This window comes from Peromyscus maniculatus, chromosome 4, assembly GCF_049852395.1.
Source record: "Peromyscus maniculatus bairdii isolate BWxNUB_F1_BW_parent chromosome 4, HU_Pman_BW_mat_3.1, whole genome shotgun sequence".
NCBI lineage: Eukaryota > Metazoa > Chordata > Mammalia > Rodentia > Cricetidae > Peromyscus > Peromyscus maniculatus.
In genome coordinates, this window is record NC_134855.1 from 81,427,005 (window position 1) to 81,571,183 (window position 144,179).

A 144,179-nucleotide genomic window follows, 5' to 3' on the forward strand; every position below is an offset into this window, starting at 1 on the left:
TGTATAGATTGATGTATGAGGTAAATTGGCCGTCAAGTGTTGGGAAATTGATAGCAGAATGGAATGGAGATGGTAGGAGATACAAGTTGTTTGAATAGAGCTTGGAAAATATTGCCGGCCCCAGCCCCCTGACACGCCCAATTCATCTCCTGGTGTGGGGTTCCCTGAGAGCACTGCTAGACCCTCAGTTGGTCTTGGAGGTTCTATGTGAAGTCAGATAAAGGTTGCCAATGCGGACCTGCAGGGGAGAAAACAGTAAGTCAATGTGCTGCAAGATGTCTTATTTCTTCCCACTATTGTGCTCAAATCCATAATAGAAATACACATGTGAAAATTTCCTTTTTATCAAGAAAGTGATTTGCTCTTACTCCGCCCCAAGGTTTGTTTATTGTGTGGTTCTTGGGGAGGAGTGGGTGATGACTTCTACTTGGCACCACTGCCCTAGAAGTGTCCGAAAACCCCTGGGGAAAGTAACAGTTTTTCTTCCCCTACTCGAAGAAGGGAGTTGGCTTCAGAGGGGCCATATGGGACCTAAGGTGTTGTGGGCCAAGGCAAAACAATACAGACCGGCTCCATGTAATCTGTGTACCTGGTCCTCTGTGCTCTTAGAATAATTGCAGCCTGTGCTTGGCCATATTTCTTTTCACTTCATATGCTTGTGAGCTGTAGATCATAATTCAAACCCAGTGATCCATTCGTAGGAAATGGTCTAGAAACAAATGGAGTGTTTCTTTGTAGAAACTGCCACGCTAGTGCATTATTTGGGTTATATAGTCACCTACTAAAAACTCCCCGACTTCTGGCTCCGAGCTAGTCAGAGTCAGCGCCTAGCAACTTCCAGTTATCTTTGGTCCTTAATGCATTAGTTTAGCCAAAAGATCTTTACTGAAGCCGCCACGAGCAGCTTCTTAGTTGGCGCCTGGAATATAGTGGTCCTCAAACAGATGTGGTTCTCACTCTCACGGATCCTCAGTGCCACGGAAAAACAGGTGGGAAACACGCCAAACACGCAGGACTACATATGTCCTCACACACTGTGACATGTTCTAGAAGGGAAAGAGACCAAGACGCTCTGTGAAAGGACAGGAAGGAGTGACTTATGTATAGTGTTGTATACAGTTCTGGAAGGGAATCCTGAGGACGTGGCATTTAAGCTGAAACCTGAAGAAGAGGAGGCAGCCAGGAGATCAACGGAGCAGGCTAAGGGACAGCGTGTGCTGAGACTCTGACAGGAACAGGCTTGAGTGAGAGCTGTTCAAGAAACGAAAGCTGTATGTGGGGAAGGCCTAGCTTTCTTCTTTCAATACTTTTTCAATGCACAACATATCCTCTGAATGTATATCACATGGCTGGGGTGATGTCCACTTATGTCCACTAAATATGTTACAGATGTGCCCCATCATTAAATATTCTACTACAGGATTTCTAATGACATTGTAAAATTTCTAATATGGGTATACTATAATGAATTTAGCCTTTCTATTATGAGATATTTGAGCCCAAAAACTTAAATCACAGCATAGTTAACCACATAATAAAGCCGGACATGGTGATACACACCTTCAATCCCAGCACTCAGGAGGCAGAGAGAAGCAGGCATATCTCTGTATGTTCGAGGCCATTCTGGTCTACATAGTGAGTTCCAAATCAGCCAGGGCTGCATAGTGGGATGCTATCTCAAAATAAATAAATTCATAAAAATAAACAAAGATAATTTAAATATCAAGGGACAGAGACTACCTTTCCATACCTGTACTTGATTATTTCTTAGGAAAAACTTCTAGAAATGAAATTGCCAGCCTTAAAAAAAATATGTCTGCATGGGGCTGGGAATGTGATCCAGTTATAGCGTGCTTGACTAGCATTCAGGAAGCATGGGACCCTGGAGCACTGTATAAACTAGGTGGGGTGCAGCATGCCAGCACTTGGGACATGGAGGCAGGAAGATCAAAAGTTTGAGATCATCTCAGATAGGTAGTGAGTTCAAGGTCATCCTTGTATACATAACACTGAAGAGAGGGCAGGAGGAAGTATGGAACAGAAGGAGAGAGGGAGAAAAGGAGGGAGGGAGGGAGAGAGGGAGGGAGGTGGGAGCCTATTTTCATGGTGGGATGTAAAGTGCAGAGGCAGCATCTTGAGATCTGCTGACCTCCACACTCATGAGTGCAGTTTAAACCATTTCAATGGGAATGAGATTTCCAAGCAGTGGGAACCAGGCTGTAGAGAAAGCAACAAGTCACTCAGCCTATGAAGGATGGAAGAGTGGGTCTGCCGCTTGGAACCTGGGGAAACTTGAGTGTTACAGATATTTAGTGTGGTGGATTCCATTTCCTCGGCTGTAAGATAGAGGCAATAACAAAATCTGTCCCACAGTATTGGTGCAAAGATTAGTAGGAACCATGGCGTCTGCCCAGAGCAGGAAGCAATTGGTGAACGGTGAACACCAGTTCTCTCACCACCCAACTGTGTCTCATGGGTGTGGGTGTGGACACTCTTAATGGGCACATGGAAAAAGGGATATTCCTGTGCTACAATCCCATCTCTGAGGAACTGGATAAGGTGCTCGCCCACCTTATCCCGGTAATAGAGGTATGATCTCCATGCTGAAAGCTGAAACTCTCCTTCACGAGTTGGTTTGTCTTTAATTGAAAATAGGCCCTGTTTAGTCAAGAGGGGTCTTAGAAACTGTTTTGCACCTAAATATTTCATCATTTGCTCATGCTTGAGCCTACAACGTACCAGGGAAACAAGAAGTTTGAAGGCGGGCCTCTCTCACTCACGGGCTCAGAGAGCTTGTTGCTCACCCTGGGCTCTCTCTCTCCTGCTGTAATAGAACAATATCACCTCGCAGAGGGGTTGCAGGGATTCCACGAGACTATCACAAGCAAGAGCACTTGACCTTTGCAGTGGAGGAGATTGGTAAATATCATTGAGCCCAAATCCCTTATCCACATCCCAAGCAGCAACTGGCGAGGATCTGGGCACATAAAACTTCATGCACTAATGAGAAAAGACATCTGCTTTGAGGAATAGCCCTCTCTTTTATTCCTACAATGATCAATGGCCGTTCCCTTTCATATGCTGTCTAAAAGCCCACAGTGACCCTGACTTATAACCAAGATAAGAAAACAGGAGTGATAAGGATGCTCATGAATCTCCTAACACGTCGCAAGGCTACAAGAGTGATTAGTTTGACTCCCCATCTTCCACGTTTGTCAGCCTAGAGAAACTCTGAACTGGTCAAGAGGTCCAGGGCCATCAGCAGTCCAACAGACTAGGGCAGAGGGAGTGTCTGAGTTCATAGTGGTTCTCAGAAGGTGTTGGCAAACAGACAGCCACTGCTTCTGTGGAATTGGCTGTGAACGGCACATTCATCCCACTGGGAGCCATGACCTTGTCATTGTGCCAGAAACTTCTTGAGCAAATTCCAACTTGATTTTAGATTTTTGCTGCGCTCAGGGTCTCATACACACTAGGCAAGTTTTCCCAATAAGCTACACACCAAGCCCTTAATTTTAAAAGAACGTCTCACTATGTGGCTCAGGATGGCTTTGAACTCTGATCATCTTGATTCCACCTATCAAGTGCTGTGATTACAGGTGTGCACCTAGCCCAGATTTTATTTGCCGTGTGAGAAGGGAGCAGCCAGGACTAGAAAAGGGTCCAGAGCATAAGAAAATAAGAAAAAGCTTTGGAGAAGGAGATGCAAAAAATTCATATAAAAACAGGATTTTGTAATTCCTTTTGTAATAATTTTCTGGCTTACTTCTAGAAAAGAAGAAAATGGCTTCACTCTCCCTACTTGTAAAATAGGGACAAGCCTCCTGGTATCAAGTTCTGAAGCTATTAGCTGGCATGTGGGCTTTATTCTCATTAATACCTATACCCAGATGGTCCTAATCCAGGATTCTAACAGGCATGCTGAGCCTTCCACCTGGGAGCAACATCTATAGTCTATATTGCATTTACTGGAGCGGAAAACCCTATATTCTTCTTGTCTTTTGATCTGCTTATTTGTTTAATTTCTTTTTTTCCTCATATCGTGTGCATTTTGCTGAAAATTCTATTGATTACCCACACACACACACCCACACACACACACACACACACACACACACCTTCAAACCACATGTGAGCCAATATGATCTTTGTGTGTGTTTGCTTTGTGGGGATAGGAACCAAACCCAAGGCCTTATAAACACTAACCCTGTTCTCTCTCCCCTCTCCCCTTCCCACCCGCTCCCGCTGAGCTACACCCACCCCACATCTTGTGACCTCTTACAGCTACTTTCACTCCCAAACCCTTTGTCTTTATCGTGTACCTAATTATTTTAACGCGTTCTCGCTGTCTTTCCTGGTTCTGTAGCTGTCCTTTCAATCTCCTTCCCACACGGCAGGCAGGGGATCCGGTCCTGTGCAGATGAGATTGTGGCGAAACCCTCAGCTTCGGCCGTCTCCCTGAGAAGAGTCCTCACTAGGGCTCTCCAGACATCGACACTGCCGCCCACTGTCCACCGCCCACCGTCCGCCTGCCTTTCCCGGTGCTCACTGCGCTTCCATCCTCTCCGGGCGGACCTCGAAGCCTCCATTCTTGCTCTTCCTTCTGCCGGGAAGGTTCTCTCCACACATGCATCCCTAGCTGGCTCTCCCACTTCCTTCCTATCTTTACCAACTTGTCAGGAAAGTCTTTCCTAGTCGTGGCTTCGAAACCTGTCCCCAACCCTTTAGCTAGAGAAAGAGAAAATAGAAACGGGTTAATGCTAGAGACTGAGGGAGATGGTATTATTAGAACTGAACTGGGTGATTGTGAAGGCCAGCAAGTTCCCCCCCGATCTTCTGCCCATGAGCTACAGCCTCAGGAAACCCGGTACTATAATCAATCTAAGTCCAAAGACCTTACAACCAGGAGCCCCAGTGTCCCGCAGGGAAGGATTCCCAGCTCATACAGAGGAAGCGAATGCCTCTTTCTGTCTTGTGTTCTGTTCAGGCCCTTGGTGGGGTACAGGGTGCCCACCCACACTTGTGAGGAGAATGTCCTTTCTTCATCTATAAACTCAGTCACTAATCTCTCCTAGACTCATATCTGGGCTTCCTGTGTAGCCTTGTCAAGTTACCATTAAGGTATTATCACCTATCTGGAGATGCTGGTACACACCTGGAGACCCAGAGCGGGAGAGGCTGAGGCAGGAAGACTGAGTGTTCAAAGTTAGACTTGGCTACACAGTAAGTTCAGGGGCAGGCTGCGCTACACAGTGAGACTCTGCCCTCTCGCCAAAAAGTGGGGTGGGTGTGAGGGATGTAACTCAGTGATAGAGTGCTTGTAGCACCCCTAAAATACAAATAAGTAATTAGAAACTGAAATGTGTTGCCATAGCAACTAAGATGTCTGGCACACACCAAGGGTTCAGTGCATGGTACTTTTCCTCTTGTTTCTAAGCTTCACACTTCCCAGCACAGACAATGAGCTTTCAGATCATGTTTCCTGTGGAACACTGACCATGGACCACTGTTCTACACAAGCTTACAGAAAATGTGATGGTAGTGTTTTCAACTCCTTAAAGATATGAAATGAATACATTTAAATATTATGAGTTCTGGGGCAAATGGATGAGGTTGGACAGAAGTCTCTAAGAAGCGAAAAGCGTTTGATTAGTTTCCAAAAATTCTTGAGTTTTCGTTATTTTCTTCTTTCTCCTTTCCCTTCAATCCCAAAGGCTGATCATGAAACGAATAAAACCATTGGTTTAATCAGGTTATTTGCACATAGATATTAGTAGATGCTCTCAAGCTTTCAAAGTTTAAAATGAGTTTATTGTCCTTAGTAAAATATCAATGGTCATTCCTGTGAGCTCTCTATTTTTAGCCTGTACTATTCACTTTATAGTTGTAGCATGAGACAGGACCTTACATTATAATATTGACTGTTCATTCAACTTCCAGACGAGTGTTCCTAGATGATGTATTATAATTGTTGAGATTGTAAGTCAATATCTGACTAGTGACCTAAAGGTCACCACTTAGCTTTTGTGTATACATGCACCCATACCTACCCATACCCCCACACCCCCACACCCACACACTCTCACACAATGTGCATGGGTGTTTTGCCTGCATGTATCTCTATGCACTACATGTGTGCTTTGTGCTTGCAGAGGCCAGAAGAGGGTGCCAGATCCCCTCAAACTAGAGTTGTAGAAACTTGTGAACCAACATGTGGGTGCTGGGAATTGGATCCAGGTCCTCTGCAAGAGCAGCAAGTGCTCCTAACACCTGAACCATATTTCCAGACTCTCTTTGTATATTTTTTATTTCATTAGTTCTTGAACATTTATTGGGCTCATGATATGTGTCAGAATGGGGACAGAAATATGAACAAATCACAGGCCCTCCTTTGAAGAAGACTACATCTACTGGATCATAATGATCTATTGCTATTTTAGTTCTGGGTTCCCAGTGTTAGAATACTATCCTTATTAACTACTCTGGAGAAATGGCCATCTAAATGGGATGTTTGTGTATATCTGTGTGTGTATGTATACATGTACACATATATACATGTTTACATGTGCATACATGTATATACCTCCATTTGGGGGGATTTAAACTACTTTTTAATGTAGTTCTCAACTCCAGTTACAGCCTAGGAAGATGTGTATATTTTGGTTTCAGGTGGGTTTTTAAATTAAACCTTTGGCTTAGCATACAAAGTAATGAGTTTTATTATGGCACTTTCACACACGTGTGTCATTATGTTTTGTCCTTGTTTGTCCCCTCCTCGTTACCTTCTTCTCCATTCCCTCTATTTTTTAATATTATGTGTATGAGCATTTCACCTGCTTCTACACCTGTGCAGCACATGTGTGCCTGGTGTAGGCAGAAATCAGAAGAGAGTATTGAATCCCCTGGGACTGTAGTTACAGATGCCTGTGAACTGCCATGTGGGTGCTTGTCCTCAAGCCCAGGTCCTCTGAAAGGGCAACCAGTACTCTTAACCATTGGGCCATCCCTCCCCCAGTCCCTCCAGCCCCTAAAGCCCTTCCATCCCCCAGGCCCCTCTTGCTGGTCCCTTCCTCTCCACAAGTCACACACACACACACACACACACACACACACACACACACACACACCGTCACATCACATGTGTTCTACTACCTTTCCCATCTCTACCTCTCTCCTCTTAGCTCCCTTCTCATGGTTCCCTTTCTACTTCCATGTGCTACACACACACACACCTCTAGATGCTTCATGAGAGAAACCAAGTGGCATTTATTGTCTTGAATGTGGCTTGTTTCACTTAACATAATGATCTCCATTAGACTGGTTCTATTTTCTGGCTATTGTGAATAATGCAGCAATAAAAGTGGATGGTTTATAGCATGTTGGCTTACAATTCTTAGGGCATATACCCAGGAGTGGTACAGCTGGGTTATATGGTAGTTCTGTTTTTAGTTACTTTGCATACAGATTTCTATAGTGGCTACATTAGTTTATGTTCCCATTAGCAGTGAACAATGGCTTTTTTTTTTTACCCCCACCCCCTCACCAGCATTTGTGATCACTTGTTTCTTTGATGATAGCTATTTTCATTAGGATGGGATGGAATCTCCAAGTGGTTTTAATAAGCATTTCCTTAGGGGTATTTCTATAATGTTTTGCATTGTGTTGTTATAATAAAGTCTTTAAAATGTTAAAGCTAATTGGGTAATGTGTCTCAAACTTTTAATCCCAGAACTCACAAGGAGGTTGTCACAGTTGGAGGCTTGGCCTACCATATAAAACTATCTTTAAAAGTATATTTGTGTGGCAGTGTTGGGATGTGGGGCTAGCAATGGGATGGGTAAGTGAGTAGAGGCATGGGTTCATGGATCTGATGGCCTGAGTTTGATTCCTGCATCCCACAAGGTGGCAGGAGAGAACAAGCTCCCTAGAGTTGTCCTCTGACCTCCACACATGTACCGTGGCACACTGTGCACACACACACACACACACACACACACACACACACACACACACACAAATCATCTGATAAGTTAAAAAAAAAAGCACCAAAACACTTTAAGTTGACTTCCTGGTCTTGAAGGGCATTGTAACCTTTACATAACTGTAACATGCTTTATAACTAATGTTTGCTAAGTATTTTTTTGTGAAACTAAATAAACTCATTGGGAAATTTAAAGACTCCTTCTTGTCACATAATTGGAAACATTTTATCCAACTGTGGTATTCTTCTGAGCAGGGCTGGGGACAAAAGTGGAATGTGTTCAGTTAAGCAGGTGCTTAATCACTCAGCAGGAGCCCAACCCTACTGAATGGTCTGCTCTCTCTAGGTGACCATATCACTTGCAGGTAATGACATGGAAACTAAAAATCTCCTTAGCTTTATTGATTACTTATATTTGTGGCATCATTTTTGCATCACGTAGAACAGAGCTTCTGGGCTCTGGCACTCTTGATTTGGGGCTGGATAATTCTTGGGTCATGGGTTATCTTGTCCATCACGGGTGCTTATCAGCATCCCTGGCTCCTCCCCTACCAGATGCCAATAGCACTCTCAATAGAACCAAAGCTTGCTCTAGATATTGCTCAGTATTTACTAAAAAAGTGAAACCTCCACCAGTTGACAATCAGTGCTCTCAAATTTTCAAAATATTTTAATCCTAACAGTGAAATGTGTATTCCTAACCTGTTTCTGAGTTTACGGGGAATAATGCTTCTGGTGTTCCTTTCCAGAAAAAAATCTGTACATTTAGGTTTTATGGAATCCAGGAAATAAAATTTTACTCTGACATTAAGATAAATAATATATTAAACAGTGACAATTACTGTTTTGTGGTGATGTAGAATACATTCCTGGTGTTCTGAAAGAATTCCTACAATTCAGGGACTCTCTTAGGACCAAAGTTACTAGACTGGTGGTGGTGGTGGTGGTGGTGGTGGTGGTGGTGGTGGTGGTGGTGGTGGAGGTGGCGGTGGCTGTGGCGGTGGTGGCGGTGGTGGTCATGATGATGTGTATGTATAGGAGCAGAGCAGAGGTGCTGTATAACCCTTGAATCTGGACACTTGACTCATAGACACTTAGCAAACAGTCCAGGGTTTTCTCCTTGAAGACAAGGAATCCAAACACTAGACTGGCTATAGCTGAAAAAATCCCCCCAAGGTATCTGAGTAGATGGATTCTTTAGCATTCTTTCAAATGGCAATTTATTTATTTATTTTGTTTTCCTGCACTCATTTTATTAGGCTCTTGCTTTCAACATTTCAAATACAATCATTAAGAGTCCTCACTCTGAACTTCCTAGGGCCTTGAGAAGTCGGCTTGGTGGATGGAGGTGATGATACGGCTTGGCAAGAAGCTAGATGATGTTTGAACCTTCACAGACACACCGGGGTCCGAGGTCCCGGACACGTACATTGCACACTCGAGCCCGCTCAGACTCCAGTGGTCTGCATGGGCCAGTGGAGGGGGCTTGAGGCCCCTGAGGCTGGTAGATTTATGTTGGGAAAGCAGTACAGTAAGAAGCGATTAGAAACCATTTCAGAGGGTGTTTGAGGGCTCGCTCCTCCATCCGAGCGTCTGGGACACTGAGCTCCGTCTGTGAGGACCTGGGTCCGTGCCAGCAGAGGGAGTAGGACAAGCCCAAGGAATGGAAGGTCACCGGCAGAGAGGGCCTTTGATAATTATATCCCTGTTTCCTTGAAGGTACCAGTGTCCTTGATTCGCCAGCTTCAAAGTGAGCTGCCTCTGAAGTGGGGGGCTACTCACACCTGCTGTGCTGCTGGGTGGCTGCAGACTCAACAAGACAATAAGTCTGTTGACATTTCCAAGGCCACATTCATAACCCAAGCCCTGGGAAGTTTCTGTCGTCCTTGTTTCTTTCTAAAAGAACGTGAAGACATTAGTGTGTCCAGGACTGACTCCGGGGTGGATCCCATGTAAAGGTATTCCCTTAAATTCAGATGTCCTGTGGGTTATAGAATCTATCACTTCACCCTCTCCCTTACCCCTCCCCAAAGGGACCGTCGTGTCTTGTAATCATCCAGGTGTCAATAACAACAGGCATAGTCGTTCTTCTTTACCCATGTGTTGCTCTTTGGAGATGCTCCATCAGCCGTGGTTGAGGAAGGATCCCCATGGTTCTGCTGTTCCTGGCTCCCTCCTAGTCCTCTGCTTCTTATAGGTCTTTATAGAGAGGACAGCGGATCCTGTTTATCTGCTGTACAATGAATAGGGTCTAAAAATGGATTTCCAGGGCTTAGGAAATGACTAATGTCACACAAGCAATAGGACCTGAGTTCAGATTTCCAGCACTCTTGTAAAAAGCTGGTGTGGTATGTCTGTAATCCCACTGCCCGGGAGGCAGAGAGAGGCTGACCCCTGGACCTCACTGGTCAGCTGACCTAGCTGGATGGATAAGTTCTGGCTTCAGTGAGAGATCTGTCTTAAGAAATAAGAGCAACTGAAAAAGACCCGGATGACCTCCACACAATGCACACTCCTGTACAAACATGTTGCTGTGTTGTACACACTGACCACATACAAATATCAAAATTAAAGTGGAATTTCCACTGACTCCATAAATGTATCTGCTGCTTCCTCACCCCAACTTTTCACTTGCTCCCAGGGTAGAATAGACAAGTTCAAACCATATTCTATTGTAAAGCTCCATGACTGAGGGCCAGGTCCCAGACCTCTAAAGCTGTCCATGAAATGAACTGAGTAAAGGGAGCCTGTGCACACAGATGTTTTCCTTTGTTGTTTTTATCAGCCACACGGACCAAGATTTTTTTATCCAGCAAAATCAGGCATTGATCAACACCTAGGAAATAGGGAGAGGGAAATATTTACTACATTTTTCTGGTTATTTTTTGTTCTGGCCTTAAAATGATAAATATTGGCTCCATAGACAAAAATGTCCTCCCAACACTGCGTTTTCTTGTGACATGATGCAAATGCACAGCTCTACTGGTGACCTGTAAATACTGGATCTTCTCATACCGAAGGAGGAAGATCCCTCCACTGCCCTCCCACCTCTGTTCTCTTAGTCCTTCTGAGACTTCCTACTCCCTCCAACACCGGGGGGTGACAACTATGTCACCCAGGACAGGGTGAGTGCTCCACACATCAGCTCCTGCCTCTCTTGGGATGGATGCTGGGATCCTGAGCTGTTGCCTGTGATTTAATGAGGAGACCCGAGGGACAGCCCAGGTGCTGTATCTCAAACCCTTGACGACTGCCAGGGGAACATTTAGTCTGTTGACTTTACTCAGTTATGCTAGTCTGGCAACAGTACCTGGGACCGTATATTACCCGGATACTTAATTTATTTGGTGTGGAAGGCGCTCTCTTCCACTTTAGCTGTCTCATAGCAGAAGATGAAAAACCATTTCATTTGCAAGTCGTAAAAACTTTAACAGGCTTGGGCCTTAAAGAGTAAGGGACTCCACTGACTTCCAAAGTATTAACAGAGGTCCAAACAACCTTTGTTGATGTAGTTTTTCCCTAAGAGAAAAAATTATGGTGCAGACCTGATTGCAGTAAAATCAGCATGGGAAATAAATGGCTTCCTTTGGGTGCTACCCAGTCTGAAGGGAACACGAGTATAAACTGTTACTAGGGGAGGGGAGGGGGGAATTATGGGGCCTTTGTCACAGCCTCCCTTACCTCCCACCTATCCTTCCCAACAACCCTGGGGAGACAGAAGTAGAACACTGCAAGAAGCAGTAGAACTTGAACTCTGCTAGTACCTGAAATTGCTACCCAACTAATGAAATGTCATTGCTTTATTTATTGACCTCACACTCAGTGGAGTTCACGAAGAAAGGAACCCAGCCCATGTTTCCTTAGAACAGAAACAACCAACCAAAACAAGTGCTGTAATGATTCCAGTGCTCCAGTTACCAACCTGGAGCCACTAACTAGGTATCAGGACACGCCCCAAGCAGCCTCCTGCTGTTCACTTGCCCCTCATATCAAGGATTGATTTGAAGCAAACGTAAGCATCACCTACAGCAGTGAGAAAATGGAAACCACAGGAATGAAAATCCACGCTCCTTCTAGAGTCAGAAGACATCATGGGGCTTTGGCTTATCATCATGCAGAATTCATTTATTTTAAATCTCCTTTCTGGTTTTTATGAGGAATGCTGGTTCCCCAGTCTGCCTGGCTTGTTTTCTTTGATTATGATTTAGTAGCTGTGTGATCTTGATGAAGTAATTTATCTGCGCTTTGGTTTTTCTCCTCTGTGAACTAAGGATGCTCATCTTCCTACAGAGTACTTTCGTGGCAAAGTCCATGACTAGACCTGACATTTGGTCAACGTTCCATGTGTGTGAACTTGTCATTAGCCATTTACTGCATACTTGGGATCAGTTTGCATATTTCATTATAACAAACAGTTCTGGGAGGCAGTGATTTTGATTCTTATTTTGCTGAAACAAATCCCATGTCTCACACTCGAAATAGAGAGAACCCAATTTAGAATTTAGGTCCACGTGTGGCTTGGATAGGTGAAGGCCACCTCTGGGAAGCAGGCTGAGGATGGACCTCTACAAGGAGGCACATGCTGAGTGAGATGATGTGACCCGCACCAACAGTAAAAACCTACAATAAAAGTCTCAGCTCACCTTTCTGGAACTCAGGCACTGACATGGTCCTGTAGAGTTAGACCCATTGGGGCACAGGGCTGAGCACTGGGTGTGGCTTTAGGCAAAACAGCCTTCTCATCTCATGGTATCAGTGGAAGGCAGGCAACCCTCACACTCCTAACAGCGATGGGCATAAGCACTTTGCAGCATGAGCAGTCCACACTGACCCTTAGCTGGAGGAAAGAGGCTCAGAGTGATCTCGTGGGTGGTGGACCTGTAGATAATTGCTGTTTTTATCCAGTATCTTAGACAATTTGAGGAACTCCAAAAAGAATCGTTGACTCCAAATAATCATGGCTTGGACTGGGGAGATAGTTAAACCATTAAAATACTGCCAGCATGTGGACCTTAGTGTGACGCCCAGAATCCACATAAAAAGCCACGTGTGGCGGTGTGCATTTGTAATCCCAGTGATGGAGGGGTGAGTGGAGACAAGCGAGCCCTGGGCCTTGCTAGCCAGCCAGTCTAGCCTAATTAGTGAGTCCCAGGTCCCAGCGAGAGACTGTCTCACAACACAACAGGATCAGCTCCTGAGGACTGACCCCTGAGGTTGATCTTTGGTCTGCACATGCATGACCTGCACACAAACACCCCTCCCCCTGCAAAACCTGAACAAACAAGGAAACAAACAAACAAAAAACCCAAGCATATTAGCTGCTAACTAGCACCAAAACAAGCAGGTCACCAACAGGCCACAGGTATCACAGTTTACATGTTCTTCACACCTGGCTTTGGCCACATGCAGAACACTAAAATAGCCCGAGTTTTTAAAAATCTAATCCTGGCAAGTATTTTTTTTTTATGATGTCTTCATGAATCATAAGCTAGGGTCACAGATTTTAAAGTGGAAGAAGCTTGAGCGAGCTGATCATTTTGTCTGGGTTGAAGTCAGGGCTGTGATTAGTCCAGCGCATCAACAGTTACACACAATGGATCAGGACCATCCACACGAAGATGGATTTCTCAAGGAGAAGGTAGCTGTTTGCCAACTGCAAAGAAATTATAAAAACAAATTCTTGGCTGAAAACTTGAAAGGATAGGTTTGGAATGTTATCTTAATGCACATTACAGTCTTGAAGTTTCTTGTCATACCCAAGATAAAGTACTGTGTTTATATTTTATTCATTTCCATGTAAAATGACTTCTAAAGCTACATGCCAAGAATTCTCACTGACATAGTGTAGTTCATGATTCTTTGACTATATTTCTTTTTCTTCTAACAATACACTGTTTTATGATTAAAATACTCCTCTCCTATGATTATAATTTCTCATCATATAACTGATACAATTACATAAATACAGGATTGAGTTCAAAATTCTTAAGGGAACAATTTCTGATTTGAGAGTAAAGTCTTATCATTAAAACACTTCCAGAAAATGTATCAGACATGTGGAGCCATCGGGTTTAAGAATGTACTACCAATTTTATGTTAGCTTATCATCTAGAGTTCAGTGTTCTCTGGCATATGGATAGATCCACAGCCATGAAGATTAGGGCTCAGCCAAAACAGGAAAAAATAAAAGCTTAATTTTTCATTATCTCCTTGGAACACTACCTAGCTGGAGTTCAAAACCCTATGCGACTGTTCAGCTCTTCTGGGGTGGCTTTTAGTCCTGATAGTTCATGATACACATAAGAGAATGACCAGCTCAGACCATCCAACACTAACATCCACTGCATGCAAGTGTCATGACTAGAAGTGGGGAGAAAGCGATGTGAGTGAGGAAAGTGTCCCCACGCTGTTGTGAGTGGTACTGGCAGAAGAGATTAAGTAGCACACTTAACTTCAACAACACATGAGTCTGATAAATGCTATAAAAAAAAAAGGGGGGCTCAAATAAAATGCTACTGGGGTTCCAGAAAGAATACTCTATGAAGAGTTCCTTGTAAAAATAAATAATATTTTAGATGAATCCTGAAGGCTGTGTGTGAGATTCTTTAGTGAAGGTCTGAGGGATTTGTTTATCTTAAAATGTCTATTTTGTTCACATTTATGAAATGTAGCCTCTCTGGGTGTGCCGTACATGGTTATTTTCCCTCCACACTTGGAACCCTCGTTTCACTGTCTTGCTGTCTTTATGGTTGCTCTGGAGAAATCCTCGGATGCTCTGATGTCAGCTCCTGCTTGATCCTTCTTGTCTATCCAGCTGTTAGGAGTGATTCTCCTGTTTCTCTTCATTCAGCTTCTCTCCAGCATGTCCAGGACATAAATTTCCTTTGACTTGTCCTGCTAGAGGTACACTGTGCCTCATCTGTGGGCTTCAATGTTTTCCCCAGTTCAGAAAAACTCTCAGCTACTTCAGAGGTTGTCTCCTACATTCTACCCTCTTTTTACAGAACCCCAACTAAATGCATACTAGATGACTTCTCATTCTGTTGTCTGTATCTTTGGCCAGTTTTTCATTCATTCTTTTATCTTCATATTTTTCACTTTCGTTTTCTTTCTCCTTTCAAATTCTGGATATTTTCTTCAGGTGGCTCTTCAGTTCTCTAATTATTTCCTTGGATATTTAGCACTCATTAAATTAATTCTACTTTTCAGCCTTAAGGATTCTTTCTCACTCAAAATTCAGATCTACCTGGTCACCCTTGAGGGTCTGTCACTGTTTGCTTTTTCAAGGATCTCAATCCTCATTTATTAAAGCATTTTACCATTCCTAATTAGAAAGGCAGAAAAAATATAAGGATGAGGACTTTGAAGATTTAAATATTTTATTTTTTAATTGCATGGATATATCTCTACCCTCATTTATCTATCTTTATATCTATGCACATATTCAAACATATGTCTGTGTATCATGTGCTTGCCCGGTGCCCACAGAGGCCAAAAGAGGGTGCCAGATTCTCTGGAACTTATGGTACAGATGGCAGAAAGTCACTATGTGGATGTTGGGAATGGAACTCTGCAAGAACAGCAAGTGCCCTTAACTGCTGAGCCATCTCCCCAGGCCAGAGATGAAGACCTTAGACCCAAACTTCCTGAATTCACATTGTAGTTCTGCCCTGGAAGAGAAGCTGATAGGCGGAGACAGATTATTAACTGCGCTGTGCTCCAGCTTCGGCTTGCCTCAGCCTGCTCGACCTCACCCTGCCTTTTAACTACTTTTTCCTTAATGCTGAGGATCAAACCCAGGCATGCTTTTCCATTTATGAAGTGGGGTAGCAATAGTACCCACTACCTGTTTCACAGAGTTGCTATGAAAATTCAGAGTCTTAACAGCAGTATTCAGCACATAATAATCACTGTCCGTTTTATAAAACACTTTATGCCTAGTAATTCCAGCATTCACGTATGTCGGAGTCTAAGCCAGATGCTGGTTCCCTACCCATGCTTAGTGATCTTTGATCTGAACTCAAACTTCAGGAAATTTTTTTTAGACTTTTTCCTTTTTGTGATAGGGGCCTATTTCCAGGGTCTAGGGTATTGTGCCTAGGTGGTGGATCTCTGTGGCTTTTGAGGTGTGAGCTGTGCATCTACTTCTGCTGGGGCATAAGGGGACCCTCCAACTGGTTTGGAGTGTCCTGGCCTAATGCAGAAGTTTGAGGATCTTGCTTTTCCCACCTTATGGGTGCCTCAGGGCGGCATGTGTTGCATGTGTTTACATCTCTAGAATCTAATTTTCCTAACTCTCTGCTTTTTACTCTGGTTTCGGCTGGTTTTCTTGAAGGACTGTTCTTACACTGTTTTGTTACAAAAATACAAGCCCAGCAAGATCCCATTCTTTCAAAGTCAGCAAGGCCTTCAAAGTATGTAGTTATCAATACCATTGGAAGCTGCTTCTTGTTCAGTATCAGCCAGGGTGAGTAGCCTCCTGCTGCAGCGACAGACAGTCCCAGTCTTCAACAGCTCAGAGATGAAGGTACTGCCTACTTGTACTATGTGTCTGTCTCAGTCAATAGGGCTGTGTATTTATTACAGGAGACAGAAAATAAGGTAACCCACATGCTGGCCATTAGAGACTTTGATCTGGAAGAAGCATCTGTCTCTTCTGCTGCCTCTTGGTCAGTCAAAGCAAGAGATGGGACCACACCTTAGTCCAAAAACATTGACACATTTGCTTAGGAAGAAGAGAACCAGTGATCACTGCTGACAGCTACTATATTCTTTTTCTTCACCCAGCTTTATAAACAGTTCTGGGTTTCGACACATTATAGGTACACATTTAAAAACTCTTAAAAGTGTTATGTAATGAGCACCCATCACAGTCATTTTAAAATGCCAGTTTAATGGATCATGGTCCAAATTAGTAGGGATTAAAACAAATTTTATCATTCACTATTTCGAACAGACCAATTTAAAAATGTTCAGAGCTTTCCTGGTTATATAAGTAACATATGCTCATTATTTACATGTTTTCAAATTTAGAAAATAAGTCAAGTGTGACTAGAATTTGAATGGATGTGCATTCCAAAGGATGGGCACGAAGTAACAGAGATGATGATGAGCTTTGAAGAGGTAGGAAATGCTCACAGGAAAGAAACAGCTTTGTGGAGAATAGAATTTAAATGCCAACCAAACATGGAGGGCTTCCAGTGCCAGGAAAGACTGTCACTTTGTAGAGATTAAAAAGCCATTGAAAACTTTTGGGGAAAGAACTAAAATGCCAATTCAGCCTTTACAGAACATTTTCTTTGGGCACTATAAGAACGGGGGATACGAAAGTGAATAAACACAGTTTGTTCCTTTACCTAGTTCACCCTTTAGTAACAGGACTGAAGACAAATCTAGAATGATTGACCCAGACAGCAGAATGTGAAGAAACTACATTACAGTGTTCCCTGCCAGCGCTCAGGAGAGCCCAAAGTAGCAGACTGGAGATGGAGATGAAAGGAAGGAATGGACCAAGAGGTCTTTGGAGATGGCATTATACACTCTCCAGTTTCCCAGATATGCTGACCATGGGAAAACAAAGACCCGGAGTTCACTTGAAGGTTGTAAACTCAATGATCAGGTGAAATAACACCATTAAGAGAAATTAGAATGTCAGCTTGGCATGGGGAGGGGAAGGTGGTATTTGGTTCAATACATGTTGAATTTGAAATTCCATGGACATCTCCTGGTAGAGGGATCCAGCAACAAGCTGGATACATGGAATCAGAACTTAGGAGCCCTGCGGTCAGAAAACAAAGTCCTCTGCACAGCACTGACCGTTTCTTCCTGTCCCTTTCAGAAGACAGGTCTGCAGAGAGAGGGTGCTGCAGAGCCATGTTCTGAAGCTGTGTGATGAACGCACGCCAATGACAAAGCTTGTCTTTTGGGAGAGTACAGAATGCAAAACCATCCCTACATCTAAGACCTGTCGTAGTGAATGACACGACACTCCATCCGTACAGATCCATTCTGCCATGTCTTCAAGGCTTGTCATTTTCCAGTGTCCTCGATACAAATTTGTTACTGTCTGAACAGACAATACCATACCCGAGATAGGTGGGGGGAATCTTCTCACTGGCTGGCAGAGGTGGCACCCAGAGCAGCCATCAGCTTGGAATGTGATGGCGGTTGAGGTCTGTTTAGATCGGGAAAGGGGGACCGGGCTCTGAGCAGAAACCATGGGGTCTAGTACCAGACCAAAGCCCTGTTATCCTCAAGGGTCGCTAAGGTTCAGCGTAGATGTGTTTACGTACAACGCTTGTGCCAAAGTTCAGTACAGACAAGTCAGCATCCACTAGGGATTATGGTTAGGTCCACTGAAATATTAAATTAGTACCCTTTCTCTTCATATCAGCCAGGCATTCATGCTTTGTAATGCTTGGCATGGAGATCTTAAGCAGGCAAAGTATTGGATACAGCTTTTCTTGGTTAAAAGAAAGGCTGGTATGTTATGGCACAAAACTTAAAAGTGGCTCAGAGAGCAACTTTTGTGTTTGTATATTTTATCAAAATAAAATTTGAGTTAAATATAAAATCATTTTGTTCTGAGGATTGGTATGTGCATGTTAAACAAGAAATAAACACAGTACTCATGATATTGTTTAAAGACATGTTGAGCCTTGAGGGACCATGTCATGGAGAGGGAAGACTGAGGCAGGATGCCAGCAATGATGAGTCTTTTCAGACAAAGTCTCACTATGTAGTCCCTGGATGTCCTGAAATTCACTCTGTAGACCAGACTAGCCTTGAACTCACAGAGTTCCTCCTGAGGGCTGGGATTTTAGGCTGGTGCTACCACACAAGACCTAATAATGACATTTCTTGTCTATCTGAGAGCCTTTTTTTAAACAAACAAACAAACACCTTAATCAAGGCAAGCTTATGGCCCACACTTACTGGGAATTTTTTCTTCATAGTGAATAATCACAATTTCCAATCCCTATCACAAATGGTGTTCAACAGGTTACCCATGCCTGCTGGTATGAGACAGACACATGCTGAGCCAGTCAGTGTAGCATGCATGCATCCCAGGACATCTAAGGGCATCACAGACCTGTTATTGCTCAATCTCCGGTGGCTGAATGTCACTTGTCCCTCTAAGGAGATGGGTATCTGAGAGCCTTTTAAGAAAAATTATTTCCATGATTTTTTTTTTTTTCAAGACAGGGTTTATCTGTGTAACAGCTCCTGGCTGTCCTGGAGATCCCTTTGTAGACCAGGCTGGCCTTGTACTCACAAAGATTGGCCTGCCTCTGCCTCCTGAGTATTGGGATTAAAGGCGTGCACCAGCACTTCCTGGCTATTCCCATGGATTTTAAACAAGGATCTGTGTTGACCACAGGGTTGGAACTCTCAGTTGGAGCCTGGCGGCTCACTGTTGGGTACACTACTGAAGACAATGAGATACAACCCAATCCCCACCCCAATCCGTGATGGCCTGTTGACAGGCCTAGTCTTCTGCCCAATGCAGGCAACCCAACTATGGTGAGATGGTGTTTGTAACGTTGTGTGACGCCTGAGGAGAGCATTTCTCAGTCATTCTCCCTGTCTTCCACAGGTCATATTCTTTCTGCTCCCTCTTTGGTGACATTCCTTGAGCCTTTCATGGGTGGTATAAACTTCCTATTTAGGTACTCAACTGTCACTTATTCTAAGTTCCTAAAACAGCCATGAGTCTTTACATTCATTGTCCTTAACATGAGTGTGGGAAAGGAACTCTAGAGTTGGGGGGAGGGCTGCAGATGAGAGGGAGATAAGAGAGGGTGTGGGCGGGGGTGCTAAAACTAAACGTGCTCTCTACATATATGAAATTAGTCCAAGAACACATTTAATCAATACAAATGGGAAATTTGATTCTACAAAAATATAAAAAGATAAGACACTCTTCTGCTGTATCTATCATGTTATAGCATTAAGTCTTATAAGCATACAGTAGACATTTTTTTTTTTTTTTTGGTTTTTCGAGACAGGGTTTCTCTGCGTATCTTTGTGCCTTTCCTGGAGCTCACTTGGTAGACCAGGCTGGCCTCGAACTCACAGAGATCCGCCTGGCTCTGCCTCCCGAGTGCTGGGATTAAAGGCGTGCGCCACCACCGCCTGGCGGATAAAGCATTTTTAAAGCTAACTCTTGAGGGAGACGGGAGACCTGAGTGGAGGCAAAAGGGCTTGTTTGCTTGGGAGTTCACTGGATTTGTGGCAAGCAGATGGATGAAATACCTTCCCAGGGACAGTTCTGGGTATGAGTGACACCTTAGATAGACCCAGCTGTGTGCTATGTTTGCCTCACACAGACTTCAAGGCCAGGCCACGCTCTGGGGAGAGCTGGAGTGGACGCTCCAGAGACTTGAGGTCTCTTCTACAAACCGAAGGGTTGGGTTTGGTGGTAGCTAAGCCAAGCTTGGGATTTGGCATGTGCACCCTGAGCCTGGCCAAGCCCAGTGTCTCCAGACTGTCATTTCTGATTGGCACAATAGTTAAATATTCCGACTGTTATCCTTACCCTCAGGTTTCTTCCACAGGAGGACAACGTTTTGCAGGTATTTACAAGACCGGGGTAGTTTGGTTTGGGGGGAGAGAAGATTCACACAACTTTGCCCAAACTGTGTTTGCTTATCGCTTCTAAGTATTCTCCTGGCTGCTTCAGGTGCAAGTGTGTTCTGCAAACCAAACCACCTTCCTGTCGCTGGCTCTCTGCTCCCAGTCTCCATGTGTTAACCTCCTCCGAACCTCTCCTCCCTCTACTCTAAAACAATATTTTCCTTGGCTCACAACACGTGCCCAATTTCCTCGAGAGTGGGGAAAGTAAGAACGGGAAGTTGGAACCCCGAGTGTCCGGGGTTCTCTATTGGTCTCTCCCTGCTCCGACTTGGGAGAAATCCAAACACATAGAAAGGACCCTGAGCTGCCGGGCAGCCAGGGAGAGGCAGGCATTCTCTCACTTCTCTGTTTCCCTGTGTTCTTCCTCTCTCGCCCACTCTGCAACACCTCATCCAGGGCTCTTCTGCTGCTGTAACATTCATGCATTTGTGCACAATGAAGTTATCGTCTCGTAAGTGTTACCTGTACGTTTATATCTCGTGGCTAGGAGATGGGTTGCTTTTTTATGTGCTCCGCTGTCCAGTACAACACAGGGCATAGAGAAGCCTGGTGTGCTGTAGCTGTCAATCATAGTCTGGGTAGCACTAGCCCCCTCCAACCCGCCTCAAGAAACAGCTACGTGAATCAGAGCGTGCACATGTGACCCTGGATCTGGGAAGGTAAGATTTCTGTGCAAAGTCCCCACCTCATAGTCTTAGGGACTAGCAGTCAGAAAATATGGCCACTGGAGAGTCACACAGAACTATGGCCACCAATCATGACCTTGAGATGATGTCAGTGTAGGAAGTTCACCTGAGAGCGGGTGTCAGGAAGCATCCATGAGACGGGGGAAAGTGAGGAAGGGAAAAAGAGAAATGTGAATAAAAGATGCCCTGTGAGCCAGTTACCGCCTTGAGAAACTGTGGCTGACTCTCTTGAGACTCCGAGACTCCGGGGCCAGGTTCCACTGTCCCATCGGGGAACAGGAAAGACTGGCCACATCCACTTGTTTGTCATTCATTTGATGACTTCTCACCTGCGCTGGCTTTGGCCAAGTCTGCCTGCAGCCCAAGAGAAATCTAGCGGAGAAACACAGATGAACGCATGGGGCATGTGATGACTGATTTTGGCTGTCAACTTGACTGCATGTGGAATCAACGAAAACCCAAGCAACTGGGCATGCTCAGGAAGGGTTTGCTTGACTAGACCATTTGAGGTGAGAAGACACACCCCAAATCTGGTCCACACTTTCTGGTAGCAGTCCACATAAAAGGACATGGAGGAAGGAAGTTCTGGCTTTTTTGTCTGCTTGCCTTTACTCTCCACAGCTGTTCATCTCTCCTGTTCCTGAGCCATTCCCTCACCAGTATTAGAACCTACATCGTTGGAATTCCAACACAGATGGAAGACCGGCAGCTCTCTGGGGCTTCCCTGGGACTCCAGGACCAGATTAGGACTCTTGAGACATCCAGTCTTGTGGGCTGAACAACTACCGGATCTTTTGGTCAGGAGATAGTCATTGCTGGACTACCCAGATCACAGCTTGTAAGCCTCTCTGATAAACCAGTTCTGTTCCTCTAGAGAACCTTAACTAATCCATAACAGGATCCCCAAGGCAGGACAGAGGACCTAAGCAGCCCATTGACGGTGCTGGGCCTGCTGCAGTAACTCTAGGCCAAACCTAAGCCCAAGTTGTGCTGTGGCCTAACTTACAGAGCCCTGCATCAGGGGCTGATGGGTTGAGAGAAAAGTGTGGTGAAGAAGCTGGAGCAACGGCCTAAAGTCACAGGGACAGAGCAGAGGCCTGGCCGTCACATCACTGAGTTTATCAGCAGCCGCATGAACTTGCTGGTGTGGTTGTTGTGGAGCCATGCCCCAGGACTGGCCAACCACAATGGCTCTTCAGTTCTCTGACCAGTTTGTCTCAGCTCCTGTTCATACAATTGATGGTCAATCTTGAGCTGCTCTTGACGTGAATGATGCTCTCCATGACATCAAAAGACTCTTCTGTCCCCACATCTGTCTCCTGAGCTACATGAACCTCCTTCTTGTTCATGTAGCCTTTGGAATGTCTGATTCTAACTTTCAGTTCACACATACACACACACACACACACACACACACACACACACACACACACACACTTTTAAAAATTTCTTTGCAGTAGTTGTTATCATCACACATAGTAGTGTTGGGTCAAAACTGCCTGTCCAAACACAAACATGGTATCAGACGAGGAAGCCAGAGCAGAACAGTGTGGATCACAGGGTGTGTTCGGCACTGTGTAGAAGGAGCTCCGCTCACTGGCTGGGAGCCGCTGCAGGACTGTACAGGAATGCTCACTGACCAAGACTGGCCAGTGTGTTTTCTTTTCTGTATCTGTGTATTAGTCCATTCTGCGTTACTTTGGTAAAATATCTGAGGAAAGCTAACTTCAGAAAGTGAGAAGTTTTGCTTAGCTCACAGTTCTGGAGTTTCAAGAGCAATGACTCATCAGCTCCTCCCTGCTGAGGATGCCCATGGTGGACTACAGGACCACTTGACAAGGGTGAAGTCATAGCCTGAGAATGGGAAGCCAGAGCCACTAGGGTGCCACAAGCCCTTTTGAAGATGCACCACTGAATGCCCTAGGGGTTCCCGACTAGACCATACTTCTTAGAGCTCCCACTCACCTCAATGTTCACACATCATGTAGGCACATCTCCCGTATGCACTTTTGGTCACCATTCACATCCAATCATAGCAAGCTACTATTAGCCAAGGATGTGTGAAGGTTAAAACTATTTCCTTTAAAAGTATCCCATTGCTTAAATGAGAAACTTTCCATTTCTGTAACACCAGTGAATCATATATAAAGAGTATACCATGTGTTTGCCTCTGACCGAAGGGTAGGAGAGAGAGAGAGAGAGAAATTGATTAAGGAATTGGCTCATGCACTTCTAGAGTTTAGTGAATCAAAAATCTGCATGGTAGACCTCAGGCTAGAGACACAGTTCAAGTCTAAAGGCACCTGCTGGCAGAATTCCCTGTTTCTTGGGGGAGGGAGGAGTCAGTTGTTTCGCTATCAGAACCTTCACCTGATTGGATGAGGCCCACACATGTCATGGAGGGTGGTCCATTTCACTCAAAGTCTGCTGAGTTAAATGTTAATTTCATCTTAAATGCCTTCGTGGGCGTGTCTAGAACGAGGTTTGATCATATATCTGGGTTCTATGGCTTTGCCCATTTGACACATACAAATAGCTACGGTACCACACACTCTGATCCTCAGCAGTGGTGTCTTAGTTTGTGTTTGTCTAATGAGTGAATAAGTGAAAAAAATCTTCCTGACTTTGTCCTTAAATTTAGAGACAGTCTTGACTTTTTGCTCAACAGACAGGTTTAGCAAAATCTCACATGCACCCACACACATGCCCAAGAATGCTCTTCTGAGCCTCATTAGCAACATTCCTGCACTGGAAATAACGAGAATGCCCATCGACGGACGCTCTGTGACCCAAAGGCCACTGTCACAACCGACATAAACTACAGTAGCAGGCAAGAGGGAGAGCCTCACACAGACGAGGCGGAGCCGAAGAGGCCACCGCAGAAGAATTAGTTCCGTCTATGTCAAGTTTTGAAGTGGATGTGATCGAACCCAATTCTATTTATTAAGAGATGATGTCTACTCAGGTGCTAAACAATTTAGAATTTCTCTGGGTACAAAAGAAACACTGTCCCCTGACATCACTACTAAATGTCACTACTGGCTAAGCTTCACTTTTCTGTATGACTGTCACACTTCACAGTGAAAAGCTTCAACAGTTTCCTCCAAGGTCCCCTCATACCAACTCCTAAAAAACCGAAAGTCGGACCCACGCCTCAAATGACTTATGGCTAAGGAGGTCAGCGTCTTCGCTCTGGACTTGCTGCCCAATCGTTTCTCCTTGAGACCCTGTTCCATCTCTCCGCTTCCTCCAGGACAGATGTCTCCATCTCAGCACTGTGGTTAGATTTACAATATAACCAGTTTAACAGTTGGGAGTCCTGAAATCCAGCCCCGGCGGAACTTGCCGAGCAGCTGCAAAAAAGATGAATGTCTCTCCCGGGATCAAAAGCCTGGAGGGTTTTCGGGGAAAAGTTCAGTAGTGTGTGCATGCAAAGCCTATTTTAAGCAGAAGGCCCTGTTAGGGTTGAAGCACCCGTCTATCTCATTATTAGCTGGGAGAGGCCGAGGTGACATGCTTTGAGCCCCCCACCCCCTATTGCTGGCCTGAAACCTAGGGACAGCCGGCGGGCTGTCTCGATCCAGAGCTTCCGGGATTCTGGGATGGCAGTGGGCTGCAGGGCAGGTGTGGGTAGCTGCCTTAAGCATCTTTTCATACCTGCTAGTTAGTACTTGTAAATGTGCAGTTACATATACTTTCTCCCCACTCCCCACCCAGGAACACACCCCACACCCTCCCTCTCTGCCTGGAGAATAACAACGTTCACACGCCACCGACGCACGGAAACCCGAAGAGAAGCATGCGAGCCTCTAGACACCTCTCCTCAGACTGGCTGTCACAGATGCCGGCTTCAGTCCGGCTGTTTAAACTCCGTCAGAGTAGCATTTATCTACACCGGGGTCATTTTATAGATCCATTAAACCTACATTTTCTCTTGGGCTCCTTCCCCCAGCTCCCCGCAACCCTTCTTCCAGTCACACACTCAAAAAAAAAAAAAAAAATCCTTAAGCCCCAGAAATAAATCTCTATAAACTGCCAAGCATTCAATCAGGCTTTTACTATATCTCTTTGCAATTAGAATAAATTTACTGCTTGGAGAGATGAGGGGAAATATGTAAGGTACTCCTTGGATAAATATACTCCAGTGAGAAAAGTAGAGGCTCTGTTAAAATTATCTCTGTGAATTCAACAAGAATCAAGGTCACGGGAACAGCCACATACCAGGGAACGTTAATTAATGGGCCTGCAGCTGGTGGTACCACTTGGCCGCTCTGCTCCAGCTGCCTGCTCTATATTTCTCTCGTTTGTAGGACCGTTCTTGGCCCAAATCCCATCTCTCTCTCTCTCTCTTTTTTTTCCCTTTCCAAGTACATAAGTCTGTTCTGGAAGGATGCCAATTTTTCAGAGCACTAAGGCAAGTGCTGTTTCTTCACTGTTTTTATCTCCTTTTTAAAAGGAAGGCTACTCTATCACCTCTGGAGTGGGATTACTGCTAATCAGTGATGGGGCTGTGGTCTGAGGTCAGTGTTCTGGCGCTGTGTTCTAAGCCAGCGAGGCGAGGTCCTCTTGTGTCTTCTCCTCCAACAAACAGAGAAGACAACTGAAATCTCCCCCTATCGTCTTTGCAGGTTTTTGGGTTAGGCCAGGCTGGGGGAAAGGCGAAGTATAGTCAGCAGGCAGTTACCACATCCGCACTGCAGAGGCAGGAGGAAGGAAGCCGGAGCTAAGAAGCGAATGGAGAAGCAAGTTTTCCCAGGGTCAGAGGAGTATATACCAGTTAAGTCTACTGGGAAATAGTAAATGAGTAGACCTCTCAGCTGGGACCCACGGAGTGGGTTAATTACAGTGTAATCTCACAATGGAAGCCTAGCTGTTCAGTCTGGTTTTCCCCACGATGCTTTAGACTGTATTTCAGCTGTACATCATTCTGGCTAAGCACAACTCAGAGTTAGAAAGATCTGGAAGCTAGACACTGTGACACACACACACACACACACACACACACACACACACACACACCTATAGTCCCAGCATCCAAGCAGCTGAGATGGAAGGATGTAGAGTTACAGTTACCTTAGCTAAATATATATATATATATACATATATATATATATATATTACATACAGTTATACTAGTTTACCCAGTCTACATGGTAAGATCATGTCTTTTAAAAACAAAAACAGGCTGGGGAGCTGGCTTAATGAGCAAAGCCCTTGGCAGGTGAGTGTGAGGATCTGAGTTTGAATCTCTAGGACCCATGTAAAGTTGGACACAGTGGCCCACATCTGCAGTCCTGGTGACCCTACAGTAAGACGGGAATCAGAGACAGGGGCAACCCTGGAAACTTGTGGGCCAGACAGCCTGGCGTATGCAAGAACCAGAAATAAAAGACTCTTCTTTAAACAATGTGGAAGGTGAGGACTAACACCTGAGGTTGCCCTCTGACCCCTACAGGTTTGCTGTAACCCTCACACACCTGTGAGCACACACACACACACACACACACACACACACACACACACACACACACACATCTGTATAGCACACAGATTTTTTTTTTTGAATCTGTGTTTGAATCTTGATCAAATGCTAAGCAGCTGTGACCACAGGCGTCGTCACATGGGAAGTTAGTTAGCAGCCCATCTACACCTTGGCTTTCTCCTATGTCATACAGAACTCACAGGAAGGCATTTGCCTCGCTGCTCTCTACAGAGGAGCTGCATATGGAATCTTAGGCACAGGACTGGATGTGCTGGGAGCGCCAAGAGTTCCTTCACTGTGACCACTTGGCTCAGGAGCGATGGCTAAGCGTTTCCATGGCAGCAAGGGATGAGGAAGGGAGTTGGCCTCTGAGCTGATGAAGGCAGAGCCCAGCGCAGTGGAGTGTCGTCCCATTTACGGCCTGCCTTGTTTTTCTTCTCTCTTGGAAGCTTTCTCTCCCTCAGTGTTGTGTTTTGGAGGGCCTGGGCGTTCTTCCACACAGTGACAGACATGCGAATCTCGCCCAGAAATAACAGGGAAAAGGCCTGACTCTGCAGTTTGAAGGAATTCTCCAGGTAGTCATTAGGCGTGAACTCAAGCAGAGCCCTAGGGGAGGCTGTCCCCACCCCCAAGCCAGGAGGGCCATCAGTTGGCTAGGGCCAGTCTCTGCAAAGGAGACTCAGCTTTACTGAGCCCTTCAAGGAAGGAAGAATGTTCAGAACACATTTGAAAGGTTCTCTGTTACTGCTTCCAAACTGTAAAATGATATTTGGGTCCTTTAAATGACTTGGGAATTTTTCTGAAATTAAGGAATATGGATTTGATGGAGGCCTTGGTGGATTAAAGTTTTCCTTCTCTTTGAAGCATTTCAAACAACTTTAATCTGCTTTCAAGAGTGCAGCTCAATTCGCCACGGCATTCTTAAAGTATTGTTGCCTTCTGCACGGAACTGATACTTTCGTGTCTTGTTTTAAATGCATTTGCAGAAATATTTGAGGTACAAGAAAAAGTTAATATTGCTCATGAAGCCTAAGACTATACAGAGTAAAGACCTAGCTTCTAAAATGCGTGAAAGACATTTAATTTTTTTTGTTTGGGGCATAAGAAAATTTAACAAGTGGCTGGAAAGATTGCTCAGTGGCTGTGGTGTGCATGCTCTTATAGTACAAGATACAACTCAGTTCCTGGCATTCACATCAGGCAGCTCAAATGCCTGTAACTCCAGCTTCAAGGGAGTCTGACACCCTCCTTTGGCCTCTAAGAGCACTGCATTCATGTATAAAAATTCACACACACACACACACACACACACACACACACGTGCGAGAAGAGCCAGTTTGGGCACCTTCAAATTCTGTAACAGGACTCTGAAATACCCAGAGTTGATGGGCTTTCCTGTTCCCCATCATTTGAATCCTCCAGGACAATGATCCACCGTCCTTGTGATAACGTAGAGGCACTAGGGAGAGAAGGATTGAACTAAGAACATTGAATGGCTCACATCCTCTTTTGATGTCCATCCATTCAGACAACATAAGCAGCAGCGGCAGCCATCCCCTAGTCATTGGAGTCCAGTGTTGTCTGAATCTTCATCAAGCCAGGATCCAAAACCTGTGCCCATCTTCCCTCTCCATCCCCACAGAGCACATCAGCATGTGATTCAGATGTTCAGAATCAGTCTAGGGACACAATTATCTGCAGGGAGGTAACCTGCTGGTCTTCTGGCAGAGAAGAATGATCTGATTTAGGGCACTGTGGCTCAGATGGTAGAGAACTGGACTATAGTCTGGACCATCAACTATGGACCTTTATCACTACATCTCCACGCTTGGCTTTGAGGTGAATGGAACCACACTGGATGCATTCTTTTGAGTGGCTCCCCTCACATTGTATACGAATCTCAGCCTCATTCTTGCTGAGTCATACCTTAGCCCTTCATCTCTTTATCCCAGGCTGTTTTGTGGTATGGACACAGCACATTTTGTCAGTCCATTTGTTAGTGGAGACTTGATTTTGTGAATTTTACATGATGGAAAGAGTCATCCATGGAGAGCGTGCGGCTGCTGCTATTTCCACATGTAGACTATTCATGACGTATACAGGCTACATGGTCTGTTTTCCTGTTGGTGAGTATGGCCTACTGAGGCCTTACTCACTTTCTACTACCAAGGATGATGGAGCAAGTTTTATGAAAGGGGGTTTATTTTGGCTAACGCTTCTGAAGAGCCATGATCAGAGGCCCTCATTTGGTGACAACCTTGCTGGAAGAATCCCAAGGCAGAGCAGGAACCTGAGGCTGCTGGTCACATCGCAGCCGCACTCAGGAATCAGAGAGTGAACAGAAAGTGAAGCCGGGTTCTAGAAGCCCACGGCCCTTTCCCAGTGACCCACTAGCAAGGTTTTGCCTCCTAAAGGATTCTGCGGTCTTTCCAACCACAACCACAGGCTGAGTGAGGACCAAGTGTTCAGATGTATAAGGCTAGGGGGTACATTTCACAATCGGTCCACAGTGCCTTCCCATACTTAAAAAGCAGCATATAATAAGATCATGAGGATAGTCAACAGGCCCTTAGTACAGGTCAGATGGGATAGTGCTCAGAGTTACAGAAACTGTCTTTGTGGGTTTTACAAACAGCCTTAAGAGGCAGCTTTTATCATTAGCCCCTTTTACAGACAAGGAAACTAAACTCAAAGTGAAACAGATAACAAGGAGAGAGCCGGGATGTGAGCATAGGAAGGCTGGCCTAATCTATGTTTGGAGGACTTGACTGATAAGTCCTGTTCCTGCCAGTTGGAGTGATGGTTGTGTGGCAAAGCTTTTCCTGGGGAGACACAACACATATCTACTCACCCCAGAGAGCGATCCCACAACAGACCGAAGCATGTATACAACAAGGTACAATGTGGTCAACCAATGAGCTTTATTGGGATTACTTAGAGAAGTATGGGTAAAGGGTTAGTTACAGGAGCAGAAATGACTCACAGACAACTCCATCACCAGAGTCCACCCCAGCATGGATGACGGCTCACAAGGCTGGGAGCCTGGAGCACACGGCACAGCCTGCGGGCAGCTCAAAAGGTTGGAGAGTGTGCTTTCCAGGTGACTCTGGTCTAAACCTCTTCCAGGCAGCAGGCAGGTCTGGTCTCAGTGTCCTCTGCAGCTCTGTTTGTCTCAGAGGGACTCTCTGCACTTTGATTGTTTACTCTGGCTGGGAGGGGCCTTGTGAATCTGGTCAGTTTTGGGAACTTCCTCAAGTTATTTTGAATTTTTTTACCTCCTTGTTTAAGGAGCTTTCCTAGAGGATAGGATGGTTCTCGAGGAAACTGTTACACACAGTGATGCGATCTCAGAATGGATTCTGAAACTCTCTGGACCTGCTCTTCTGAATCTGTTTCCACTCAGGAGAATGAGAAGCATGTCTCGTGACGGAGCTGCTGCGTGGTATGAGTGGGATGCAAACGTGGCAGCTTCGGGTGGTGCCCGGCACACCGTAAAAGGTCAGCAGGTTGCAGGCAGTCAGCATGGTCCACCTGTGCCAGCAGGGAGAGAAGAGCATGGTTGTCAGAAGCAGGTTCGGTTCCTGATGCTGCAATATTCTGGACTTGGGTACAAACACGGAGCAGAGGGACACACAAGGTGGAGTTCACGCCTCAGCTGGAAAAGCAGCTTTGGGAATGACCGTCAGCACAGGCCCGGCCTGTGAGGAAGAAGTCGCTGGTTTTGCTCCGATGCTTGGTAGACATGGAGCTACTGTCCCCAAACCATTCACGCTGCCTGGTTTTGAGTCCTGGGTGAGCTGTGTGGATCCAGATCCTGTGGATCCCAAGTCAGGACCCAGCGGCTGAAGCGGCTTTACTTCAGCAGCTGATGCAGAGTTGTGGAAGACCTGGGCCTAAGAGGCGCAGATGCCCACATGTGCCAGCCTTGGGGTCAATGGTAAAGAGGCTGTGGGGTCACAAGACTGGGCTGAAGAGAGTTAGTTAAACTAATTAGTTGTAAAGGAGGCTGTAAAGGAAGATATGGGAAGAAAAAATGTTATGAATAACAAAGGATGAAGCATATCCATATGTAAAATATTATTTATCCATAAAAAAGAATGGCATACTGTTATATGTTACAGAACTGATAAGCCTTAAAAACAGTATGCTCAGTGAAACAGACACAAACGGCCATGTGTTATATGGTTGCATCCATTTTAGAAGCACAGATGGAGAGATAGTATGCAGATTTGCGGTTGGCAAGGGCTAGAAGGGAGAAGGAACAGAGCCTGGCAACGGGTTCAGGGTTTGTGTGAGTATGATGAAAACGTCCTGGAATAATAAATACAGTGGCAAAGGAGGCAAAACATGGGTAAAGGGGCTTGCTACCAAAGCTGAGGGTCTGAGTTCAATCCCAAGCCTTCACATAAAAGGACAGAACCCATTCCTACAAGTTGTTCTCTGACCTCCACACAAGCATGAACACAATGAATAATCATGATACCATTATTTTAAAATAGTGGGTTATGTTATGTGAAGTATATCTTAGGTGGAAGATTAAAACCAGAAATTAAGCAATTAAATCCCAATATTCTAGAACAAATACAAATGGTTCTAAATGTTAAAGTTAGCAATATTATATTTTTCTTCATCTTTTATAATTCTCTATAAAAATATAATTCTATACTTCTCTATAAAAAGCATGAATTGCTTTTTCAAAAGGCTTTTTGTTTCTAAAGCATTAGCTATTCACAGGAAGTTGTAAAGTCGGTAGGCCAGGTCCCAGTACCCAGTTTCCCTTCAGTGGTTGCAATCTGGCATTACTGTGTCCACATGGGATCCAGGAAGTTGACATTGATACAATCAATGTTTGCTAGTCTAACCCTGAGAGATTTGTTAGTGCTAAAATAAAGACACACAGCCATTCTGTCCTGCTGGTCCTTTCATTTACACCTCTACCCTCCCCACCCCCAATCCTAACCAATGGCGACTGCTCATCTTCTCCATCTCTGTCTTGTTGCCATAACTAGGCTATTTATAACTATGTAGATAGAATCCTAAAGTATTTGACTTGAGATCAGCTGTTTCCAGTCAGTAGGATGCCTGTTTCTATGAACACTGGTGGGTAGATGTTTGTGTAGATATAAGCTTTCTTTACTCTGGGGTAAAGGGCAGGAAATATGAATGCAGACTCCTATCATGGATAGGAGTATATGCTTAGTTTTTAAGAGAGTCCCAACATAGCTGCAGAGAGTCTGGACCATTTAATGCAGTGTTCTCAACCTTCCTAATGCTGTGACCCTTCAATACAATTCTTCATGCTGTGGTGACCCTCAACATAAAGTTATTTTTGTTGCTACTTCATAACTGTAATTTTGCTACTGTTAGGAATCATCTTGTAAATATCTGTGTTTTTCGATGATCTTAGGGGACCTAAGTGAAAGAGTTGTTCGATCCCAAGGGGTTGTGACCCACAAGGTGAGAACTACTGACATCACCAGCAATGCAGCAGTGATCCAGCTCTCTGCATCTGGGGGGTGGGGGAGGGCACACAATGGTAGAATTTTGCTGGATAGCCTCGGCTGACTTGGAATTCTCAGTCCTCCTGCCCCAGCCTTCCTAGTGCTGGACACCCTAAATGTTTGCTTCTAATTGTGCTCATTGTGTTTCCTCACTGGGGGAAAGATGCTGGCTAGCTTTTCATTGGCTTAGCTTTTGTTTTTGTATTTTTCCCCTCCTTCTAAATTTATTGCTTTCAATATTGAATTTTGAGAAATACATATGAGTCCTGTCAGAAGGTGTGGTTTGCAGAGGTCTTCTCTCATCCAGCACATCATCTCTTCTGCTCCTTTTAGCAAAGACTTTCTCAGGGCATTAAAAAAATTTTTTTTCTGTGAAGCTTATTTTACCCGTTGTTCCTTTGGTACAGATGGATTACGTATTTGGTGTTGTCTAAGAACTGCCTTCCCCAAACAGATCCTGTAGATTCTCTATGACCTTTTCTTTGAAAGGTTTTACAGTTATGAGTGTCTTCATCGCGTGGATGGATGTGGAGGGAAGGATGTGTACCCCACCAACTACACAGAAGTCAGAAGAGCCAGTTCCCTCCTTCCACCTCCACGGATGGAGTTCCTGCTGCCGGGCTTGTGTGCTGAGAATGCCTTTACCAACTGAGCCATCCCATCAGCCCCTGTGAATTATTTTATAAAAGTTCCCTCCCCCCTATTCCTGAATATAGACGAAATGCGTGCACATCGCTGACCATTCGAAACATAAAAAGAAGTTAACGGGAAAATTAAAATAGTGGGGCAACAACCTCCTGAAGCATGTTTTGATATTAGGCTTCAATTTTAATAAAAATGTGACCTCTTTTGTAACATGCCACTGGACCCCTCCCACAGTGAACCAGAGAGAACCAGCCGGTTGCTGAGGGAGAGAGAGGTAGGTGCCTCGCTCAGTGCTGAGCTCAGCTGGGGGAGTTGGCGCTCAGACAAGACCAAGAACTACTGACCCTAACGGTAAGACGCGTGTTTATGAACTGCAGCGGTTACTCACAGACCGTAATTACCTCACCAGATAAAGGAGCTATTTAAGACAGCAGGTTGCTATGACCAAAAATGAAACAGGAAAGTCTTTTTGAAAATCACCGGCTTGTAACCAAGGAGAACGTCAGTTTGGAGGGCGGAATGGATCGGTGTGCACTGCTCGCGTGGAGACAGAGGCTGACCCAGCACAAAAACAGCCAGGCCTTGGTTCTATTCCGTTTAATTGCACAGCAAACCCGAGGTTTCCTTTCTCCAGCCCTAGACTGTGGGGCCTTTCGACAGGCAACATCCTCCTATTCTACTCACTTCTGATTCTGGATGTACCGAACTCTGCCTTGGTCCCACACCTTGACCTGTTTGCTTTGTTGGCCAGAGGGTAGCATCTTAGATGGGAGCCGTGGACTCCCATCAGCTCTCTATATTCACAACAGAGCAAGTTAGTTTCTCTTTTGTTTGTTTTGTTTGTGATGGTACCTTGCCATGTAGCCCAGGCTAGCCTTAAATTAGCAATCTTCCTGCCTTAACCTCCTGAGTGCTGGAATCACAGGCATGGGTCACTGGAATGCCTGGTTAGTAGGTTAGTGGGTTGGGGGTGGGGCTCAGTGGTAGAAGACATAGGCAGAAGTCCGTGGGATTCATCTCCAGTAAACAAACTAAAAATTAAAATCAACCAGTCACTCAGTCGTGGGGCATTAAGAAGCCACAGACATATTTCCCCGCCTCCCACATAGCCTGGAATTCCAGGTTAGTTGATAATAAGTGAAACTTGACACAAATTCTTTTATGAAGTTAAGAAACACTTCTGCATTTGATTTGGTAAATTTTTGTGTTTGTATTTCAGGTTTGCACCCCTTGAAGCATTATTTAAATTTCTTGGCCCATGTTGGCAAAGAAAATCTTACTTTTAATTACCAACTAAGAACCACTGTTATATGTTAGATATGGAAAAATTGAGCAGATCCTCTGGATCCCCTTAGAGGCATGTAAAAATTCCACAATATCTAGATCCAAAGTTAATTATATAATGAAAAGCCACAACCAAAATAACCATCAAGAGAGCATTGGTTAACTGAAGTTGTGACTACCCATACAAAAACTAGACATAGATTGCCACAGAAAGGTGTCTACATACACTGAATTAAGAATCAGCTTACAGATTGTCATGTAGAATTTAATCTTGTTTTTTTTTTTTTTTTTTAAGATATGGAAAAAGAAGGCTCTTTAAGTATTTTCCATGGAGAGGAGCACGGTGCCATACACCTGCAATCCCAGCACTCAGGAGGCTGAGGCAGGAGGATTGCTACAACTTTAAGGCCAGCCTGAGCTATAAAGTTAGACTGAAGAAAACAATGAGTGGAAGAATGAACAAAATATTATCAGTGGTGAGCTGGAGAGATGGCTCAGCAGTTAAGTGAACTTGCTGCTCTTCTAGAGGACCCGAGTTCAGTTCCTAGCACCCAAAATGAATGTAGGTTGAAATGTGAGAATTCTCAATCTTTTTTATCCCTAGGGCCTCCTCGGTGTGTAACAACTTTCTGGGGGTGGGGGGTATTTTAAAATCAGAGATTTCAGACCAAGAGCAGATCAGCGGGCCTTGAGAGGGCTTTGCAAGAGGTGAATGAAATCCGCCAGCCTGCTGCTGGCCAGCTCCTCACCTGTATCACATCCTCTCCTAAAGGCACTGCCCTACAACCAAGTCCCCTTCTTTCCAGTCTCAGTGCGTGGGTTCCCACAGACAGTGACCCTCAGCCAGGCACACAAATTAGTGTGCTCTCCAACCCATATGAGTCAATTCAAGTTCAAGTTGTTGTTCATTTCAATGGTGAGTGGCATGGGCAGCTGGCCTTGCTCCTGATGCTTGGAGGCTCTCTCTCTCTCTCTCTCTCTCTCTCTCTCTCTCTCTCTCTCTCTCTCTCTCTCTCTCTCCTCCATCACTTGCCTCCTTGTGTTGGATTTAGTAGTTTAATAGTGACCCCCGAGGTTTTAGTGTAGCACAGCCATAGATTGTATGCCTGTCAGGTAAGTCCAAAAGTTCCAGCCCCAGCACCAGAGGGAAGGCAGAGAGTTGGACCTTCTCCCTTGGTGCTTCACCTTAACTGTCCTTTGGAGGAGACAGCAGTAGGCTAAGCTGGCAGAGCCAGGCCCTCATTTTCCATTATACCCCTCATCATATTGTTGGCAGAGCTTACTGAAGTTTGTAATTTAGTGTATTGATGACTAACCTTCTTTCTCTTCCCAGGTTGTAAACATCACAAGAGCGGGGATGAATGTGTTTGAATTCGACTTTGTTTAGCTGGTTTACAGGCCAGAATGGACATTCCACACAGCCCATGATAAGATAGACAGTGTTAACAGTGTTTCCAAGCCTTTCTTTGGGATGAACTCTAACTTCATCAGTGCTGTAGATGATGATGATGAATTCAGTCATTTTTTTTTCACACACTCTTTCATTGAGGAATCGATACATTTTCACTGAGCCTGCGATTGGCTGGACTTAGCTGCGTACTGGGTATATTGGAGACTTACTGGACCTTTCGGTCTAGCAAGGAAGAGAAAAACAGACAATTACGATCCGGGGAGATGGGGGTTGTGCTGAGTCCCACACAGCTTTGAGGACACACAGACAGCTATTTCCTAATCTTTTTGAGGACTACAGCTACCTTGACATCCATGCAGACCCAACCACTTCTCCCCTAACCTTCACGTGAGAGAGCTCCAAGTTTGTGTAGAAAGGCTGTACCTTGCTTTTTTGAGCAGAGGGTAGATAATGTACAAACTGACGACATAACAAAGAAGAACCAGAGAACTAGTTTTATATTTGAAAAGTCCAAGTTTATAAACTCACAGTTGTGGGCTGGGGATGCAGCTCTGTGGGTGGAATACTTTTCTCTGTGGGTACAGTGCTCGTCTGGCTTGTACAAATCCCTGGATCCTTTCCCCAGCTCTGCATAAATCAGGTATGGCAGCTCATGCCTTGTAATCCTAGTGCTCAGGAGGTGGAGGCAGGAGGATCAGAAGTTCAAGGTCATCCTTAGCCTAATAGCAAATCGGAGGCAAGCTTGAGATATGTGAGACAGTCACCCAGCAACCAACCCTGAAAAAAAAAAAAAAAAAAAGGAAATTACTCTTTCTTTATCCTTCCCTCCTTTTTTCTTCCTCCCAATTTCTTCTCTTTACACGGGCAGATCAGACACAAGACGCGGACAAGCAAATGTTTTCTGGCTGGATGACTTCAGCAGATTAGCGCTCCTTTGAAAGTGATATTGTTAGGGCCGTAGCGTGTTTATGTGCAACACAGACATCTTTATGTATAACACAGACATGTCTGTGGGGGAAAGGCTCAAACCCTGGCCTTGTCAATTAGTAAGGTAGGAAGTTCAGCCTAGAGCTACAGACCCCAGAGCTCTGGGGAATCTTGATATGGGATAAGGAGGGAATTGGAAAAAAGAAGAGAGATTTTTTTTTCAAAGGTTATTTATCTTTTTTTCTCCCTTTTCCCATCTCTCCTGGGCTTACCTCCTACTCCCTGAAAAACTATTCCCTTCTAATACAGCTGGGATGGCTGTCAAGCAGGAGTACCTTGTTAATGATAGCAGTAATAAAAAAAAAATAAAATAAAAGAGGGTCTCAGGTGATTAGAAACTGCGGGTAAATCAGAGAGACACCAGGGAAGTTTTATTGTCACTTGATGGGAAAACATTTATTTCAGACGCCGACAACAGTATCACAGGAATGAATTAGGGGGAAGATTCTCACAGTTTCCTTCATACATCAAAATACAGTTTAGAGGGCTTGGGGGGTGGTTCCGTCGGAAAAGGGCCAGCTCTACGAGAGTGAGGATCCAAGTTTAGATCTTTGGCACTCATGTGTAAAAAGTGAGGAACGTGGGGCACGTGGGGCACACTTATGGTCCCAGCACTATGCAGGTTGACACAGTTGGAGCCCTAGCATTTGTGAGGCAGCCTTCCTACTAACCAGTGAGCTCTAGGCTCAGTGAGAGCCTCTGTCTGGAAAAACAAGGTAGGAGGCAATCAAGGTCAACCTACCTCCGACTTCCACACGTAGGTGCGGGCATACATGTGCATACTTACCCTCGCACACAGGTGCATGCATGCAAACCCACACATATACACACACAATGTATACAGGCATAATCATACAAATTAACTTCTCTTGAGTGACTTAAGATCCTTTATTATTCTTTGTAAATGATGAAAGTAACCCATGTGTACCATAACAAAATCCAACAATACAGAAGTCTATAAAGTAAAAAAACCTCCGAGCCTGGCCAGTCCTCCTCCACTCAACTCCTATGAGCAGTGGGTCCAGTAACAACGCAAGGCCAGCCCATATGTGGCCTTTAAAACGGGAAGAGGAAATAGGCGACATTAATTTTAGTCGCACATTTTTTTTAGATTGATGTATGAAAATGATCATTTCAAAGTGTCGTCAAATTATTAATGAGACGTAAAACTATTGTTGAGACTTGTTTGTGATTGTTGTGTTGCCTTCTGTATCTACTGTGTAGTTTATATTAGACATCTCTCTGATGATGCTTGCCTCTCTCGTTGGAGACGCTCCATCTATGTTTTGAAATTCACAGTTGAAAAGCAGTTCTGGCTGAAAAGCTAGGTCTATGTACTCAAGTTACTGAAAGCTTTCCAAAAACCAAATCAAATATCAGATTTTATGTAAAATTTCAAGGAATTCAAATGAAGTCCATTAAACTTTTCAGTTTGTCTGTTACACCAGCACCATGTTGGGTACTCAGAGTCACTACTCTGCAGAGCTATGAAACTTTAACCCTCTTAAGTTTGATCAGAATTAGTCTCAGCTCTTTATGTTTATACCTATAAATAGAAATGTGTAACTAAACAAATATGATCTCTATACTCCACAATACATATATCTAAATTTCATTTCAGGAAATTTAATAAATTATTATGTATATTTTACTGAACAATCTAGTTTACACATGAAGTTGTATTTTGAATGCACTTGTGTATTGTATATGCGTGTGCGTGTGTGCATGTGTGTGTGTGTGTTTCTTTTTAAGATTTATTTTTATTATATATGTATATACATACACACATATATATACATATATACATACATATATATATATATATATATATATATATATGCTTACTTGCATGTATCTATGTGTACCACATGCATGCCTGGTGCCCTTATAGGTCAGAAGAGGGCATCAGATCGCCTAGAACTGGAGTTAAGGACAGTTGTGAGCCACTATGTAGGTGCTGGAAGCAGAGAACCCAATTCCTCTGCAAGAGCACCAAGTGCTCTAAATTGATGAGCCATCTCTGTACCCCGTTTTTTGTTTGTTTGTTTGTTTGTTTTGTTTCTGTTTTTGAGAAAGGTCTCTCACTAAACCTGGAGCTCACAGTTTTTGGTTAGACTGACTGGTCGGTGAGCCTCCAGGATCCGTCTGTCTCCATCTCTTCTGTGCTGAGGTTCCAGGCACATGCCTCTGCACCCAGCTGTTACATGGGTTCTGGGAATCCAAACTCAGGCTTTTATGCTTGCAGAGCATGCACTTAAGAGGTGGTTACTGAACCGTCTCTCCAGCCCTTGGTTCCTTTTAGAGTATGTGGATCTGCAATCATAGTGGTTGCAGATTTCTTTATCTTACCCCCTGCTAATGGGCCTCCGCATTGAACTTGATGTTTTACTGTTCCAAACATCCACACTTGAATATTTATGCTAATATTTCCATATAACACTGCCTAAGAAAGGACATTTCAGGGCCAAAGGGTGTGCCATTAAAAACACTGAAAATAAACCCCACCAGTCCCCAGAAGTCATGCCATTTCTTATCAGACACTCATGGCTTGCAGCGTTCTCTAGCATCTGTAGATGCTCCAAATGCCTGAATCAAAGAATGTTGGGGGAAGGGGCCTTTGAGATCATCTGTTCCGATCTTTTATTTCAGGGGCCTGAAGCTCCAAAGCCAAATGCAGAGAAGAGGGAGCACTACATATTGGTGGCAAGGCTGGGATCCGAGCCATTTTCTTGCCCTCTCTCTTGGGTGCAGCGGGGGCTGCCCCAGTCTCCACAGCATCCCCAGGAAGGTGGCTCTCCCTCCTGTTCCCAGGCATCTTTGCCTGTGGTGCTGTATCAGTATCAGGCAGCCTGGCAAATCAGCAAGCCTTGCAGTGGAGCATCCCACACCTCCCCAGTAAGCAAGACAGGGAGCCAAGGCTTCCTCTTGATATTTTATATCCAGAGTAGAACTGAATCAGCTCAAAGACTCGCTACAGTTTCAAAGTATGCTTTCCTGCCTCCCTGCGGCTGAGCACAGCCAAGTCACAGACCCTGACAGAAGTACCTGGCAAGCCAAACATTTTGCCTTGAATAGAAGCCACTCGGGAATACAGAAGCAGAGGGTTTTCTTGTTAGGGAGCACCCCTTCCCTCCAATAATTCATGCTAGTGGGCTGGCAAGAGGTTAAAGCCATGGAACATGCCAGCTATGTGGGCAATCTGTGTGATAACTGCGTAGAGCTTAGTCGTCTACTGAGTATATGGCCACAAATGCTGGCACATCTCACCAACTCCTCACAGAGTTAATCCAACAGGGAGATTATCAGAGATTTCTATACTGGAGTCCATTGGGGGCAAAGCCAGGGCTGACAACAGTTTCCCTGCCTCTATTTCTAGAATGTTCTCCTCTTCCCCATCAGTCCCGGGTGTCCTATATCCTGGACACTCTCAATAGGCTTAGGATGAATGTTCCTCACTTTCCACAGCTCTGCCTCAATTGTGTGAGGAACATGAAAAAAAATATTTTATACTCCACAGATGTATTTTTTGTTTAAAAGAAAAAAAAAAAGTCAATCCAGCCGGCATGGTGATGGCCATCTTTAATCCCAGCACTTGGGAGGCAGAGGCAGGCTGATCTCTGTGACTTCGAGGTCAGTCTGGTCTACACAGTGAGTTCCAGGTCAGCTTGAGCTACATAGTAAAACCCTGTCTCAAAATCAATCAATCAATCAATCAATCAATCCAGACATTTTAATCCTATTTATTTTCTTTTTTAATTAAAACTTTTGTTTATTTATTGGTGGGGTGTGCCACAGCTTGTGTGTGGAGTTAGGTAGGGTCTATGGGTCAAACTTAGCTTGTCAGGCCTGATGGCAAAGTAACCCGCTGGGCTGTCTCATGGCCCCTCCATTTTTCTCTCTCATCTTACACTCCTACTTTCTGGCCTATCACAAGGCTTTCATGATTCCGACACCAACAAGCTGTGGTACAGGGAGAAGCTAAGTCTCCTGTTTCTCCATGCATGCCAGGAAGTCTGTCTTATCTATCTTAGCAATATAAGGAAACACTGATAGGTTTGCCGTTTGGGGAGAATCATTTTGTTTTTTAACCTTAATGGTCACTATGGAAGTTAATGGCAGATGCTGAGGTTTTTATGTGAAGTGACTCTGGGTGCTGAAGGGATTTGGGGTGTACCGGTCAGTCTTTTATTGACTGTCAGTGTGAAAAAGAAATAGGAAGAATCCACTTTTCCTAAAAGACAGGGGGAGGGAGGGGGAGTTCCCAGCCTAAGCACAGGCTCCAGCTTCTACTGGTGACCCCTCTCCTCTCGAAATGCCAACGCTGTAAGACTCAGCCAGAGGTGGGCGGGGTTTCCACTTTGCTCAGGATTTAGCTCAAGAGTCTCCGGCCTTCCAGCGGGCAGAAGGTGAAACTATTACCTACTCCAGGGATGGGCTCCATGAAAAAGTGCCCCTTTGTCAAAAAATAATATTATTAGAAAACCCTGTGAGGAAATTGTCAGTTGCCAGATTCTGGCCCAATTAATCACTGAACAGTCACGGTCGGAGACCTCCCTTCCTGGGGCTGTTCTCATGCAAGGATCATTGCAAGGCAGATTTATGAAACATGGCCCGAGCTGCTTACATTCCATGTGCTACACTTTACACATTCTTGTGGGGTCAAGGTGGGGAAAGGCACGCACACTAATAGCTTTCACGCAAACCTTCTTCCCGGCTCATTTTACCGGCACGTTACAATACACTTTTTTTAAAAAAAAAAAATAAATGACATTTTAAGGTCATGAATGAATGCTTCCTAATTTCCATTTTTAGAGGATTACAGATCTCAAAAGGGCAGTGAGAGGTTTTTAGACTATCTCAGTTTCCTGGCCACAACTCTATTTGAACCATCTCAGTAGATCTCCAAGAAGACAAAAGAACGTTTTCCTGTAAGTCTCACAATCTCGATGCACCCAGGTCCTTTTTCTTAAATCTCTGGGGTTTTGTGGTTATATGGGCCCAAGCATACGTATTTTACTCTGTGTTTAAAGTCCTAAAATAAGTGCCCCCTTGCGGAATACTTCTACAAAAGGCTTGCAAGGTGGTTCAGAGGGTAAGTGTGCTTGCTGCCAAGGCCAACGCCATGAGTTCAAGCCCTAGAACCCACATAAAGGATAGAAGAGATTCCTTCAAGTTGTCCTCTGACCTCACAGACCCACAGTGGCACACGTGTACCCACGTACTTACACAGACACACTAAAATAGATGTTTAAAAAAGTAAAAAGAGAAAGGAAATATTCAACAAAGCTGTTGAATCCAAAGGCCACCACGAAGTGGGTCTACCATCTTGCTGGAACCCTCCCACCCACCCACCCAGGGTGTTGGCTTCTTGGCAGGAGGCCGAAGGTCCTAAGGCTTTGCGTTAATTTTTTTTCTGACCTGAATGGTCAGCCAGAGTCTGTCTTTGTTCCATTTGTCAAAACACCATTGTTCTTTCTCTTCACTGTGGTGGTTTCATTTCCATTGTTTACATTATCAGAAGTCAGAACAGCCTTGAGTGGATGGACACAGGGCTTGTTGACGGCCTTTGTGGCCAGGAGCCAGGCTCATCTTGGGTGTTCAGCGGACCGTGGAAATCATAGCCTGCCAAGCAACTTTGGCTCCGTCGCAAGGTTACCACTCACAAAAGAGTTTCTGTCACCGTTCGCTCTGTCCCAGGGCCACGGCACACTGGATGGTGAGTCCCAGAAGAGGGCATTCTCTGCTCCCAGACCTGCTATCTTTATGTACAACAAGAGGCTCATTAAGGAGAAAGCACAACATTTTGCTAAGAGAAGTATCGGATAGGCCGGGTTTTGTTCTGTTGTTGTTGTGTTTTGTACTTTTAAAGAGATTGTGTTCTTACATTGTTGTGAAAAGACACTCACTGTTCAAAGTTAACCTGGGACCTCACCTTCATGGGGGACAGAGTAACTGGGACATATTAGCTCCTGAGAAGAAATAATACGTTTTGAATGATCCTTCAGTTGTGAATTGTTTTATATTGGACTTTACTCTTATTTGCTCAAAAACCATATTTTAAAACAATTTAAAATGCCGTGTACCCATGCTGGGTGAGGTGGTGCAGGCCTATAATAATCCCAATACTTGGAAGAAAGAGGCAGGAAAATTGCGAGTTTGACACCAGCCTGGGCTCTATAATAAAATCTTGTCGTAAATAAGTAAATAGAATAAACAAAACATAGGATAACAACACTGAAAATCCTTATTCTTATGTTAAGTGTCAAATACTGTGTGAAAGGGGATTACTTAAAAAATGGTAATTGCCTTTTCTGATTCTATAAATTGTCATCTTAAAGTTTGTTGGGATCATTTATTAAATATGTGAATATTTAAAAAATAATTACGGGAATTCAGTTGGGCCATTTGGGGTATTCTTTCAGAGAAGGTCTGGTCAACTTTCCTGAGGGAAAGTACTAGTTTCATATATGGGCTCCATGCAAAGGATGGCTTTATATTTCTAGAAACCAACAGTAGATGTGAAAGAACAAAGAACAATGTCTTCAAAGCCTGAGTGAAATAATCCTTATTCTGTAACGACCAAAACGGGGAAACACCGGTGAAAAGGAGGCTAACATCATTTTGAGATATATAAGCTCCGAATCCACGTCGCTTTCAGTGTTTTCTGGCCCTGGACACTAGTCTGCGTGGACGGTACTGATGAGACCCAGCCTTCCACTCCCAGGAGTCTGGCCATTGGTAAACACTGGCTGAGTTGAGAAGGAAGGAGAAAAATACATCATCAGCCTACTTGTTAGCTGTATTCCTTCCCGAAGGTCAGCCCTCCTTGTGGACAGACCTCCTCACTCTCTCTGGTCTCTTCTCTCAGGCTCAGGGATGGGGGATGGGGATAGGCTCCCTGCTGGCCAGAGCCTGGAAACTCAACACCCCTATTAGTTTTACTTAGTCTTGCTTACATGTTAAGATATAGACTATGCATTTACTATCCCTCAGTGACTCTACTGGAGTGTATTTCTGTCTCCTGCAGGACCCTAACCCACATGGTTGCCTGGAAGACCAATGGATGGTGCTGGCTTACTTAACTCTCTAACATGGCACAGTGGTTAGAATTACTTTGGACTCACCTCCTCCTGGGTTCTGCCACACACCAGCTGTAAGAGTTTGGACAAATGACTAGCTCTCTATGTCTCATATGAAAAAAAAGAGAGATTTAGTTGATTGACTGACTGGAGATTCTAAGAATAGAGTTTAAGACCTCAGGCATGTACTCAACCACCTAGTCACATCTTCAGCTCAAAAATGGGGTTAGTTTTTATGACTTAATTTTTTTCATGTGTATGTGTGCTGGCATGCATGTGGGCACATGTATGTGGGGTGTGTATAACGTGTGCACATGTGCATGTAGAGGCCAGAGGCTGACATCAGGAGTCTTCCCCAGCTGCCCTCCATCTTGTTCATTGAGGTGAGGTCTCTTAGTTAGACACAGAACTCACCAATAGAGCTAGCCTGGCTAACCAGCTTGCTGTAGGCATCTCCTGCTTCTGCCTTCCAAGTGCTGGAATTGCAAGCAGACCTGGACTGTAAATGGATTCTGGAAAGACAAATTCGGGTCCTCAGGGCGGCATGGCAAGGGTTTAATCACCGAGCCATCTCCCCAGCCCTGTTTTTATGACTTTTTACTTGGCATGTCTGTGAGGACCAAATGATACAATCTTAGAAAACATGTCGTACAGTGGCTGTCACTTAGTAAGAACTCTATAAAAAGCAGTTACTGCTATTTCCTATGATTATCCCAGTGCCCTTGCTAGCCTGCCCTGCAAAGAGGCCAAGTGGGAATAAAGCCCCAAAGCTGTATTTATGTTTCCTTAAAGGTTCAGAAGGAAGCTTCAATGAGGGGAAAGCTTCATCCATGTCTCTGCAATATGCCTTTGGGGTGAGAATGATGCTCTTGCTTCCTGGGTTGAATCCTAGCAGGCATGGCTGCTGGCCTCTGACAGCTGACTCTGCGTTTTGCCCCCAGACCTCAAAAAAGGGACAGAACCAAGACATGCATTTTAGAGGCTTGGGAATTTCCAGCTACCTGACCCGCTCTCCTTTGAAGAGAGAATGATTCAGAAATGGTGGTGGGGGATGGGAAATCACCGTGGGATTCCTGAAGGAGCAGAAAAGCAGATTCTTTTTGTAATTCCCACACAGTGCATTGGCATTGTTCTTTATTGTAATTAACAACATGATAACAAAAAAATCCATTTTAAGGAAGCAAAATGGGGAATGCTAGGACTTGGTCTGAATAGGGAGTGTGGTGCCAGACTTCAGCGCTAACTGTGTGGAGGAAACATTCTGTGACAAAGCATTTGGATTCCACTCTGGCCTGTGGATCTTGCTGTGATCTGACTGGATCACAGTTGCATGAATGACACCAGAGGCTGATGCGAATGCGCATGCGTCTCGGACCCTCAGTCATCTCCACTTCCTCCCTTTTGGATTCTGAGTCCTGAAGGTTCTGTCCAACCCTACAGCTGCTGCTGTGCCCACACTGTATTTTGGATGGAGAAGGGTGGCCCTCCCAGTCTCCCAGCTTAGGCTTCCTTGTTAAGGATGCGGTGTAACGACCCCTTCTTGAAATGGCAGTTGTGAGAAGTAAAGAGAATGGAGGAGAGCCTCGAGGATGCAGTAAAGAATAGCTAATAAGAGCGCATATCGCTGTAAAAAGAAGGCAGGAGGAGGAGGGAAGGAGGACAGAGGAAGAGGAAAAACACTTCCTGATTCCACGGAGCAGCCACCCCACAGCAAGCCATTTGGGAAGCATAGGAGTGAGTTTATACATACTTTGAAAAATCTGAACGCTCTTTTAAAGAGGATTGTTAAATTTCCCACTAGGGTTGTTTCTGTTCATAAGTTTCAGCTTAGAAATATGTCTTGATTGTGGCAATATTTTAGTTTTTACATCAAACATCATCAGTTCTTTTTTTCGTTTTTCTTTTTTATCTTTTTCAGTTTCATCCACAGCTTTGGTTACTCTTGCCCAGTCATCCTAGGGTCACCCAAGTACTTTTATTCTAGAGACCTTCCAAAGTCAGCCAAGGCAGTGGTTTTGAAAACTGTCCTTGTTTGTCGACAAAAGTACATTAAAACAACCAAGGGACTGACTTCTGTCCAGGATGATTATTTTTAATGTCTTACTGGACACGTTTGAAATGCTTTTTGGGTCCTTGGGGAGTTGAATTGGGAGAAATTGCTTTTTTCTTCTTGTATTTTGTTTTAAGTCTTGGGATGTGATTTTTGGTGAATGTCTGTGATGTTTGCACATTGTGTTATACTCCCTCCAAAGGCTGCTGGGATTTCATCAGCATCAAAAGGCAACAAAGGCACAGGATGGAGAAGATGAGCCATTTCTCCCAGCTTCCTGCTCCTCTTCCTTTGACTATGCTGCTCCAGGAGCTTTAGAGGATTGGTCTTTCAGGTTGGATCAGCCAGGCGCTCCAACTCTTTCCACACCAGAACAACTTCCGCTCCAGTCACCAGTGACTAAGTCTAGAAAAAGACACCATCAATATGCCAAGTATCCCAGTGAAGTGCAATGATGTTTTTCTAATTATGACAACCTCGTAATTAGCCCATTATTCGCATACTCACCAGAGACCCTCTCTGTGAAACTTGAGTGGTCATTAGTCTCTCTAGATAACACAGTGAGGAACTGAAGAGAATCCAGACAACTTCCTGGATCTGGTGTAAGTGAAGATTTTTCTGTAATGCTTCTGTTTTAAAATAATGATTTATTATTATTAATTATTATTATTACTATTATTATTATTAATGTATGTTTGGAGGTCAGAGGACAACTTTGCAGAATTAGTTCTCTCTTCCATCCAGGAACAAAACACAGGTGGTAAAGTTTGTGCATCACGTGCCTTTGCCTACGCTGAGCCATCTCACTGGCCCCCAAGGACACTTATTAGAGGAGAAAGTGCCTCAAATTATGACCAAATCCTGTAGCATAACCAGAACCCAGAACCCAGTATTATATGCCCCAGTTTGGTTGCTGGGCCTGTAAAAGTTACTTGGCAAGGGAAAGTGAATGCTCTTTGTAAGAGAAAGTGGGTCCTCCCTTCACACAACCCATATGTTATCTTATCCGAGAGGGACGAGACATGATGCTCTCAAAAGTCTTGTGCGTTGTGTAACTTTCTGCAAACTTAAGACTCAAGTCCGTGAAAAAATGTTTTCCATATCCCATTCAACTGGGTGATACCCGAAGAAGGTGCCAGGTTGAATTAGGAAAAGTTGAATGACATCTTAGCAATACTTAGACTCCCCATACCCACATGAATACTAAAGACATGGGTGGTATTTCCTTTAAAACAATGATGAGCAGCTACCTCCAGGATTCATCTTTCATAAAAGCTCAGTGGATGAAGGTCTGACACACTCTCCATTCTATGGCACTGTGTGCATGTAACCCTCCTGCTGTGAGCAGGCAATGTGGTCTCTTGTTTGAAAACCTAATTTCTGAGCACAGAGCCAAGTGAGGGTCGGGATGGGTGTTCTGCTTCCTTCTCGGATCCATTTGTGATGGACTCCGGGCTGCATTCAGGGAAAAAAAAAGAAAAAAACAGAAAAAAAAAAAAAAAAAAAAAAAAAAACTTGTCTTTACAGAAACAAGACTAGCTTGACTGAACAGATGGCCCTGCTTGTCCGATAATAATAATGATACACTGTGTTTATTTGAAAGATGACTCAATTATTCATTCTGACTCCAAGGTCCCAGTGCAAAATCCTGGATTCCAATCCTGTGGATTTATCACACCCACTGGAGGATTCTGGCTTTCCAAACCTCTGCATGGATCGTCGTCTTCCATTAGAGTGGGTTCGCCCTTTCCAAATGATAAAATCTTTCTTCCCTGGCCTGAGTTTCCCTCAACTTCTTTCAAACCACGATCTGTGTAAACAATGTGTGAGAACACAGGACAATAGGAAGCACTGGTGGGAACGCTGCAATAAATATGTCAGGTACATAAACTCGCTGATGATATTTATTTGGTTCTCAAGAAGAAAGTATTGGGATATGATAAATTACGACCATTTTTCAACATCTCCGATTTCTCTAGTAATGCATATATGTTGGCAGACCTCAGTGGATCTTGCTAATTTATTTGTAGATCATCAAAGAAACACATAAAATGTAAGTCTCCAGGCAAGCAAACTGACTGGGAAGCTGAATTGGGTAACAGCAGTATTTTCCTACACCGTAAGTAAACATGTCAACATGATGACAAGGGTTTTTGTCCCACTCCTGGCTGAACTCTGAGGGGTGAGATGGCTAATATCGAGGGACTCGGCTTTGTAGTCTCCCTCACAGAGTGTCTCATGACTCCAGAGAAGGATACTCTGCAGCTTGACACAGAGAACAGGGTCAGAATATTTCTTAACAGAGATTCCTATGGTGTCATTGAATTACAGCAGAGGTTCAGGATTTTCTGTGCCTTCATAGGCTGTATTTTAAAGTAGGCACACTTTTTTAAAGCTAATGTGCTATAAAATGGAGTCACAGTGAATCCCCATTATGAAAGTGGTGGGAAATGACATGGGGAGAGGAAGTAAAATATGGATCTGTACATACACCACAAGCTGATACTCCAAAGATGATCTTTGTGAACATAAAAGTTAATGCTGTCTTTGATTGGTGAGATTTCAAAACACACTAGCACAGATTCTGTTACCAGATGAGAGCCATGGACCTAGCGTTATTTCCTCCTTTTGCTTGGCTGTCAGGAAACGCAGAGCCACATCTTTCTGCTTGATTATATTAACTATTTTCATCCTTTGATTTTTAATATTTTAATATGAGACAATCTTTTCATCTCACTAGCCCCACTTAACGCTGGTCTTTTACCCTTGCTAATGGCTTGCTTAAGACTTCCTTTCTTGTAAAGAAAAAAATTTTTTTTTTTGAGTCAGGGTTTCTCTGTGTAGCCCTGGCTGTCCTGGAACTCTGTAGACCAGGCTGGCCTTAAACTCAGAGAGATATGCCTGCCTCTGCCTCCTGATTGCTGGGATTAAAGGTGTGTGCCACCACCAACTGGCCACATTTTTGATGTATAAAGAGAAAGAGGTGCCACACAGACAGATTCTGCCATTTTAAGAGCTAATGCTGCCCTCACGCAGTTTGATGATGACATCTCTTTCCTTCCTTCCTTCCTTCCTTCCTTCCTTCCTTCCTTCCTTCCTTCCTTCCTTCTTTTCTTTTGTTTTTTGAATCAGGGTTTCTCTGTGTAGCCCTGGCTATCCTGGAACTCACTCTATAGACCAGGATGGCCTCCAACTCACAGAGATCTACCTGCCTCTTCCTCTCAAGTCCTGGGATTAAACGTGTGCTGTACCATGCCAGGCATAAAATAAAAATCTTAAGTAAAAGATGTATACTTATTATTTACCACCCAAACCAGGGCACTTTGGAAATACAGGGAGAGCAGTTTATAATTAACTGGGGACAGCAGCTCAGACTGAGACAGTCTTTCCCAAAATGAATGATCCTCCAGTACAGAGTACACATCACAGATAATGGTTATTCCATTCCCGGGTAGGAGATAATTAAAGACAAATATGGACCTGACACAGAGAACCATGGCTAAGTTATGTGCTTATTTATCTTGCATCACACGTGTTGATTGGAGTGTAATATTTATTATCTCTTGGGAAGTTTTATAATTAGCCTCTGTATCAATAGCAAAAAACATGCTGGGCTTTGGATGTGATTTCTACAGTGATGGGGTTGTTTCAGATCTGGAAGGGTGATCACAATAGGACACTGACTATTGGACTGTGATTTATGGAGTCTTGGATAAACACACTATAGAGTAGTGTTAGATTTCCAATGACTCTGTCCTGTTTTTCCTGAGTCGCTTCTCATAAACGTTTGTAATTCTTGAACAGCAAGCTGATACCATGCTTAAGCTTATTTACAGAACTGTTAACAAATGCTGCGAGGTAGTTTCAGGAAGAGGCTCAAACTGCTTTTTCTCTGCATTTGCTGAAAACACTCTCCTTCTTCTTTGGGAAAACACGGGATTGCCAGAGTCCTGGATAGGTGCTTCAGATGTCGTAAACAGTAATAGTAATGGAGAGTCAGCAGAAGGCTCAAAGTCAAAGGTCTGAAACTCAGCCAGTGCCGGGACATGACCGGACAATTTTTCAGACATGAAAGAGTGGGATTTCAGCATGCGGAAAACATAAGGAAGATAGTAATTCATTTCTGTGCATGGTTAGAATGTGTGCTTGTGATGCACGGAACACGCCATTCTGTGAAGGCTGTAATTCAAGCTGAGGCTGGCTGACTTATTTTTTGGTCAAGGTTACTATCTGATTAGCCAAACTGAAAGTTTAATAACTACCAGTTATTAATGTTCTATTGTATGCCAGGCAACACACCAATACTTTATATATTTTTTAATGTACTGGGATTTTAGGAGTATTGCCTGACCTTTTCATTCACTCATTTGTCCCATCATTCAGTCAACATTCGTTGGTCTCTTTTCCTTTGCCACGCATTGTGTAAAAAGTATAAATGAATCATAACATTTTTTTTTTTTCCCGAGACAGGGTTTCCCTGTGTAGCTTTGCGCCTTTCCTGGAGCTCACTTGGTAGCCCAGGCTGGCCTCGAACTCACAGAGATCCGCCTGCCTCCGCCTCCCGAGTGCTGGGATTAAAGGCGTGCGCCACCAACGCCCGGCCTCATAACATTTTTTTTTTGTGGCTCTAGTAGTTCATTCTCAAAACAAAGCGACGGAGGGTGCTATCGTCCGGTCCTGTTCAGAGTCAGGAAAATGATGGTTCTGAGAATACAGAAGTCACCTTGAGTCAGGAAGTTAGAGCAAAGGAAGATTTAAACCTTAGCAGCCTGGCCCGAAGGACCTGCTCTTTCTGCCCAGCGGGTGCCTGCACAGTGAAAGCCCATCAGTGGAAAAACTCTAAGCCTCAGAAAGAAGATCACTCCCCCAGTCATGGTGGCACCCACTCTGTCCTAGGTAGAGTTCTGAAAGGTTACGGTATGTTCTCATTCACTAGTCTCACTGCAGGGAACGCAACAGCAGCCCAGTCTGAGAAGATGGCGCCCTGGGTCCAATGCTCTCTGTGAAAGCATAAGGGACCTGAGTTTCGATCCCCAGTACCCAGGTAAAGTAGCCTGGCATCGTGAGGCATGCCTGTAACCCAGTCCTGGGGGTGGGAGAGTAGAAGAGGTAAAGCCCCAGAGCCAGTCAGCTATTGTTAAATCACTGAATGTCCATTCAGGAGAGACCCTGTCTCAAATAAAAAACCCCCAAAAAAACAAAAAACAAAACAAACAAACAAAAATCCATGGAGAGTGATCAAAGAAGACACCAGTGTTGACCTCTTGCCTCCACATACATAAATGCAGCGAGCACACCTGCGCACACGCATGTACACACACACACAATGTAATATGCAGCTTGCTTTTTTTTTTTTCATGTCTACACATAGCAGAGGCTGGTCATCTGCACTGTCTAGCACTTTGATTTTTATTATCATTCTAATTTACAGATAACAATACTGAAATATGAGGGACTCTCCTTATTTCCTCAAGGTCCTGACCACTGGCAGAGGCAGGCCTAGAGCTCCGTGTTTTCATACCTGATCCGAATTCTTTATTATTATGGACATGCCATTCACACTTGACGTTCGGCTGTGTGTGGAGTCAGTGCAACTCCAGGTCTTACAAGTCGGTGTGAACGTCTAGTCTTGAAAAAAAAAATCTCCATTTGATTTTGAAAGAAAAGCTCTCTATTTCCTGTCTTAGGACAAATTTCAGTTTCCTTTGAAATGACAAGTTTTGTTTAAGGTTAACAAAGTTTTTTACTTCCTGCCCTTTTCTCTGCTATCACTTACTTCTAAGCCTAGAACGCGCCAGTTAATAACAAGCAAAACAGGCCAAGTTATAGACCATCCTCACGAAGAATAACCACCCTGAAGGACTACTTCCCAGGGGCTAAGAAATGGCCATGCCTTACCTCTTCCACTTTTCACAACAGCAGTAGGCCATGATTCCCCCCCCCCCTTGAAGACAGGAAAACTAAGTTTTTATATTTATAACTCCAGAGTCACTTGGCTGGGGGCAGAGGTGATTTATTTACTCTAGCTCTGCCTCGGTAACTGTCCTTAATTCTATAGGGCTGTGTAGGCTGCGTGGAGACTTCTCTAGACCTAGTGTTCCAGATCCTTCAAACCCCTTCTATCTGTGAGTAGGGTAGGGCACTCACTGAACGCATTCCAACAGGGCCGGTGACAAGAAATGCGGGCTCTAGGTCGCTCCCCTCCCAAGCTCCTTTTCCCGGTTGTCCAGTCCTATAGCAAGCCTGTTCCCTCACAGTGTTTGATATTGTTTCCCAGAGAGCTGCCTGCATGCCTCCTGGAATGGATGGTCCCTGCGGGCAAAGGAGGGCTCTCCTGTCGCTAATGAATTCCAAGTCTCTGCTGCAATGCTGCCAGGGAGCGGTATCAATGCAGTCACCACGGGGTGTATGAGTGCGTGAGCGGCCCCAGAAAGATGAACATGCTCATCCCTTTTCTCTCATAACCACTCCACTTACAGAAAATCTGGACTTTTTTTTTTTCAGCTGCTCTGTTTGAACTGTTTGTTTTTTAAAAGATTATTGAAGTGTGTGTGTGTGTGTGTGTGTGTGTGTGTGTGGAGAGAGAGAGAGAGAGAGAGAGAGAGAGAGAGAGAGAGAGAGAGAGAGTCGGGTGGGATGGGGGGTGCATGCCACAGCATCTGTGTGTGGAAAGTCAGACAACTTTCCCAGAGTTGGCTCGCTCCTCTCATTCCGGGGGACAGAACTCAGGTTGCCAAGCTGGGTACTAAGGACCTCTCCCAGCTGAGCCCTCTCTCTCTCTCTCTCTCTCTCTCTCTCTCTCTCTCTCTCTCTCTGGCTTGGTTTGTCTGATTTCTGTCTTGGTAAGCTTCTGCTAGAAATTCCCTTCAGTCAGTCTCCCTTCCTGACTCCCCGCCCCCCCTCCCTTCCTCATCCACCTCCACTGAACAGTGATCCCCCTGCAGGCTAGCTGGGCTCAGACAGAGACCCAGGTGGTTGGTTCTTCACTGAAGGCTAATCTGTTACCTTCAGGAAGTGCAGGGCCCTTTCTAACTAGATTTTTCTGAAGCTGACTGATCTTAGGAAAACACTGATCCCTCCCCACCCCCTGCACCACAAACATATCTTGTAGACTTTTCTACATCTCCCCCCCCCCCACAACAAACAGAAATGGAAAAGCCAGCTCTGTGGAAGACTGAGATGCAGACTGTCCAGTGCTATCCCTGTCACAGACTGGAAGCCCAAACAAGGTTAACACCCTACCGGGATACCACCTTCCTTATTCCTAATTCAACATTTGCATATTCTTACAACGTGCACTCAGGCTGAGTGTGAATAGGGATACTGTGTTTTATATGAACATTTATACACCAGTACCCTGGCAAGAGGCTGACTTCATTGGAATACTTTACAGCTTAATACATCTGAATGATTTATAACTCATTTTGTCTGGGCATTTATGCTAATAAATTAACAGGTTCCCCAGTACTGCCTGGTCCTTCGTCTCTTCAGGGAGTCAAGGTGAGAGAAAAATAAAAGAGCATACTACTAATGGAAAGAAGAAATTGCTGTACTGAATTTAGAACCCAAATAAAATTACAACACAAATAAAATCTCTGATTAAAGCTAAACTGAAGAAAAGGCAGGGGAGGGAGAAAAGGAGAGAGAGAGAGACAGACAGAGAGACACAGAGAGCTCTGAGTTCACATGCAGTTCTGCATTTATGCTACTTATCAAAGGGAAATCACAACGTGATGTTTAGATTTAGCAAGCTAGTTTTCTGAGAAATAATTCATTCATCTATAATTAAATCCAACGATGACAGAAAAGTGACAGACTGAGTGTGGCCAGGAGTGAAGGGGGTGAGATGAAACCCTGCCGATAAAAGATAGTATCTTTCATAGGTTAAAAACACAGAAACAAATACTTTGAAAACATTTTCTAAGATGAGGAGATTTTAAGTCTTTTTTAAAAAACAAGTGTAGAATAAGTCGACTTCTTTTCCTTTTCTTCTTCTTCTTCTTCTTCTTCTTCTTCTTCTTCTTCTTCTTTTCTTCTCTTCTTCTTCTTCTTCTTCTTCTTCTTCTTCTTCTTCTTCTTCTTTTTCTTCTTCTTCCTCTTCTTTTCCTTTCTTTTTTCTTCTTCTTTCCATTTCTTCCCCTTGCTTGCAAAGTTGAATCTGGGGTCAGGAGTTCTAATTGTAACCTCAGACTGGAATTCCAGATGGTGCGCTCTGGACTGGAAGCTCCTCTCAGTTCATCAATTTCATGGGCTTCCAGACCTGCGCTGGCCACGGCCTGGTCTCCATCCCCACTGTGGCATTAATGCAGAACAAATTGAGACATATCCTCTATATAATTAGTTCCAGAATTTAAAAAGATTTACGGGATAATAATAGAGGCAGCCCTGCTGAATCCTTTCACTGGGGGCTCTTTGAGAGCTGGGGAACCGGTGGTACGGCGTCAAAACACTGCGGCTCCAGGCACTATGAACCGGAGAAAGGGCAAATTTTGCCTCTCGCACCAGGCAGCGCTAGGTGGTTCTAGCCCCTTAACCAGTCCAAGGAGGAGAATTTAAAGCCCAGATGTGAGATCGGTTTAAAGGGGGGAGGATCGAGACAATTTTCAAATGAAAGAAGCCTAAGGGTGGGCTGTGTCACAGAAGGCCCTCCGATGTTTACATTTTTTCTTTTATTTTGCAAAATGAAGCTTTGGTTTTTGCCAACTCTGTCAGTCTGGAAACTGCGCCCTCTGCGCCTTCCCCGCCGCCTTAGGCAGATTGCTGACTTAGAAACGCTGGGAGAGAAACAGAGCTGGCTGGTTTGCCCCGCTCTTGGGGCTCAGGACGTTCGCTCGGCCCAAGGGCAGCGGCTGACCCGATGATTAGTGGCTTGGAGGTCGGGCCACTCTTCACGCCATTCCCTTGCCCCGGGCGGGGGCTGGCGGCCTCAGCCACTGACAGATCCCAGGGCTTTGGCGTGTTTATTCAATTGTCAACAGCCCCGGGGTGACCAGCGGGATCGCGGCCCTGGCGTGCGCGTGCTGGTCCCTGGGGCCACGGCAGAGGCCGGGCTCTGGGCTCAGCTAGATGCAGTTGACGGCTCTGATATGAAAGATCTTAGCTCCCCTTTCCACCAGGATGCAATGTCTTAATCTTGTAATAATTATGCGCCTTCTAAGACGAGACGGGTACACTTTGTCCTCGCACTGAAGCCACATAGACTGCCAGGGTCTCTCTTTTCTTCCGTATGCCATCAGTACTAAGGAAGCAGAGACGGTGATTTAAACCACCCCTGAATGAACTGGACATTGAAAGTTCTGGTTTTCGGTTGAGCTTGACCAAAAATCTTTCTATACGTCTTTGAACAGTATCACTATCAAAGCCCTGTGGTTTTACAGCAAACAGAACACTACCTTCTCACCTGATTCGTCTCCAACCCTGAAAGGTGGAACGCTAGCTAGTGTCAATATTTTCTCTGTTGATCACCAATAAGGAAACTGAGGCTCAAAAATATTATAGCACTCATCTGGGGTCATACAGCTGTTGGTTACCAGGTGAAAGTGAGATCTCATTCTCAAGCTGCCAGGCCTTGCCTTGAACCACAGCGCTGGACTAAGGCTTGCTTTTCCTACCTCGGTTGCGCATCAGTTTCCTCGCCGGGCTTGAGTTTAATCGCTGGCTTTGCCTACACGGACAGACGGTTCAAAGTGCGATCCTTCCAAGGCCTGAGTCTTTGCGCCACCGTGGTGGGAAAAAGAAAGAGGGTAGGAAGCTCTTATTTCTCCGTGACCTTCATTTTTCTGGAACCCCGGAGGGCCTCAGATGAAGGAGGTTCAGGGTGGGCAGCAGGTGCGACACCCCCTGGCCAGGCTGTGGTTCTCGCAGTCTGAGTAGCAGCGCATCCGCTGGGGGAACCTCAGGACTCCAGTAAAGAACGTTCTCGAGAGGAGAAAGGTAGAACGCGGGAGGAATGGGTTATCCTGTGACCCCAAAGGTGTGTGGGTCCTAGAGCACTGGCTTACCGGTGCTTGGGCTTCTAGACCAGGGTGGGCGAGTGTATCTCAGGAGCGGCCACTCTTACTGGAGGCCCTCCATCTGCGCTGCGGCTTCCCATTCTCGCTCTGCTGGGAACTTCCTACCACTTTTATGCTGGGAGAAGTCGGGTCGAGAGGGCACCCCGGGGTGGAAATGAAGAATTAACCGTATGTTTCCTAGGTTCCCCCTCAAAAATTCTGGGAAAAAAAAATGACAGAGAAGTTCGAAAAATTTTGGAGCGTCGCTTTCCTCTCACCCATGTTTATAAGCCACCCCTCTCCTCACCGTACCCCCCCACCCCCGACACAAACGAAAATTTTAGACAGGGAGGCAGAGGTGTGTCCTTTCTCATTCCCGAGATACAAAACTCACAAGCGCTCACACCACAGCAGCCTCTCTACACACCGCTTCCATTCATACCCCTCCCCCCAAATCTGCAGGGGACTAAAAAATAAATGAACTCCACTTTCCTTTGGTGATGAAACCCCGGCTCTTCCCGAAGGGCTCCTCTACCCTCCGAGGCGGAGTTCAAGTTAAAGAAAACGACTTCGCAGTAGAAATGAGAACCAGGAGGAGGGGAAGGGGACATGGGCGTGGGCTTTCGGGGTCGGCCTGGCTGGGTGGGTGGGGGAGTCTTGGCCCAAAGGGTCTGTTTCCGCCAAAAAGACCAATAGCTCTGCGCCCTATTACGCGTTTAGGAATAGAGAATGGAAAAGGAGAGGACAGGGTGTAGGCAGACGCTTGTCTTGAGGACCCTGCATTTCTTTAAAATAAAACAAAACAAAAAAAGGGGGGGGGAGGAAGGAAAAGAAGAAGGGAAAAAAAGAAAGCTTCTGGTTCACTACAAATCAGTCAAAATTCCAAAGCAGCGCGCGCGGGGTCCACCACGGTGAAAGTGAAGGGGCAGTCCTTTAACCTTCCTTAGGAATCTTCTTTACCTAGATAGATTGTGCAACCCCGAGAGCGGGTGATTGCTTATGCCAGTACTTTCTGAGCCCACAGAATTCACGGCGAGGCTGGATTCATGAGTCTATGTGAGTTAAAACCAACGTGTAGCAACTGGAGAATGAAGACGCGAAGACCACTGAAACGTTAGGTTTTCTTCGTATTCATGGTCAGCATCCTTGAGTGTTGCTTTAGCAGGTTTAGTGGGAAAGCTTCTAGCCTCATCCCGGTTCTGAAAGCCCAACTACAACGGCGCTTCCCGCCCCGCGCCGGGCAGTCCCTTCGACGACGCGGCCTCCAGGACTCCCCGGGGTCTGCCTGGTACCCAGAAACCTACTTCACTCCGCTACCCGTAGGCTTCTTCTGCTCACAGATGGTCCCCCACCCCATACCCCACTACTTTAGAAGACCTAAACCCATCCACACCACCCCAAACACCGGTTCTAAGGCAAGGGAGTCCCCAACAGCTCCCGGGCGGAGGGAGGAGTTGTTTTGGGGAAGCCATTCTCTGGGAACTCTCCGGGCGGTGCGAACACACCTCTCGCCACCGGCCAATGAAGCCGCTCCCCGACCCATTTCTCGGTGAGTCCTACTGGTTTGCATCCCCCGATCCATCACCGCAGGTCCGTAACGGGTCCCTCATCGCTAGAGGAAGCCTTGCTTGGCAAAGCAGCTTTCTAGGCCACACTCTTCCTGCTGGTTTCGTGGCCACAGCTTCTCCATTCCTATTCTTTCTCAACATGGCGTCAGAGCGTTCCCACCATAATCAAAGCAGGTTTCTGGGCATTTCTGCTAAGAGCACCCCCACAGAAAAACAAAACAAAACAAACAACAAAACAAAACAAACAACATGAACAAAAACCAGCTGCAATTTCCCCCAGTTAATGTAAGGTCTACCAGATACTCCTTGCTGGGCCGGTAAGTGTTGTTTTCACGGATTTTTAGGTGGGCAGCAACCACCTTCTGGGTTCCAACCTCACCACAGAACCCGCTACCAGACAACTGAATCGCCCCCCTCCCCCGCCGCGCTTGTCACAACTGATGTCACACTTCAGAGTTACCATCCCGAACAGTTTCGCCTTGGATCTCAACCTTTGAACCCGTAGGAACCGACCTCCTAAAGGGACCCCGAGGTTAGGCTCTAGGGTTCTGGACGTGAGAAGGCATTAAGACTTGAAGTTAGGCTAGCCTCCTCTGAACCCAGGAGAGTTCTCTCGGGGCTCTCTGGTTCCCGCCCTCTTGGAGCCCACCCGCCCCTCCCTCCACCCCACCCTCTCTGATTAACCACCCCGACTCTACTCCCACCTCGATCCGACGCGCCGAGGGTGTGTGTGTTTTGGGGGGGGGGGCGGGAGGAAGGGGGACACACGACTTACCTAGAGGGCCTTGCCTTAAAGCGCTCGCACTCGGGCAGGGCGGCTGGGGAGGCAAGGGGAGGTTTGCTCCACAGGCCAGCGGAGAGCACGTGGTGGGCCAGAGAGGGGGGTGTCTCTGAGACGAACGCGCCCTCGGGCCCGCCCCACACCCCCGCTGCGAGCCCCCGGGACGAGCGGCGCGCGCTGCGGCCGGGGCAGGCAGGCAGGGGCTGGCTGGTGTGTGAATGGAGCGGCCGAGCATCCTGGCTCCTCCTCCTTCCCCCGCAGCCGGCCCCTCTTATTTGAGCTTTGGGAAGCTGGGGGCAGCCAGGCAGCTGGGGTAAGGAGTTCAAGGCAGCGCCCACACCCGGGGGGCTCTCCGCCGCCACCGGATAGCCAGCCTGCTCCCCCTTCCCCTTTCCCGCCCTCCCTCCCACCCACCCACCCACTCACTCACTCACTCACTCACCCACCCACCCAGAGCGAGGACGGCAGCCCAGGAACCCGGGCCCGCCGCCTCCTCGCCCGCCCGCGATCCTGGACTTCCTCCTGTCGCAGGAGCCGGCTTCCACGTGTGTCCCGGAGCCGGCGTCTCAGCACACGCTCCGCCGTGAGCCCGGGCGTCTTCAGCAGCAGGAGCAGCCGGGGCATCGAGGCCCCCGCAGCACCTGGGCCAAGCCCAGAGGCGACAGTCCGCAGGATCGCAGGAGCGGAGGGCCGTCCGGGTCCGAGCCGCCGCTGATGGGTTCCGACGTGCGGGACCTGAACGCGCTCCTGCCCGCCGTGTCCTCGCTGGGCAGCGGCGGCGGCTGCGGGCTCCCCGTGAGCGGCGCGGCGCAGTGGGCACCGGTGCTGGACTTCGCGCCTCCCGGCGCCTCGGCTTACGGGTCGCTGGGCGGTCCCGCGCCTCCGCCCGCTCCGCCGCCGCCGCCGCCGCCGCCGCCGCCGCCCCACTCCTTCATCAAACAGGAGCCCAGCTGGGGCGGCGCCGAGCCGCACGAGGAGCAATGTCTGAGCGCCTTCACCTTGCACTTCTCCGGCCAGTTCACCGGGACAGCCGGGGCCTGTCGCTACGGACCCTTCGGTCCTCCCCCGCCCAGCCAGGCGTCCTCCGGCCAGGCCAGGATGTTCCCCAATGCGCCCTACCTGCCCAGCTGCCTGGAGAGCCAGCCCACCATCCGCAACCAAGGTACGGAGTCCGGACAGCCCGCCCTCCACGCGCGACAGTGGCTGGGCGTCCTCGCCCCACGCGGCCTCTCCCCTCCCCTGTTTCTTCCTGATCCTAGCTCTTACCTCGCTGCCTTTCAAGGAGTCTGAAAGTAGGGAAGAGTGGACTCTGTGAAGTGCTAACACACACTCACTCACTCACTCACTCACTCACTCACTCACTCACACTCACACTGCTGAGCACGACCCCAGAGTCCGATAGTTCGCAGGACCCGGGAGGACATCTCGGGTCCCAGGGTGCCTGAGAGATTCCGGGACTCCACGGGAAGAGAAAGAGGGGATTGGTTGTAGGGTTGGTTGTAGCATGTGGCTCTGCTCTGGGGAAAGGTCTGATGCCTCACCAGATCACCACCAGACACCGACTCTTTCAGACTCTAGGATAGACGGACTTAGAGGACAGAGGAGTCGGATCAGCGTTTAGGGACCCCCGTGATGCCTCTGACAGGTTCAAACCTGAAGAACCTCTAGCTCTCCATAGGTGCCGGCTCACTTCAGGCCCAGCAAGAAGGGAGCTTTGGAATGGGGGGGGGGGATTAACACTTTGGGGACCGTGTCGGGTTTGCACATAGCTTGTGGGAAGGGTAGTACTGTAGGGATCTCTCCAGGCCACGCAAAGTCTCGGGCCACGCAGGCGGCGGGAATGGGAGACAGCCCGACTGGGCCAACTCCAAACGTTAACCAAATCCTTGGAGGGAGTCTGGGGGGAGGTGGTTTACTTGCTTTCTGCGCTCCTGGGATGCTTCCCAGTCACACACACGGAGGTTAGGTTGGGGAAATGTGCCTCAGGCGTGGGACATTGCCACAAGAACAAGTGTATCGGCGATCTTCCGTCAATGTACAAGGGACCTTGTATGCCATAAGTATGTGTTCTAACTCTGGCAGGCTCCCCCACACCTCTCCTTCGTTAGCGCCCTGGCGGGATCATGGTTGCTACACCACTGTGGTTATCTTCGTTTGTTCTCATTTGATTCCTTTGCTGTTGAGAATCTAATTTGGTTTCATTCGATGTTTGGGGGAAATATTTACTAACACAGTGGCGGATGCTTTTCTTGAACCAAAAATTCTGCTGTCCTTGGTCTGGGTGTTTCTGAAATATGTGGGAAGGGCGGGTACTGTTTGCAGGAGGTGTGGAAGGGTTCTCAGGGCCTTCTGAACCCATCCTGCAGCACCGCGACCACCCGAAGCTCTAGCGAAACCGAAACCGCTGAAGAATGGGCGCTCCTGGTCTCAAGGAGCAACCTGGAGCGGACTCAGAGGGCCCCTCCGTTCCGGGTCTTCCTTAAACGAAACTAGCGTTTTGATCAAGAGATGTTGGAAGCCTTTGCATCCCTTTCTAGTAGGCAGGTGTTGCCGTTGGCAAACCTCCAGGTCAGTTCCCTGATCCCCTAAGAGAAGACCTGAGATGGCTTAAGGCCGAAAAGTTACAGGTCAAACGCGAGGAAGCCCCACCAGGCTCTAAACGCAGAACACACAGCCCACCTAAACCTCCCTGCGTCAGAAACCAGGCCACTGGCAGGCAGGCATGTGTGTGACTTGGGTGAGCATGCCTCTTATTTGGAGAGGCTCACTGACCTATAACCCTCCGGGGGAGCAAATACTAACATGCCACCATCTTTTTGAGTCCTTCTAGGCTCATGGAGGCTTTGCAGCTTTGTGTGTGTGTGTGTGTGTGTGTGTGTGTGTGTGTGTGTGTGTGTGTGTGTGTGTGTGTGTGATGTGTAGCATTCTGCACTGCAAGTCCAGTAGAAGCCCATAGGAGAAGGTGGGTGGGACTGAGAATTTCAAGCCCGTGGGCATTGCCATTACGTGGGTGGTGGTGGTCCAGATTCTTCTGGAGCAGACAGGCCGGGCTGCTACTGGAGAAAGAGCTTGGGAGCTGAGGACCAGGACCAGCAGGTGAAGCCTCCCCACCACCCTCTCTGCTTTTCTCACACCCCACAGGAAAAGGCCGGTGGGGAGATGTCTTCAGGGCAGAGTCATACCCTGGAAGCAGGTTCCTGTCAGGGAACTTACCTTTCTCTCTCCTAGTTAAAACAAGTGAGACTGTACAGGGGCAGTCTGTGGGCTCCCTTGGCCTCGGGGAGCTGAAGTGAGGCATTATGGGGCTGCCATTCCTCCCTCCCCTCCGGCCCCAACTCCAGGTGACAACTAGGGCAGACCCTGGAGGTCCGAGATTCCCTGAGTAGTCATTCTTCTTACTATGGGAGTTCCTACGGATCGTTTCCATAATGTAGGGTTTAGTTTGGGGTTTTGATTAGAAGGTGCCAGCTGTCGCGGGAAAATGTGAGAATGGCCATCGACACGCTTTGCTCAGACTCCACTGCAGAGAAGAGTCCAGAGTTACCTGTATGCAAATCATGGAGCCTAACTATGGCGCTCATTCATCCTTTCTTCTGTTTCTTAACGACACCCCCCCCATTTCTTATATAGCTGTCGCCCCCAATCCTCTAAACATTAATTTAGCAAACACTAAAACCTTACCGGGTCGGGTGAGGGTGTAGATGGACTATAGACAGCTCATGGCTATGGGAACCTTTACAAGAGGCACATAGCCTCTTAATAGTGGACGCTGAACTCCGGGCACTAGGAAGTTAGACTTCCAGAGACCTCTTAGATCTTGGCAGAGCTAGGATTTGAACCCACGGTTTTCTCCGTGGTTGAAATGGATGTTCTCTATCCCGTCGAATAGGCCCTGACAACTTATGAGTGTGAGATGGTTGGAAAGTCTGCCAAGACCCAGAAGTGAGGGTGAGGGTTTTCCTAGTCTGGACCAATGTGGGCTTGCGGTCAGCTTCTGACACCCCGCCCCCCCCTCCCCCCAGCCCTGCTAGTGCTCACACCAGCGTGAGCCTAGGCCCTGGAGATCACTGCCCTTCCGAAGCTGGTCACGCGGGGAGACCAGCTGTGATGGGGCCTAAGGCGCCCCCCTCCGGTCACATCAAAGACGGGTTGTTGGGTAGGAGCGAGGACTCCACCTATCCCACGGCGGCTGGGTTGTCTGCAACACCTTCCAGGCTTAGCCCGCTGTGGGATCTCCCCCTCAGCTCCTCAGGGCCAAGCCGGGGCAGTCTGTTCCGGGCTCCTCCGCAGTGGAGGCAGGGGAGGAGAGCTCAGAGCGATACTCTCCTTCCCGCAATGTCAAGGTTGCTCTCCCCTCCCTGGTCCAGACCAACCGTGGGAAAGTGGCTACCTTGGCTTCGAGGGCCTCTCCCTTCACGGCCTGGACAAGAAGCCTTTGAATACGCCCCGATACTTCGCAGAGTCAGCAGTCTCTCCCCCGGCCCCCACTCCCGCCCTCTGCGAACTGGGCTCAGCTCAGCGCGGGTACAGCGGGTTCCTAATCAGCCCCGGTCCCGATAAGCTTCTAATTAAAAGAGCTCGCCCTCCGATCCCTTTCACCGTTGCCCCTCCCAGGAGCCCCGAGGGAGGGGCCCAAGGTTGCTGCTGCCCGCCGCCGCCGCCGTGGTCTGCGGGTCTCATCTACAACTAGGCGGGTAGGGAGCTTTGCTGGACGCCCGCATCCTCACGTCGGAGTGCCGGAGCGCGGAGCGGACGTCCCCAGCGTGGGAGCAGCAGCCTGGCACCAGCAGCTCTCGCTACCAGCGGTTGAGCAGCTGGTCTCAGACTGTGCGTGCCTTAGGTCATTGGCAGCTCGGCTCAGAAATGGAGAAGGGTTCGTTTGGAGAAACTTTATTGCTTCTACCGCCCTGCCCTCCCCCCGTTTTTTTTTTTTTTGTTTGTTTTGTTTAAATGCTCTTTCACAAACTACTAAATTCTGCTGGGAAAATTCGGGTGGGTGCCTAGACCCATATTTCGTTTGTAAGCTGTAGGCCTCAAGTAGGGCGAGGCCTTTTCTCTCAAAAGGAAGTCTCGGAGAAAGCCAAACGTACTCATTGATCCACGCCCAAGAGCTGTTAGGGTTGGGGATTATCTTTCTCCTCCACTTCACAGGAAGAAAAATGAGGCACTCTGGGCTCTCTCAGGTTGAGAAGCTTGTTGATTCCTCAGTCACTAACCGGAGCTCCCGGGCACTCGGGCCTTCCCAGGGCATGACTCGGTAATTCCCATGGTGTCTCATTCCATTCCTTCACTGTGAAACACCTCAATCTGGACGGGACGGTGTACGTTTACTGCTCCGGAGTGACCCCGATAGAAGTTCGGGATTTTGTTGGGGCAGTGGGTGGGTCCCCTTTATATTTTGAAGTTGGAGCTAACCGGCTTCCTGTCTCTGTACTGAATGAATGGTCTCGGCGACCCCCTTATTGAAGAACCTTGATCCCTAGAGCTTTGGGGGTTTTAGAGACTGGGCCATAGTAGGAAGCCACCGGGCTGCTGCGAGGGTCGGGACGGGAGGAGAGTAGCCACTCTCAGGGTCTAGAAGGGCTCTCATTTGCACTCTAACCTGGGAGTCCAGGCTTCTACCAAGCTTCACCACAGGAGGGGGAGGCCCCACCCCCATAAAGTCCCCGGGAGGATTCTTAGGATGCTCCCTCTTGCACCAGCTTGAGCTTTGGCAAAGCAGGTGGGTTGTCTGTTTATAGAAATTTAGAAACAATATCGCACAAGAGTAAGATTTCCGAGACTCCACATTTCATCTATTCGAGAGATAGGAAAGAGCACTGGCCTCTGTTTCTCAGCAGGGAAACTGAGGCAAGAATTTGAGACACTGCTACCCAGGGACATGTAATGCCAGTGTCCTGCACACTTTAAAAGAAGTCGGTTTTCCGGCCTGTAGGGCAAGAAGGTTAGTCACTACAGCAGTGGTCCCAGGAGTTGGGCCCTCCGGGCCCCAGGTGGGCGTGGAGGGGGAGGGGAAGGACTCGACCCAACTGGAAGGGTCCTTTCTTTCCACCCCTACAAGCTTTCCTAAAGGCTTTGAGTGTCTTGGTGTCAGGCTGTGCAGCCCAGGGACATAACGTGCCCTGGTTAATTACTCTCCGCATTTAAAGCGCAGACCGTTGAACTGGCTCCGAGTAATTAATGGAAGTTGGTGCACGGGCCCCTGATTTACAGCCCCGAGTCAAAGCGGGGTCAGCGGAGGAAACTCAGTCCCCTGGGCCGAGCCGCCCTTGCGCGAGAGCCACGGTGTTGTTTGTTTTTAAGAAGGACAACTTCTCCGCCAGGCCAGGCGGGCGACGGTTTTTACACCTAACTTGCTGGAGCTATTCAGCAATGGAAGAACTGGGGAGCAGAAGGGAGCTTGGGATTTTAGTTGGGAGAAGGGGTGGGATGAGGTCACGTCACCGAGCTTGGTCCCTGCTCCAAGCCTCAAGTCCTAGAGGCCGGAGGGGCAGGGAACCCCTTACTGCTGATGCGAATTCCGGCATCAGGTCCAATGTCGCGCCCTCCCTCGCCTGTTCAGGAGCCTAACTGACTCTGTGCTTCTTTCTGGCGGTTCCTCAGGATACAGCACGGTCACTTTCGACGGGGCGCCCAGCTACGGTCACACGCCATCGCACCATGCGACGCAGTTTCCCAACCACTCCTTCAAACACGAGGACCCCATGAGCCAGCAGGGCTCTCTGGGTAAGTGGATGGGAAAGATGCGGGTCTTTACCCGCGGCTGCCTCCATCTCTTTCCCGTTTCCTACCTGGATTTCCAAGCCTTAGCAAAGTGGGGAAGGAAGCAGAGGCCATCTAAAGGGATCCTAGAAATAATAGCTGGCTTTACTCTATTTGAAAGATCGAAGCTCCTTCTGCTCCAAGTAAGTTACGGAAAAGTGCCACTCAGACCAGGCAACCAAGGTCCCCGAGTTGAGAGCGGCCTCGCTGTCACGCGGCTGGCGCCAGGCCCCGCTGTCCGAAGCTCAGCACGCTCTCCCCCGCCCAAGAACCCCGGCGTGTGCCCCACGCTCTTCAGTCCCACTCACTGCTGCCCTTGGCTCTCTGGCAGGCGAGCAGCAGTATTCGGTGCCGCCCCCGGTGTACGGCTGTCACACCCCTTCGGACAGCTGCACAGGCAGCCAGGCCCTGCTGCTGAGGACGCCCTACAGCAGGTAAGAAGGTGCGGAGCACCACCACTGTGTCCTGGTGACCCTGGAGGTGCAGGGGAGAGGGCCGCCGGGGAACGCCAGATTCTGGCCATCGCGGCCAGCAGGAGGGTCTTGGAGGCCAAGAAAGTCTGTACCCGGCCCAGACACTCAAATTAAAGCAGGTGCCTGCCTTGGATATCAATTTGCTTTGCATATAAATGGAGGCCGTTAGGTTTGGAGATTAAAAAAAAAAAAAGAAGCTGCGGGCTTCACGGGTTATTTCTTGTATTTGATATTTCGAAACAAGAGTTTTTCTGTGTATCCCTGGTTGTCCTAATACTTGCTCTGTAGACCAGGGTGGCTTCGAACTTTGGGGTCCGCCTCTCTCTCTCTCTTTTCTCCCCCCCCCCCCACCCCGAGTGCTGAGATTAAACGAGTTGTGCCACCATGCCGGGTCACGATTTATTTCCTAATGGTCTTTGCTGGAAGTTCAACTTCCCCAGGACCCAAAAACTAAGGACCAAGTCCACTCCCACTCCATCCTTTTGTTTAAAGCCTTCCGCCAACTGGCCACAGGGGCCAAACTACTTAAATTGCGTCTGGAGTGGGCCACATCCTTCCTCTCCCCCTTACCCTCCAGCGTTTTGACCTGTGGCAGTGTTCTGTGGACGTGGTTTGTGGCAGCCTTGTGTGTGCTCTGGGGCGAGACCCTTTTACTCTAGAGGGTTGATCAGGGAGACATCTGCACACAAGCGCGCACCCTTCTTGCTCCCGGAGAAGGAAGGTCAGATTTTTTTTCCTCACCGAAGCTCTGCTCCCTCCCCCTTCTCTAGTCTCTGGTTCCACTCTCCACCCTTTCTCCCCCAAATTTATTCTTCAACTTTGGGTGAACTTGGCCGGCATCCCGCCTCTCAGATAGGGTTGCTTAGTAACTGCGATGCACACACACCGGTCCGCTGGAAGGTGGCCGCGCTGCCGGTCTTGGCTGCAGAGGATTGGGTGCGCATTACCTCACCGCTCCCTCCTCCCCCCGGGTACTAGGGGATCCTGACACCGACTGCCCCAAACCCATCCCCATCCTCCCGCCCCTCGGCTCCGGGAGGCTGACGTCAAGGGAAGGAGGCAGTGAGGTAATGAAGGAAGGAAAAGCTTCTGTCTTGGGAGATTGGGTGGGGGAATGGCCGCGCCTGGGGACCTCCAGTCCCTCAGGTGGAGGAGGGGCACGTCCTTGCTCTGGAGTCCAGAGCTTGCGGTGCAGCGGTGCATCCTAGGGTCTCAGGTGCATTTACGAAATTGACTCTGGGGCTGGTCTGACTGTCCCATCCGGGTATCGAGGCACAATGCCTGGGCTCTTCTCTTTTTGCCCTCTGGAGGGCTCAGACTTTGGAAACTTTTCTGTTTGGTGTGAAGAAAAACAAACAAACAAAAAACAACCTTCACATCTAACCAGATCTTGGATTCCGCATCGCTTTTCTTCAAATGGGAGGCAGAGATATGTATGCCCAAGGTGCGGAGAGGGGACACAAGCCTTTTCTCCCTCCCTGGCTAGAGAGTACTCAAGATTTGCATGCACTCCCTGATGGAAGCCTCTTCCCTTAGGGGGTGGTGGTGGTAACAAGCTACAGACATCCTTCCTGTCTACTGCTAAGAGTGTCATTGCTGTTATTATAGTAGCTATAAGGGAGGTCCCTGGAACAGTTCCCGGAGTGAAGACCTTGGTCCCCTCAGTCAGGAAAAAGGGCTTGGTGTAGGTGTAGGAGTGGACGTTGTTGGGATGGGGCTTGTACCTTCTTGGGGCCTAGGGGCTGGCAAGATGTAGCTCGTGAGTGTGTGTGTGTGTGTGTGTGTGTGTGTGTGTGTGTGTGTGTGTGTGTGTTACTTACAGACACATCCTTCATTCCTCTTTCTGCCAAAGCCTGGCCCATGCTGAGGAACTCTAGGAAGGGCGTCCATCAGAAAGTGATCACAATCTACAATTTAGTGTCATTTTTCCCAAACGGAGTTTGGATTTTTCTTTCGGATTTTTACTTGGGGAGGATCTGAGATGGATTCTGACCTGGGGATGAATCTGTGGTTACCATCCAGAAGGGAAAGTCATTCTGGTGGTTACAGTTTTGTCGCTGGGGCCTCTTGCATGCCAAGCATCTGCTCTACCATGGAACTATATTACCTTACCCCAAGATCATATTTTATTATAAAACATATTTTCTAGCCCAGCTTCTGACTGGCCATTGTTGAAAGTAATTTTGTCAGATTCACCCTGCATAAATATTTGTTTGTCCCTTTATTCTTTCTATGACATTCTACAACATTTTTTGATCTTGTTTTTTTTTTTTTTTTGCACTGATCTCATAAAAACACCATTTTCTCCCACTACAGAAATTTCCTTAGTAGAAACATAGCAAAAACAGTTGGACCCTTGTAGGAAAAAAGCCTGCTCCCTTGAAGCATTCACGTGGGCCTCTGGTGCTCTTTCCACCCTCAGTTCGCATCGTCGAGAACCCCTTTTCCAAAATCACGTAACCGTCCCACAGGAGCGATGAGTAGGCAAATATACTGAAGCTGCAAACTTCTCTTCTATTTCTGAAATCATGTGGAGGGTGTTCAAACACTTGTGTGAATGTAACGGTTAAGATGCACAGAAAATGGGAGCAAACTTTAAACGACTAAATGGCTTCAGTTCTGAATTTTAGGTGGTTAGTGATTGGCTACTTACTGGTCCTCGGCTTGGTACCTTTTTCCTTCTAAAGCTGGGAACAACTGGGAAAGAAAGGCTTGCTTGTCCTTTGTCTGCCTTGTTGCCTTTGGTACCCTGAGGCAGACCGCTCTGCCTCCTCTTCTCCTGCTCCCCCCCCCCCACCGCACCCATCTCTCCCCAGATAAACTGTTGTCTCCCCAGGCTTGGGATCTTGTTTCCTTCTGTTGTTAGAGATACAAGAAATGGTACACCTGTGGCATTAAATAAGCCGAGGACTACTGTGAGCCTGTTTTGCGGAACGTCTCAAAATGTCAGCTCTTTTGTCCCCTACACCATTCCCTCTCTCCAGTAGCATGCTCAGCCCACCCACTAATCTTACTACCTATGAAGGAGACACTGTAATTTCCACCTTACTGATAAGAAGCTGAGAAACCTGAGACATCTTGATGAAGATCACACAGTAAGTGAGAGTCCAAAGCCTATTTATACTCGGAAAGTGAGTGATTCTGGACCACTTGCTTGGATTATGGCCCTTTCTATGGCAGGATCTTTTATTGATAAACAGTAAGCACAAATACTTGCTTGCATAGACCTTGTTATGTGTCAGGTGCCATTGTAAAGCACCTCGTGGGTGCTGACTTCTTTAATCCACACCACTGGTTTGGGAGGTGGGCACTAGGTTATCACCTCCGTTTTACAAAGGAAGACACTAAGACCCTGGGAGGTGATTTTTTTCCCCAGTGGGACATAGTAAGAAATATAATTTGGATTTGAATTCAGACAGTGAGGATGCAATCTTTTCTTCCTCTCCCTCTCACATGGCTAAGTGACACTGTCTAAAGATGTTATGTGTCATCATTCTTGCTGGAGGATGGACTTGATCTCTCACAGTAGTGGAAGTCCATTTTACTCAAAGCCACCATAGAAAGTGTTACGGGCAGTGTTTGCCCCGGTGGGTATTGTCAAAAGCAGCATTCTCCAGACTCCGTCAGCTTCATCCTTACCGTTGGGCATATTGCACCAGGATGAAACTCAGAACAGCAGAAGCCTCCTAAAGACTTCTAGAGCATAAACCTCTCTTTTCACCTGTCTGCTTTAGGAGGCTTGCTTCTGGGCCCTCCTGGTGTGTGCTTGCCCAGAAGCAAGGTCTCAGGGAAGAGTGGACTGCATGATCTCCCAGAGTGAGGAGTAGCCAAGTCCAGCCTCATGCAGTAGACCCCATTGCAGTTTCTAGCCAGACAAGGCAGCTAGCTGGTCACTGTCTCCAAGCCTTGCTGTTAGGCTCTTCTGCTGGCTGACTGCCTCAGAGCTGCTGCTCCCTGCTGTCCATGGGGTGAGCCTCACAGCTACTGTGAACAGTGCTGGGCACTGTGTACGGAACACATTCCTATTTGTACTGATTTGGTTCATATTCTAGTTTTTTTTTTAACCCATCCTTTTGCTTTTCTATTAGCTTTATACGTCCCTCTTTTTTAAAATTGTGTTTGTTTTCTGTCTACGGTGTTTTGTCTGCATGTATGTCTCTGTACCATATACATTCAGTGACCAAAGGAGAGTGTTTGATCCCCTGGGACTAGAATTATAGGTGGTTGTGAGCCTCCATGTGGGTGCTGGGACTTGAATTCTGGTCTTCTGGAAGGAGCAGCCAGTGTTCTTAACTGCTGAGCCATCTCTCCAGCCCATAGCTTTACTTGGATTTCTTTCTCCGTGCTGTGGGCTTAAATGAGAAGATTTCCTTGGGTTCTCTGTTTGCTCTTTAGCAGATAGCACTACTCCAATTCTAAAAAGCTTATGCTTCAGATATTTTAATGGACTATTGATGGTTCCCGAATACTGATGTGGTCAGTAGACCCGTTAATTTCACAGACGATCAACCACCTTAGCAGTCATTGAGTTTCTGAGGAATTTTGGAAACTGTAGGTCAAAGGGATATCCATGACTTGCCACGTAGACTTGGCCTCAATTAAGTCATAAATCAGGCGACAGCTGTACTCAAAATAAAATTACCATTAATTTTGCCTGTCTTCACTTGTGAAACCATGTACATTGTACAGTATATTTTTATATTTGTGTCCCACAGAAGCTAAAATGGAAGGACTGAAGTGGTTTCCAGCGTGGTGGGCCATGTTATCAAAGCCACAGGCTTGAATTGAACCCCGTCTCCAGGGAGGGGGAAAAAATCTAGTTCCAAATATTCCTGTAACTTGTGTGCTGACCAAGTGTTTATTATTAGAAATTGAATCCCTAGTGGGTTTTCCTTTGGTTAGCCGGTGAGCTTGAGAGCAAATTCAATACCAAGAGAGCGACTATGAAATAATTATTCACTGTAGCCTGCTGGGCAGAAAGTTCAGGGCAGTCAGCCTCCACGGCGCCACAGTGGAGGAAGGGTCGCAGGAAAAAAGGCTCCGTGGAAGTCTGCATGTAGTCTCCCCGTGTGCACCTTGCTTAGGAGGTAGAGGCAAGGCCACAGAGACTTCTCCTTTGGTACAAGGGCTGGGCCATCATGGCAGAAGCCCTTACCTCAAAGTCTTACCACTGACTTTAGTGGTAAAATCCTTTTCAACAATTGTCTGTCTTTTAATCCTATGGGGAAGCTTCACCTGTGCTGAGATTCTCTTTTCCCAGCCACAGCCACAGTGGTTGAAGAACTGTGATCTCAAACAGACCAGTCAGAGGATTCTGACAGGATCCTTTCATCCGTCTTCTGTCAAATACAGTAAACACACTTACAGATGGAAACGTGCTCGAGTACTGTATTTGAAGGTGGGGGAGTTCTGGTCTAGATAATAGCGGAGGTTTTTTTTTCCTTCCTTTCTTTTGTGTAGAGGTCAAGAACACAGTAATTCTGCAATCCAGGCCAAAACAAACTATACGATCTACTACTGATTTCCTTTTAAGTTCCCCTTTTTGCTAGGACTGACTTCCTTTCATTTTACTCCAGCTCGCATTAATCCCAGCTATACAAGTTGCTTTCCTTTCTCCCTTGCCTCTGACTTCAAACATTTTTTTTTCAACATAGGAAACAAGTGACTTAAAAAATCTACTTAAAATATATAAAGGATATCATGACATTGGGAATATATTTTGGCAGTCTGTAGCTTCAGGTCCACTTCCGACCAGGCAGAGCTTAATGGTTGGAGCTGAAATGTCTACGTGACCACTGGGGCTGCCTTGAGCCAAACCACATGTTTATCTTATTCCTTCTGGGGATGCGGTGGTGGATACTGACCATGGCCATTTAATAAGTAAATGCTCCATTTGCCAGAGGTCAATATTCCCTGAATGGTGCTGCCTCTTTCCCCAGGCTTCCATGGTGAGAGCTGGGTGTTAGCCGATTGCCTAAAGAGATCGGCATCGTCGTGACTATGGTGTGTCTCAGTATTTTTTTGACTCAAGTTGACACTCTGCCCTCTGCAGCAGTGGGTCACTGTCATTGCTTCCACGGGCTTTAGAGGAAGCTGTGCCATGCAGCCAGTCCACTGAGCCAGCAGAAGGCAGGGTATGGTTAAGGAAACCTACGAGTAGCTTGGAGATTTTCTGCAACCCCTTCTCCTCTATTCCATCTCCCCAGCCTCCCTCTTCTGAAGCTTTATGGCTGAGCTATCAGAACAACTGGAGCACAGAGTGTTGGGAGGTCAGTCACCTGGCAGGGGGGATGCACTATCTCCTCAGTGAGTAGAAGAGTCTGCAACAGGCATCTTGCATCCCCGCAGCTTCCATGAGTTGCTGGTCCTGATGTTCCTTTGGATAAACACCTCCTTTGGTCTTTCACCTCCAGATTCTTTGCTGTACTGTTATATAAATGATAGTATAGGTTCAATTGTTGGATCATGCCCAGGAGCCTCTAAAGGAGCATGGAAGAGGGTCATCAGACATCTTAGCAATAATATCCCTCTGAGTGCCAATCCTTGTCTCACAAATGGGGATGATAGCTTCATGAAGTTGTTGTGAGCGATGCCGAGAACGCACAAATGTGGGAGATAAAATTTGACAGCTTAGAAAACTGTATATTCTCCATACTATCTTCGGAGCGCCAGTATGAACATCAATCTCTTTGAGCCTTACAATATCCCTATAAAGTGAGATTAAGATTAATTTTCTCATTTGACAGATATGAAGTCTAAGGTACAGAAAGCTGTACGGTAATTTCCTTAGATTTTTCTCACAGACTCAAAACATAATCCCTTTGATTCCTAAGGGTCTTTATGCAGAAAGGTTACAAAGAGAAGATACATTTTTTAAAATTAGTGGTGTTATTTAAAATTTTTGCTATGATTATTATTGCAAGAGCATGAACTAGGCTCAGATGCCAAATGCTTCCAAAGGAGCAGAACATGCCAAGTGCCACTCAAAGGTACCACTGTCTAGTAGAAACTTAGTATAAGCCATGGATGTATTTGAAATGTGCTAGTAACCACATTAAAATAAGAAGGAAAAAAAAAGAGGCTTGTTATATAAAACATTGTACTTGACCTGGTATAGCCCAACTTTATCTCAATGAGGCTCTATGTCTGATGTTCACTAGCCACACATGGCTAGTGGCTGCCATATTGGACAATGCAGTACAGAGTTTTTTTTTTTTTTAATTAAATATCCCATAGGAAGACATACATGTGTATGTTCTGCATTTGAGAAACTTCTTCTGGGGACCAAAGAAATGCGTTTAAAGTTATTTGTCTTTGATATCTTTTTGTATTGAGATAATTAGGAATCAACAGGATTGTGCATTGAGTCTTAGAAAATCTCTAAATATGAATTTAGAGATTTGGGATTCATTCATCCAACCTTAGGCATCAACTTCTGTCACTCACCTTATTTCTCAACTGTCTTGAAAATGACCATAGCCAGGCATGGTGGCGGACGTCTTTAATCCCAGCACTTGAGAGCCAGAGGCAGGTGGATCTCTGTGAGTTTGAGGCCAGCCTGGTCTACAAAGTGAATTCCAGGACAATCAAGACTGTTACATAGAGAAACCTTTTCTCAAAAAACCAATAATAATAATAAAAGAAAATGATAATGATAATATTCTGAGTCCTATGTAAGGGTTAAGTCATTCCAGAGAGACCCCACATCCCAACAGGGCCAAGGAAAATTGTCAACTGCAGTTGAGTGATTTTCGTTGGTGAATAATTTTTTAAAAATCAGTGACAAAAATATAGAGCTACCTGGGGAATACAATGCCCCTTGGCTGAGATTAATGGCAAGATTAATAAATGGATTGCTTGATGAGAAGGCACAGGAGAACAAAAACCAGCAGAGAGATTGTGGAGGAGGCCGCTTATTAATGAACTGTCAGCCCAAAGAAAGTTCAAGAAATTCTGCTGTGGTAAATGCAGCAGGCTGGCACTTCTAATAAAAGTTGGGGTCTTTCAGGAATTAATTACATCAGCCTTACAGAAAGAATTCGTGGAATTGCGAACGCAGTGGCACAGACCAGCACGGGCTGCCGCTGCAAAGGAGGAAGCTCCAGAAGAAACTAATCTTTTTTGCCCCTTCCCATTGATATGTAGGATATTGTGTTAGCATAATAGGCAGTCAGACACAGGCATGAGTGATGGCGTCCAGATACACACTGACTAATGAAGCTTCACATACTTGGAGTTTGAAGTCACCCTACCCTTCATATGCAAAACTCTCCTCCTGGAAGCCGACTTCCTCCTCAGCCCGGGTGCTGGCCTTCAGGAGTTCTAAATAATTTGCAGTGAGATTATAGGAGAGTCCGATGGATGCTACCATTATTTATGGAGCAAGGTTGAGAGTGAGCGAGTGAGCACACGGCAGTGCCCCGTGATTCAGAGTGGTGGGGTTTCTGTCACCCTCCACACGTTCTCAGTTCAGTTGGCCCAGAAAACCCTTTCTGAATTAAAAACTCCTATGGCCTCCGTCTGATAAAGCAGCAGAAAAGGATGTTGGGACAGGACAGGAGACTGTCCGGGATTTGTGATCTGGTAACACGCATTAGGCATTGAGTGCTTATCTCTGTTCGTTCTGCATCGAAGGTAGGGTGAAAATTTCCTTCTGCAATACGTTTAGACTGAAGGTTTCCAGGCAAACCATTAAATTCTTGGGCTTCAGATTTCATAATTAACCCTTTCGATTCCACCCTAAATGTCTTCCTGATAGGGCTTTGTAGATTCTTTGTGTTAGTAATGAGATACACAATGGAGAGAGAATGACTCTTGGTTGGTTTACCTGGAGGTATATTTTGCCCTGTGAGGTCTTAATGTAAATCATAGGCTATTTAAAATGTTTTTTTTTTTTCTCCTTAAAACTTCACTTGACTTTCACTAGGATTATAAAACACACGCAGAATAATTCCTTAGCTGTGTGCTGAGATCACTGCCCTGTTTCTTTTGCTCATCACATCCTTGGGTGTTAGCCAATTCATCACCCATCACCCTGACCTTTCGGACCCTCATAATCCACATGATACTTATCCTTTTGATTAAACAAACGTAATGGCCTTTTCACGAATAATTAATCCGCTGTCACTTTACTCTCAGCTTCAGGCTTTTAACTTTAATGTTGAGCATCCAGCCTGTGTTACCTTTCAAAGCCGTACTCCCTCAAGCCTCTTCCCTCCAAGGTTGAATATCGCTTTAGAAACTCCCAAATTCACGGTGCTAAGGCTTTTTTTCTCTAAACAACTGAATTACTCTCATCCTTTCTGCTGTGTGTGTGTGTGCGTGTGCGTGTGTGTGTGTGTGTGTAAGTGCAGAGATCAGTGAGATGAAATGAAAACCATTTTAGACTCACATATTCATCATTTTAGAAAATGTGGAGGCGTATGCTGTAAGGTGAACACTTGACTGTGTTTAAAGAAATAGTTCTGTCTAGTGTAAGTGTATGTGGCCATGTTTCTAACTATGGATGTTTTCCACAGTGACAATTTATACCAAATGACCTCCCAGCTTGAATGCATGACCTGGAATCAGATGAACCTAGGAGCCACCTTAAAGGGGTAAGGAGCTTATAGCTGTCTAAATCATTTCCAGGGCATTTATAGCGTATAAAGGGAGCACAGGCGTGGGCCGAGAAAAGGGGGTGTGGCTCACAGTGGCACTCAGAGACTTGCCTCCCTCTCCAGTTGGAGGGGTGTGTTCAACGCTGAATTTTCAAAACTGGAAATGGGATGTTTTTGTCTGGAGCAAGGGAACAAGGGATCTTGGGAACCTTAGTGTGTCCCTTCTTTGTTGAATGTTTTAGAATTCTTCAAAGACACTGTGCCCATGAAACTTCGCTGAATGTTTATGTTTTGCTGGCGCTATCACTGATGTTAAGCACTGTATTATCTTATCAAGAAATGCTTTGCATGTACGAAGTCTATGAACTGCACTGGTGTGTGTTGATTTGAACAATCCGAAGTTAGATGTCCCACTCCTGGGACACCGACAGGCTTTGCTCACACAGGATGTACAGGCACTGCAGGGACGTGTTGCGGCCACACATGTACAAAGCTTCCCTTTGCTCCTAAAGCGAAAGCAAGGAGGGCGAGGGCAGGTCGGGCTGGGTTTCAACAGTAGAAGGACTCACGTGCAATTTCTAACGAGTCTGAGGAGGTGACAGTGCGGTGTGCCTGAGGTACCAGGTGCTCTTCTAGCCTGCTGCACGTTGGCCTCCTAACAGGCTTCTGGACTCCAGGCACTATTAACTGTGTTACAGATGAATTAATGAATCCTAGAGAGCCAAATCACTTCCCAGGGTCCCATCTGGGTAGCGGGGGAACTTATATTCCATGCCCAGATCTGATTCCGTCTAGCCTTTCTGGGGTGTCTTGGACCCCACTGGTGGTACTGAGAACATATTTCAGCACTCTTGACAAGACCCTTAGCCTCGAAGTTTCTCATCGGATTCTGGGAGCCAGGGGCTTGCCAGACCATGCATCCTCCATTCCCCATTCCCTACCTCTTCTTCTCTTCTAGAATGGCTGCTGGGAGCTCCAGCTCCGTGAAATGGACAGAGGGGCAGAGCAAGTGAGTGGACAATGGCTTTGTTGACTGACATCCGGGGCAATGCAGGAGTCAGAGCTAATGTGGGGGAGTCAGGGTAGTTGCTGGGGATAGGGAAGACCTGTCCCCGCCTCAGCCCCCCTCCTGGTTTATTGTAGGCTTATCACAGGGTGCATGGCATTGGTGATATTTTTCTCATCGACATCCGTGCAAAACAATTAAAAAATCCACGCAGCAGGAACCCTGCTCACTTCCTTGTCTCACAGAGCACTCTATTTGTGGCATCAAATGTGTTCCTTGTAGGTCGTCGGTCAGGTCTTTCTTTCAGCCTTAGTTTATTTAACCTTGCTATTCTCCACAGCTTTACATTTTCCAGGGAGAACTGACTTTTGACTCTGATTCTGTGGGCAGGTTTTGCAAAGACATTCATTCCCCACTCATTCTATTCGTAAACTTCTGTAATTCCCCAGCCCTATAGCCCACAATCTGGGACATTTCTGGAATTCTTTCTTTTGATTTTGTTTTCTCTGCTTAAACATCAGGACTGGCCTTCATCTTCTTTCGTTGGTTCTGTCCTTACTGGATCTCCTTCAGTCACAGAGTCATCACTTTTTGAGACAAAAAAGTCCCTGTCCTTTGATTTTTCTGCTTTTTAATCCAAGTTTCTACTCCCTCTCCATGGATCTGAAAAAACAAAACAAAAGCCTCTACAGCTTTGAAATGTTTCTTTCTCCATTTCCATTACCTTCTCTTTTCTGGGTCCCACCCTTCACCATTCAGAATTTAGTAATTCTTGCCAGATGAAATGCCAGAGTGTGATTGTAAAGTAAGCGGTATGTTTTAATTATAAAATATTCATGTCAGGCGGTGGTGGCGCACGCCTTTAATCCCAGCACTCGGGAGGCAGAGGCAGGTGGATCTGTGAGTTTGAGGCCAGCCTGGGCTACAGAGCAAGTTCCAGGACAGCCAGGGCTACATACACAGAGAAATTCTGTCTCTAAAAATTAAAAAAAAAAAAAAAACAAAGCAAAACAAAACAAAGGTTCTTCATGTCAAAATACAGGTTTCGTGGTTTTTTTGATTCAAAAAGTTATGAAAAAGGAACCTTGGTGTGCATTTGATTCTGAGTCTTTCGACAATTGAGATAGTTTTGGTATTTGTTTTATTTAGGCACTAAGCAACTTTGGCTAGCCTGGAACTCACTATGTAGACCAGGCTGGCTAGGAACTTACAGCGATCTACCTGATTTGGCTCCCAAGTATGTCACCATGCCTGGCCTACTTTGGATATTGTCAGGGTCTTCTCTGTGTAAAGTGTATCACTTGGCAATGGTTGGGAAGTGTGTCATCAGGATGAAGCTAAGTATGAAAAAAAAAAAGAGAAGTTTTTTCACTGATTCATTACTTTCATCTTGGAAAAAAGAGTTCTGATGTAAAAATGGGTTTCTTGAATACTGACTTTACTCAGAGCACTATGCGAAGAGAATTGGTTTTTCCTCAATGATGAGAAACACTGACAATTGGACTCATAATTTCAAGAAAAAAGTAACTGTTCACATATCACATAAAATGTCAGTTTTTAATTAAAATCTCATGTACCTCAAACTGGATCCTTCTGCAGCTTGTTCTTGTTTTCCACCCTGGAAGAAATTTCACTTGTCAGTCCATCCATCTATCCATCCATCCATCCATCCATCCATCCATCCATCCATCCATCCATCCATCCATCCATCCATCCATCTATCCATCTATCTATCTATCTATCTATGTATCTATCTATCTATCTATCTATCTATCTATCTATGTATCTATCTATCTATCTATCTATCTATCTATCTATCTATCTATCTATCTATCTACCTATCTATCTACCTATCTACCTATCATCGATCAAGATTTCTTTTATTGACCTCAAATTAAAGGTAGCACACACCTTTAATCCCAGTACTCAGGAGTCAGAGGCAGGCAGATCCCTGTGAGTTTGCTAGCCTGGTCTACAAAGTGGGTTCCAGGACAGCCAGGTCTATGTAGAGAGATTCTGTCTCATCACTCCCCACCGAAATATTTGATTGAATGTGTGTTTTGCCGGCATCTACCTCTATGCACAACATGCTTGCAGTGCCCACACTGGCCAGAAGAGGGCATTAGATCTCCTGGAACTGGTGTTACAGGTGGTTGTGAGCTGCCACATGGGTGGTGGGAATGGACTCTGTGCCCTCTGGCAGAGCAGGTAGTGCTCTTAACTGCTGAGCCGTCTCTGCAACTCCTCTGCCTATTTTTTAATCCCCTCGTGTCCCTTGGGCGCCTTCTTCTATCATTCTCCACATTATTGCCTTGTGGTAGGTTCTCCACCGTCCGGGAATGCTACCCTTTTTGATTGGCTGGCCGGCCAGCAAGCGCTCACTTCTGCCTGTCTCTGGCCCCCAATGCTGGGGTTATAAGCACATGCTGCCATGCCTAGGTTTTTGTGCCGAGTTACGGGGATTTGAACTCGGGTCTTTATGCTTGCAGAGCAAGTACTCTTACCTACGGTGTCATCTCCTGAGGCAAGAAATTAATTTTTTAAGTGGGTTCCTAGGACAAGACACATCTGGGGAGTCCTTGCTGAGCATAAGTTCTCCATGTTGAAAACTTCTCTTTCTGACATCTTGTTCTGTCTACTTTGTGTTTGTTTGAAAACATTTTCTTTGTGTATTCGTAACGGCTGCTGACTTCCTAAGGCTGCTGACAAACCTCAGCTACCCTGCTGGCCTCTGTTTTGTCTCTTCTGAAGAAAATAGCCTGCAAAATGGAGAAACACATCAACCTTGACTGTGGTCCAAGTTATTAGAACAAGGAGGAAGTTACTCTCTGGGGACTGGGTAGGGGGAGTGGGAAATCCAACACAATAGAAACTCAAAAGGAGTGCTGAGCAAAATCAATGTCCCTTTGCTAGTCCAAGAAGTTCACAGACTGTTGGGAGCACACAGTGTTTGACCTGTGGATGCTGGAAAGGAAAAACCCAGAAGTCTCCCAAGGAGTGATGTATGGGGAAACAAAGCTGTGTGTTTTGGTGGGGCCAAGGCTGTCAAAGCTGGAGAAAATCCCCACTAGACATGGTCTCATCCCTGAGAACCTCTGCCAAAAGAGATAGCTGAGGCTTTGGCTGGGAGCTCCAGCATAGCCCCGCACCTTCCCTCGGCGCCTGCGCATATAATACCTGTCCCAGCGATTGACTTCTTGAAAGCAGACAACCCGCTCTTAAGTAGCTCCTGGCACTTCAAATGCCAAAGCAAAGGTGGGGAGCCATGATCCCAGGAACACCAGCAGCTTCATGAACAGATCATTCCCGAGCTTGCTCTTTCACCCCTGCCCAAATAACCCCCCTTCCAAATAACTCCTTCTGTGCTGCGGCAGCCAGCAGCCGTCCCCTCCCTGGCTCCTGTATTGCTGGGACCGAACTCCTATCTCATGCATGCTAAGGAAGTTCTCTGCCACTGAGTCGCACAGCTCCAACCCCACTTCTTTGTTTTTGCCTTGCTTGGGACCTGGCCAAAGTTGGATAGATCTACTCTCTGAAGAATGGGTTTCTGGACTCGGAGACTGGAGACAGAGATTCAAGATTGAGTGTATGTCCTCGTCCCTCTGCCTACAGAAGGACAGGAGGACTTGGTCTGCTTTCTCGTTCTTACCCGCCACCCCACTTTCCGCCCTGCTTCTCTTTGAGCATTTGCCTTTGGTGCAATTAATTTTTAAGTTCTTTAAGTAGTTGTGAAAACCAGAGCATTCAGAAAAGACCATAATATGGGAAGGCAACACCCTCTCTCCCCAAATCCAGTAGCCCAAAGGCCTATTATTACTATTGTGTTGAACACTCCTTTATACTTTCTATGCACACATTTACCCCTGTGCCATTTTCCTTCTTAAGAAATAGTTGAGTCCAGCTATTGAGTCTAGTAAATGCATATTGACAAGCCATCCCAAAACTGGAGTTTAAAACCGCATGAGGGTGTTGATTATTGGAAAATATTCCCTTCAAATTATCTCTAATTTAAACATATTTTGGGGGCACCGTAGGCTGCTTGCATACCATGTTTCTTGCTGTTCAGTTTTAAGGTGAGAATTATATTTATCTCATAAACATGAGGGGAAATGACAGATTTTTTTTAGATGGGGTAAGAAAGGAAGGATGGGAAAGGAAAGTGGTACCAAGGGACCAAGTTGGAAATGAGGATCACGGCGGTTTCCACACTTGGGGATGAAGTGAGGTTAGTCAGTACTCTGATGGGTGGAGTGGGGAGAATGAACCGTGTGTTATAGGAAGAGAGGTTCACCAGATGAGGGAAGGATATGTCACGACCAAGGCATATTTCAGATCTGGTTCCTCCTGGCCTTTCTGAGACTCCCCCCCCCCCCACCATTTATCCTTCTCACTGTCATCTGCCCAAGACAAGATAAAAATCTCCAGCTAGGAAAATAAAATACCGATTGGAGAATGTACACTATTAAAAAGTCGTCCAAATGGTTCTCAGAAATGAGGGGCTACTGCATATTTTAGTAGGTGTTTTTCTACTGAAAAAAAAAAAAAACACATTTACTTGCCTTAGCTTTCTTCCCAATTCTTCACTTTTGAAACAAAGCCACAGATAGAGTGCTCCATAAAGCAAAGATGCTTTCTTTATCAAAAATGAAATCACTTTCCCCCCTTGATTAGGAAACAACACAAGCACTAAAACATTGTAAAGAAATGGCCTGCCATCTCACCACCTAGATAATTTTTAAAAAGTAACCATTTGTTGTGTGTGTATCTGCAGAAAGAAAACGCTGGGATCATTTCTCTGTTAACAAACAGCACTTACCCCTGGATGGATTGGAGAGAGCCAGGGAAAGCCTGATGGATGGGTTTAAGGGATTCTGAAGGGCTGCATGGGTAGTGTGCTTGCCTAGCATGACCAAGGGCTAAGGGGAGGAGATAATACACTGGACAGAGCCCATAAAGACAGCTTCTTCAGGCAGGTCTACACAAAAAGGAACAAAGACCCAAAGACAAGGCTCTTGTTGATTGGGGAAGTTAGGAGAGAGTGGTTTCTTCCATCCTTGTTAAAAAATTGTTTTAATTTATAGGTAAAAGTAAGTATAGCATATTTGTTTGCTGATGGGAATGATCAAAAAGATCAAGTGGATGCTGGAAGGGGATGATGAAGCCATGTGGGTAAGAGGGAGGAGACTGGATTCCTTAAGCTCCGCAGAGCGGCTGTAGGTAGAAGCTGGGGTAGTTGATCTAGTGATGGAACTACTTTGTGTTCTTTGTTTAGACAAAGCCTTTCCCTTGTCAAATGCACTGCAGATATTCTCTCTCCTGTGTTTTGGCTCTTGTCAATGGCTGTTTTCCTCCTGTTAAAAGATTTTTTTTTGTTATGGTACAAATTATAATCCCTTTGAGATTATGAGTCACTTGAATTATTGCATAGGATTTCCTCTGAGGCTTTTGTTGGTTTGTTTTTCTGTCCTGGAGATGGAACCCAGGGCTTCCTGCATGCCAGGTGAGCATGTTACTTCTGGGACACCCTCACCAGTCCATTCACGGTGCTATATAAGGTCATTTTGAAAGGTGGGTCAGAATATATATATATATATATATATATATATATATATATATATATATATATATATACATATATATTTTAAATTTTCATCCCCCCACACCTCCATTGTAACTGGAAATGCAAGAGTTTAGTCTCCAGAAGCCTGTGCTGATCCAGAACCTGAGTTTTGAGGACCATTGGATCTTTTCTGGAAGTTTTCATATAGCTGGAATAGCTTTTCTCAGACGCAAGAGTGCACGAGCAAGCTGGATGTGTTTCTCTGAGAACCAAGGTGAAAAGATTCCACTTCATCTTTCCTATTACAGAAGATGGAGGATTTACCTATGATTTAGGTTTAGGGTACTGCTATTCAGATGGAGCCAGTAGAAACATCTGGTCATAGAGCCAATCCATTGGGAATACAGAATAACCCAGCAAGACAGATGAAGTAGGGATTCTAACAAATTGGCCCCCATTGCCAGTGATGTATAATGGAAGTCCAAATATTTCTTGTGTGGTCCGATGATGTGGTCTGTGAGACTATGGGTCTCTGTGTTTGTGTGTTTATGTAGGAAGGAAAGTTCCATCCAAAAATGTTCTGCTGAGCCTTCAAGGCCAGTGGAACTGGATAATAGAGTATCTTTTAGCTCTGTTTTGAGTGTGAAATGTGATGAGATCAGCTGGGAGAAGTTTGGGTACCATTGCATGTGATGAGGATTTTGATGGTTTTTAAGGACTGATTTATACAGCAGGAGGCTGGTTATTAACCACTGAGTCTGTGTCCTTTATTAAACAGTTGCTGCATGGCAAATGGAGACAAATGAACCGTATCTATAGAGAAACTTTCAAAAGGGGAATATAGTCAAGGTTTAGCAATAACAACATGGATGGAATAAACAGTCATCTTCTAAATGGTAAAAAATGTAAAGAATCCATATTCCAATTACCTTTAGGTGACTATTAGATCATGTCCTTTTACATTGATATATCCCAGGTGTGATTGATGTAAGTCAAAGAGGGAATTCAGTAAATTATTTTATTGTATTTTTAATTTTTTTTTGTTTGTTTTTTTTGAGACAGGGTTTCTCTGTGTAGTCTGGCTGTCCTTGGCTGACCTGGAATTCACTCTGTAGCCCAGGCTGGCCTCAAACTTACAGAGATCCACCTGTCTCTGCCTCCCTGAGTGCTGGGATTAAAGGTGTGTGCCACCACTACCTGGCTTACTGCGTTTTTTAAATGTTGATTTTTTTAAAGTATGTGTACATGTGCCTGTGAGTGCAGGTGCCTGCAGAGTCCAGAAGAGGGCGCTGGATCCCCACAGCCGGAGTCATAGGCAGTTATGAGCTGCCTTACATGGCTGCAAGGAACTGAGCTCTGGTTCTCTTAACCACTGAGTCATTTGTCCAGCCCCAGATTTATTGTATTTTAAAAGCCTTGTCTGGATTCAGGGTTTGGGCAGTCATTAGAACACTGTTCTGCTGTCACCTGCCTCTCCCCAGTCTGTATCAGCTTCCTTCTCAGATAGGCTCTCTCCACTGTGGCAAAAACAGCTTTGGATTCTGGCACCCGTGCCTTCTCAGGGAGAACAGCTTTCTATTGGTGCTTTAGCAGAAAGACTCGGGAAAGGGCCTTGGTTTGTCATGGATTGGTCATGTGACTGGGCACGCAGTGGTCTGGTGGGTGAGGTCTTGGCCACATGTTCTCTCTCCAAGGCTGAGAATGTGATTAGAAGAGAGGGCTCCTGGAATGCACCAGAAGACTCTGTTGTCCAAGGGTGCAGGGATGTCTGTGGGCAGCAAAACAAGAGATATTCAATGAAGACATTTTAAAAGCCAGGGTTGGTAATGGTCGAGTGTGTGTGCTTGTCCCCCAGAAGTCAAGCTGGATGCCACGGGATGTGTGAGTCAGGATGGAGTAGGAGTGAAGGATCGTGGCAGAGTAGGCTGTATTAAAAAGTACTCAAGGCCAGGCATAGTGGTGCATGTATTAAATCCCAGTTCTCTGGAGACAGAGGCTGGTGGATCTCCAAGTTCAAGTCCACTCTACTCTACAGAGCAAGTTCCAGGTCAGCCAAGGCTATACAGAAAAATCCTGTCCAAAAAAAGTGCCCAACTCTACACAAAGGTACAGGCAATCGAGGAACGCTGAGAGCAAGAGAAAATCTTGTCCAGAGAGGAGCACTGTAGCTAGAGTTTTCCTGCCTTGCCCACAGTCAGGACAAATCTTTGTTACCTGCCAGTCCCACAGCCGCTCAGACCCAACCAAGTAAACACAGAGACTTATATTGCTTACAAACTGTATGGCTGTGGCAGGCTTCTTGCTAACTGTTCTTATAGCTTAAATTAATCCATTTCCACAAATCTATACCCTGCCACGTGGCTCATGGCTTACCCGCATCTTTTCATGCTGCTTGTCAGGGTGGCGGCTGGCAGTGACTCCTTCTGCCTTCCTGTTCTTTTATTTCTCCTCTCTGTTAGTCTCGCCTATACTTCCTGCCTAGCCACAGGCCAATCAGTGTTTTATTTATTGACCAATCAGAGCAACTTGACATACAGACCATCCCCCAGCACAGCCAAGTGCAGACCATCTCAGACACCTGCACTGAGGCCCATGGTCCTAATCATCCTCTATGCGGACCTGCTGGGTAAAGCCTCGAGGAACCCGAGAACAGGCTCCCACAGGACATACAGAACATCCCACAGCAGAGCACACCAATCATTTATCCAATACCAAATGGTCCCCCTCTATTGCCCCCACCTTGCCTCCAGTCTACTCATGGAGAGCTCATCTATTTTCCCTTCCCAGGGCAATCCAAACATCCCTCTTAGGCTCCTCCTTGTTAGCTAGCTTCTCTGGAGCTGTGGGTTGTAGTCTGGTTATCCTTTGTTTTACATCTAGTATTTACTTATGAGTGAGTACACATCATGTTTGTCCTTCTGAGTCTGGGTTACTTCACTTAGGATGGTATTTTCTAGTTGCATTCATTTGTCCTAAGGCTATTTTTGAAGAAAATTTGTGCTTATCAGATGATAGGTAGGGCTGTGTGTGTGTGTGTGTGTGTGTGTGTGTGTGTGTGTGTAAATTCAGTTGGACTAGCTTGGTTGTTTTATTTTAGGTTTTTATGTTCTGTGCTGTCTAGTAAAGGCAGGCCCATCTCTCCAGCCTACCCTTTATATGCACAGCACAGAACAATCCTTTTTTTAGAAAAAAATTTCTACATGTGTACTGTATTTACATACTTCCCCCCACCCTTTCCTCCATCCAAATTCACCCATGTCCTTTCATACATACTTATTCAAATTCATGGCCTCTTAGTCTTTATTTGTTTTCTTATACATACATATATACATGCAAACTGCTGAGTTCACTTAATGTTGCTCATGTGTTCATATGGATATGTATTTACAGCTGACTGCTTGGGATTGAATCATCTATGAGGGGCTTGTTCCCAGAGAAGACTGATTCTCCCTCTCTCAGCAGTCATTAATAACTTGCAGCTTTTCATCCGGGGGTGAGGCCTTGTGATTTTCCCCCATCCACGTTGATGAGTCAATTGGTGTTCTTCGTCTATGAGATCATATCATTGAGAGTTCATGCATACAGCTTCCCTAACATAATAAAAAACACTGTCTCACAACAGACATCTTGGTCCTCTGGCTCTTACAATCTTTCTGCCCCTTCTTCCGAGCTGTTCCTTGAGCTTTGGGCATAGGGGTTGTGTTATAGGTGTATCAACTGGGGTTGGGGTATATACTGCCGTCGGTGTTCTCTGCATTCTGACCAGTGTGTCCAGCATATTAGTAATGTGGTATAACCACTAGAAAAACTGACTTGAATTTCACAGAGAGATGAGAGTGATTAGGTGCCTTTGCTGTTAACACTTGTGTAGAACTGTGGATTCTACTTACCTTGCTGTCAGGTGACCACAGTCAGGCAGAATGAAGTAGTACTCACATTGATCTAGAAGCTTCTATGCCAGGTTGTCCCTAGCTCTGAATGTGGATAATCAGGCAGCTCCTTGTTTCCCCAGTAAGATCTTGTCTGCATTCATGAAAGTGGGTTTTGAAGTTCCTCTGGCTACAAGGAAGCTGGCTTTGCATTTCGGGTTGCTCTAGCCTTAAACATTCAGTGGAGACTACCAGGACTTCCCAGGGTTGGCTCCTGGGTCCTTTGGCCTGAAGTGTTGTAGGGCTGATCAGTTTGGGCTGCCTATGGTTCATCCTGCTCTCTGGTGAGCATTCCTTAGGAGGCTTGTGTTGTTTTATTTTGACTGTCCTCTCTTGAAGTCTTTGTCCCTGCTGATGTGGGAGATAGCAGGCCAGGTGCTTGGTGGCTGTTCTTCTGGCTTCTGCCTCCATCAGACTTGCAGTCTTAGACCTTAAAGTCCGTATTTCCATAATCAGATAATGAGATCTAGGGGCTTGACTAGCTGTGGGCTCCTTTGTCTTCAGGCAAGGATAATTTGGTAAGTGATGCAGAACTCTGGCTTAGCTCCCTGCTTAACCTTCAAGGCAGTCCAGTTTCTTAATGTGGCTCCTTCACTGTTTTTTTTTTTCCTGAGAAATTGCTCACTAGACATGGGGGTGATGGAACCCAAGGTTTGCAGCCAAGTTTATTGTCAACACCAAAAGGAGACAGGCACTTATTTGCACATCTCATGGTTAAGCTCTGGGTGTTGAGGATGGGAGTGCAGAGAGCCTTCTGGGTAAATTCCATGTCCTGATACAGAAGAGCTACAGGTTGTCTGCACACTTCCCTGATGAGCTCTGTAGAGGTGAGAAGACAAAGGTGATGATGGCGGGTTAGTGTAGGGTCTTGCACACCTGGTCAATAACTAGAGGTGGGGGAGAAAAATCACAGGCCAAAATCCTTTTTTTTTTAAATTTTCAGATTAAATGCTAATTGTCTTAAAAAAGCTCCTTTTTTTTTCTTTCTCTATTTTTTTTTAAACTTCTGTTGATAAGGGATTTCAGGGAAGCTCTGGTTTTCTTCGTCTGTAAAACCTCAATTCCTTCTTATTAATCTTCCTGTGCCTGTAGAATATCAGAATTAATCATTTATAAAGAAGCTTTTCTTCAAATGTTCTGTCTCTTTCCTGAGCCAGACCTCAGTGCACACATTTTTAGGAGGAAGAGGGTTTATAATTTGTGTTCTGTGAAGGACACTTTCCTCTTTCTGCCTGCTTTCTAAGGAAGCCAGCTGATGCACTCCAAAGCTGGGTAGGAAAAGCAGACTGGCTCAGGGCACAGTTGATGCCTGTGAAAGTTGCTGTGGGGGATGAAGGCATGAGACGTGTGCTCTGCTGGTAACTGCTTCTGTGTGGTTAGATGGAGGTAATGGAGGGGGAACGGTTGTTTTCAGTAAGAATTGTGCAGTTTAGACTGCTCAGTCACCTGTAAGCAGGACATTTTCATCAATTAACACCTCTCTCTCTCTCTCTTCCTCTCTCTCTCTCTCTCTCTCTCTCTCTCTCTCTCTCTGTCAGAATCCAACATCATGCTTCTTCCTCATTCACTACCCTTTTACCTTTTGAGACAGGCTTTCTCACTGAACCTGGAGCTCTCTGATTTAGCTAGGCTGGCTGGCCAGTGAGTCCCAGGAATCCTCCTGTCTCTGCCTCCCTAAAGGCTGGGATTACAGGTACACTTTGTCATGCTGGCTTTACACTTTTATTTATTTATTTATTTGAATCCATGCTGGTGATCTAATTCAGATCCTCATGCTTTTGCAGCAAGCATTTTACTGACTAATCTATCTCTCTACCGCTATTGGGCTTATTTTTATACCCAGCTAAATACAGGCTCACAGTAGAAGCTGCAGTGTGCTCAACTACTTGTCACACCCATTCCCTTTTTCTTTCCCTTTACCATGGCTACACTGTAAAACATCAGCAAGCCTGATTTGATTCAAACCATGGAGGAAAGAGCTGGAGGTCATTCAAAGGTCATGATGATAGAAGATGGAGTTGTACCACAAACACTGTCCTGCTAGCTGTACAGGGAGAAGAGATGCACTCGGCTGACTCAGACCTCAGCTCTGCCGTTGGCCCCTCCTCTGACTTTGGACATACAACTCAACTTCTTCTTAAACCTCAGAATATTTTGTAATGAAATGACAATGGTAACTATGAAAGCAACAGTGAACATTTATTTAATGTTTGTCCTGTTCCAAGTATTGCATAATGCTTCCCTGACCTGGTTTGGGTTTTCAGCAGTCATATAGGGCTGGCATTGTTATTTTCACTTTACAAGGAGGAAGGGGCCAGGGAGACTAAGTAGTTGGACTAAGGTGATGGGTGCATCTTTAATGGTTTCTAGGGTTGTACTCAAGATAAAAAATATAAATTTTATCAATATACATCACCAGACGCATATGAAACATGGAGTAAATATTTTTTTATGGATGTGGGTCACTGAGTGTTGACAAACAGACCTCCTGAATATTGCTGGGATATAGTTACTCAGTGATATTTAACTTTTGCTCTCTGAATAGTTCATATCTTTAATCTTCAAAAGAAACTGAAAAATAGGTTATTAGCTTCATACTGCAAATGATGAATCTTGGATGCAGAAGCAATGAGATGATTCACTAGCCACAGGGAAAAATGTGTTATAAGTGGGCCTGGGACTTTCAGATTCAAGAACAATGTGTTCTCAGAGGAATCTGGAGATGGAGAATCCAGATTAATTTAGTTTTTTTCAGCTGGATCTGCAAGAGCTGGAACACACTAGTTCCCTCTGTGTGATAGACGAAATACCTAGAGATACTCAGATTCTAATTTCTGAAGCTGTTCATGTCAATTTATGTGGCAACAGGCATAGTAATTCAGCTAAGGTGTTGAGGTGGCAATGGTGGATTGATCCTGGATTGTCTGGGTGGGTTTGGTTGTCTACACGTAGGCACAAGTGTCCTTATAAGAGGGAGGCAGTGGGAAACTTGACTCAAGAAGACTAGTAGGAGGCAGAGAGACGGTACAGTGTGAAAAAAAATGGACAGACACATATGAGCAAGTACCAGAAACAGAAAAAGACAAGGGAAGAAACTTGTCTTTCAGAGTCATTGGAAGAAAGAGGCCCACCCAGTATCTTGGGGCTTAGGTTGATTTTGAACCTCCTTTTTTTGAGACAAGGTTTCACTCTCTATCCCAGCTGGCCTTGTACTCACTGTGCAGCACAGTCTGGCCTGGAAGTTGCAGCAATCCCCCTGCTTCACCCTCATGCTGTGCAGGACTGTGAGAGGATACATTTGCTTTGATTTAAGCCACTCCCATTTACTTTATTACAGCAGACATGAGAAGCTAATGTTCTTGAGCTGGTGGTATGGCAGGAATGGTTTCCTGCCTGTAATTTCAGTGTTTACACCTACTGTTTAATGGACTAGTAAAGCTAAGAGCTGACACCTACCTACAAAAACTAGATTCTTCCAGAACAGCAACGGTCATTCCTGCTGTGTAAGTACAGCATCCTTGGAGGCTGCAGAGATGCCTTGGTAATTAAGAGCATTTGTTGTTCTCGAAGAGGACTTGAGTTTGGTTCTCAGTACGCACACATCACTCGAAGACATCTGTAACTCCAGTTCCATGGGATCTGTCCCATGCTCTTCTTACCTTCATAGGCACCGGTCATGTGTATGGTGCATATACATTAATTCATACAAACACACACACACAGGCAGAGAGAGAGAGAGAGGAGAGAGTGATAATTCTTTCAAGTTTTCAGGGATTGGAAGAGACTGGTACCCAGTTTCCAAAGCATCAGGCATGTCTCCATTCCTATTTAATTGACATGCGGGAGAACCAGCAGACTCAAGATGGGAATTTTTTTGTTGATAGTTTATGCTTCACTGCTCAGCCTTGGAAGTAGGAGATGCAAATTGGTAGCTCTTAGGTCAGACATAGGTTTTTAAAGTGAAGTTATTCGTAAGAAGGCAAAATTCATGAAATCTTGGAGAAGTCCTTCAAGAATGGGAAGAGATGGCAGCATTAGGTTCATGGGGACAGTGGTGGGCCAGCAGAGATGTGACATATAGTCAACATGACTGGGGTTGTTCTCTGTCGGGGTGCCATTGGTTCCTCAGCATTTTCATAATTTACTTCTACTAATTTACTTGGACCCATCAGGGGTATTTGAGTTTGTGGTTCTGCTGTAAGGAAAAAAAGAACCAAGCCCACATTTTGTTATCAAACAATTGTCCACTTGTCCAATACTCCCTGTAAATCAGAGCATAAGAGAGGCGATGGAAGAGTTGAAATAGATAAGCACCTTGAATTTCAAGTAGGAAAAAAGCCATTGCATTCTGAAAACCCTGGAGCAGTAGGGAGAGTTATTAAGCTGGATCTTTTAGAGAATTTGAGGAAGAAAAACAGACCAGTAAGAACCAAGGTTGCTCAGCCATGTATAAGACACAAGCCCAAGTCCATTCCTTATTGTGGTAGGATTGTCATTCTGAGAGTTGAAGGTAATAGATATGGCGAATCTGTATTACAAAGAGATACTTGGATAGTTCTTTTAAACTTCTGTGGGCGTGATAGAGAGGGGCTAAATGCTTCATAGATGGTTTATTGTTGGTTGGACAAGAATACCAAAGGTGGTCTAAAGTGTTTTTGTCAACCTAGTGAGTGACTTCTAGAATAGAGTAAACTCTTTCAGGTTGGGAAAAGTAACGACATTACCCAAGGTTCCCCTTGCCCACCTTCACCTGCCTGTCCCAAGCCCACCTGCTTCTTCCCACCAGGCCTATAGATGCCTATCACACCTCACTGAGAATCCTCGTGGCCTCCCTGGTGATATTAGCCGTAAAGTCATCAGACTCCCCGCCCCCTCATCACTCAGTTGAGTCAAGTATCTTATTTTTAAAGAGGCAGATTAAGAGGTAGCAAAAATAGGAACACTGCTTTCTAAAGCAACAGTTTCTTAGCTTAAGGAAGGCCAGGCTTACTCACGCTTGGTTCATCTATTTTGCTGTGTATACATCTCACTTTCCCTATTTCCCCTCGTTATCTGTGTTGGATGGTAGGAAAGCTATTGCATTCTTTTCCACCTTGAAGAAGGAGCCCCTTGGTTATTTGTTATGCTGGGGTCCGTCCTCTGCTCTAGAACCCACTTTCTAGCCTCGGCTCTGCAAACGACATCTTCTGTCTCTGGGTTGTTTTGGATGTGCATCCTTCCTCCAGGGAAATCTTCATCACGGCCGCGGCACTTCTTGTCATTCTTGGCAGGCGTTGTAGCTCTGGGTCTCTATGAGTTCTACTCTCACTCTGATTTCGTTTGGTTCATCCACAGCAGAGTCATGGGCTGTGGCAAGGAGACTTGTCCTGGTATAAAGCCTGACTTCATCTAAACCAGCAGGTGGGTTTTGGCACTCTGTGGCCACACAGGCCACCATCAGCTTTTGTGAGCCTTTCTGTCTCAGGGTAACTCTTCTGCCCTGACAGACTGGACCCCATCTACATGTGTATTATTTTTCTATTACCGCTTCTTTCAAATTGTACCGTAGAGAGATCTTCTAGAATCCCATCACCTCAGTATCCCTGAGAAATATTTTTCATATATTATGTAACATGTAATATGCATCAGCAACTAGTAAGGGCACCACTTGTATGCCTATGTGTCTATGAATATGCTTTTGGAGTGCATGTGTGTGCTCATGGAGACCAGAGGACATCAGGCTTGTTCCTGGAGAACCATCTACTTTGTTTTTTGAGGCAGGCTCTCTTCATGGGCTTGGAATTCGCTGATTAGGCTAGACTGACTGGCCAGTGAGCTCCAGTGACCCATCTGTCTTTACCTCCCAGGCTGGTCTTACAAGCACATATCACCGTGCCTAGATTTTTACCTGGCTTCTGGGAATTGAACTCGGTTTCTCATGCTTGCGTGGCACACGCTTAGCTGACTGAGCTCTTACCTCAGCCTTGGGAAGGTGCTTTTTAGATGTAGAGATGATATGAGGTGGGGGTGGAAAACAAATGTTCTGGAAGCCAAATCCAGAGTCTGAAGGATTTCAGCAGTTGGGAATGACTCATTGAGACAAGTCAGATAGAATCTAAAACATCGATTCCTACCTAAAACAATTATATCTTTAAGTTCAGGCCGTGGATATCTTCCTCAGTCCATGGTAGTTAGGGATGGAATTTGGGAGAGTTGGAGATTTTATTAGACTGAGAAAGAGCACTGTGGTTGGAGTGCAATGGAGCTATTTATTCTGAGTCATGCCAGAAGCAGTCTTATGTTCACACTAAGCTGAGCAACCCAAACCCAAGGCCTGAGCACTGGCAGACTGTGGACCACAGCCACAGTGATATATGCTTGATGAAAGAACTGATTTTGAGTGTTTTGGATGGAATCCCTTCGGTTGAGGCCTGCTTCTCTAGCCTCTTGCTTTCATGTTACAGTCCAGATTCTAAACTCTTTAGACTTCATTTCACCTCGTTATAGTTGACACAGCTTTGTAGCCTGGAAGCCTATCTTCCAAGAACTGAAAGATTAGCATGTGGAAGAGGGTTTAGACTCAGACCATACTGGGGAATGTTATGGGCTCTGTGCTTACTATAATTATTCAGGGTACAACATGCAAAAAGGAGAGTAGACTCTATACTCAAGGTCAAGTTTAGCATTGAACAGAAGGGATACACAGAAATGGCTGTGACATAATAACACACACTCTATGGTTCACCAGAAGGCAGCAAAAAGGGAGGTTTCAGCCAACTGACCCCAAATGAAATGGTCATCATGAAAGCTAGCCACCAGTCATGGCCGTGAACTAGAAGAGATTCCTTCGTTGAGTAGGGAAGAAGCCATGACCTTCCTAGGTGCTTCTACCTCTTTTGATCTATGGCTCAAGACAGCCAGCTGGCTTTCCTTTCCTTGTTGAGAGAGAAAGGAGAAGGAGAAGAAGGTGGAGGGAGAGAGGGAGGGAGAGGAAGATGGAGGGAGAGAGAGCACACACAAACACTCCAGTTAAATGCCCATGTATTGAACTTGGTGTTCTGGGAAGACCACACTGGAAAGCAAGCTGCCTTACAGGGTTTCTACCATGTGGTGATGGTATGAGTGTTCATCCCATGGGGACATAAAAGCAAGTAGGCAGGGACCCAGTGTTTTCTTATTTACAGACTTGGTAGAAGAACTTAGCAGTAGGGACATGTGTGGTCTTGTTTCTAGTGACTTCTTTTATTCACTGGCTTGCATGAGGCGCTGAGGACCAGTGCTCAAAGTTGTTCTCTTGAGTGACTGACACTTTCTGTCACTGGACAAGTATCCTGACGAAAATCTGTTTTTCATGCTCCCTATTTCTACCTTTGATGAAATCAGCTAATACCCAGAGAACAGCTGTTGGTACCGATTGTTAATTCTCCCCACCCTGTAACAGAGCTCAAGAGTAATTCAGATTCCTACATATATGCCTCTCAGCTCAAGAAAACATCCAAGTAGGGGCTGGAGAGACGGCTCAGTTGTTTAGAGCACTGGCTGCTCTTCCAGAGGACTCAATTCCCAGCATCCATCTGGCAGCTCACAACTGTCTGTAACTCTAGTTCCAGGGGATCTGACACCTTCACACCAATGCACGTAAAATAAAGTTAAATAAATTATTAAAGAAAAAAAAAGAAAGAAAATGTGCAAGTCACAATTTGGCTCCCTGTCGATGGTGGAGCTGGGTAAAACAAGCATCTCCAGGCTGTTGAGGCACAGTGTCCCATTGCCCATTCTGGCCCTCTCCTCTTGTGCTACCATAGTCAATGTTACTCCCCTCCCTGACACCCCCCGCCCCCGCTCTCTCCCAGTGTTTGGAACAGTTCCCACTTCCCCACTGAGCACATTCTGAGGGTCAGAAAGGCAGATGCTATTTGAGAAAAAAAAGTTGAGATGCCCCAACTTTTGCATGTTTGACTCTGGTTTAGCTCTCTGAGGCTCCCTGTCCACTTGACTCGGGATGTACAGACATGGTGTAGTAGGCTAGGGGAGCAGAATAGTCACCTCCCTCCCCAAACTGTCCAAAGAAGACAGACCCTTCTTTCCAAAATGCCTGAGCCAGAACTCAGTGTGAAACCCCACAGCTGCTGTAGTCCTGGGCTCTGTGGACACTACAGCCTTCCTGGCAAACACGTCTCTCTTCCAGGAATTCTTTCCCCTGGGGAGTTAGGGGTGAGTCAGCCCTAGGCCTTCCCCAAGTCCATCAGACAGAGTGGGCTGATGGACTAGGCCACCTGTCTATGCCCTGGGATCCAAGACGCTGGAGCAGCGGAGGCAGAGGGGCAGGGTCTCAGCCTGACAGTCAGTTGATTTTACTTGGAGACCTTTAACGATGCTACTACAAAATTTATTATGGTTATCAATTTGTGTGTTTGTTTGTTTGAGGAAAGATCTCATGTAGCCTAGGCTAGTCTTAAACCCCTGATCCTTTTGTCTCCATCTCCCAAGTGCTGGGATTATAGGTGTGCACTGCCATGCTCAGCTTGCTGTGAAACATTCCAAAATAGCTTTATTGATTTTTACGTGCCATATAGTTCCCATACTTAGAGCATACAATGCAACGGTTCTAATAAAGTTCCAGACTTCTGTGACCATTCCTTCATAGGTAGGACATTTTCAGTAATCACTCCCATGTTTTCCCCATCTCAGTTTGTCCCAGGCAACCAAGCAGTAAGGTACTTTCTCGTGACTGGCTTGCTCTGAGAATGCTGTCTAAGTAGAATTCTGCAGCATATGGTCTTTGTGCCTTTGTTCTTAAACTCACCATAGCATGTCAATACTTCGCTCCTGTGTTGCCAAATAGCACTCCACTGTGGGAACATACTTCATTATTTATTCCGTCAGTTGATAGGTGAGTTGATTCTAATTTCTGGCTTTTGAGAATAAAGAACGTTTCTGGTATATAAAACGTCTTTTTTTTTTTTTTGACATCTGCTTTTATTTCTCTTAGGAATACACCTAGGATTTCTGAGTAATATGGCCACCTTTAGCTATTTTGTGTGTGTGTGTGTGTGTGTGTGTGTGTGTGACTTCTAGGTATTTTTGAAGTAGCTGCCTCCTTTCACAGAGATGTGCATGAAAGCTGATTCATTGCCATCCCCACAACGACTCTCAATATAATTCTGATATATTGCCAGTATGGGCTAGAATTTTTGTGCTAGCTGGATTGGAAATAAAATCCCTGTAGAAAAGATTCCAGGCCTGTAACCGAAGGAGAGAGTCTTTGCAGAGCAGAACATTCTGGCTTTTCAGGTTGTTCTTTTTGAGGCTCCACGTCCCTCAGGCCTTGTTACCCCAGAGCAATGCATTTCCTAGGAGGTGAGTCAGTCTGGAATGAAGGACAATTGTCCAGCACTCATCGATGGTCACAAAGAGTTAATCTGGGGGAGGGGAGATGGCTCAGGCAGTATGCAAACATGAGGACCTCAGGTCAAACCCCCGGGAACCCATGTAAAAATCCAAGTGTGCTTGTAATCTCAGCACTAGGGAAGTGGAGACAGGGGTCCCTGGGGATCGCTGTGTGACCAGCCTAGCTGAACTGGTGAGTTCTAGGTTCGGTGAGAGACCCTGTCACAAAAAAATAAGGTGGAGAGAGACCAAGGAAGACACAGGATGTCTATTCAGGTCCTCCAAATACACATTTACATATAATGCACACACAGGAACACACACACACACACACACACACACACACACACACACACACACACACGCTTAACTTGATCTGGAAAACTGATCAGTGGACTGAGTGGAGCCATAGACGTGCACCCCCCCACCTCCTTCTGAGGACGTGACATCTCTTCTTGTAAATGTCATCACTTTCTTGGTGCTATCTGGTAAGAACTGAGTCATGAGGTGCTGACAAAACCCCAGTGTACTTCACATGAAGCCTGAGGCATTCTGCTCATTCCTGAGATACTCACACTGTCAGCTTGCTGCTCGGATGGTAAACAACTTGCCTGGGATGAGCTCCTGCTTCTGTGGCTTTTCTTGGCTTGTCTGAATAAAGCACAGACCCAGACAATTTGCCTCTGGGGGCGAATTTTGGTTTTGGGGGGGAGTGGTGGCTGAAAGGTGGTTAACACATCGATGGAATGGCTTCTGCTTTCACAGAGCTCTGTTCCAGAGTGACCCCACAGAAGAAGGTAAGACACAGTATTTCCAAAAGGTGACCCTGAACCAACTTCAACCTTTTGTTTGCAGCCACAGCACAGGGTATGAGAGTGAGACCCACACAACCCCCATCCTCTGTGGTGCCCAGTACAGAATACACACCCATGGCGTCTTCCGAGGCATTCAGGTGAGTGCTAGCATGCCCAGCCAAAGGCTGCCTTCCCTGCCTCTTCCTCTGCTCGCGTGCCCTGCAGCCTCTGCTGATGACCACCTGGTCCCGGCAAGTGTTGGCCATCAGAGACGCTCCTCTTCCATGGGAGTGGGGTAGCAAGGCACTCCCTTCCTCCACCCCTGCAGAGATTTTGTCTTGGCTGACCATGCTACTGCCTGCAGAAGCCCGTCCTTTCCTCCTTTATTATTAGTTCTGCTTCTCCATGGTGGGTGGTACAACGCTTGCCTGTGGGTCATCTGCGCTTGAATTGGTGACCTGGACCCTTGACTTCTAAGATTTGATCTGTATTGTCAAGTGCTCAAAGGTGGACTGTCTTGCCTAGTGTTGATAACAGCATGAACATGTCCACTCACAGCTCCACTTCATGTTCTATGAAGTGAGATTTAGACACAGCCTTTAAAAACACGGACTTTATCTAGCTTCTAGGTTTACACAAAATACGCACAGAAATTATAGTGTTCCTATGTGCTCCTGCTATCACGTTCACATAATGTCCCCTGGTGTGCCTCAGTTGTTGTTACAGTGGATGTTGGTGTATCGTTGCTAACTGAATCGCTTTGTTGTGTAGTCCTATGGGATTTGATACACATATAATGTCATTTATTATTATTTTTATTATTATTATATGGAATATTTTACTGTTTCAAAAATGCTCATACTCCACCACCTGTACATCATGGCCCTTTCCAGTCCCTCTCTCTCCCCAACAACCATTGCCCCTTTCTCAGAATGTTGGATACTCCGTTGCATTTTCAGGCTAACTTCTTTGACTTAGCAATGGGCGTTTATGATTCCTTTGCATGGCCATTGTTCTCTGATGTGGCCCCACTGCACACTTAAGAGGTAGACATTTTGTAGTTGGGGAAACCGAAGAGAGAAGACAAGAGGCTTGTCCAAACCACATAGCTAGTAGGTGGGAGCTAAGGTGTGTGATATACATTTTATTGGACTCCACAATCTTTAGTTTGCTCATTAATATTGTTTATTAGAAGAACAGGAGAGAGAGGTCTCCAGGGTGAGCAGAGAGTCTCAGAGAATGTAGGTTATTCAGGGGAGACCCCACCCCAATCCCAAGCCTCTTTTGGGTGGTCAGAACCACAATTACCAAGGACTCCCATCTGTGACTTCCAGAACCAACTCAATGACTGTCACAAGAGAAATGACTAGTGTATCTTTTCAAGGGAAGTTAAGACCCTGGAAATAAGTTGCATGAGGGCCGGGCCCTGTGTGATATGGGCAAGGAGCTCCACTTCATGAAAATCAGTGTGCTCTGTCATCCCAAGCCTTTCTATGGTGATAAATTAACGAGCCACAGAAATGTGGAGATGGGACAGAGTTTCATCCGAGAGTCTCGCAACAGACATCATCAGCATCCTTTGCCAGACTGCAGACTGACAGTGGTAGCTGCTGTTCAGTCTTTAGTCCTACATATTCTTCATGTAGGATGAGGAAAGCTAAAAGAGACTGAATTCACCTTCCGTCCCATCAGACTCAGTTTATCAGATCCACTATCGGGGCCTTTACAGACTTCACTCCCTGTAGATGTTATTTCCCTGCTTACTCTTTTTCTTCTAGAATATGCCAAACAAACCACTGGCCTACCATTTACTTGTATACTACCATGAACCCTGGAAGAAAGGCAAATGGTTGACATACTATGACATACCAATAGTGTTTATGGTATGACACTATTGAGCTTTTTCTTACAAGAAAGAAAGCACCCTCTCAGGGCAAGGCAGGTGAACTAGGAACAAGAATGTGAGTGTGGGTAGATCAGAAGACACATGGGATAGGAAGTTGTTGAGCTAAGAGCAGTGGTTCTCAATCTGTGGATCGTGACCCCTTGAGTTAACATATCAAATATTTACATTATGAATCGTAACAGTAACAAAACTATAGTTTTGAAGTAGCAATGAAATATTTTTATGGCTGGGGGTCACCACAGCATGAGAAACTGTGTTAAAGGGTTGTAGCATTAGGAAGGTTGAGAACCTCTGGCTTAGAGGTTGTTCCAGGTCTTTATACCCTCACAGATGTGTTCCTGGGTCAGTCAGCAGTCCATCTCTTTGGTCCTGATGACACATTTGTAACTGAACAAGGAGGAACCATCCTGCTATCCAGGAACCATTGAGCCTGAAGGCAAGAAAGGAGATTTGCCTTTCCTGCTGGGTGACAGGGACCAGTAAGTGTTGTGGGAAGGACATGGGAAGAACACAGAAGGCCGATAGCTTCCAGTGTTTTCCTGTATCACTGCTGAAGAATACACAGATTATACTACAGCATTCTGGTGGACTCAGAGGCCCCAAATCCAGAGACTTCTTTGTCATCTGTTGATATGTGAAGCTCAGGTCAGTCTGGGCCTCACTCAGTGTCTCATGTCTTTCTCTACTAAGAACTTTCTCATCCATTTTCTTATTGAGTCCATAGTCACATGGTCAAGTCTCCAATTGGGAGGGCATACACACAGTCTGGGACTCTGGATTCTAGACCTCACTGTCACAAGTGAGAAATGGACTGGGAACTTTTCCAGACACTGATGCTTCCTCTCTAGAGGTTTGTGTCAGGGACCCCAAAGAGGCTTCATTTCAAATCCAAGTTCTGGTGATCAGCAGTAATGACATAAGAACACCGCATCATAGAATTTCCTAATCTATCATCCATTAGTGATGTCTGCCACAGGCATCCAGGGTATGGAGGCAAACGTTCTTTTGGTTTCATACCATACCTGCCTTTTTTTCTTTTGATATATTTCAGTACTCAGTTTCCCATGGGACTGACATGAATGTTCATGTGTGGCACAAGGCCTCCATTCCTCTTCTATTTTGCCTGTAGGATGTGCGGCGTGTGTCTGGAGTGGCCCCAACTCTTGTCCGGTCAGCGTCTGAGACCAGTGAGAAACGCCCTTTCATGTGTGCTTACCCGGGCTGCAATAAGAGATATTTTAAGCTGTCCCACTTACAGATGCACAGCCGGAAGCACACTGGTAAGTGTGTCCCCTGTCCAGACCTGAGTGACGGTGGTTCGGGAGCTTCCGTTCTGGGCTCTCATGCTGCTAAGGACACAGGTGACTTGTGGGATGGAAGGCGGGCACTTTCAAAGGTCAGGCCAGGGTGCTTGGCCAAAGTGCAGGGCTATTTGCATGCTGGTTTCCCATCCTTTATTAAAGAGCTCAGTAAGCCATCTTCAGGAAAGCAGAGCAGGGTGGTGGAAAGCAAGTGCCATAGAAGGAAGGTGACGCACCCTTGGACGTTGCATTCGCCGTCAACTGGTGAGGCCTTGAGCCAATTGCTCAACATCCCTTTGAGTTCCAAGTACTTTGTGTGGGCAATGAAGATGATAATGCCCCCACTGTACAATTCTTAAGCCTAGAGGAAATGGAATCAAATTGTACTACAGGAGCTGTAGCCGAGGACCCTGTGTCTCTAGGTCTGAATAAGTGGTAGTGTTACTTCTGAGGGACCATCAGCATCTTCAGCAGGGAAGACAGGCCTGGGATAGAGAGTACAATCAGATGGCTCAGAGCCTGATGGACAGGGTCGTCATAGACTTTAAAGGGTCTTTAAACACACACTTAGGTGCTCTAGAATTACTTCTGTGATAAAGAAGGCCATTAGGTTTCCAAGCAGGTTGTACTAGGTCTTTCTCTCACCACTGTGGCTGAACACCTGATGCGTGGTCATTTGGCTCACAGTTTATCACAGCAGGGAAGGTATGGTGGGGGGAGCATCGTTAAGCCTTTGGGGACAGAAGGGTGAGGCTGCCTGTTCACATCTCCGGACCAAGAAGCAGAGGCAGACGGGACATAGGAGCCAGACGTGGCAGGCTAGAAGCCTCAAGGGCCACGTCCACTTTTCCCTGTTAGGTTTCACTTCCTAAAGGTTCTACCACCTCTCAAAATGGCACTGTGAGCTTGAGACCAAGAGGTCAAATGCATGAACCTGTGGGGGACCTTTCCTATTCAAACCGTAAGGTGTCACGGCAGAGCAAATGGCATTTATGAGGGGTGTGTGATTAACACTTTGATGGGTAGGAATGGAGACGTAAGGATGAAGGGCATTGAGTGAGGAGGGCTCGGGAGTGGTGAGGTCAGCTACACGAGACACATAGAAAAACCAGGGAAGCATCAGAGGTCCCGAGCAGGAAAGGCAGCTCGGAGCTGTCCGTCGAAGGACAGACTCTACTGACCTCCGAGTAGCTTGCTCTCTATCCCAGAATTCAGTGACTCAGAATTCCAGGAGGTGGGGACACTTGCAGAAGCTCGGCGCACTCCAGGGGCCTCTTCTCTCGGTGTCTGGCTGAACTTTTCCTTCGGCTACAGGGGTGTGGCCCTTCCTTCTGAGTCCAGGGTTGCACAATCCTACTGCTGACTGCTCAGACTAAAAGACAACAGTCTTGCTAGATGCTTCGGCTTCTGGTTTAATTGAGGTGTCTCACCACCATGGAGTCATTTATGTTGGACCCCAGAACAAGCAGTCAGTAGCAGGGAACACCAGCTATTCAGGCTGTAAAACAGGGAACACTTAATTCACAAGGCCAGCCTCAGGGCGCGTCTATCCAAAATTCTATCTCAGATTCAACCAAGGACTCATAACTTTTTCTTTTTTTTTTTTTATTCCTTTAAGTAGTCTCTGTATTAACATGTATTTTTTGAGCACTGCCTCAGTGCCAGGCACCAGTCTTCCCCTTCTACATGGGTGGTCTAGTCTAATCTGCTCGTGAACCCTTTGAAGTTGTCAGATTATTGACTCTATTTCACAGCGAGTGAACTGTGCCACATCCAACATCCTAAGTGCCAGAGCATCCCCATCCACTCCCCCCTGTGTCCATAGGCATGTGTGTAAGTGGTACCAGAGCATCCCCATCCACTCCCCCCTGTGTCCATAGGCATGTGTGTAAGTGGTACCAGAGCATCCCCATCCACTCCCCCCTGTGTCCATAGGCATGTGTGTTAAGTGGTACCAGAGCATCCCCATCCACTCCCCACTGTGTCCATAGGCATGTGTGTAAGTGGGATTTTTATCTTCCTGGAAGTCTACAGCACTACCCTAACAAGCTCCCCGAAAGTGCTTTGAGTATTTGGGGATCCTTTCATCTGCATTTAGGAGGGGTTGCCTGTGATGAGGTGGTATTTCCACCATTGTACTCAGAAACATGTGTCTTCCCTAAGGTGAGAAACCATACCAGTGTGACTTCAAGGACTGTGAGAGAAGGTTTTCTCGCTCAGACCAGCTCAAAAGACACCAAAGGAGACACACAGGTTTGTAGGTTAACTTCTCATCGCCAGCAGTCACAGCCCCTTGGGTTACAGCTGACTTGGTGACTGTCTTCTCTGTTGAACACGGACGAGAGGGTGATTGATCTGTCTGTCTGTCCATTTAATTTTCCAACTCTCTTCCCCTCACCTGGAGACTTGCCTTTTAAAAAGGAGAGGGGCGGTGGAGATTATGGCTCGGCAATTAAGAGCACTTTTTCTTCAAGAGGTCTCAGGTTTGGTTCCCAGCATCCACATTTGGCAATGTTTGTAACCACAGCTCCAGGGGATCTGACACTCTCTTCTGGCCTCCAAGGGCACTGAACACACATGACACACACACACACACACACACACACACACACACACACACACACACACCATAAATAAAAAAGTCTTTCTTTACAAAGAAAGAGAAAGGAAAGGAAACAGCTCCTGTTTCTCTTGAGAACCACAGCACACGGGGATCCCACAGCAGGCTGGTGATCTGCTGATGTTCAGTTGGAGCCAGGGCGATGGAGACGAGCCAGTTTGCAGTGATCCACTTTTCTCAGTCTCTAACCCTTGTCTGCTGGTGAGAATTGGATGTTTGCGGTTAGGAAATGTCTTTTCCCAAGTCAGGAGCAGCACCTGGAGGTTGCTATACAGAATCAGGTGACTTCTGCTGGGCCTGGGGCCCAAGGAAATGTGAGGTCCAGGTAGACACAGATCTGGCCGATGTGATGGATACACCAGGCTTCTCCAGCTGCCAGAAAGCCGGCCTTATGTGTCTCATTGTGCCCCGCATTGTTAGGGCCGAGGCTAGACCTTCTCTGTCCGTTTAGGTGTGAAACCATTCCAGTGTAAAACTTGTCAGCGAAAGTTTTCCCGGTCCGACCACCTGAAGACCCACACCAGGACTCATACAGGTAAAACAAGTGCGTAAACTTTTCTTCACATTTATTTTTCATTATTTTTTTAAGCTACTGTTGAATGAAACTGTAATGAGATTATGTAGGAATTCTAGAGTTGAGAATCCATTTAGAGAAAGGCAACGTCTAGCTACTTTTACATGATTAATGATAATATTTTTCAGCAAAAGGGTCAGAGAACACTGAGTAGAAAAGAGATGGGAAGAGAATGTCCAGGGGTTTCAGAACAAAGGCGGGAAGATAAGTTGATCCCCACTGGCCCCAGTTTGCTGTATTACTGAAAGATCAACCTTACAGCATGATCAGAAATTCAAGACGTTCTATTCTTCTGCGAGCTCTTGTTTTACAGCCGTGACTGGAGAGTCTGCGCCTAGAGCCTCGCGAGGAGTCTGGGTTTCTGCTAGATTAGCACAAACTCGTGGCTAGCTTTCCTTTACAGCAGCAGAATGGGCATTGGTGTGGCCACAGGCTGCCGAAGCACTGTGCTTGTCCACAAAGCTGATGAGATTCTTAGTGGAAATGGCACCGCCCTTGTGGTACACGCGCTTCCTTAGGAAGCAGAGCTGTCTCATAGGGAAACTCTTCATCTTTCCAGCATCCTTGGAAGAAGAGTAGGGTAGCAGTTTTTAATCCTCATTAACAGATGAGTCTGTGATGGGGAGTGATTAATTGATTTGCCCAGAGCCACAGAGCAACTGGATAGCGATCTCAGTGGTGACTGCCTGCCCCACCTCATCCCGAGAGGGGCGTGTTTAGATAGCCAGCCCGAGAAGCCAGGGAATTGAGGAGAAGGAGCCAGAAGAGCCAAGCTGAGTGCCACTGAGGGGACCAATATGAGAAAGAGTTGCAAAGTGCCCATGAGGAGGTAAGAGTGGCAGGCAGGAACCAGATCAGGGAAAGCAGATGGACAGTGAGAAGGCCACGGCATTGTAAGTTTCCGGGGAAGTTCCCAGTCCTCAGCACAGACAGGTTATACCTTAAGATATCACCAAAGCACCCGTGCCCCAGTGTTGGAGAGATATGAGTCTTATTCTCCTTCTTCAGGCATTTTTGATATATTGTCTTTTAGTCCCAAGCCCAGAGTCTGGAGATTGTCCCCTGCACACCTCATTGCCTGCAAACCTGTGCCACCAACAAATGCCATAGTTGATCAGCCACCCAGTCTGGCCTCAGAACACCACATCTCTTGAGGAATTTCTCAGTGGGACTATCAATACCCTAGGAAGATCCTCCAGACGGCACCATTTTCCTCAGCAAGCCCTGGGGGGGAGGGGTGTGATACAGGGATGAGGGTAGGCTTCAGGATTAGGCACCCTGAGTTTGAATCCTGCCTGGATATGTCTGCAACAGCCATGCAACCTCATCTGTAGAGTGAAGATAACATTTCTTTGTGAGGTTGTTTTAAGAAACATACAAGGCAATGAATATACCTCTATGAGCGATGCCTGTATGTTCAGCATTACATACAAGCTAAAGACAGTGAGAATGAGAGCTCCTGAGATGGAACAGTCTTAATCGTACGGCAATCTTAATCATTGCAACTAGAATCTCCCCTCCCACCCAGCTCGGTTCTGAGTCATCCTCTGCCCTGAAAAGAATCAAATAGGATACAAACTTGTACCCACGATTTATTTGAAATCATCCGTATAGAGATGGTAAAGCTTCAGTCCCAGATCGATTGCTGACCAGCCCTTAAATCAATAGTATCTAGGGCAGTGGTCCAGAGCAGCCACCAATCAACAGTCTCCAGGGGAGTGGTTCAGACCCTTGCAGCTCAGATTCCACCTAGACAGCGACAGGGAAACGTTGGCATCTGTCACAGAGTGTTCTCAGAGATGGAACAGAGGTTTCCTAAGCCCTCTTAATTTATGAGTCGCTCAGATTTCCACAAACTCGACTTCTCTCTCATTTCCCAAATTTTCCATTTTATTATGTTTACAGTGCTTCCGGTTTGCAAGCCCTCAAAAGGCGTTGCTAATCTCAGGCTGCCAGTGAAGAGCCAGCCAGTTGGTTAGCTTAGGGAACGACCCGCGGGAGTCCAGGGCAGGTGTCTTGTGGTGATTTAACTCGGGCCTTTGATAGTTGAACCTGCGCCCGGTCACGCTGCTGCACGCGTCTCTAACTGGCAACTGTGTCCACAGGTGAAAAGCCCTTCAGTTGTCGCTGGCACAGCTGTCAGAAAAAGTTTGCGCGGTCAGACGAATTAGTCCGCCACCACAACATGCACCAGAGAAACATGACCAAACTCCAGCTGGCGCTTTGAGGGCTCCGACCGACCGGGGGACAGTTCAGCATCCCAGGCAGGACAGTGTGCAAACCGATTCCAAATCTGATTTCGAAATTCCTCCCCACTCACCTACAAAAGGACTCCATAGTGGATCGTCATCCAGCTCCCCAGACAGCACACGTGTTTGACCACATCCTATCAGGTTTGCCGGAAGTAGTCTGTGCTCCGCCTACTCTTGGCCAACTCACAGGCCTGGAAAAAAAAAAAATGGCTCAAGATGTCTTGTTAGTTGAAAGCACATTGCCATTGGGTCTGAGTTTTCCACTGTTCGAAGAGCCATTGTTAATAATGTCCCCCTACCTTCCTCTTCTCCATTCTGCACATTTTCACCAGCATTGGAGCGGTTGTTCCATTTTCCATCATGGGGTATTTATAGGCCAGGGCATGTGTATGTGTCTGCTAATGTAAACCTTGTCGTGGTTAACCTTCACTAACAGCCCTAGAAAGAAATAAATCAGAGAGCAAGGCACCAGGGGGCAAATATCGCCGAGAATTCCAGAGGTCAGGCTGCAAACCTGGAATCCTGGAAGGCAGAAATTCTACCAGGCGGCTTTCAAAGCTCATAGGTTTCAAGTAACTGAATAGTGGATTAGAATTAACCAGAACCTCTGTATAGAAATCTGAGGAGCCTTCCTGTTCAGTTATTCATTGTTAACATTAGCACTGTGCTCTTAAGAGATAATGTTAAAGAACAGAGATTTTTTTTTTTTTGAAAAATGTTTTTGATTTATTTTTTAGTTGTAATTAGGAACATCTTCAGAGATGTACTTTCCTTTTCATGCAAAAGGAGTGGAAGAACTCATTTCCATCATCTGGGGTATCTTTAGAGTGTAAAGACCATACTGGCTATGTGGTTGCAAGTTGTAAAAATTAAAATGACTTTAAAGGAAACTAGGGGCTGGTCCAGGATCTTCACTGGGAAGACTGTTCTTAAGTAACTTAAGTATCTGTGACTCTGCAAGTATGTGGGAAAAAAAGATATATTATTGTGAGGAAATCCATTGTTTAAAGGAGTGTGTGTTGTTGTTGTTGTTTTTAAAGGGAGGGAGTTTATTATTTACTGTTGCTTGAAATACTGTGTAAATATATATGTATATATGATGTGCTCTTTGTCAACTAAAATTAGGAGGTGTATGGATATTAGATACATCACTGTGTGGATGTCAATCTTACAGTGTATTAATGATAATACTAAAAATGTAACCTGCATTTTTTTTCCCACTTGGCTGTCAATTAAAGTCTATTCAAAAAGAAAATGCAGGAGTCTATTGGTTGTATTATGTTCGAATTTCAAGGTCAGCTGAATTTCTTTTAAACGGAATCACGCCATCCACACTGAGAGCTACCAGCAATGGCCCACCCAGATCCCTGACCAAAGTTGACTTCTTTCTGTTGGGCTTTGGGAATGATCTGTTTTCAGTGTGTCAGGGTTGCCATCTTTCCCTTGCACCATGAAGAGATCGCTCTTGGGGGATGGCTGGGTGGCTTGCTCACAGTGTGGCGGGCATTGTGGTTCAAGGCTTATTTTAATCAAACAGTCGTTGTATCGTGTCCAGACCAACAGAAGACATCTACTGAGTCCTAGCCATTTTGAAAAGTTCACTGATGCCTTCCCAGGATCAGGAGGGCAGAAGCTGAACACCTAGTACCACTGAGTTTACAGCTGAAGCTGCTGTGATTCATCTCAGCAGGTGGGAAACTGCTTCGGCTCCCCAGGGCAGCTGAGTTTGAAAGCAAAGAGCTACACTCTCTGTGATCTGTAAACCCCCTTTCTGGTTCTGCTGTACGGTTTTAGATCATTAGGACGTGAATTTGTTCGGCCTCTCTCAGCTCCATTATCTTAGAGCTTGCATGCATCCCAGATTTCATTTCTTCATTTAGAAGGATCTCGAGCACAAAGGAGTTTAGCTTCAGAGACTCTTTGCAGCTCAGAGTCAGGACAGCCTAGAAGCGAGGTCTGGAGGTCCCTCTCCTTCTGCATCTGGCTCTTGCATCATCGTTAATCAGAGCGAGTGCGGTGACTCATGTGTATCAGTCGTTTTTATCTTTTCCTGCCAGAAGACAGCTTTTCTCTGGAGAAGCTCAGGGCAAGCATGGCAGCCGTCAGCGAGTTGGAGAGCCGGTTTCCCAACAAAAGTCCAACCACGCGTTGTTCCCACTGCCCAGGGCAGGCCAGAGAGTCAGTGACTGCAGAACAATCTGGGTTCAAATCCCATGTCTGCGACATGTTTTGTTGTTTTTTTCTCATTTATGAGAAAGCAACAGCCCCTTCCTGACATAAGCATGGGACAAATGAAAAAAAAAAATCTACTATATAGAAAGGCTTACAAGAATTTTCCAGAACCATGGCCCATGAACTCACCCGTTGATTTCTTACCTCTCCCATTCTTTGCTTGCAGTGTCTGGGCATGCTCACAGGTTAGCCCTGCAAAACGACAAAACGTCCTCTCCCCTGTACCTTGAACCACAGCGATGATTTGCAATAACTGGGCTTCTTGCCAGCTTCGCCACGAAGACCACATCTGCTGGTTTTGTGTCTTTTGCAAAGCACCCATTGACACTGTGTGTCTGAGACCTGTGGTGCTGACATTCTGCAGGCTGTCAGGAGGCAGCTGGTGGGTGGTGGTCAGTGGGTGCTCCCTGTGGTCAGGTCTGGAGCCTGGTCAGAGTGCACATTTTTCCATCTTGTTTTCCTCTAGTGCCTGGCTCCACACTTCCAGTCTCCCCTGCCCTCTTGGCTGGTTTTTTTTTTTGAACACCATTCCAAGTGTCCTGAGCTTTCTCATCTCTGAATTTCTCTAGCATCCAGAGTATGTATCATAAAAAAGTGCCTTGCAGCATTGTGGCACTTTCCCGTCTTCTGTTTTAAGGTAGACAGGAAACATGTCCCCATTTTATAGATGGAGACATTGAGTCTCAGTGACCGTGCATAGCTGAGGAATGACTTAGTCACCGGAACATGCTTGGTGATATCACCTGCATTCTGCCCCATTGTTTCACGCCTGTCAGCCCTATCTTCCCAATTAGGATGTGAACTTCTAAATGGGTGCTCTCTCCCCTTCTCTGTGTTACTCATGTGATGGACTCTGAGCTTTAACATCCATAGAAACCACCTGAAGTTCGCTGAGGTACAGGCTGTGTTGTAGAAGCTCCAGCAGAAAGCCTGAGCATCTGCATTCTGACTGCTTCCCAGATGACCCCTGCCGTGGAGGACTGTGAGCAGCAAACATGTAACAAGGACCTACCTATAAGGCGGACTCAGCAAATATTCATTGAAAGGGACCCAAACCTGACTGGTGAGACTCACACTTGACAATACTAAGATGCACTGAACCACACTAACCCTTGAGGATGGTCGTGGCGGTGGCTCACAGTTCTGTTTGGGTAGTCCATGGGGCTGAGGGTCAGAAGGATCACACAGAAGGCACCAGAGGAACGGTGCACACTAGCCCAGGAAATACCTTCCACGAGGAGGTTACTTTTCAGACCCAGTCACTCCATCTCCTCTGGTCGACAATCCCAACATCTTCCACATTCACTCAAAACTGACATGTCAGGGCCGTCACAGCATTAGCCAACTCTTTGGTACAATCATCTGTATTAGTCATTTTTCTATTGCTGTGATAAAATACTTTGACCAAGGTAACTTGTAAAAGAAAGTGTTGGGTGGACCGCTCCAGGCTCCAAGGAGGAAGCATGGTCCTGCCCAGCACCATGACGGATTGAGCAGGACAAGGAGACCCACACGAAGATTGCCCCTTGGCTCTGAGGAGAAAACATGGCTGCTCCAGTGCCTTGTGGCGCTGAGCAGATCGACACTGTTATGGTGGGCAAATGTATGGGGTGGTATGAGAGAGAAAGACAGAATGGCTCGTGTCCTGTGGACAGAGGCAGATCTGAAGATGTGAAAGCAGTGAGGAGCGTGCTAAGGTGGGTAGCTTGATTGCCACCCAGGGCCATGGCGATGTCTTGGCCAAGGCTGCTGCCGGGGCCCACGTCTGGGTTCACGGCCCTGATGCAGTCATGGTCTGTGCTGGTGTCAGTGGCTCCCGATACCACGGAAGGCCGAGGGAAGAGGGCTGCACAGAGTTGTCAGCCGCTTGCTGGCTGCAACACGAGGGAGAACTGGCCCTGCCCCTCGCAGGCTGAAGCACTCAGGAGACAGGGTCCTGCACCTCTCTGGGCAGCACAATAGAGCTACCCTCTATTTGCAGGGCCATGGGTGAGCTGGCTCGGAGGGCATGAGAATGGGAGAGCAGGTCACGCCCCTCTTGTCTGCCATGTGGTGGCATGGGTGAGGGAAAGATGCCCTTCTGCCCTCTCCTCTTACCACCTGCAGTAGGTGGGGGACCTGACCCAAACCCTCCCCAGCTTCAGCACTAGGGAGAACGGGCCCTGCCCCTGGCCTGAGCGACACAGCAGAGCTGACCCTGTAGACAGGGGCACAAGTGAGCCAGCCCTGACGTCATGAGAGGGGCATAACTGGTACTGCCTCCCTCATCTGTGGTGTGGTGGAGGGGCCAAGGGAAAGATGCCCTCCGCTCTCGCCCCTACTGCCTCCGGCTGATAAAGGAGCTGACCCTCCCCTTTACCAGCTACAACACTCAGGAAAGCATCCCTGCACCTGTCTGAACAGCACAGCAGGGCTGATCCTGTTGATGGGGGATGGGCGGGGGTTGGGAGGGGGAGGGGGGAGGGGGGAGAATGAGGGTGGTGTGTGTGTGTGTGTGTGTGTGTGTGTGTGTGTGTGTTTGTATACAGGTGAGCCGGTCGAGAACATGAGCGTGGGAAATCTGGCCACGCCCCTCATCTGCCATATGGTGATGTGGGCGGGGGAGAGATGCCCTCCCCTCCCCTTGTCCCTCACAGCCTGTGGCAGGTGGGAGAGCTGGCCCTGAGGTCGTGAGAGCAGGAGAGCTATCACTGCCCTACCAGCTGCAGCACTCGGGAGAGTGGTCCCTGCACCTCCCCTGGGCCACACAGTAGAGCTGGCCCTGATGGGGTAGGTGAGGGAGGGCTGACCCCGAGGGAGGCTGTGAAAGCAGGAGAACCGCCCGGAACTTTGCTCACTGCTGCAAGGGGTGAACTAGCCAGGGCAATGCTGGAGAGCTCCCCCTGGTGGTGAGGACGGGGGAGAACTGGCTGCCGACCAACCCTGCAACTATCCCCTAGAACCAGGGTGGTGAGTTGACCGACCCCAATACCCACCCCATCTGGGATCTGTGGGAGCATATGAAGTGGCCAAAGCCGCAGAATTGCCACGACACAGGGCACCAAACAACAGGATATCCAAAAAGGAGTGCCAGTGAGGGAAAACCAGAGGCCTCGAGCCAGACCAATGACTCTTTAGAGTGAACACTTCCAAGTAAAGGTGTGTGGACAAAAGAGGGGGAGAAAGAGAGAGTGTTTAACTGGGCTTACAGTTCTGGAGGGTTAGAGTCCGTCATGGCAAAGAGCGGGTGTAGTGGCGGGAACAGCTAAAAGCTCACATCTCAAAGCCGGGAGGCAAAGAGCGCACTGGGGGGTGGCAGGAAGCTTTGGAAGCCTCACCGTGTTCCCCCACGATGAGGCATCTCCTTCAGTAAGGCCCCACCTCCAAATCCTTCTCCAACAGTTCAACCAACTGGAGACTAACTCTTCCCAGTAAGAGTCTATTGGGGGGCATTCTCATTAAAATGAGCCCAGCACCTTCACCAGACCCAGGATCCCCAGTGTGTCCCTGAGGGTGTACGCATGCGCACACTAGTGGGACCGGGGCTGTCTTGGTTAGGGTTCCTATGGCTGCAACAAAACACCATGACCAAAGAACAAGTTGGGGAAGAAAGGGTTAATTTGGCTTAAACACTTCATCATTGAAGGAAGTCAGGACAGGAACTCAAACGGCAGGAACCTGAAGGCAGGAGCTGATGCAGAGGCCGTAGAGGAGCGCTGCTTATTGGCTTGCCCAGCCTGCTTTTTTTTTTTTTTGAGACAAGGTTTCTCAAAAAATGGAGAGGAGAATGGGTACCGTTACAGTGCTTTAGAACTGACATCTGCATCCACCTTCCTGAACCAGCTACTCTCAGGAGGCCTTTCTCTTTGAAGTGTCTGAGTAGGCAGAGGGGCCTGTAGGAATCTGAGATGAATGCCAACAAACCACAGGGAAAACAAACCTCTATTCTTTTTGCTGATGCCTTTTCTTCTGGTGGTCACTCATCAAGTGATTGGAGTCTGTCTGTATACAAACTTATGTGATGGAATCTTGCAGAAGTTAACAAAAACAAATGCAAGAGGAGACGGCTGGGTCAGTAACGTGCCTGTTTTGTACACACGAGGATTTGGATTCGGATCCGCAGAGCCCACAGAGAAAGCCCGGGGTGGCAGCACACCTCTACAGTCTCAGCACCGGGCACAGAGACAGGTGGAGTCTCAGAGCTCTCTGGCTACCCAGTTGATGAGCACCGGGTTCATCAATGAGAGACCATGTCCCTCAGAAAGGAAGGTGGAGAACCACAGGGTCAGACATTCCACACTGACCTCTGACCTCCTCATACGGCTGTCCTCGCACGCACAGGGCACATCCGGAAATGCATACACTAAAAATGCATTTTTGTGATGATGGTCTCAAACCTGGTAGGATGTCCACCGTCGCTGAAGCTATGCTGAGAAAAGTAGCTACTTCTGTGGGAGGCTCTGGGTTTTTCTGTTTTTCGATCAGAATCCTGATTCTGTTAGTTCTTAGATGGGTTTCGAGGAGAGTGGGACAGGAAACAGAGGGAGGGTGGGGTCTCAGAAGGCTGGATACCTCCCAGAATAGCTCACAGGAGCCCTCACATAGCAGTTCTGGTGCGCAGACTTTCCATAGATGGGTCGCAAGGGTTAGGAAGCAGGAGACAAGGGCACCCTTGGAGTTAGGGCTCGGCAAGGCAGGGCTGGTGAGCGCAGGCTGAAAATCAGGCCCTTAACAGTTAGCCTCGGGCAGAGCCTGGAGACAGTCATAAGCAGCGAGAGCAGATCAGACTCCGAATGTGCGCGGAAGAGACACTGAGTGATGTTCACGGGGCAGGGGAGGGCGGAAGGGTGGCCCAGGGGATGGGTCTGAGATAAACGTCAGGGGGTGATGGTTGGAACAAGTGGATTTCCTTTCTTGCATCGTCCCCGGAGCATTGGTGAGGCTGACAGTAGTGGAGAAGGATGGCCTGACGTGAGGGACTCTGAGGTCCATTGAGAGGACAGGCGGACTCCTGGGAGAAAGATGGAGGGGTAGAGAGAGGAAGACAAGACCAGGAGGAAAGATGAGACAGATGAGGAATGAAGTGTGGATGTCAGGGGGGTCTGACAAGACCTGACCCCTGTGTGAACCTGGACCTGACGGCTAGCACCACCCCCAGGACTCGCATAGGGCTGCCTAAGGGACACAGGGGGAACAGTTGTGCACATCCACAGCCGGACCTCCATGCACGTCAGCACCATGGCACATGCGTGCTCTCTCTAAGAGTGATCTCCAGTTTGCAGACAAAGAAACTGTGGTTCTGAGTACCTCAGCCAGGGTCATTCAGCTCTGCCTATGGCACAGTGGAGACTGTAGTCTAACTGACCCATGGCTGGCTCTTAACCGTTACCCTGCTCTGTACCTTTCTCTTGACCTCAGGGCTTGCTGGAGGCCCTGCCGTAGGAGTAGGGACTGTGCAGAGTGTCACAGCTGCCCTGCTCACCTACACTGGAGACACCGATAAGGTGATATATTGTACACCCTCATAAAATTTGTCTGAAAATCAGAGAAGCAGAGCAAGCCTCATCCACCACCTCGTACCTCACCAACTCCTCAGCCTGAAGGAACCACTAGTTCTGTCTCCTCACGCCTTAAATGCCTTTCTTCGCCCAGCCATCATTTCCTGGGATTAAAGGCGTGTGTGCTTCCCAAGCAAAGGCATGAGATCTCAAGAGCTGGGATTAAAGGCGTGTGCCACCACTGTCTGGCTCTGTTTCTCTCCTAGACTGAGTCAATCTCATGTAGTTCAGGGTGGCTTTGAACTCACAGAGATCCAGACGGAACTCTGCCTCTTAAGTGCTAGGATTAAAGGTGTGTGCCACCACTGCCTGACCTCTATATTTAATCTAGTGGCTTGTTCTGTCCTCTGATCTTCAAGCAAATTTTATTAGGGTACATAATGTATCACCACACACCTATCACGTTCCCAGAAACAACAGGCATGGTTGGCAAAATGTTCCCCCTCGTATAGAGCCTGTTTGTTTAATATGTTCATTCGGTGTTTGATATCACATACCAGAACTCACGAACTAATAAGAGTATGATGTTAACCAGGCCTCGAGAAAGGGAGAAAACTGAGAAACATAATGGAAAATTTCAGGGTCCATGATCTCTTCTAGAGAGCAGCATCTTGCTTTTCCAGCGAGCTTTACATCAGGAGAGGACTGGGAGGAAGCTGTTGGTATCTGGGGATGCTGGGGCTGGTAGACTCTCACCTGGATGTGTCACCAAGGATACAATTGCTCCTCTTTTTATCAGGCAGCCTCCATTTTTGTAAGACGTGTCTGAATCATTACATTCCACACTAGGAAGGCTGGGTTTGTGGAATGATTAATGAAGACACTTGAAGTTTGCCTCTGACCTCCACTCACAACTGCACAAACATGCACCCCACATGCACACACGTGTACATGCATGAACAAGAGCACATCCACGTGAATAATGAAGGTCGGAAGCCTTCAGAAACATCTCTTCCTTGACTGCTGAACGCTGTCGATGTAACAGCCTACAGTACCTTTTGCCTTTCAACGAGGGCACACCTTCCTTCTATCTGGGACCCCAACAGGCCTCTGCCCTAGCGAGGGAAAGAAGCAGAGAATCATCTGGTAAAAGGTCATGGCAATGTTGTGGCAGAGGAGAGGACAGCAGGCAGAGCCAGAAGAATCAGCTTTTGCCTCTACCCCAGAGCCCCTGAGGAGGAGTTTACGTCTTCCTGTGGATGCTCTCCTCATAAACATGCCCGAGATCACTGCGTGGTGAGCGGGCTGTGGTGGTCTTACCAGGGAAGGCCAGGTTTGGTCAGTGACAAGCTTGCCCTGCTGAGAGGTAGTCTCTGCCTTTCTCACTTGATTTGTAGCTGTCAGAATTTTCTAGGGACTGGGGTGACCAGGCATTATGTGACTTTCCATGGGGAAGTGTTAACTGGCATGTATCTGCTGTGGGTGAGGCACTGGTAGCATCAAAGAAATGATCCTATCCAGTCTAGCTAGAGAACCAGTGGATTTAAGTGGGTGACAGGAGCGTGAGTGGGATTATTTACAGAAGCATGGGCAGGTTCTGGGTAACCACACCACTGATATCCCCCCCTCCAGCAATTGTTAGCTACTCCTCTATCCTCAAGGAGGAGCCTCATCTGCCTCCCAAGCCACCTCATGGTCTGCCTCGTGGGCCTTGTGAGGCCTCTCCACTTCCACAGGGAAATATTACTGGGCCCGGTTTTGTGAAGTTCTGGTGTGAACACTCCTAACTTCTTTGTTTCTAAGACAGCAGTAGCTAGGCCACGCTTCCAGGGCAGAGTTACACAGCACTCAAAATCTCCCTCTGGTTCTTACATCCTGCCCCCTCCGTTCAAGATGTTTCCTGAGCCGTGGAGGGGTGCTAAGATTTAGAATTATACTTATTTTCTCTCATTATTTTTATCACTGGACTGCTTTGCCATAGCAACAGTACTTTGATTAGCCATGAATCTGCAGTAACAATCACCCACTGCGAAAAGCTTCTCTAACCGAGGCCAACATCAGCAATAACCTATAGGCATAACCATAAGAATTTAGAAGGCACTTTGACAGGCATCTTATATATAATTAACAAAACAAAAACAGTAGTTCCCCACTATTGCCTACGACCTTCCCAACCACAAGTTTTTGTTTGTCTTACAATACCAAATGTGAGTTCCTTTCTGTGACATGTGCCTTAAACCCAAGTAGAAAGCAGTTGTACCCACAACAGTCATACCACTATTACACCAGTGGACACATCTTGCTTGGCATGCTATTGACATTAACAGGCTATCTTCATAGCTTAACAATAAATCCACTGGTAGCCTTAGATGTAATAAAGGCTAGTGGCCTTTATCATTCAATGAGTAGCCTTTAGAAGTCTGCACAGACCCTTCGGCGGGAAGGGAGAATCCTGTTTCCAATTTCTTTATGTACTCCAGCCAGAGTATGTGGTGACTTCAGCGACAGGAGTGCGTAATAGGATCTGAGCATTTAGTTTTGGCATGCGACCAGCAGCAGTGGTATGAGCTACTATTGTGTCAGGGGCTTTAGAGGCATTCCTGGACCAACTTAGAGGGAGGTAACTTACCCTTGACATGGAGTTCTTAGTCAGTAACCTTATGACTTCTGGGAGTATCTCTTTCCTTCCAGCGCTATCTTCATTTAAACTCTTTAAGTGTTGTTGCAACAGGTAAGGTATAGGCTGTTGTAAGTTGTTGTTTTTTCTCAATGACTTTCTTAAACATCATAATATGCCTCACCCAACCATAAAACTCCCAAGCGATTTCACAATTGTGCCTGGCTCTTCACCCTGTGAACACTGACTTCCCGTCTTTGCTCCTTTAGTTACACTCACATATCTTTTGTATGTGTTTCTGCATCTATGAGACACTCAAAAGTTAGCACTATCTAAAGAAACCTCTTGTAGGTAGGTAGGATCCCTGAAAGCATATTCCAGTTGGTTTGAGGGTTCAGCAGACAAAAAGATATTTTTAAAAAGTTAACAAGGTCTAATACAACATGAAAAGACCCCACCACTTGTATCAATTATTTCCTCAAAGAGTAATGTCAGCTAGAGGCGTGGCTAGAAGGTATGACCTCATTTAACTCTATGGTCCACAATCGTTGCTCATGAACCATCCAACTTCCTCATCCTGGGATGCTACTTTGGCCTATCATGTATCTCCCCACCGAAGAGTTGGGGGCGGGGACAGCTTGCATTGCTTTGCTCTGACTAGAGCCAGTGAAATAGGGCCGTGCTTTCTCTTGCACCTGATGCTTGGCTCAGGTTGAATCTCTGGCTCTGAGAGACTCTCAAGCTCTACTGTAGCCACTACCTCTCAGTCAGTCACATCTGGCTGCTGAAAATGCCCTGGGCTGGGTGAGCCAACTCTACACTCAGTCAGTGGACTTTTTGCAGGGAGAAATATACACAGTGTACTATCTTGGAGGATTGTTGCCTATCCTGGGGCAAGCCAAATTCCTTTCATTTTTCACCATTCTATCTTCATCTCCACTGATGGAGATATCTCTAAAGCTCCTAGGGGCTGCCTGGACCCAACATACACTAGAGGGGTCGATAGATTGGTGGGGCTTCTGGTCACCCTGCACAGCCCTCACATGCAGGCAACCTCCGCTACCCAGTCAGGAAGAAAGTGGCTTGGGTGGGTCTCACTGATGAGCAGCAGACACAAGAGGCAGCACCTGTACCTCTTGCACCCTTTGGGGAACAGCTGTTCAGGTTTTCAGCATCTCCCAAGCGCTGACTTTGGCTTCTTGTCATTTATTTTCCCTCAGAGCTCTAGCTACACCCAAATACTGCTGCATTTGCTTTTTCATAGCCCAGGCAGGCCCCCTCGGGTGACTCGTTTCTTCTGGATTACATTAGCGTTTTATGCACCTGATTGACATTCTGTTCCAAATCGTTCTAGAGCCTCTCCTACCTCATAAAGATCATGACCCTCTGTGGAGCTTGGCAAAGCCACCAAAGCCCCTATCAGTTCCAAGGTCCCTGCAGAATTAACTTCCTTTTTTTAAAAAGTGTCCAGTGAGCATAGCCCTATCCAGCCTGGTTAGCTGGGTATCAAACACTGCCTCCCTCATGCCCAGTTCCCTCACTCTATCAGTTACCCTTTCCCATCGATTTGATAAAATACACGTCAGAAGCAGCTTAAGAGAGGGAGGATGATGCTGGCTCACAGTTTGAGAGGACACAGGCCAGCCAGGGCGTTAGGGCATCGTGCTCAGAGCGAGAGGTTAAACGAGGCAAAGTGCCTCTCACAGTGTTTGACACGAAAGGGGAAGCCATACAACAGCACTTTCATGTGTTACTACCCCAAATATGTGGGTCATCCAGTATGCTGTGCTGCGGGAGCCTCTTGACCTTTCCTGGGCGCCCTCCACCATAGCTCCACAGTAAAAGGACCAGGGCAGGATGGCTCTGGGAGGGACAGGTACTTAGCCCTGGTGGGGCTCCTGTTCCTTTCCTGCTGTCTGCATTCCTTGCTGACCCTGTGGGGGCACAGCACAGTCTCCCCCCGCCCCACCCCCGCCCCCGCGCATGTTCGGTACCATGCCCCAAAGCCCCGGATGCTCTCCCAGAAGCAGATATGTGTCGGCTCCAACCACTTGGAAGAATCATTAGGACATTCTGCGATACGGTGCTGAAACCAGAGGCTTGCTCTGTCGGGCCAGGGGTGGGCAAGTCTCATCCCTGTTGAACTTCTGCAGCTGATAAAGGCAGGGTCTGCTGGCAGAAGTCATTTTTCACTGGGCCATCTGCATCCAGTCAAGCGGAACTTGTCTTTCTGAGAAAGCTACTCGGCAGCCTGGACCCGGCACAACCTCCTCCCGATGCGTCGGGCACTGCTCCTGGTGCCGGGTCAGGAGGGCTGGACGGTGTCAACAAACTGGGGTCATCATAATATACATGGAAGCGTTGAAGGGGCGGGGTGTTTATGTGGCTGATGCCCTGTTGCTTTTTATCAGCTCGAGTTATTGCCCGCGGAGCTCCGTGTTAGCTCGTCTATAAATCTTCGGAGCAGTGTTTTTATTTTCTGAATTTTGCCATTGCGGTTATCAGCTTTTATCACCTGTTTATGTAGAGCCCATTACCACTCTTTCCAGCTGCCTTGTTCCCTCCTTTCTCATCCACTGATCTCTTTCCCCTTGTCGCTTACTTCTCTCTTGCAGGTTAGAACCTCCTCCCCCCAACTGAGGCAATTGATCTGAAGCCTTACATTGCCATCGACAAAATTCTTGCTTGAGAACCATACAATCTAGTTGCAAAACAGAAACAAAAACAAACAACCCCCCCCAAACCTTGCAACCTGTCCCCCCATGATGTTTTAAGTAAGTGTATGAGTTTGTCCTAGGCCACATTCATGGCTGTTCTTGGGGTGTATGAGGTCCATGGGCTACAGGTTGGAGCTCTCAGAGTTTGTTCTCGAAGTCTTTGCCCAGAGCTCTGTGCATGCTGAGCAAGTACTCCGCCTTTAACCTACACCCTCAGCCCTGCATCCCATCCTTTTGATGCTCAAGATCTCTTGGCAGATCCTGAGAGGACATCCTGCAGGACACTCTCTTTGCCGGTAGTCCTACAGACAGAGGGCTACAGGATTCAGAGGCTTTAGGGGGACACAGATGATGGACCAAGTATTGGCCATAACGTCCGTCTCTCCCACGTGGTTGGACTGTCATAAAGTCAACACCCAGAGCAGTGTTCCAGGTGCTCAGTGGACACGCTTTCAGAGTGGAGAGTGGCTGAGAGAGCTCTGTCCCTGGATGTGATTAGCTGCTGTTCATAACTGGAGAAGAAACATCCCCCAGTAGCTGGTGCTGCCCTATGCTATCATTGTGGACCGTTTCTACTAACATTCTGGAGACACAGCTATTTAAACAGGGCCAAGGAGCGATATCATCCCCTCTGTAACTTGCAATGAGAGGGCTCTAATCTCATCCATTTAGCAGACATGGTTGCAAGTTTCCTGAGTTGTCCAACACCTAGTTTAGTGCTGAATCAGGTGTCACCCTCCTCCTCACCGGCCCAGTCTTAAAGAGAGGCAGAAACACAAACAGGCGATGCACACAGTTACCAAGGATCAACACTGAGCTTTGCCTGAAGAGGCCAGGGAAGCTTTAGCAGGGCAGTTTTGGAGTCTCGAAGATGCAGAGGAAGTCTTTTGAAAGGGAAAAAACGGAAGACACTTCCAGGCAGAGAGAACTATGAAAATGAAAAGGACAGGTAATTTCTTGATTTGCTTAGAGTCAGGATAGGAAACCACAGGGCCAGTGTCAAAGAAGACACTGTTTTGCTTTGTTTCTTCCGGCTGGCACCCGAGGGGTCTTCAGAGCTGGCTTCCACAGGCTCGTTAATAGGAGCCAAGCTACCTATTCTGACAACTGGCTCAGGAAATTAATCAGCAGGGACAACTGGCCCAAGAGAGGCCATTCAATCAACTCCAATTGGAAGTGTTTACACAACAAGAATTGGTAAATGCTTCAAAATGGGATTGCTTGTTTGGCACTCACCCACGCTCTCAGAACTACAGCAGCCTGATCCCAGGGTTGCTCTCTGTGTGGTGGGCACTTCCAGAGCATCTTGGCAACAAGCCTATTTCGTTAGTCAATGATTCCCTCTGTCAGGAAGGTAGTTTCTTTTAAGCACGTAGTCTTCACAGGTAGAGCCAAGGAGACAGGGGGAAAAAAAGAGGTCAATTCCTTCTTTTTTTGAAGATGCCATGTTCAGCATAGTCTGTGCTCCTGCTTAACAATGTGTGTCCTTATGCATCCTCTACTGTGCCATTCTGACACCTTCTTGGTGTTTCACCCATGAGATGGCTTCCTTTGAAAGCCTGGTTTCTTGGCTGGTGGGCAGCCCTTGAACAGGAGAGAGTCTCTCCTAGCTGGGCTGGGCTGGTCCCACGTGACTATGACCTCAGTTCCATTACTACACAGGAAAAGACCAGTTTGGTAAAGAACTGTCTTCCACCTTTTCACAGAGTCATTGGGTACCAGGTCTGGGATCTCTGGCCACAATCAGTCAGCTGTGCCCATCCGATATGATAGAAGGAGCCAAACAAAGATGTTTAAGTTGGGCTCAGCTGCTGATCAGTGGTGGTCAGGGGACACATCTCTTACCATCTCCAGAAACTTGTTTTCTTCACCTGCACCATGGGACTAACAGACTCAACTCACTAAGGTGAGGGCGAGTCCTGTTAGGATTTAAGGAGCTCCTGTGCAAAGTGTATGGCCTTTCTAGTCCAGGTCACTTTCTCTTCCTGTCTACTCTCCCCTTGACCACTTCTGCTTCCTTCCTCATCCTCACTTAGTGCTAGCAGTGACTGATGCTGACCTAAAACACACACACACACACACACACACACACACACACCTTAGACCTAGTGTCTCCATCCATTTTCTGTAGGCATAGCAGCTATGGTCTAGCTGAATGCCATGGACTGAGCTATGTATAAGGAATAAAGGTCCAATGGGCTCAGGGTTCTGAAGGCTGATCTGGTGAGGTCTGGCTAGTTGGTGGAGACTTCCTTTCATCATCTTTCTGTACGCTGTGAATATGTGTTACTATCATTGGTTGATAAATAAAGCAGTTTTGGCCAATAGTCAGGCAGAATGAAGTTAGGTGGTACATTCAAACTGAAGATGGAGATGAAGAAGAGTGGAGTCTAGGAGATGTGATCCAGCTGCCCAAGGAACAAGATGTCACAGAACTGGTAAGTCATAGGCCACTGGGCGATGCATAGATGAATAGAAATGGGTTAATTTAAATGTAAGAGCTAGTTAGTAATAAGCCTGAGCCATTGGCCAAACATTTATTATTAATATAAACCTTTGAATGATTATTTGAAAATGGCTTCAGGGTGGGAAGAGAAAAGCCTCTGTTTACACTTCCTGGAATCCCAAGCTGGTGTAGGATTTCACACTGTAAGACAGAGAGACTCCTGCTTACTTCTCTTCTTCTATCATAAAGCAGCTTTGTCAGTCAAGGTTCTCAAGAATGAATATATATATGAAGGATTTATTAAGTTAGCTTATGCAACAAGGTTAGAAAAGTCCAGCAACAGCTGCCTCACATCTGAAAGGCAGAAAGCCTGGTAGTTACTTCCAATCTATGAGGCTGGGGTACTTCTGAAGTCCCAATCTGATGTTGAAGACCTGGAGGGCTCTTAGAAGACCACTGGTTCTCAGTTCATGTTGGAAGTCCAGAAAAGCTGCTTCTAATACCAGCAATGGCACCAGCAGCAGCAGCAGCAGCAGCAGCAGCAGCAGCAGCAGCAGCAGAAGCAGCAGCAGAAGCAACAGCAGCAATGGGGTAAATGAATTCAGTGGCCAGAAGACCAACCGAGCGAAAGGCATGTCATCTTCCTTCCTCTACTTCCTTTTAATCTGGGCTGCTACAAGAAGGTGGCATCCGCATTTAGGGTGGGGCTCCCCACATCAATTAAAGCAATCAAGACAATTCCCCATAAATGTGCCCACAGGTCAATCTCATTTCTCTCAGTTGGGGATCTTTGCTCAGATGATTCTAAGTTGTGGGAAGCAGATACTTGAAACTAACCACATCCATGGTCTCATTGACTAGGGCCTCATCTTTATGGCCATGTGTAATCCCCAAGCCTCATGTACAAATACTGTAGCCAGAGTTGTTTCAACCCTCCTCAGTTTTTCTAGTGGGGCTTGGATGGTGTGGACCTTCCAACCATGTCTCTACCTACATTTCTTTGTTGACTCCTAGTAGAGTGCATTTGTGAAATGAAGGCAATAGTCAGTGACCATGTGGGGAGAGGACTCATCCTGTGGCTGTACTGCCATCTGCTCTGAGCTCTTTGCATCTGAAAACAGTGGCCAGGAAGAGAGATGACATCATGCCTTTGTGGGGGAGTGCATTGAGGTGTTGAAGAATTTGCATGGCCCATTGTGAGCTCTTGACAATGAGGAGCCACTACTATTTTAAGTTGTTAGAACTCAACAGAATTGAAAGATTGTGAGGGTTAAAGGACTGGGGAGCTAAAAGGAAACTTGTGTCCCAGTCTCCTTGTACAGAGAGAGACCAGGGCTCTCTCTCATTAGTAGCAAAGCCAGGACTCAAGTCTAGGCATCCAAGCTCAGAGTAGCATTCATTGGTTCTAATCAGTCGGAAGTGGTGACTCCTTGTGTTGGACCCTCTTTCATCTTAGCAAAGCTGGGGAACCAATCCTCAGGAAGGATCATTAACACTGGGAGATTGTTTGGAGCTAATTAGGGATTCACATGGCTGTGTTCCCCAAGGGTTGGCTGCGAGGCAGGGCAGGGTTTGTTTCTGGGAATATGGAAGCTGCTACACGCTGCCCCCATCACAACCTCAAGGGGATCAGAGCCCGCAGAGCTGGTGGGATATATATCATGCACAAAAACCGGCTGCCTTGAGCCAAATACAAATACAAGACATGACTCAAAGCTGGGATTTCAGGTCCCTCCAATGTGAAATGAAGCATTTTAGCCGATAAGACAAAGCTGGAGAAGCTGGCAAAAATCAAATAGCCTCCGAATGGATGTGCTTGGAGCACAGTATTGACCATGTGTAAAGCACAGAAAAACACCGACAAAATTTATGGGGTGGTTTTTCTCCCTTGGTCTTTCCCTGTGTTTATCTTGGCCATTGTCTCAATGACTTTTGACAGTTCTTGACCAATGAAAGTCTTCCTGTAGGTGCTGGCCCCATTTTTGTGTTTTTGCCCCTATTTTTATCTAAACCATGCAGGGTGAGAAGCATGAGTGTGGAAGTCTCGTCCACCCCTCTGCCCTCAGCGTTATCTTCACACTCACTCCTGGTTAGGGTAACAGAAGAGTGAAAAAAACGATTCCTCAGAGCCAAGCAGTCCTGGTTTGTGTCCAGATCTGCCACAGTCATGTGATCCTCAGTAAGTCACTTAGCCTCTTGAAATCTCATCCAAAACGGAAATAATAATGGTACCTGTCTGGATCCATCTGGATCCAATCAAGAGACAGAAGCCACACAGAGATGAAGCAGAGGAGGTTTGATCCGAAGTTATATTAAAATTTAACAGGTGATTAACCATAACGTGTGAGGATAACTTGCCAAGCAGGACAACTTGGAATGTGGAGGCCTCCCTTCAGGCTAGGGTTCACATTGGACTGGAAACAGCATGATTTCAGCTCAATTCAGGGAGAAATTTGTTGGGTTGACTGGGCCAGAGCTGATCCAGAGTTCCTGGGCACAGGAAGCAGAACTTCCAGGTAGAAATGAGTGGGTTCAGGGAGTTGTGATGATGAGAATCTGTTTCCCGGAAGGGAGACACCTGGTCTAGGAATATTGTGTTGGTATAAAGTGCATCATGGCGAGCTGAGGAGACAGTTCACTTGATAAAGTGCTTGTCTCAGAAGCACGAGGACCACTTGATTTTAATCTCTGGAACCCATATTCTGAATAAGCCAGACGTAGTGGCAAACACTTGTAACCCCAGCTTTAAGGAGGTGAGAAAGACCTGGGCCTCAGTGGTCAGCCAGTCTGGTGTAATTGGTGAGATTCAAGCCAAGGTGTGTGTGTGTGTGCGCCTAAAAGTGTGCTACTGTACCAGTGAGGCCATAGCAATGTGGTCTTTAGGTTTTAGCCAACAATAAGAGGTCGTTCAGTGCCTGGGCATTCTGGGAGGCTGGATGGGACAGAAGGCCACTGGATGCCCTCACTTAGGCAGAGGGAGTATCATAAAGTGACAGATGGAAGCAAATGCATCCCAAACCATGCCCTTTCTCTAGCGCCCTCTATTGACGAAGTGTAGCATTGCCTGTGCTGTAAATAAGTGATTTAAAAGTGTCCAGTCTCATAATTCAGAACAGGTCCTGAAGGGACAACTCAGAGATGAGAGGCAGTGAACTGACTGACTGACTGACTGACTGACTGACTGACTGACTGACACATGGCCTCATAGAACTCTTTGGGAGACTAAGTGAAGGATGCCAGGTAAAGCTCTTAGCACAATGCCCAATAATATTCCAGCCATGGAATCTGTTCTCTCAACTACTTTAGGGTATATCACCCCACATTGCTCAAAACGTGTTCTGAGGTCTTTAACTCGGGTGCATTTTATATGGTGATTATGAACAAGACTTCATGCCCAAATCTTGAGGATAATTAAGTTATAGGAGGCCATTAAAAGCCACCTGTCCCATCCTCAGTTTTCAGATAAAGCCCAGAAAGGTAAGAGACATTACTCATGGTCATCAGTGCCCTTGATACATCTGAGCGTGACTCAGTCTTTACCTTACTCTTTCCACCACCAAATAATTTAAACCAATCTTACCCAAGGGTGGAGGTGAGGTGGACTGCATAGCAAATTGAGTCAATTAAAATAAAATAACATAGATTCAAGAACTTATCCACTATAGCAATATTGGTTTATTCTGGGAATAACAAATATAACGTTTAGGGTATCTGTTTCCTACTCTACAGCGAAAATAATTACCTTTGTAAACTTAAAACGCCTTCAACAAAACAATTGTAACATTTTCCTTGATCAAACATAAAGTAGACAGAATGTTTCTACACGTTTGTATTTGTGTTTTAGTCTTTTCAGACATGTATAAGAGAGCACCCTGGGGTGGTGGCGTGTAAGTACTACAAGTTTATTTCCCATGATTCCAGGGGCTGAAAAGTCCAAGATCAAGATTTAGCCAGATTTGGCATCTGGAGAGAGAGATAAATAAATAAATAAATAAATAAATAAATAAATAAATAAATAAATAAATACATAAATAAATACATAAATAAATACATAAATAAATAAATAAAATTCTTTTTTCTCTTTCTTTCTTTCTTTCTTTCTTTCTTTCTTTCTTTCTTTCTTTCTTTCCTTCCTTCCTTCCTTCCTTCCTTCCTTCTCTCTCTCTCTCTCTCTCTCTTCCTTCCTTCCTTCCTTCCTTCCTTCCTTCCTTCCTTCCTTCCTTCCTTCTTTCTTTCTTGACAGAATTTCTCTGTGTAGCCCTGGCTGTCCTGGAAGTTCTGTAGACCAGGCTGGCCTTGAACTCAGAGATCTGCCTGCCTCTGCCTCCTGAGTATTGAGAATGAAGGTGTATGCCATTACCTCCCAGCCATAATAAAAAAAATTCTAAAAGTCAAATGTAAAGTGCAGAGGCGTTTTTTTCCCTTTTTGAGATAGGATATTACTAATTTTGTTTATAAAACTTATAGTCCTCTTGCCTTAGCCTTCCAAGTGTGGATATCCTATGTATGTATGTATATATGTATGTATGTATGTATGTATGTATGTATCTGTCTGTCTTCTATCATCTCTCTGTCTGTCTATATATATATATATAAAACTAATAAAAAAATTTTTGCACGTGCATATATGTTTTGCCTGTATGTATTTCTGTGCACTGCTTGCATGCCTAGTGCCTGATGAAACCAGAAGAAGGCATCAGATCCCCTGTGACTGGAGTTATGAACAGCTATGAGCCACCATGTGGGTGCTGAAAATCAAACCCTGGTGTTTCGGAAGAGCAGCCGGTGTTCTTAACTGCTGAGCCATCTTTCTAGTCCTAAAAATGTAAAGCTATTTATTGACCACTGTTCAACATTATTTACAACAAAGTAAGCAATATGCAATTAGATATTAGACAGCATTCTAATATAACAAAATTATTTTCCTGGCTTCTGTTGACCCAGTAACCTAGATACTGAGAAGATGCAGCCTATCAGTAAGGTGAGGCTGGACAAAGCGAGAACATTCAGACCGATAATTTATAATACCATATGTACAAGTAGTAAGATGCAGATTGATTAGGTCATATTTATGTATTTAGGGACATATATGTGTATAACAATTAATGAAAAAAGAGGCTATGAATTTGAAAGAAAGCAAGGAGGGGTCTGCAGGAGGGTTTGGAAGGAAAAAAGGAAAAAGGGGTGTAATTATATTAGAATTTCAAAAAATGAAAGAAATAATTTAAAAATCCAGTGCATGAGGGGCTAGAGAGATGGTTCCGTGGTTAAGAGCACTTACTCCTCTTGTAGAGGACCCAAGTGCAGTTTCTGACACCCACATGGGAGCTCCCAACTGTCTGTAACTCTAGTGCCAAGGGCTCTGATGCCCTCCTCTGGCCTCTGTGAGCACAGCACGTGTGTGGTGCATAAACATAAATGTAGGCAAAGCACTCATACACCAAATGGAAAGAAATACATTTAAAAGCCAATACATTCATTTTCCACGAGCTTCCAAATAATGCTTATAAGTTATTTATAGAGCTAGCACAATGCATAAATCTTTGGCTAGTGTTTGATTTTATTTAAAAATTGATTTTACTCTTTAACATTTATACACAACACATTCACATTACTTTTAACATTCTACTTATCTGATTCAACAACAACAAAAAAACTTTCTGAGGACTGCGATAATTCTTTTTAATCCAGTAAACTCATAAATATGCCAAGTCTCAAGCCCTCTTCAAACTTGTATATAAATTTAATCAGAGTTCAACTTAAATACTTCTGTGAACATTAACCATTCATTATATTTTTAAAAAGAGTTGTAAGATTTGCCTGCCATTTCTAATAAGCTAAATCCTTTAAACGTTATAGTCAGCCTGCCAAATGGGTACAGACACTATGACCCGCAAATAGTAATATTTGTATCTAATTTTCTTACCATTCTTATATTTCTATATTAAAAAGTTCTCCAGGTTGCAGGACTAGGGACACTTGGGACACTCTTTTAGGAGATGGTCCCACTATCTAACCCACTGGGGATCCCTTTGACATGGAGAATTGCTGGCTCCAACTTTGCCCTGGATGCTGAGGGAAGCCACTGAGTTATACTTATGGCTGACTGGTTTAGACTGTCCAGATGGCGGGTAGTCTTACAGCCAAGTCTTCACACTGCCAACTCCACATTGCATTTCCTTGACTTTTCAGACATTTAGATGTTTCTGGTCCAGTTCTGGAGACTGGTTAATGTGATTGAATACTATATCTTTTTCAAATTTCCCAGTCTACTCACCAACATATAAAAGGTATCAAAACCAACTGGGTCCTGGAGAGTTCTCATTGCACTGTCTGACCACATTCTGATGGATTCCAATGAGGTCCTATCCACGGTGGAGACCAGGCAGAGGTGTGAAATGCTGTGAATAGTTAGAGGCTAATCTTCCTTAAATCCTATTTTTCTTATGATGTTTCTACCCTCAAGATGATCATATTTAAAAGAAATAAATGGCTCTGGTACTTCATAAGTCATGAAACTTTCTTCTACCAAATGGCGCTTCTCTCTCAAGGCCCAAGTGCTAATATTAGAGCATGAGGAGAAATTGCCCTGGGTTTATAGGTGCCTATGTTGCCCTTCATGGAGGCACGGGACTCTCTTCAATGATGGGGGAGGCTGGGTCAGAATGAAGAGAAGACTCACGTGATTACTGTCAAGGGAGAATTTTCCTCACCCACCACACTCTCTCTGCTTCCCTTTAAAATGTACCAGCGTAGGGCTGGAGAGATGGAGCAGTGGTTAAGAGGACATGCTGCTTTTCCAAAAGATGAGTTCAGTTCCCAGCCATGCCAGGCTGCAACTCCAGCTCTAGAGGATCCATCTTCTGACCTCTGTGGCTACCACATACTTGTGGATGTGCACACATGCACAAATAATATTTAAAAAACACACCAACTTAAGGTCAGTTCTAGAAGTCAGCCAAATTTCCCTACTGATTCTCACAGAGACATTGGAGAGTCTTGTCTAGAATTGTCTTGATGGTTCCTGGAACTGTAGAAGCAACTGGACTCATGGTAGCCCCCTGCTATCCCTCTCCCCTAACATTATGATCTTAATCTAAAATTTCCCCAACAGTCCTGTGTTTTGAATACTCAGTTACCAGTGTGTGGTGCTATTTTGAGGGCCATAGAGCCCTTAGGATGTGGGGTTTGGCTCCCAGGAATAGGTCTCTAAAGGCCTGTCTTTGAGGGCTATATCAACTCTGGGTTCTGGTGTGTAGCTTTCTCTGCTTCCTGGTCTGCCGTGATGTGTAGAGTCATTGCCTCATGTTTTCACTAATGGAGCGGCTCTGTCACCATGCCTTCCTTATGTGATAACCTGAAACATAAATCAGAATAAATGTTACCTCACTTAAATCTTTTCTGTCAGATATTTGGTCACAGTAATGCAAAGTAGCTAACATACTGAGTCTGCATCTAACTAATACCAACCAGTGCCCCCAGGACATCAGGGAAACTAGGGAGTCTATAGAGAAGTAACAGCACTAGCCCTCTTTTGAATAGGTCAGCTTGTTACCTATGGGAGATTGAAGTGGAGATGCCCAGGAGCCATTTGGTCAATGGGTCATGTCTGGGGTTCTTGTGTGTTGTGGGATAAGCTTTTTGTACACTGTAAAGGTGTGTCTCTGTCTAAGGTGCCCTCTGATTGGTTTGATAAAGAGCTCAATGGCCAATAGCTAGGCAGGTGAGAATAAGTGAGACTTTCAGGGAAAGAGAGGACTCTGGGGATGCCAATGAGACACAAAACAAGTCAGACATACAGAGTGGGAGAGAGTAAAAGCCACATGGCAGAACATAGATGAATAGAAACAGGCTAATTTGAGTTATATGAGGTAGATAGGATAAGCCAAGCTTTCATATTTAATAACAAGGCTCTGTGTCATTATTTGGGGGCTGGCAGCCAACAAGAAAGTCCTACAACACATGATGTTCAATATCTGGCCATGTATATCCACATAAGGCCTGAGAAAGCTGAAAAGAAAGAAGTTGTGAACACGGAGTCAGATGAGGCTTCTTGATGACATTGGTCTCTTGGGTAGGCCCTATGCTCTCAACGTATAGAGGTGCAGCTCTTTTAAGAGGCCCTGCTGTGCATCTGAGCACTTGAGTATCCCGCACTGGGTACAAATACCTGTTACAGGTGGACACAACAAATTCCTAGAGCTGGGGCAGGTAGATGCAGCTCCAGGCTGGTACCTGCCCAGCATGAGGCTAGGCTTTCATGAAAACAATGGGGCAGAGCCCAGTGCCACTCGTGGTGGTAGCCTGGCAGTTTAAGCTTTGGCTCATGCAGAGATTGCTGTAGGTGCTTAGTAAAGCCAGTCCAAACCAAAAAACAAACAAACAAACAAACAAACAAAAAACAAAACAAAATAAAAACTCTAAAATAGGTACAAAATGTTTAAAAATGTGCCTAGATGCTAAAGAAAGAAAAAATGGGTATAGACATAGAAAAATAGTTTAAAAATAATAAAGTTTTTAAAAAAGAGTAAAGTAATATAAAGAGAATAAACCAAATAAAGATGGGAAATACACAGGGTGTCTGAATCCTATATAGTGTTTTATTGACTTTAAATTTTTTGAATGCTGATGAGTGAAGGGCAAATGCTGCTGAGAGACATTGGACTGTAGAAAAAAACTGCTAAATCAAACCATCATATATATTTTAAGAATGTCTTAACTTCAGAGTGGAAGTCAGTAAATACGTTATGTTGGGGAAAAGGTTTTTGTTTTCTTTTTTCCTAAGGAGATTAGATTAGGGATCTCATTCTGAAAAGAAAAAAAAAGGGGGGTGGAATATAGGAATAATATGAAAAGGGTAGATTATTGAATCTACTTTTAAACTAAAACACAACTACTAGTCTTAAATATTTTACATTGGTGTGATTTTTATATATTGATACAAATTTAAGGCTATTTTTGTTATACTGCATATATGTTTCTACTCTTGTTTAAGGTATTGTACCTATGCAGCTCATTTAACAATATAATGTAAATTACTAGTCCTTGAAAGCTATTATTATTAAATAATTAGGATAATTAAGAAATGCAGTTTAGTAGTTAGTCATCTATAACAATCAAACTTGTAGTCATGTTAGGTATATTTTCAAGGTTAAACAGATATATTTTAGATAGATAGTATGGTCTTCAAACACTTCAGAGATCTACAGAATATGGCATTTAAGATGTTTTAATAACATAAGGCTTTTCATGACAATAAGATACATCTGCACCTGACAGCACCAATTTACTTCAAAAAAGGGTGATGGGCATCAAAGAACCTCCATATGTGTTGTGGAATATTAATTAAATATTAATTGAAGATGTGTTACATTTGTTTTTGCTGTGGAGGAACATTTGTTTAGTGATACAAGGATATGTTGTGTTCTTTTTTGTTCCAGTAGTTTAACTCTGTGTGTTACTTTGTCTGCCTAAAACATCTGATTGGTCTAATAAAGAGCTGAATGGCCAATAGCCAGGCAGGAGAAAGGGTAGGCAGGGCTGGCAGGCAGAGAAAAGAAATCTGGGAAGAAAAGCTCAGACATGAGAAAAGACAGAGAGGAAGATATCAGGCCAGACACTGAGCTACACAGCAAGCTGTGGAATAAGAAGTAAACAAAGGTATATAGAAAGAGAAAGATAAAAGTCCAGAGGAAAAGATAGATGGGATAATTGAAGAAAGGCTGGCTAGAAATAAACCAAGCTAAGGTTGAGAATTTATAAGTAAGAATAAGCCTCTGTATGTGATTGTTTGGAAGCTGAGTAGCAGCAACCCCCTCCCGCCCCCAAGAGTAAAGAGTGAATAAAAACCAACTACACATATGGAGTTTTCTTTTAATGTAGTAAAGCTAGTCATTTGGGCAAGAAACTGCCCTTGCCTTGACTGCTGACTGTATGCTTTCCAAATTGGATAAGCAGGACACAAAAGAAAGTGACTGTCAAACTTTGCCAAGACAAGGTAGGACAGTCCTTCAAAATCCCAGCTTCACAAAACATCTGTCAGATATTCTAGGTCTGTAGGCCAAAGATGGATGCCCCAATGTTGCAGAGGAACCTTGGGTGACTGTCTAGGCAGCCAGCTGTTTTTGTCATTTCTGTAGTTTTGGAAGTTGCTTGCTCTGTACTTCCTTTTTACTCAGGTAATAATATATCCTTGGATCTCTGATGGGGTTGAAGACTAGATAGTTATAGTTACAGTTTTCCTTAGTTATGATAGAAGTAAATTAGATATAAAACTTTGAACACACCAAGATAGGATAGCTAATACAAATTTGGATTGCCAAATACAAATGGACTGGGCATTGTGAATGTAATTCTTACCTGACAACTATTTTTATTGTATATACTTTTACTGTGTTAGAGTTAAAGCCTTTCCTTTTTAATTAGATGAAAAGGGGAAAATGTTGTGGAGTAAACTTTTTGTACACTGTAAAGATATGTCTCTGTCTAAGGTGCCTTCTGATTGGTTTAGTAGAGAACTGAATGGCCAGTAGCTAGGCAGGGGAGAGTCACTTCTTATATGACCCTATATTTCACCATTATGACACCACAGTAACTCAGACTAAATCCTTGATGGCAGGTAGAATAATGGCCCTCACAGATGTCCAACCTGGTCCCTAAAAGCTAGGGATAGGAACTAGATAGATACAGATTCTAAGATGGTTGATTGGGGTGGGCTCAAAATGGATCAAAGTCCTGATAAGAAAACAGGGAGGTAGGAGAGTGCTGTGGGATGGTCTATATGTCAAATTACTCTGATTGGTCAAAAAATAAAACACTGATTGGCCAGTGGCTAGGCAGGAAGTATAGGCGGGACTAACAGAGAGGAGAAAAGAAAAGAACAGGAAGGCAGAAGGAGTCACTGCCAGCCGCCGCCATGACAAGCAGCATGTGAAGATGCCAGTAGGCCACCAGCCACGTGGCAAGGTATAGATTTATGGAAATGGGTTAATTTAAGCTATAAGAACAGTTAGCAAGAAGCCTGCCACAGCCATACAGTTTGTAAGCAATATAAGTCTCTGTTTACTTGGTTGGGTCTGAGCGGCTGTGGGACTGGCGGGTGACAAAGATTTGTCCTGACTGTGGGTAAGGCAGGAAAACTCTACCTACAGGAGAGTCAGACTCCAAGAAGGACATATAACAGAAAAAATAGTGCTGGGTGATGTGGGACCTTGAGGTAAAGGGTGGGAAGCCAGACAAAGCCCCAGAACACATTCTCCCTCAGAGCTTCTGGGAAAACCCCAGCCTGCTTGCCTTCAGCCCAGTGAGAAACATTTTGGACTGCTGATATCTGAAACTACATGATACATTTTTGACTTGTTTTAAGCCACACGGTTATTTGTTGTGGTGGTAACAGGAAACTCACATCCCTTGGGGATTTGGCTCATTTCTCTTTAACACCCAAAACAATTACTGGCCTGTATTATGTGCTGAATAATATGTGATAAGCTGCTTTTTTTTTTTGAAAGATTACACTATTTTCCACACAGCAGTCTGTTTTCCTCATTCCCACTCCCAAAGCTAGTCTCTGAGTTTTTTTTACTCAGAAGAGATATGGTAAGAGTAAGTGTTAATGTAGTCTCTCTTTGGAGATTTTAGACACTTTGGGGTATAATTATTTGCCATGTAACTATGTTTGGGCCAATGAAAGATCACATATATATGACACAGATTTTCTAAGTTTTTAATGAGGCTAAAAACTTCCTGTTGCCTAATGATGTCATAGACATTGTAATGTCACAGCAAAGTACATTGCTTTTGTATTCTTGATAATGTTGGTGTGAACGGAGCTACTATGCTTCAAACTGTATAAAAACTACTATGTACAACTGTGTACAGTACTTAGTACTTGATAATGATCATAAAATGACAGTGTTGATGGGTTATGTAACTTACTATGCTTTATAATTAAGCTATTTTATAACATATTCCTTATGCTTATAAACTGATATTGAATAAAACAGTATGCTGTGTTTTGCCAGCAGGACTTCTATATTATGTTCACCACATCTCATGAGGATCAAGAAGTCATATTGAGTGATTGACTGCACTGTTTATGTAAGGATGCTGTCTAGGACATTCCCTAGTCACCAAGTTGCCTAGCATGGTTCTCAACAAGTATCTGTGATCTCAAGCAATGGGTGACTGTACTTCTTTGCACTGAATGGAAAACAGAGGAAATGCCTCTTTTAAACCACCAAGATTTCAACAGAAAGATTTCTCCTGAAGACCTGAAGAAGACTCCTTCAGGCAGATGGAGATGGGAAGAGAAAAATGGAGCTCAGAAAAGAAAATGTCATGACTCAGAAGCAGGAAGTGGACAAAGGGCTGTGTGATGTCTTAGGAAGTCAATGACATGTGACAAGAAAGTGGAAGGGGAACTATGGGTGTATGGAAGGGACCAAGTGGAGGTAAGGGGCATGAGGAGGTGAGTAGTTGGTTGTTTTACTCTTGGGGGGCCTGATACCCACCTCCCAAATAAATCACACTTGGAAAGCTTATTCTTACTTATGAATGCCCGACCTTACCTTGGCTTATTTCTCGCCAGCTTTTTTTTTTTTTTAAAAAAACTTCAATTATCTCATCTACCTTTTACCTCTGGGCTTTTTCCTTTTCTTACCTCTGTAATCTTATTTTCATTCCTACTCCATGGCTGGCTGGGTGGCTGTGTGGTTGACCCATTCTTTTTTTGCTCCTTGATCTCACTTGCTTTCCAAACCCTCTTTTTCTCCATTTATTCTCTCTGCCTGCCAGCCCTGCCTATTCTTTCTTCTGCCTTGCTATTGGCTGTTCAGCTCTTTATTAGACCATCAGGTGTTTTAGACAGGCACAGTAACACAGCTTCACAGAGTTAAACAAATGCAACATTAAAAAAAATGCAGCACATCTTTGCATCATTAAATGAATGTTCCACAGCATAAACAAATGTAGCACATCCTAAAATAATATTCTATAACAGAGGTGACTCGACAAAAACAAGTACTATTTGAAAATGCCATAATGAAAGCTAATGCTGTGTTGTCTGCCCATTTTCCTGAAAATTTCACAATTTCATTTTTCTTTATAAGGGAATAAAAATTCCATGGTATATATGTACTATGTTTTCATTATCTCTTGATGGGCATCTAGACTGACTCATCCTATTGTGCTTAGAACAACAATAAACATGGATAGGAAAGTGCCAGTTCTTTGAGTATATGCTCAGGGCTGAAACAGTTGGATCATATGGAAGGTCAGCTTTTTATTGTGAGAACTCTTTGTACTGATTTCCATAGTGGCTGTACTAGTTTACACTCCCCGTAGGCAATGATTAAGGTATGTGCCTCCATGCCCATCTTTGCCAGCATTTCTGGTCTCTTTTGGTGATGATAACTACTCTAACGAGGGTGAGATGGAAACGCAAAGCGGTTCTAATTTGCGTTTCCAAAATGGCTAAGGACACTTTAAATAATGCTTACTCGTCATTTGTGTTTCTTCTTTTAAGAATTGTTCGTTCATTAGCCCATGTGTTGATTGGCAGTTTTTGTTTTCCTGTGTTTTATTTTTACGGTTCTTTATATATTCTAGATAGGAGCCCTGTCAAAGTTTCCACACCACTCTGGAGGCGGTCTGTCTGCTCGGTTGCTTGCTGCCTCGCTGTAAAACTTTTATGCCGTCCAGTGTTTGTTATGAAATTCATGGTTGATTACTCTCTTTCCTAATATGGGTGTGTCCCTCTTTATCTCTTCTGACTGATTTTGACTTGAGGTCTAGCTTATCGAGTGTAAGGATTGCTATGTCTCTTTATTTAAGGTCTGTTTCCTCGCAGTTAATATCTGCTCTTTGACATGCAGATTTGGGGCATCTTTACTAGTTAAGTGTGTTTCTCTGAGACAAGTGTATTTCCTGCCTTTTTTTGTGTGTGTGTTTAAATTTCTGTTTTATGCGTGAGTGTTTTACCTCACTGTATGTGTGTGTACCATGTGTGTATCTGGGCCTGGGTCTGCAAAGGACAGCATTAGAACTGGAGTCACAGATGGTTGTGAACTGTCATGTGGATGCCAGGAACTGAACCTAGGTCCTCTGCAAGCACAGGAAAGGCTCTTAACTGTTGAGCCTGTGTTGCAGCCTTGTTCTTGGGTTGGTTGGTTTGTGTTTTGTTCTAACTCAGTGAGATAGTCTGTGTCTTTAATAGTGACGTGAGTGCATTTTACCGTTAAGGTCACTATTGAAAGAGACTGTCTCCTATGGCCTTGTCAGGAGATTGCTGGATTGATGCTGCTGCCTTTCCCCACCCCCTATTTGTTTGGGGTCTTTTCAGGTTTGCTATGTTGGATATCATTGATTCTTTCCCAGCTCATCTTTCTTTATCTGTTCCTTTCTGAATACACTGTGGAGTGTGTTCTTTCAAATGTTCACTTAGGTACATTCTTTTCTTCTTTCTCCCTTGATAATATTCCCTTAAAAATTTTCTGGATTGGTTATCATAAATTGCTGAAATTTGGGTTTATCTTTAAATAATCCTTATTTCTTCATCAACCCTGAAAGATAGCTTTGCTGGGTATAGCTATTTTAGTTGGAAGTAATTTACTTTCAGGGCTTCAAATACATAATTCCATGATTTTTCTGGCATTAAACATTGCTGATGGAAGCTCTTAAGTTAATCTGATAGTCCTGTCTCTTTGTGTGAGTTGGCATTTTTTCCTTCACAGATTTTAATTTTTTAAATTTATGTTTTGTTTTTCACATTTATGATGTCTCATGAAGATATTCTTCTTTGGTAATGTTTAAGATTCTAAATGTTTGTGTTTGAATGTCAACCTATTTCTCTAGGTTTGGGAAATTTTCTGTTATGATTTCATTAAGTAATTTGGCTATTCCTCTTGGTTTTTATCTCAGCTCCTTCTACCCAAATGAATTCCAAAGTGTTGATCTTGAATGTATCCTAGGCTTCTCGGAAGTATTGATGATATTCACATTTTGTATATATCTGACTATATTATTGTCTTGACTTGGTCCTCCATTTCTGAAATTGGTTCTCCTGCATGGCTTCCTCTGTTGGTGATGCTTTCTGGTATAGTTTTATTCTATTGATGATTTCTTTCATCTACAGAATTTCTGTTTTGTTATTTTTCAGTGTTTCTACTTCCTTGCATAATTTCTCTTTTTTTTGGGGGGGGGTGTTTCCTCTTCCCTTTTACAATTGCTCCATTCACTTGGGAAATTGTCTAGCTGAGGTTTTGAATGTATTTTCTTTGTTTATATGCTTATTTAGTCATTAATTCTCTTTAAAAGCAGTATTCTGAATTCTTCCTTGGACATTTCAGCTATTTTCTGTGGCTTTGGTTTCCATCTTAGGGGAGTTAGGGTGCTATAGAGATGGTAGATTCCCATCATCTTTGTGTTTTTGTTATTTTCTACAAAAATCTGTTGGGATAAGGATGAATGGGTCTTCCGGACTTAACTGCCTGTTTTTCTACCTCTGATTGGCTATTTGTCCTGTTTTCTGTTGGTCTTTCCAGAGCGATGTCTTCATTGGGAAATTTGCTTCTCCCCAGCTATTAAGGGGAGAAGATGAAACGATGCTTCCCACTTCTTCATAGCAGCCCATGTTTCCCCTAGTTGTAGGAGGCCCTTTGTCTCCCTGTGTCCTGTTATGGTTTAGAGCCTGGCATTGGGACACTGGTTGGAGAAGGTGTGGTTTATATATTCTTCAGAGCAAATGGTGTCAGCAGTTAAGTAGAGAAACAAAGAAGGAACAGGGAAAGGAGGGAAGAGTGGTCCCGTGTGGGCGAGAAGGAAGGGCTAAAGGCTGGAGGTGGGAGAGGTAGGAAGATAACTACAGATGTGGAAGAGAAGGTCTTCATAGGTGTAGAAAGCTGGAGGGCAGTCATGGAGGTCTATTCTTTTGAGATAGAGATTAAAGCACTGTGTCTTAACCATAAATGCACAAAATCGTAAGTAGTTATAAAAAAAAGAAAGAAAAACTAAACTACTAAAACATTAGACAAAAAGACTAAACATTTGAAAATACATAGAATAAAAATATACATGCAAACCCATCCAACCAACAAACAAAAAGGGTTGGTAACCTGCCAAACAATATATCAGTTTAATTTTTTTTTTTTTTACCTTAGTGGGATGTCGAGGTTCCTCTTTCGCCAGGGTTGTTATTTGTATTAGTTTTAACAGGAGGGGGAGAGATTGCCATTCAGCCAGGTTAAGCCTGCAGGTCATTTGAAATTAGGATTTTGCATGCTTAAACCTTCTGCAGGAGTTTCCTGGCTGGACTCCCTGCCCTCTTGGCCACATGCAGACCAGCTCCCTGTGAGTGAGGGACTGAACCTTCCGGAGGCAACTCTTGCTGTGGTCCACATTTTAAATGGATGCAAAATCCTGCGCATCTGAGAGCCTTCTTGTGCTGGTGGGGAGCTGGATTCTACCCTACTGTGCTCCCTTTCAGCAACCCAGGGATGGTGGGGACGGGGTTGCTATCTCTAGCTGGAAAGCTAGTGTTAGGTATTCGCAGCCTTAATTCTGGAGTCACTACTCATGCGCTTGTTCTGGTGTTTTCAGTAGTAAAGGGTTCCCTCTGAGACCGCAGGAGTAGCACCTGTGTGAAGTTCGGTCCCAGAGTTTCGTGGCCAAGGGGTGGCTGAGGTGATGCCTCCTGGGCTCAGGATGGCTGCTGCTACGAAGACATGGACAGTGTATCTGGGGTGCTGGTGTGTGAGTCTGTCACCTTGGCTAAGGCTGGTTGTCCCCAGGATAGGGGTTCCTTAAAGGAAGAACTTTCTTAGGTGTGGCTTTGTGGCCCATTCGCTATGAGAGATACATCCAAGGTTGCTCCGGAGAGCTCTTAAGCCCGCTGGCAATGTCCCAGGTGGCGGAAGCGATGGGTGCCAAGTTACACGACAGAGGACGGTCACTGACACAAGTGTTTTGTCGGTGAGGGTGGTCATGGTGAAGCAGCTTGGCCGGGCAGTACAGTGATCCCCGGCCCTCTGTTAGGCTCAGTGTAATCCACTCCCTCACATTTGGTTTCTAACCATCATTTTATCTGCAAATCCTGATTTTTGATAAAAATTATTAAAATTCATATATACAGACTATTATGGTTTGAGGTCCTGCCTCTGCTTTACTCTGTGTGACGGTGTGTGTGGGTTTGTAAGGTTTTTATTAGTAGTGTGTGTGTGTGTGTGTGTGTGTGTGTGTGTGTGTGTGTGCAGGTCAGAGGTCAACTTTACAGGATCTGTTCTCTCCTTCCACCTCTGCAGAGGTCAAACTCGGGTCATCAGGTCTGCATCAGTGGGCTGCAAGCTCCTTCACCCTCTGGGCCATCTCTCAGGTCTACAGTTCGGTTTTCTTTTTTTCAAACTTTTTATCCCCTGGACTTGAACTACTACTCTTTGCTGTAGTAACTGGTGCTCACAGAAAAGACAGGCTGTTAGTAAAAGTGCCCCTATGGAGTCAAGCAGGTATATAAGTGTGAGGTCTCATGTAGATTCTTCTCTAGGTGCTGGCAACAGCAGTACAGAAATACAAAAAAAAATTTTTTTTTTAAAAAAGCTGACAAATTCACCAAGGCAGAAGGCAGATTTTTTTGTTTGTTTTCCCAATGGCCAGGGAACAAGAAAGCCTGGGACTGGTTGCTTAATATGTATAGATTTCCTTTAGTGTTGATGGCATGGCTTTGGATGTAGATGAAGCTGAAGGTTTTCTAAGTTGCCAGCTAACTGAAAGCCTGCTACACGCTGCACTTTCTTAACTGTGCCCGTAGTTATGTGTGGTGCTAGGGAAGGAACCCAGGAACTTGCTAATGTTGGGCAGACACACTACCACTGAGCAACACCCCCCAACCCCAATTATACTCTTTTGATTGCTTAATTTTACATTATAGAGATTTTACTTCAACAAAAGAAATCCAAAAGACTGAGTGGAAACAGGGTAGAGCTGGGAGACCAGTGAAGAGGTTCTTACAATAACCCAGCTGAGGGGCAGAGGTAGTGTGGGCAGCCAGTGGCAGGGATGGTGATGAGGTGGAGTCTAGAGACAGCTTAAAACAGAGGAAGAGGTCCCTCTGTATCCTTTCTGAGGCTCAGAGGCCCAAAGCGCTCTGTTCCCGTTGGAGCCCTGGAGGTTACTCTCAGCTTTGATAGGACTTGCTTTGGGAAACCTGGGAGTTCCCCATCTTAAGGCCAATGTTGAGGTTGAGGACGGCCACACTGACCAGAGTGCTGTGGGCCATAGACTTTACGCCTGGAACAGTGCTGGAAGTCACATTATCCCCGATGAAGGATTACAGCCCACTTAAGAGTGGATAGTTTGCTAAATCTCTCTATAAACTGTTTTCTTCCCTCCTGTCAATAAACATTGCTTTTTCAAGAGACCTAGAGGCATTTAACAGGTCTTAATTGTTCACAACAGTGACTAAGACCCACTTGGTCAAGCTTTCCCATACTTAGCAGCTGTCCAAAAAGTGAGAAATTTATGATTCGAGAGCAATTTCATTTTTTTTGCCTGAACCACACAATAATTTGTGGGAATTAGCTACCTGATAAGATAAGGGCGCGCGGGGTGGGGAGATGTGGCTGGGGGAGGGAGGAGAGGGCATTCAATGCCCTTCAGTGTTCCAAGGAGGGCTGTGGAATTCTTGGAGCTGCTCTAGACACACTGCAGGGACCATTAAAGGATTAGCCGGCCCCGCCAGAGCGGTTATGCGCTGTGAGGTTAGTAAATCACGGGGCCAGGTCATTATCCTGGGAATTAGCTCAAGCTGTATCCGAAGAGACACCAGCTATCAATCGGAGTCACAAGAGAGAGGCCAAAACCCGAGGCTGAACTCGGGTCTCTGCAGGCCCGAGACTTCCAGGTCACAGGCAACAGAGTCTTGTTTTCCTCTTGTTTTGGCACTGATACCTCCAGGATCTTAACTGCCCTGTCTTTATCAGCACATTTTTTTGTGGGGGCCAGCCACTGAAAGTTTGTTCCTCTTCACCAAACTGCATTCACTTCGTGCCTGGTTCCCTGAGAGGAACAAATTGCCCAAACAAGATGACAAGCATTTGCTGGATAAAAAGAAAATTTTCTTCTCTGGCATTTGTCAACATGGAGGTTGTGATTTTTTTTTTTCCTTTTCGTTTTCTTTGTGTGTGGTTTTCCTTTTCTATTTGGTAGAGGTAGAAAGGAGGAGTGTTATTTCACTGAAGCATAAAACTATTTTTAAAAAAAACCAACAACTGATACATCTGGCCTATGGAATATAGAGGTTCTTGACAAAGGCAATAAGTGGAAATAAAAAATGCATTTGAATTGCTCATGTTTCACTCCCAGATGCCCAGGCAAACGGCAGCAAACCTTTCCCCCACGACCTTCTTTGAGACATTTATTAATTATGCTGCCGAGTGAGGCTCCATTTGAGAAATCTATCTGTAAGTCCTCCTGGAGTTTGACTGCCATCTGAAAGAGCGATTCTGCAGAAAAAGGATTTTGTGTTCCTGGTTTTAGGGCTCCTAGGCCCCTAATGCTCCATTGCAGGGGGAGTGTTAACAGATGAGGTGGAAGTGTTCAGCTTGATTCAATCAAGTGACCTGCTACCAAGCCAAGGTCCTGAGGGCCTCAGGACCAGCAGCCTGCCTGATAAATGAAATGATGAACAGGTCCGCAGGGAGGGGGAGTTGAGTCTGGTGGTTAAGAGTCAGGACCTCCACAGTCCCACAGCCAGAATGAAATCCACTTTTCGTCTACAATTGTGCACGAGTCACTTGATGTCTTGAGCCTCCAATCCCACAGCCATAAACGAGAACAATATTGGTCTTTTCTCTTCAGGGTGGCAGTGTGGTTTGATCCTGAAATGTCCCTCATAGGCTCAGGTATTGAATGGCAGGTCTCTAGCTTGTAGTGCTAGTGTGAGAGTGCATGGATGTGTGTGTGTGTGTGTGTGTGTGTGTGTGTGTGTGTGTGTACAAATGTGTGTGGATTCATGGTGGAGTCAGGTGTTGTTACTCAGGCGCCATCCATCCACTTCTATTTTTCCAGGCAGGGTCACTAGCCTGGAGCTCAATAGGTAGGCTACACTGTCTGACTAGTCAGCCTGTGGATCTCTATTCTCCAGGGTTGGGGTTATAGCTTTCACCATTATGTCTGGCTTTTTTAGATGGCCTTTGGAGATTGAACTCAGGGTCTCAAGCTCAGATGTCAAGCATCTCACTGACTGAGCCATCTCTCAAGTCCCTGGGGTACCATTTTGAAGGCTGTGGAATGTTTAGGAGATAGGACCTGACTGACCAAAGTAAATCACTAGAGGTAGGAGTTGGAAGGTTCTGCCTTTTCCTAGTTCCAAATTCCCTCTTTTGCTTTCTGATCCTCTAGGGTGTGAACAAGCCACTGCATCCTCTTGCCTCCATGAAGTAAGCTATTCTCACTATGCTTCCCCTCCATGATGAACTGAAATCTTTTTGAAAGCAGGAGCTCAATAAACCTTCCTGTCAGAAGGTGACTCCAGTTTGTGGGGGTCAGAAGGAAGAGGGTTGTAAAGCCTTGTAGAAGAACCTGGCACAGGGCCAGGCAGCATCAAGAGCATACCAGTTGGTTACTGTTATTTTTGTTTTCATCAAAAGAGTGTTTCCTTTCCTTTGTCTAGGATAAACCCTGAATTCTGCCTAGGGACAGCTTCCTGTTTACTGGTGGACGGTGTTTTGTTATGTCACTTACCTGCTCTTGTCCAGGATGGGAATGAGTATGGGACTTGGGCTCAGAAGACCTAATTTCAAGTGTCTTCTCCTCCATGATGCACGGGCTTGGAGAAATTTCCTTGTCTTCTTTAACTGCCAAGTGAAGACATTGATCAGGACCTTACTAATGCATCAGGAAGATCAAATGAGATGAGTGATTTATGACAAGGGAGGCTGTCCCTAGTAGACTGAGAAGGACTCCATGAATTCATACTGGCTTGGATCCCAAGAAACTCATCATAAGTTTGAAACCCTAAGTTGAAAAGACATTTAATACACCCAATCTTCCAAACATTGTAGCTTCTCTATACACAGTACAATGCAGGAAACAGTTGTTTCCATTCATGATCACGTGACTTCCTAGAGCCCAGATTCACCAGAAAGGATCACACTTCATGTTGCTAGCCTTGGAAAAGATTGAAACTCAAAATGTGGTTTCTACAGAGCAGGTATTGCTTTTGTGGGATCATTAAGTCAAACCCCCACAAGTCTAAGGCTTTCTGTGTAAGGTAATGAGAGTCACAGCTTGTAACAATGAAGTCACATGGACTATCGATGTCATGAATTGTTCCATACCACCTGACAGACTTGGACCCAAGGAGGAACTAGGAACAAAAGATGGGAAAGATAAGAATGTTCTTAACCATTCAATGCCTTTTGCTTTCTAATGGTGAGAGAAATGTATAACCCCCACTCACAAACATCAGCTAGATTTCCACAGATTATCCTTGTAGAACAGCATATCTTTTCATGTCATTGAAGTCTCACTAATAATAGTAAACACCATTGCTTCCTTCTGTCTCTCTTATAATAGCAATTTTGAAGAGTAAGGATTAATCTACAAACACTTGGATCTCACGAGGATGGACCAAGTCTGCAGTGGATGGATGGTCCCCCAAAGCTAGGGGGAAACAGAGCAGTGGCTGGGCCCAGGCCTGGTCTCAGCTCATCTCAAACTTTCAGACATCCTTGTTAAATTGCTAATGTGAGATATTAGTCTAATGAGGTCTTTTATGAAACTGCTTTTAAATGCTAAGTACCTTGAGCATAGCAACTCACGATAGCTCAATAGCCTGGTCAGTAGATCTCATTGTCCCTCTCTCTGCTCTGTGAAGTTTATAGCAGCTTTGGATCAGAAGGGAAAGTAAGGAAGCTGGCAAAGACAACCCAGGATGTAACTCAGAAGAGAAATAGTTTCTTTTTTTCCTATCACAGTTGAGCTCTTACATAATGTACCACGTAATGTGTTAAGCTGTATATTTTCTCCCCAAAACCTATCTCTAAGGCAATAAGTGATTTCCAAATGCAAAGTACTTTATTTAGTTCCCTTCCAAGGTTTCCTCACCACCTCAGCAGGGAGCAGCTTTGGGTCAGAAAGGAGGTCATAGTTTGGTGTATTATATACCCAATTTATCTTCCTTCTGTGAGGATTCATGTGCGTATGAACAGAAATACCCAAACATACTTACTTCCCCATGATATAGGCCCAAGTGTGGGACAATCAAGTCTGTGTTTGTCATTACTATTTTCTGTTTCAGCTCGATTTCTTTACGAAAAGGAGTTGATCTGCACTGGTACCGTTACTAGTCTGCAGGCAGATTTTGGTTACAGTGATCCCTGTGGTTGAACTCCCCAGTATGGATTCCAATTTGACACAAAGATCAGAGGAGACCACCTGATATGGACAATTTGGTCTCTTCTCATGGTAGACAAACTCTATCAGAAATATATTTCCAGATTATTTCTGGTCTACCCAGATAATCTGTAAATTCAGCAGCCTTATGTCTACTGAGTCCCTAGCTGTATCTCCCATGTGACATTTTTCTGCCCTTTCTTTTCTATATCCTCCTTAAAGTAACTGGTTTCCATAAAAAAACAAGTGCCCAGAAATGTAAAAAACATCCTCTGATTCAGATGGTGTCATTATTTGTACCTTTTTTTTTTTTTTTTTTTTTTTTTTTTTTTTTTTTTTTTTGGTTTTTCAAGACAGGGTTTCTCCGTGTAGTTTTGGTACCTGTCCTGGATCTCGCACAGTAGACCAGGCTGGCCTCGAACTCATAGAGAGCCACCTGGCTCTGCCTCCTGAGTGCTGGGATTAAAGGCATGAGCCACCACCGCCCAGCTATTTGTAGCTTTTAAAGGTTTAATTCCTTCCTTCCTTCCTTCCTTCCTTCCTTCCTTCCTTCCTTCCTTCCTTCCTTCCTTCCTTCCTTCCTTCCTTCCTTCTCTCTTTTTTTGCTTGTTTGTTTGTTTTCTGAGACAAAGTTTTTCTGTGTAACAGCCTAGGCTGTCCTGGAACTGGATTTGTAGACCAGGCTGGCCTGGAATTCAGAGAGATCATCCTGCCTCTGCCTCCCAAGTGCTGGGATTAAAGGTGTGTGCCACCATGCCCAGCAAGGTTTAATTTCTTAAGAAAATCATTGTCACAAAAAATAACGAGTTTGCTAGGTAAAATAATTCTCAAACTGGAGAGATGGTTCAGTGGTTAAGAGTGTCTGCTGCTCTTACAGAGGACCCTGGTTCAGTTCCTAGCATCCACATGATGGCTCACAACTGCCTGGAACTGCAGTTTTAAGGTGTCCAGCGTTCTCTTCTGGCCTTGCCTGGCTCCTGCACACATGTGATACACTTAAACTCATTCAGGCACACACATATACACATTAAAAAAAAAACCCACAAGTCTTTTAAAAAGTATAAAATATTGAAAAACAGTATAAATAAGAAAGGTATGCACTGTACTTACCCTTTCAGATTGCAAATGTTCGTTTCTATGTAACACTTCAAAGCCAAGAAAAATCGTGCTCTATAGACTGTCTGCTTTTTTTAAAATTTAAAGTACCCAGGATAAAATTCCACAAATATAAATTTTAAAACAGGAAACTGGGGTCCAAGGGTCCCTAGGGGGACCCATGGATGGACTTCGGGAGTTCATGGACCCTGGAATTTTATGTGACTACACATGTGAGCCTTTTCTAAGGTTCATGGCATTCATCAGGGCTCAGAGGACTCCATCACCTCCAAAGCACATAGGCAAAATTCCCCCAACTTTGTGTGCAAGGCTTTGGGGGCTGACAGCTCTGAAATCACAGCCCAAACCTTCAGACAACCTTGGTGGATTGCTATGGTGATATATTAGTCTAATGATGGCATCTATGAAGTTGCCTCTAAACACTAAGAACCTCCGAGCGTAGAAACTCACCCTAACTCAGTGATTTGTTCAGTAGACCACATTGTGCCTCTCTTGGCTCTGTAAATTTTGCAGCAGCTTTGGGCCAAAAGCAGTAAAATCTGACCTGGAGAAATATTTAGAGCAACAGCCTGGCTGGTTATTTCTAGGCTCTCTGGGCCACGAGGCTGTGTGAGCTTCCATTCAAAGCAAATGGGAAGTGGGAGAAAGGGAGAAAAGAGTAAGGGATTGTCCTTAGATAAGTGACCACTGCAGAAGAATGATTGGAACCCTTAGAAAAATCTGTGCATTTGTGTGTGAGCATGGAGCACATGTAGAGGTCAGAGGACCGCCTTGGGTGACAGCCCTCACCTTCTGCCTTGTTTGAGGCAGGTTCTTTCTGTCATTCACTGACGTTGTGTCTGCCAGGCTATCTGTCACATGAGCATCAATGGGTTCTCCCCTCTCCACCTCCCATTTCCCCATGGGAATGTTGTGACTACAGGTGCATGCCACTGGGCCAACTCTGGGTTCTGGGGATTCAAA

General features: G+C 45.6%; 2 protein-coding genes and 1 long non-coding RNA gene across 12 annotated transcripts in view; 2 read left to right on the forward strand and 1 right to left on the reverse strand.

Annotated features, from left to right (window-relative positions):
- Window positions 1-44,809: 44,809 nt before the first annotated feature.
- On the reverse strand, window positions 44,810-58,279 carry LOC107401102 (uncharacterized). The gene is made up of 3 exons (XR_001577804.3): window positions 58,078-58,279; window positions 46,250-46,371; window positions 44,810-46,147 (listed from the first exon to the last, which is right to left on the reverse strand). It is a non-coding gene; the product is annotated as an uncharacterized LOC107401102 (long non-coding RNA).
- Window positions 58,280-58,385: 106 nt separating this feature from the next.
- Wt1 (WT1 transcription factor) lies at window positions 58,386-105,483 on the forward strand. 10 transcript variants are annotated; one of them, XM_076570219.1, is made up of 10 exons: window positions 58,386-59,245; window positions 64,687-64,809; window positions 65,177-65,279; window positions 74,837-74,914; window positions 75,876-75,926; window positions 95,637-95,733; window positions 98,611-98,761; window positions 100,946-101,035; window positions 101,854-101,937; window positions 104,082-105,483. In XM_076570219.1, exons 1-10 carry the CDS (start codon window positions 58,798-58,800, stop codon window positions 104,201-104,203), a joined length of 1,347 nt encoding a protein of 448 aa, XP_076426334.1. In that variant the 5' UTR covers window positions 58,386-58,797; the 3' UTR covers window positions 104,204-105,483. The 10 variants fall into 10 exon arrangements, with proteins under 10 accessions (XP_076426334.1, XP_042131780.1, XP_076426335.1 ...); XM_042275846.2 differs by having other exon boundaries at window positions 58,387-59,245; window positions 101,854-101,946; XM_042275848.2 differs by lacking the exon at window positions 58,386-59,245 and adding an exon at window positions 62,716-62,956 and having other exon boundaries at window positions 101,854-101,946.
- A 24,890-nt stretch (window positions 105,484-130,373) lies between these two features.
- Window positions 130,374-144,179, forward strand: part of LOC102905556 (uncharacterized) — a 206,603-nt gene continuing 192,797 nt past the window's right edge. Inside the window, exons 1-2 of the mRNA XM_042275850.2 lie at window positions 130,374-130,682; window positions 131,741-132,166. Of these exons, the coding sequence (XP_042131784.1) occupies window positions 132,147-132,166 (20 nt within the window). The 5' untranslated portion in view covers window positions 130,374-130,682; window positions 131,741-132,146. The remainder of the gene's footprint in view (window positions 130,683-131,740; window positions 132,167-144,179) is intronic.

Excerpts from the sequence above, each read along its gene's own strand:
- Wt1 (XM_042275846.2), top strand. The coding sequence starts at position 58,798 with ATGGGTTCCGACGTGCGGGACCTGAACGCGCTCCTGCCCGCCGTGTCC. Across the intron at positions 74,915-75,875 it reads CTAGGAGCCACCTTAAAGGG|AATGGCTGCTGGGAGCTCCA; the intron begins GTAAGGAGCTTA and ends CTTCTCTTCTAG. Across the intron at positions 98,762-100,945 it reads GCACAGCCGGAAGCACACTG|GTGAGAAACCATACCAGTGT; the intron begins GTAAGTGTGTCC and ends GTCTTCCCTAAG.